This window comes from Ostrinia furnacalis, unplaced genomic scaffold, assembly GCF_004193835.3.
Source record: "Ostrinia furnacalis isolate ACB-3 unplaced genomic scaffold, ASM419383v2 OfSCF0051, whole genome shotgun sequence".
Lineage (NCBI taxonomy): Eukaryota > Metazoa > Arthropoda > Insecta > Lepidoptera > Crambidae > Ostrinia > Ostrinia furnacalis.
Genome location: NW_021130290.1, coordinates 17,818 through 147,667, shown reverse-complemented (window position 1 = coordinate 147,667; position 129,850 = coordinate 17,818). Strand labels below are relative to the sequence as shown.

Here is a 129,850-nt window from a genome sequence, read left to right as displayed (position 1 = left end):
AAAATATTTATTATGTAAGTAGATACAATAGGGTTTTATTGTTTTGACTATAGACAGGGATAAGGTTAAAAATAAAGTGGAAACTATATTCCCTCTGTCTTAAATAGTTCCTCAGTAGCCTCAATAGTTTTAAAACACAACTTCTTTAAAAATAATTTTCATTCTAGATGTCACAGGTTCTTCTATCCATTACAAACATTTTTATGATGCACCTGTTTGTCTAAGTTTTTATGTTATAATGGGTATAGGTAGGTTTTTTCTTCTTGAGGTGGTCACGTAGGTAGAAGATAGTAACGAAGTAGGTTACGTATTTCCAAAAATATATTTAAGTAAGTGCGTTTGGTTTTCATAGTTAAGTTTTTCTTTAGTAAAATAAGTTATTATTTTAACTAGAATTTACAGTACACTCACGTGCCAAATTAGTTCTTCAAAACGTTTACAAAATTACATTGAAAATCGAATAATTTAGAGCAAGCAACTTTTCTTGGTACGACTCAAAATTACTTCTGTAAATACACAAAAAAGCCTTTAAAAGGCTCAAATCTCAGAAATTCGGGTGTAAATCTCAGTAAACGACAAACCAATGGTTCTTGAAAACTCAGGCACATCAACTTAAGTACCAGCTCTTATACAGTGGCCATAAGGTGCGTTTTTGCAATGAAAATCTCTGATTGGTTGTGGACTGTGAAATCCATGTGCACTCGGAAAAAACACAAATGAACGAAGTCAAAAAAGTCACGGTTACTCCCAGAATTCTGTGCGCCAATAAAAGTCAGAGGGTAGTGCATATTTGGTCAGGGTTCCGTAGAAGTAAAAACTTTGCACTGGTTAAAAACTATAAAAAAATACCCTTAAAGCATTTTTATGACAGCGGTTTATTCGTAATAATGTGCTTTCCAAAGAATTTTGAAATAAATGTCGAAAAATCGCACATTTCATAATGTTATTAAAGATGTAACAATAATTTAGTGGCAGATGTATTTACTTAACATCTATCAAAACCAAACGGAAGCAATATCCCAAAAAGTAGATAATTTTATAGTTTTTTAGACATTGTTTAAAAGTCTAATGGATTCACTAATTACTTATAACTATATGAGACTTTATTTTTCCTAAAAAACTAGGCATTAGATAAAAATCAACTATTTTCCTACGGAACCCTAACTGGACGGCTGGTGGGCCATGAATTTTTGCACCGTATTTCATCGCCTCGCTCATTGGCACCGAATGCCTAAAAGAAACGGAAAAAATAACTTTTGGGTGTTCTGGTGGAGATTGGAACTTTATTTCCAAACTAGTGACCCGCCCCGGCTTTGCACGGATACTCTGTTTCATACTGTATAAACCTTCCTCTTAAATCACTCTATTTAATAAAAAAAAACCGTTGCGTAGTTTTAAAGATCGAAGCTTACATAGGGACAGACAAACTGTATTGAAGGTACTTAAACATGCATGATGTGTAGTCCCAAAGCCGCTTCTTAGGCATTTTGATTTTTTCAAGTTATTTATAATTTAGAACCTTATAAGGTTATGATGGCAAGAAGTACGCCAATGTAACAGACATTTAAATTACCTTTTACATTATTAGATATATTGTAGCTATCAGTGGGTCTAGACAAAGTGCCATTATAATCGCAAACCAGTCGAAAAGTGGTCGAAAAGCCCCTTTTTTGTATGGAATTTGACGGATTCGATTTTCGATTCGATCAAAAAGTGCGTTTTGTCTAGGGGGGCAGAAAGCTACGGTGGTTGAGCTGTCACCCGTGACAGCCAATAATGGACTATTTGGTCCAATAGCCCGCAATGTAATTACTGCCAATGATGGCCGATGATGGACTTTTAATGAGCTTATTATTTTTTAAATAACAATTGCTTCTGGGAAATTTTCATAGCAGTAAAAAATTGCGATTGGTTACGGACAGAGAAAGTAATTAAGGAAATAACAACATTGCAGCTACAATGTAGTTAAAAACCTAATCATCAACATCATTTCAGCAATAGGACGTCCACTGCTGAACATAGGCCTCCCCCAATGCTTTCCATGTTGATCGATTGGTAGCGGCCTGCGTCCAGCGCTTCCCTGCTGCCTTTACGATGTCGTCGGTCCACCTTGTAGGTGGACGTCTCACGCTGCGCTTTCCGGTACGCGGCCTCCATTCCAGAACCTTGCTGCCCCATCGGCCGTTAGTTCTGCGTACTATGTGCCCTGCCCATTGCCACTTCAGCTTGCTAATCCGTCGGGCTATGTCAACGACTTCAGTTCGTTTACGGATCTCCTCATTTCTGATTCAATCTCGCAAAGAAACACCAAGCATATCTAATTGGTAAGTAAATACAGCTCATAGGTTCTGTCTAACTACGAATAATTTTAAATTAATTAGGGTATTAAAACAATATATATCAAAATATAATCGCTAGATGTATTGCTAAGCGCTTAATTCGGAAAAGATTTATATAAAGGATTACATTTTCCCATCCAACTATTGACAGAACGAGTCAGCTAGTTAAAAAAATAAAGGATTACAATGTTTTACAGATTGCCTAAAAGTTTTAGATAGTTATTTAAGGCCCAGAACACACGGTGAAACGCAATTGCAACGAAACTGCAACTTCTAGTTACTTTTGAGTTGCATCTAAGTTTCTGCCATAGATTCCGTTGAGAGAATCCATAGAAACCGGTTTGAAATGGTCGCGTCATGTGTGGTCTCTCAACGGAATCTATGGCAGAAACTTAGATGCAACTCAAAAGTAACTAGAAGTTGCAGTTTCGTTGCAATTGCGTTTCACCGTGTGTTCTGGGCCTTAGACATGAAAATAAAAGTTGAAGTTCAACGGCAGATTCAATTTTTATTTTATTATTACAAACATTACTATGAGTAATGAGGTCTTACAGAGTGCGCGTAGACACCACAGGGTGACACATGAACCAATCACACAGAGCTCTATTCAACGCTGTGCGTTCGATTTTCTGCTTCACTTAAGCAAGTATCATTTGTGAATACGGGTGTAAGAACCTATATCTCACTCTATCACCACGAATAATAGAGGCATTATTAAAACACGCACTTCGATTTTCGCTACACTTTTCAGACACCCCAAATGAAACGCTTACAAAACGAAAACCATTAAGTGCGACCTAAATAAACCTCGTTCAATCATTTTTGATTACCTTTTGAACTATGGACATAACAAACAAGCAGTTTTCAACTAAAATACGAGGCTATCAGTTTTTTAGATGCCTGGAATGGTCCTAGAAGCGATTTCGCTAGTTTACGAGCTTGAGTTTGGTCGGTAAATCTACATTTATAGACGCATCCAACTTTTCTACTTTCTGCCGACTTACTCAGGTGGGATGTTAAGGATTTGCCATACTACATGCGGTCTGCGGTCAGGTCAAAGTGAACGCAAACTTTGTCATCAGGCCAATCGGTCAACGGTCCGGGCAAGACAATCTGTCAACGGTCATCATCATCATCATTTCAGTCACAGGACGTCCACTGCTGAACATAGGCCTCCCCCAATGACTCAAATAGCACGGTTGGTAGCGGCCTGCATACAGCGCCTTCCTTCTACCTTTATCAGGTCGTCGGTCCACCTTGTAGGTGGATGTCCCACTGTCAACAATCGTGCCAAGGTTGCGCATTGCGTTTGTTGCTCACGGTAAGACCGCATCAATACACAATGTATAGAGATTAGATCGACAATGCTGTTTATGATGCGGGCTAAATTTCCTTTGACCTGATCGCAGACCGCAGAGCACCCAAGGGTCTGATGTTATAGAGTCGTGGAATTCCTTGGGGGAGGCCTTTGTCCAGCAGTGAATATCATGTTGCTGAAGAACGAAACCATTACACACGATGCCATACTGTCATTGGACCCGCAACGAATGCTGCTTACCTTAATGTCTTCATCATTATCTCGGCCATAGGGCGTCCCACTGCTGAACATAGGCCTCCCCAAATGCTTTCCATGTTGCCCGGTTGGAAGCGGCCTGCGTCCAGCGCCTTCCTGCAACCTTACCTACCTACCTAGGTTACCTACCTTAACGTACTTAGTTGAAAAAAAAAAACCTGAAAACTTTTCTCCTAGTGACTTAAGAATACTGGTCCCCTGAATGGACACTATAGACGCCATTTTGCCGTAATCTCGATGGTTCCAGTAATGGCTGAAATGATTCATATTTGGCATAATATCCGCTTTAAAAGAATTTCAAGGAAAATAATGTTGGCTACGTGATCTCAGTTAATTCATGGTCTGGTTTAAACTGGTTCTGGACTAGTTTGAACTGGTTCTCAATTCAGTAGAGTTCCTATTTTGTGATAGAGTGTAAATAGGATACGTTAGAGAGGTGTACGTCCGATATCAATACGATTACGATCCAAATCCGTGACAATACGGTACGTAGAACTAAGAACGAGTAGGTACCTATTAAGTATTTGTATGGTTACGAGGAATTGAGAATTTATTTCTATGTACCTACTAAAGTAATTATAGTAGATCCGTTTGTAAAATGATAATGTTCAAAGATAGAGAGTGAGAAAGACTACCTGAAATGATTTTGATGGTTTGAGAATAAAGTTCAGCTCGAAGCCTTATTTTAACTCTAAATTATGATGAACCTAAAATCCTAAATATATCTACTCGTATATGCATTAAGGTCTATTATTAAAATATTCAACATTTGCACATAAACAAGCTGAGAGGAATATCAACTATTCCCATTTCAGACCCTAAAGCTTCACACTTTACTTACCTGTAACTATTCTTAGAGCTAAAAACCTTTCCCAAAACATCTGTGTGCATTACCTCTGAGTATACGTTAAAAGATTTTCACGTAACCAGAAGGTTTCACACATCTTCTCGGTATGGTTTACATTCATAAGCGGTGGAGGGAGCGGTTTCTTTACGAGATCTAATCAGAAATGAGGAGTTCCGTAAACGAAACTGAAGTGGCAATGGGCAGGGCACATAGTACAAAGAACTGACGGCCGATGGGGCAAGGTTCTGGAATGAAGACCGCGTGCCGGAAAACGCAACGTGGAACTTCCACCCACAAGATGGACCGACGACATCATAAAGGTAGCAGGGAAATGCTGGACGCAGGCCGCTACCATTCGATCAACATGGAAAGCATTGGAGGAGGCCTATGTTCAGCAGTGGACGTTCTATGGCTGAAATAATGATGATGGGGAAGGAGAGTCGAGTCGGAGACTTCCAGTCTTCCCGTGGATGTCGTAAAAGGCGAATAAGGGATCAATATGCGAATCTCAGACCTTTCTTCGTGGGGAGTGCAGGCGAGGTCCTCCTTTTGCCTCGGGTAAATTAGAGAGGCTATTTTTCAACGAAAAGGTTATAGTGTTGTAGAAAGTAGACTGCACAATAAGGTTGGTTCAAGCTTGAATGTCTTAAACAGACTGGGAATACCTAACTGAACGAAGAAGTTATCCATTATGTGTCCGATCTGAGAATTGAACCTCCTCTTAAGGCCTCTGAATCAAAATAGATAAATGTCTTATGATTATAATAGCCTCAAATTCAAAGTAGAAAATTAAGGAAAGAAGTCACCTTAAAACGAAAATACGCAATACAAAATGCATACATACAAGTAGGATTTGTCCTACACAAGCTCGCTAGTCGGCTTGGAGAAGCCTGATTTTCCCATATTACACTTACAGGGCAGATATGTACCACCCTAAACTGCATCTTAACATCAGGTGCGATTACGGTCAAATACCTGCCTTGTTTTGCATAAAAAAATCCCTTAGTCGTTTCACGATATCCACGGGAAGAGTGCATCCTCTACTATAAAAAATAGTACTACATTCCAATCCGCTTCAACTCACCACAGTAAACACACTGTTATACCTGACACGTCTCAAGAGACCGCAGAATCACGTACAGTACCGCATGTGTTTTATAGGTAACAAATTAAATTCAAATTACATTTGCTAACGGTGTCGTGGGTCTTCTTTGACGTGGGTATTAAAAATGTAACGTGAGAGTATTTTGGTTAGGAGTGATGTTATGACGTAATGTTTAGATGCAAAAGTCTTTAACAAAAGGTTTATTTACTGCTAGCTTTTGGAATTTCGTTCTGTCACTGAAATAATATACAGGGTGGAATTTTGTTATGCCACCTGGAGGGAAAGTACTCTTAAAACTTAAAAATTTTATTGAAAGAAAACATTCCTTTATATTTGAAGAGAAAGAGAACTTTCAAAGATTTTCGAATTTTTTTGGAAAATTCACTACCTACCATACCATACAATTTTCTGTAACATAATTAAAATAATCTCATGGTTTTCCTTTCATTTGATTTATCAAGTTTGTTAGAGAGATTTCATCCTTATACTTAACCCTAACGATCGATCTAATAAAAATACAGGGTGTAATTTTTAATAGATTTCAGTTGGTTAGATTTCCGGGTGTGGCAAGCAAATTTTTGGAAATTTTTAAATACAGTTCTATTTCATTTGAAAAATAAAGGAATGTTTTCTTTGAGAATTTTTTTCTATCTACAATATTAAGAGTACTTTCCCTCCAGGTGGCATTACAAAATTCCACCCTGTATATAGCCTATTATCACCCGTATTCACAAACATTACTATGAGGTCTCACAGTGCGCGTGGACGCACAGGGTGACACATGAACCAATCACAGAGCTCTATTCAACGCTGTGCGTTCGATTTGCTGCTTCACTTAAGCAAGCATCGTTTGTGAATACGGGCGTATGTCACTCAGGCAGGAATAATGGGGCTTATTCCCAACTGGACACGTTTCCAACTGGTAACGGTAGATAAATACCAACTAATAATTCGTAACTAGGTATATTTCCATGAATGCTTAGAGAAAAACAGAAAATACAGTCAGACGAATAACGATTTATAATTTCACGTGTAGAGAATAAAAGGAAATGAAAAGAAACACTATGTTTAACCGCCTCTGTGGTCTAGTGGTAAGACCACCTGCTTCAGACGCAGAGGTCCCGGGTTCGATTCCCAGTGGGAGCAGATTTTTCTGTTCGGTTTGGTTGGTGGTAGGGCTTGTTCTAAGTCCGCCTGGCTAGCTACCACCATCTTACCTAAGTCTGTCGCCATAACAACAATGTTAACAGCATTGTTGTGTTCCGTCAATTAGAGGTAAGATAGGCAGTTCCTCCGTGGTTGAGGATTCCGGGTGAAGCTCGCTTTCACCTTCGGCCTGATCATCACTTACCATCAGTGAGATACAGGATACAGGCCAAGAGCTTCCTTGTTGTGGATAAAAAAAATGTATTTGTATTTTTCTTTTTGACAGTAGGTACTTTTAACCTTTTCGTGCCCAGTTGGAAATAAGCCGAATAAAAATAAAAGAATACACACATGTTCATGGTAACCACTTAGATATCACTTGTTTATGTTGTTTCATTTCCAGCGCTTCTATTTCAAATAACACCTACTTCATTACAGTATGTTTCCCAAACTATTCCAACTGCAGTTAAAATACTAATTTGGGAGTCATAAACTTCAACAACAACGGAGGGAAAGTCGTAGTGATGTAGCATAGTCGATAATTAGACCAAAACAGTCGGTGAAAGCCGTTTTCAGGTTCGTTAGTGTGTAATAAATAAAATAGACGATGCTGTGGATATGGAAGCTAGAGTTTCATTTTGCAAGGGATATTCTGCTCTGTTAGTCTCAATATTTATTCAACTCTCAGTTTATGCTTCATATGTTTTGAGCTTGGCTCTGTTATACTCAAGAATGACTACTTATTGCCAAAAGTGATACGACCTTTCTTTGTTGAACAGAAACTTGAACAAAATAAAGAGCAGTCTTAGATATCGATAATTGAACCACTACAGTAAAGGTTTCAATTCAATAAATCAATCAAGTAAATTCGTCATAAATGTGAATTAGTAAAGACAATTTGGCACGACCTTTAAAAGGTTTTTAAGGGTTTTTTAAGTATGCAGCAGGCCGTTACCAACCGACCAATTTCAGAATAATTTGGGAAGTCCTATGTTCAGTAGTGGACGTCCAGTAGCTGAAATGATGATGATGAATTTGTCACGAGAGTGTGACGAATTGTTACACGCTTTTCTCGTGGCAAATCGACCAAAACCCACCACTATGTTAGGAAAAAAGTTAATTAAAAGATCAACTGGACCGAATAAAATGGTATTTGGGAAATCGATCAAATAACTTTGTCAGAACCATGATTGATTGTCAAAGCGTTTGATTTGGACAGTGTAAACTATACCAATAAAATCACACAATAGAAATAAAAACGGCCGACTAGGTATATAACGACAATGGTGGAATCATAGGATTAACGCTTAATTTATTCAGAGACTGAGGTATGGGAGAGGCACGGGAATGCTTTTGAGACGTCAATCGTCAATGAGACTTCTGTGTGCTTACCATGAGTTTACGTTAGGTGTGCTCGCTAGCGACTGCGTAAAAAAATGACATTGATTGTATGACATATTGTGCAGCGCCCCTAGCGGCTACTTTCAAGAAACAAAATCTTCATAGAGATTTTTGACGTATTCGCTAGCGAGCACACCTAACGTAAACTCATGGTAGGTACACTGATTTCTTTCAGATTTGTATGCTCTGTCACGTCATAATTTGTCAATGTCAATTGTCACCCCTCCCATGCCGCTCCCATACCTCTGACACTGAATGAGTTAAACGATAGAACTATAGTTTAAATTCCGCTGCGGAAAAATCTCACTCAACATCGGGTGACAAAGTTCCCTTTTCTTGCTGCATAAAAAATAGTCATGTATTTATTTCATTTAACCATTTTACAACAGAACTTTATTCGAATGGCCTAAGGTGGGATTCAAACCTACCTTTCGCTTGCTGGGCGACTAATTTTCAATCTTAGTCAACTCAATTGTTTGAAGTAATTTTAAAATTTAGATCGAGAGGCGACTCCTAGAAAAATCTAATAACTATGTTAACTGAAATAACTAGTCCCATATATTCCTTTAAGAATCGAAAGGAGGACTTCTGAGTTATGGAAAAGTTACTGCTTTAACTGTACCTACTATAGCAACAATCAAACTGTCAGATGGTTATTTAAATCACTACACCCGAAGTGAATAAAATCCGAAGTTTTTATGAAAACCATATAGATTTATGGTTGCGGAAATGACCGATATAAAACAATAAAAAGTATTTCACTGTGGGAGTTATCCATCAGTTGAATTATTGATATGATAGACCGATATCAATAAAACTTTTCAAACGATTTGGTAGAGCAAATTTATTTATTTTTATGTATTGTGGCATTTGGAGAGTTTAAGGACTTAGCATAACTTTTTGGTTATCTAGACAATAAGTTCAGTTCAGTGGGGGCAGATTTTTCTGTTCGGTTTGGTGGGTGGTAGGGCTTGTTCTAAGTCCGCCTGGCTAGCTACCACCATCTTACCTATTTCTGTCGCCATAACAACAAATATGTTAACAGCATTGTTGTGTTCCAGCAGTTAGAGGTAAGATAGCCAGTTCCTCTGTGGTTGAGGATTCCCGGTGAAGCTCGCTTCCACCTTCGGCCTGATCGTCACTTACCATCAGGTGAGATACAGGCCAAAAGCTTCCTCATAGTAGATAAAAAAAAATGTTACCTATCCGCGTATCGCGTTAAAACCTGTTTAAACTTACCAGAGGTAGAAGAGAATATTAGTAATTTGTATTCAAAAATAGTACTTACGGTTTCTCTCACAGTCTTCAGCCTCGTTCCTCCCTTCCACCAGGATATGTTGGGCTTGGGCCTGGCCCCCACAGCCTGGCAGACCAGCTCGGTGCTCTGGCCAGCCACCAGAGGGCGCTTGCCTCCTTGCAGACGGACCCAGAGGGGTCGCACTGGGTACAAAAGGAAAGTTATAATGCTTGCTTTTATAATAATGCTGATAGTTGTCATCATAATCGAGTCTTTAGTCTGTAATCTGCAAGAGTCAGAGGCTGAAAAAAAAGAGTCTTGGCCACTTGGCCCACGGGCCAAGTTACTGGATTAAATTTTTAAATATATTTTTATTCCAGTAACTGAGCGATTTGGCCCGCGGACCAAGCTAAAAGTGGGCCAAGTCACTGGAGGACTTGAACGAACAAAACACGTCATTGACACTACGAGAGATTTAAATCAGATTTAATTGATTGGAAGGATTTTTATATTGTACTGGCTGACCCAGCGACCGTACGTAAAGTATCGTACCGCTAATAAAAAATTGATATAATTTATCAATACAAATAGCAATTTTAATTTCTGACGTATTCTATTCATAACCTAAAAAAACACTAGACTGTCAATAGTAAAAAGTGAAGAAAAAAAGACAAAAGACAATCGAAAAGAACAAATTAATTTAAAAAAAAGTTTCTCGCCGGCCAGCCGCGCGGCCAAGGAGTTTGGCCATAGGCGGCCTTTAAAATAAAATATTTTAAGTGATAAAGACAATGACAAAAGTCAATACAGAATATCTGTACAGAGGCAAAAGGTAGGATTTGGTCTACACTCCTCCACACTGGTCAGACGGGTCAGAGAGCCAGGAGGAGCAAAACATGATGACGATGACTTAGGCCTGTATTCACAAATGATGCTTGCATAAGTGAAGCAGCAAATCGAACGCACAGCGTTGAATAGAGCTTTGTGATTGGCTCGTGTGTGATCCTGTGCGTCCATGCGCACTGTGAGACAGAAAGTTAGTGAATACAGGCGTTGAAAGGGTCGAAACATCAAACCCCATCCATAAACATCTTTACCAACAATGGTTAAAAAAGACCGATTTCCTTATTAAAAAGTTTGTACCTATATCGATTACTAGCGGCCGCCCGTAACTTCGTGTGGATCCCGTTTTACCCCCTTAGGGGTGAGTTTCGTAAAATCTATTCTTAGTGAGCACCTACGTTCTAAAAGGAACCCCCATGCAAAATTTAAGACTTAGCACTTGTAGTTTCTGAGATTTCGTGATGAGTGAGTCAGTCAGTCAATTTGTCATGCCTTTCGCTTTTATAGGTTGGAATTCTAGAGCTATGCTAAAGTAATTTTTTTAAGACATTCTACCCTGTGATCTATGCTTGTTATTTATTGGAATTATGAGCCAAGTTTTGTAATACGCGTCTCTATTTTTTTGTTAGTAAATAGATATCGAATTATCGCCTTAGTACCTTAAAAAATACTGTTAAAGTTTAATAAACTGGTAACCTCAAGGGATCAAATTAAGGCAGCCTTGCTTACTTAAAAGGGTAAGTGATGTGACAGTGTTCGATTTATTTATTTATCGATACGGAACAAAACAACAAGATAACAATTATTATTTTAAACATTCAACAAATCTTAAATTAACAATTTAGCTATTTTAATTTTTAGTAATAATTAAAGTAAATTTAATTTCTTTGTCTATATTTTTAATTTCAATAACCCCTATCACAATTTTCATTCATAGCTAATTATTACAAAATTCACATAAGTAAATAATTTATATTATGAAGAAGAAACCCCATAAAAACACCATCGACTCTTTTTTCCATCCTTCCCACCCGCACGTCCCAACAAAACAAAATTGAATTTTAATGATTTTGATCAGAAAAAGGCTTTATTAATTCCCATCGCCGGAACTCCATTAAGTAAATTAAAACTAATTTACATATGGATATCAGAAAACCATCCATCAGTGAGTAAAGGGGGAATGACTTAATATGGTGTTTTAAGGGATGTTTTCGTCAGAAAATATGACAGACTAGCTGTNAAAAAAAAAAAAAAAAAAAGTTAAAAAAGATCGATTTCCTTATTAAAAAGTTTGTACCGATTACTAGTATATCGATTACTAGCGGCCGCCCGCAACTTTGTACGCGTGGATCCCGTTTTACCCCCTTAGGGGTGGAGTTTCGTAAAATCCATTATTAGTGAGCACCTACGTTCTAAAAGGAACCCCCATGCAAAATTTGAGACTTAGCACTTGTAGTTTCTGAGATTTCGTGATGAGTGTGTGAGTCAGTCAGTGACCTTTCACTTTTATGGATATAGATTGGAATTCTAGAGCTATGCTAGAGTCTAATTTCATTTAAAAGACATTCTACCCAGTGATCTATGCTTGTTATTTATTGGAATTTTGAGCCAAGTTTTGTAATACGCGTCTCTATTTTTTTGTTAGTAAATAGATATCGAATTATCGATTAAATACCTAAAAAATACTGTTAGAGTTTAATAAACTGGTAACCTCAAGGGATCAAATTAAGGCAGCCTTGCTTACTTAAAAGGGTTAGTGATGTGACAGTGCTCGGTTTTATTATCGATACGGAACATTAATACGTTGAAACTTTCAATAACAATTATTAATTTAAACATTGAAGATCGAGTTGATGATATGGAATCATATCCAGGTATAATTTGGGATCTAAAGAAACAAAATATATGGATAACCTAAAAATCTTAAATTAACAATTAAGCTATTTGAATTTTTAGTAATAATTGTCGGTTAAATTAAAGTAATTTTAATTTCTTTCTCTATATTTTTAATTTCAATAACCAACCCTATCCAAATATCACAATTTTCATTCATAGCTAATTATTACAAAATTCACATAAGTAAATAATTTATATTATGAAGAAACCCCATAAAAACACTATCAAATCTTTTTACCATCCTTCCCACCCGCACGTCCCAACAAAACAAAATTGAATTTTAATGATTTTGATCAGAAAAAGGCTTTATTAATTCCCATCGCCGGAACTCCATTAAGTAAATTAAAACTGATTTACATATGGATATCAGAAAACCATCCATCAGTGAGTAAAGGGGGAATGACTTAATATGGTGTTTTAAGGGGCGTCTTCGTCAGGAAATATGACAGATTGAAGCGTCATACAAGCGTCATGTTCACACGCAAGAACACCGTTAAATATGATAGATTAAAGCGTCATGTTCACACGTTTACCTACACAAGAACACCGTTAAAATCAGAGAGATATGCCTTAGCCATTTCCCACTCCGTTCGTTTCACCCAAAAGCTGGGCTAAGGCTTCCTCCATGAATTTCCGCAACGACCAACCAGAGCGCTTAATTGACAGCTATCTTTTTTAACATTTATCTCGTATGCGCCAAAAGTTAGTAGATATCGAAGAAACATATTTCATTAATTTCTACTAACATTGTGTATCATAGTAATGTTAGTAATGTCAAGTGTCGATTCAGATTATCGAGCCAAAAAAGGAGTCTTAAAAAGTAAAGTATTACGGTGATATTATTTAATAATAATCGTACAGAGAGAAACCCAAGAAAAACGATGCCTTTAACTACAGTATAATTTCCACAGCACCCGAACGTTCGTCGCCTATTTCGTGATCGTGAAATACACTTGACGTAAACGTCCCTTAAAAGGCGAGAGATGTCCAGTTTTCATTTTGTTCGTTGAATTTTAATTTTATTTCTCTGTTGATTGACGTGGCTACTGAGCTTGACAGGGCTCAAATTAAATTACTTGCATATGTTTTAAAAGTGGTAATTAAAAATATTTAGAAGCGCGATAACTTGGTGGGAAAAATGACGCCTTTTATCTGAGGGTTAGGTGTTCGATTCCTAGCTATCTTTTAGTGATTTGGTAAATGCCATATGTACATAATTATCGTGTGTATGTAACACAGCTAGCAATAACAATAATTATAATTAAGTAGGCACCTACACAAAATATGATAAAACTAAACTAAAATCACACCAGGTTTATTTTTATGGACTACATACTTGTCATACTGGCTGGCTATCCGTACTAAGGATAAGGCCGTATACAGAAAGAGCTGGAAACTTATAAGCGGTTACCAGCGCTTGTCAGCGCTGGTCCGTTTGTTCACAAAGGAAGCTAGTTGAATGGCATTTTATATGGCAGCGTCCAGCGCTGACCAGCGCGGGTTGAAACTTGTCGGCGCCGTTCAGTGCTTATCGGCGCGCGTTAATATTTTCCTTCGCGGGTTACCAGCGCTTGTCTGCGCGGGCTACCAGCGCTTGTCTGCGCGGGTTACCAGCGCTTGTCTGCTCGGGTTACCAGCGCTTGTCTGCGCGGGTTACCAGCGCTTGTCTGCGCGGTTTACCAGCGCTTGTTTGCGCTGGTAAGCGCTTATAAGTTTCCAGCTTTCTTTCTGTATACGGCCTAACATGTTATAACCGAAAGCTATAATTTCAAATTTGACCCTCGCAAGATTCAAACGTGCCACCGCAGTCACAGAATAACGCAGCTGGCAGCCAAAGATTTGCAATTATTTAAAGTGCAAACAAAAATCTTGCCACCTTTGGCCCTTTGCCCTTAAAAACGCGTTCATTTTTCTTTCCAATTTACAACGCTATCGGGCGACCCAATCTTTTAAAACAAGGGCTCTTAAATACCCCCATTGTGTTTCTTTTATACCATCTACTGATCTTTAGAAAGGGTTAACCTCTACTATTTGGAGGGCTTTTTTGTACCACTTTAGACAATCACGCCGTTTTTTTGTACTCCGAATTTTGGGGTTAAGACCGACATTGGAAAGTGAACTTTATTTTTACTGTTTTATGGCTTCAACCTTGTTGATTTTTATGGTATTGTTAAGTTAGTTTTAAGGCATTTGAGGTGCGAATTTCGCTCTTATAATAAGCGGTGTTGTGGTTTTGATTGATTGATAAGGCAATTTAAACCGCGGTTAATTGGACGGTGGGAATTTATACTATTTGGCGAGAACTTGTTATTCCATTCTTGGAACTTTCCAAGCTAATTTTAACAGACGTTTAAGCCTAAGGCTTTAAGATTAAAACATAGTGTTAATGTAACGCTAAAAGCCGTTGTTGTTTCATTAAAACGATAAATAAATGGCCTAGAACGTTTTCAAATTGCTGTTATTTAATAAACTAGCTTTTTCGACTTCACCCGTGAGAGTTAGACTTATACCTGCTTTCACCATCAATCCCTAATTTTTAAGTGACCCCTATGGTAACACCTAAGAGGAATATTATTTTCATAGGAGTCACTTAAAAATTGGCAGTTAAATCAAGTGGCAGTGGGCGGGGCACATAGCTCGTAGAGACGATGGCTGTTGGGGCAGGAAAGTTCTCGAGTGGCGACCACGGGCTGGAAGACGTAGCGTGGGCAGGCCTCCTACTAGGTGGACCGACGATCTGGTAAAGGTCGCAGGAAGAGCCTGGATGCGGGCAGCGCAGGACCGTTTACTATGGAAAACCTTGGGGGAGGCCTTTGTCCAGCAGTGGACGTCATTTGGCTGAAACGAACGAACGAACATAAAAATTATGGATTGATTAGACTCCCCGCAGACTATAGAGTTTTAGTCGGCCGATAGTTGGGTCGGGCTGTTAATAAATGAACATGTATGAAAGTGCGCACATTACAGGACTATTCCCACCTCTCGTTCCCACCGCTGCAACTCCTGTGTAGCCAGGATCTACAGCTTGACCGCCAATAAAAACCCAACCAGTGAAGGTCAAGTTTGTACCGGGGGAGAGTTAAACTGTCATTGGCACAACGAAATTAATAAGAAGAACGTAGGAGGAGTTCAAAGTTAAGGTTTGACTTCCACAAAGTACAAAGTGGATGACAGGTTATCTATTTATGATGGTATCTATGATGGTATAGTCGTCAGTATCCCCCACCTGTCGTTTATTTATAGTCAACCGTAATAAACATAAGTATATAAACATACGTAACTCTATAGAACGACTGGTCGTCCAGGGAAAAGTCGAAGGAACCCGATCGCATGGCACGTCACCAATGCGCTGGACCGACCAAGTGAAAGCAGCAGTGGGAGACGGCTTATGTGACTGCACCAGACAGTCTGCCAATAGAGAGAGATGGAGGGAGATTGTGCGGAGAGTTGTATCCGCCTCTACAACCGATGTGAACAACGCCTCAACGTGACCACGACCGCTCTGCCAAGAGTATAACGAATAAGAAGAACAAGTAATAAGCATTAAAGTAAATAAGAAAATTATGTTACATTTAGATTAATAAATCACATTCAAAACCCACGAGAGTAAAGCCACATGCAGAATTTAGTCTCATATAACTGAAATATTTTAGTGAAATATCACTATCAAAAACTCGTTGAAAGTTTTAAAACCAGTATTCAGCCATTAGCGATATAAACCATGGATTCATATATAAATCGCTGAAAATAGATAAAACATAGCTGGCCCAAAGTTGTTAGCGTGTAATGAAATACAATCGCCCCGCCACAGTCAGAATAAAAGGGTAAATACACAAGATACATTCCCAATGTTGCACAAGCGTAAGATACAGTCGTGTCATTTTACCCAACCGCGCGACGCATGGAGTGTCTATTTCGTTTATGATGCATAGATATGCATATTGTATATTTAGATAAATATAATAAGTCAAAGGTGACTGACTGACTGACATAGTAATCTATCAACGCACAGCCCAAACCACTGGACGGATCGGGCTGAAATTTGGCATGCAGTTAGATATTATGAGGCATCTGCTAAGAAAAGATTTTACTAAACTCCACCCCTAAGGGGGTAAAACGGGATCCACGCGTACGAAGTAGAAGCGGCCGCTAGTTTTTATAATAGGCATCATACAAAATTATAGCACGAAAAAATCGCAAAATTCACAGCAATTACTTATTAATGATTGGAAATGAACAAGAAAATAAATTACAGTTAATAGGAATTTAGCATGCTGATGTGGCAATGGGCAGGGCACTAGTACACAGAACTGACGGCCGATGGGGCAGCAAGGTTATGGAAAACGCAGCGTCCTGTGGCTGAAGAAATGATGATGATGATGAATTAAGACTTCATGAGTCTTGATTCCTGACCAACATCTCCTGACTCGAAATTACAATCCCAGCTTCCAATTTCTCAGCAGAATCTTTATTCAAATGTACTGCCTGTTCTCGCCGCTCTATGTCTATGGCCGAGTTTATAGAGCGTATACCCCTTTCGTGAAACTTATTCCATATTTCATTTCCCTGTTGACTAACGACCCAACCCCCCACCCCCCTTCGGTTTTTCTTCGAATCTTTGGGTTTATGTTTAACCTATTTTCAAATGTTTGTGGAACTGTTGAAACAAATATTTGTAATTTACGAGCAATTAGGTTTCACAGTCATTTTGTAAGATTTGGTATTTTAAAGGAGTTTACATACAGTTCAAGGAAACAACAGTTCTTGAAACATGTGTTACGAGAAGTCAATTTATACTAGGGCTATTTTGCACAAAACAATTTTATAAATGCATAATTAACTAATTATTATTTATAATAACGATATCTTGTGTAGTTTTAATACATATTTATTGTAGTTTGAAAGTATCCGCTAGGAATCTATAGGGACAATCTGTCATACATTTCATGTATTTTTTATGCAGACGCACAGTCTTTTAAAATCACTTGGAAGCGGACATTTTTTGGTGAATAGATGACATGATTTAACAAGTAAATCTAAGTAATTCCTAAAAGAAACCCGTGTTCTATCTTCAACAGCTTTCGAGAAAATTTTTTTTTAATTTGGCATATTTTGTGTGTTTTAAAATACGTTTTTTTGTTTATCTGTTCTTTATTTGAAGTTGTAACACAATTGACTTATGTGAGTAATAAAGCACACAATTTTCCTTTTTTTGAGCTATACATCATATTCTAAAGCTTTGTAGATCCGGAGAAATTATAAAAAAACTGATTTTTGGTTTTTAATTTTTTAAATTTAAATTGTACGTTTTGAGCAATAACGAATTATTGCATGTTATGAAAGACCTTTTATTTTACTCACGAAAAAAAAATCATCGAATTTTGAGAACATACTTTTGAGAAATTTGCATTTGAAATTTCGTGTTAAGCAACGCCTTCTGAAAAACTCTTGGCAAAAACAAACTTTTGTCATTGCTAATACGCAATCTCATTTGTAGTGGAGAATCACAACTTTGATCTCCATTTGTCCATCCAGTGCGGGCTGAAGTACGTAATAGAACAAATTAGTAACCCTAAACACTGCCTGCTTTGCACTAAACTGACCAGTACAATATAGCCAGACAATACTTTAATAGCAATGACGAAAGTTTGTGTTTGCCAAGAGCTTTTCAGAAGGCGTTGCATAACTCGAAATTTCAAATGCAAATTTCTCAAAAGTATATTCTCAAAATTCGGTGACTTTTTTTTCCTGAGTAAAATAAAAGGTCTTTTATAACATGCAATAATTCGTTATTGCTCAAAATGTACAACTTAAACTTAAAAAATTAAAAACCAAAAATCAGTTTTTTTATAATTTCTCCGGATCTACAAAGTTTTAGAATGTGATGTATAGCTCAAAAAAAGGGAAATTGTGTGCTTTATTACTCACATAAGTCAATTGTATTGTTGTTATGGGGTTTAATTAATAAAGCGCCATGATTATTTATTTCAACTTGCTTGTTTATTGCAATCTTACACATGCAAAATATAAATTACAACGGAGCACATCAAAACAAAACTTTTCAGTCGGCCATTTTTCCACAGAGAGTGACCATAGACTTTGAGCTAGCTTTTTAAACTCTAAACCATAAATAAATGTTTAGTGTTGTCATTACTCAACACTCTTCCTCAACATAAACATTTATTTACATATTCATACAGTCCCAAACCTTCAATTAAACTATAGAATACATTTTTACTTAAAGGCTTAGTTAAGATATCAGCTAACTGATTTTTAGAATTAACATAAACAATATTTATCAAATTTTCTTCAACCTTTTGTTTAACAAAATTAAATTTTACATCAATATGCTTTAATCGCTTTATATCACAACCTTTCAACGATTTAATTGTACTCTGGTTGTCTTCAAAAATAGTTACAGTTGGAACATCTACATTTAGGTCATTTAGTAATTTAATCATGAAACAAGCTTCCATTACAGATTCACACAAACTAACATACTCAGCTTCAGTTGTACTAAGTGCAACACTACTTTGCTTTTTAGATTTCCATACAACAGTATTGTTATAAACTTTAAATAAATATCCAGATGTTGACTTTCGATCATTATCTCTAGCAAAATCAGCATCTGCATATCCAACAAGTGGTTCACTTAAGTCATTTTTAGTATAAAGTAATACAAAGTTAATTGTCTTTTTAACATATCTCAATAATCTCTTTAAAGCACGCCAAAGTTCGGCATTAGGTTTTGATTGAAATCTACTTAAATAATAGACAGATGTAGCTAAATCTGGTCTTGATCCTACAGTTGCATACATGAGAGAACCTATGAGAGATCTACATTGTTTTTCATAAGACCCACAGTTGTAACAATTGAAGGCACTCGAGCTCGTCTCTTTGTTGTTTTCATTAAACTTTTTCTTCTTTTCTTCCTCTGCGAGAAGTCTTTCCATGACTGTGCTCAGTTTCAGGTCTCCCATTGTCTCTAATGCGGTGACTACGCCCTCGTAGCTTTTTGGCATAGATAAAAGTATGTAGTTAATTTTTTCCTCGTCTGACAAAACTGATTCTGCCTCCTCCAACTGAGTGCAGATTTCTTGAATTTTGGTAAAATGTTCTTTCAGTGGTTTGCTCTCTAGATACTTTATTTCGTTCAGCTGTCTTCTCAAAAACAATTTTCCTCTTGTACTTTTTTCTTTGAAGTTTTCCTCTAAGTTTTTGTACATTTTAAATGCACTTTCTTGGCGTACATATTGAAGATGACTATCAGCCACTGCGCTAATTATTAGAGCCTGTGCCCTTGCTTCGAGGCTCTTATTTTCGGCTTTCTTGGAGAAATTTTCGTCAATCACAGCGCCCAGGCAATTTGCCTCATTTAGCATACTTTTCATTCTAAAAGCCCAATTCGAAAATCCTTCCCCATTGAATTGTGCAATGTTATATCTGTTGTCTTTCGAACACGACATGATGACGATGATATTCGTAGATGTAATTTTCGGTACCATAAACCTTTCCAACAATGTCCTCCACTCGTGGATGCGATTGAACTTAATTTCTTGTGACAAATTCTTCTGGGCCCATAACTATTGTTGTTATGGGGTTTAATTAATAAAGCGCCATGATTATTTATTTCAACTTGCTTGTTTATTGCAATCTTACACATGCAAAATATAAATTACAACGGAGCACATCAAAACAAAACTTTTCAGTCGGCCATTTTTCCACAGAGAGTGACCATAGACTTTGAGCTAGCTTTTTAAACTCTAAACCATAAATAAATGTTTAGTGTTGTCATTACTCAACAAATTGTGTTACAACTTCAAGAAAAGAACTGATAAACTAAAAATCGTATTTTAACACACACAAAAAAAGCCTAATTAAAAATTTTTTTTCTCGAAAGCTGTTGAAGATAGAACACGGGTTTCTTTTAGGAATTTACTTAGATTTACTTGTTAAATCATGTCATCTATTCACCAAAAAATGTCCGCTTCCAAGTGATTTTAAAAGACTGTGAGACGCTCTCTGTTATTAACTTAACTGTTAAGTTTATAGGTAACCGTTATCAGCTGGTACCTAAACATACAAGTTTTGTTAATTTGGAGAATAGATGGTGCAGTGTAAAACGACAAAACCAAGGGTATTAGGATAATTTAACTACATAAAATAATCCCAAATACGTCAAACAATACAGATATTAATAAATCTCTTGTCATTCCCAAAACGCTTCAGTAATTCGTTATTATGTACCTACATTTTTAATGAACTTTAACATGAAAAGGTAAAGTAATGATCATTTTTATACTGATTACATGTAATAACGTTTCGGGCTAGTGCCAAAACGTCGACACTTGGAGACGTCGGCCATACTTGAGAAAGCAATTATGTTCGGTACGTGTACAGTCGCGAAGAAATTGCTTTACTATTTTTTTACTTGATTTTTTTTTATAAAAAAAAGTGAAAAGTTGAATTACCTTCAACTTGACACTTCAGTACCTACATAATAAGTTTTATAAACTAGCGAGCTGACCCCGCGAATTTCGTACCGCGTAATAAATGTCATATTTTTTTAGGAGAGCTAGGATTTATAGTTTTATAACCGCGTTTGACGTTAGCTGTCAATTGCAGAAGACGGAGTACCAAAACTAATTTAGTTAATCAAAATGTTTTCTTCGTATTTTTCTGTTATTTCATAAAAAATCTGATCATTTGTAACCAGTCGTTCTTGACTTATTAAATGGTGTAATTATTTGCCTTATAAGCAGTTATTTAAATTAACTATTATAAATTCTAAGAAATTCGTCTGCCTAGTTTTTTCTAGGCGACAAAAGCTATTTTATCTTTATATTCTAAGAATCTCTCCTATCTCGTTTTTTCCACGCGGCATAAGCTAGCTATTTATGCAGGGTGGAAACGATAAGTGATTTCACTCGATTATTTTTAACTAAACTAAACTACCTATACAAAATATCGAAAAACTGGTTACTGATCCTAAAAGTGCTTCACGAGCTCTTTCAAACGGTAATTATAGGTTACAGAATAAACTGGATCTATCCGAAAATTCAATGTTTCCAGCTTCCATACATTTGGTATAGCCACATATTATTATTATTTTTTTTATGTGACAGGAGGCAAACGAGCAGACGGATCACCTGATGGTAAGTGATTACCGTCGCCCATAGACACCCGCAGACCCAGGGGCGTTACAGGTGCGTTGCCGGCCTTTAAGGTGAAGATACGCTCTCCTCTTGAAAGCTTGCAGGTCGTATCCGTCCGGAAACACCGCAGACGACAGTCCATTCCACAGTTTGGTTGTACGGGGCAGGAAGTTTCTAGAGAAACGTACTGTTGTGGACTGCCAACCATCTAAGTGATGGGGGTGGAAGTACTGTCGGGTAGATCGGTGGCGAAAAGTGGCGGCAGGAATAAGTCCGGATAATTCTTCGGAGCACTCCCCGTGATACATGCGATAGAAGATGCACAGTGAGGATACATCTCTACGCAGCGCCAAGGGGTCAAGCCGATCCGAAATGTTCCTTATTAAATTAAGAAACGATCTGGTTTCCCGATAAAAAATTAACCTCTCGTCTATTCCTGGGAAGAGCTATATCAAGGTGTCAATTAGAAGGTCGGATTAGGATCTCCGGTGACAGACCGATCGGGAGCGCGGTTTGGTCTCGAATGGGACAGACAAATTTGAATCATAGACACCGCGCTAAGTAGTCAAAAGCACATTAGAGTTGACATATTTTTGTTGCAAAATGGCACGAAATAATGTTTCATTTTAATGATATATCTACATTAACATAAAGGGGAAAGATTTTTCATTTTAATGATGTATCTACATTAATATAAAGGGGAAAGATTTATTTGTATAGAATAGGCTCCGAAACTACTGGACCGATTTAAAAAAATATTTCAGCATTAGAATCCTACATTATTTCTGATGAACATAAGTGGTGCGAAATTGGCTGGGGCAACTAGTATTTTATATTACTTAGGTAATAAGGAAATTCCTATAGATTATGGTGAGAAGAATGTTCGTAAGTACATTGGATTACCACCAGCATGTAGTAAGATTATTTTAAAGAGTTATCGTTTTTGACGTATAAGAAAACAATTTTGCCTACATTACGTCAAAACTTTCGTGTTGGCCAGTTCTACTGTTTAAAATATATACGCGGAGTGGAGTCTGTTGAGGTTAGTAGTCTATGACATTTTGGAAGACGTATTTATTTGATTTTCGTGAATTCATCCGATTGCTATCTTTAGAGTGTTATGCGGTATTTCGGTGTTAATAGGCCGGAATTGATGTGTGTTTGTTTAAAATAAGACAATATTAGGTTAAATCGTTTGAAATAAAACTTTTGGAATGATGTCAAGTATCCCATTGTGAACAGACGACTGTTTAGTCCTTGTCATTGGAACAAAAACTTTTAGGGACACTTAAACCTTTGAATTTAAAGTAGGTACTATTTAATTAATGGCTTTGAAATACATAATGCATTGAAAACATTATTGAAACTTTTTTTATTGAGGACGAAAAAATATTTTGGTAAGAAGAACTGGTGCATTGTGGAAAACCTTGGAGGAGGCCTTTGTCCAGCAGTGGACGTCATTTGGCTGAAACAACAAGAAGAACTAAAAAAACAAATCCCAATTTCTCAATAAAATATAGAATATTTTCTTTCACAAAAATCCGTAACGCTTCTGTGCATGCCAGTACCTTCAGATACAATATCATACATCTCATATCGACATAATAATCCTGACATCGTGCGAAAGAGACAGGTGACAACCCCGCTAAGTGCGAGTGGGAGGGGACGATAAAAATGGCGACTCATCCATAGCTATCCCGTTTTTGGTAATGATACGTCAATCAAAGATTATAGGAGATGAGCAGTGATAATATAAGGGCTGGATAACATTTTTAGGGGTCCGCTTGAAAATAAGGTAACAACGAAAAATGTTTGGTTCTTCTGTTAAGTTTAAAAATTGTCTAGGAATGATAAATTGATAGGGCCTTTTGTACGACCTCAAAATGATTATGTTTTAAAAAAAATATTTAAAGAGTGACCCATTGGGAATCAAACCTAGGACTTGCGAATTTCGACTCTAAAAGTAACCAACTTGACTTGTTGGACAGAATGAGAACATTAGTCTCTATTTTAATTATCATTTTAATTTTATAGCTCAGAACTGGACTTCAAGACTGGCGATTTTTGGCGTATTTAGGTAATAGGTACGAGTATTGTTTTTCAATAAAAACACTTCCATTCAAATCAAAACAGTGCTGATTCCTCAATAAAACTCTTTACCCCCTTATTAATAAAAAGTTACACCTAAGATGAACCTTGGATTAAAATGATATTTCCATACTAAATGACAATTTAAGCCAGAGTTCAACTAGGGTGTAACTTTTATTTTTATTTATTTATTGTTTATTTATTTATTATTACTAGACATCGGATTATATGCACTATCAAAATGCCAAAATATGCATGCAAATATGCACTAAAAAAGGGCGAAATATGCACAAAATATGCACAATCAAAAAACATTATTAGAATTAACTTTATTTTCACAATACATAATTAATTAATTATTAGGTACTTATTGGTTGTAATTCTTGTGACAATATACAATAACATATTTTTCAAGGTTTTCTGGCGCAAATTTGTGACGTTTGTCACTTAAAACTAATTTATATGCTGAAAATGACCTTTCAACGTCCACTGACGTTACCGGACAGAACTTAAAATTTGGCGCCATTTCTGCCGAGACCTCTTCAGGCAGAATTTGACTGGTGCCGTTGATAAATGCGTTAACTTTTTTTATTTCTTCGAGACACGGATTTTTATACAAAACAGCATTTAATTTGCATTTTAACATGAATTTGATTTATTGTTTGTAAAAAAAAATGAATTTTAGCGAATGTTTTTCGATAATAAAACGCAAATCCAGGAAATGTTTTTATACGACCGGTCACTTTTCGATCTTCATGGAATGGTCATTCATTTTTCGCTCCGCAACCTGTTTAGGAATTGTGTAATTTTCCTAGGAAATGTGTCTAATATGATTTACATCACACATTTCCGGGTGATTTTAGGACTTATACACAATTCCTAGGAATTGTATACAATGACGGATTTCATACATTTCCTGTAACATATATATAGATAACGATATCTTGTGTAGTTTTAATACATATTTATTGTAGTTTGAAAGTATCCGCTAGGAATCTATAGGGACAATCTGTCATACATTTCATGTATTTTTTATGCAGACGCTCTCTGTTATTAACTTAACTGTTAAGTTTATAGGTAACCGTTATCAGCTGGTACCTAAAAATACAAGTTTTGTTAATTTGGAGAATAGATGGTGCAGTGTAAAACGACAAAACCAAGGGTATTAGGTTAATTTCACTACATAAAATAATCCCAAATACGCCAAACAATACAGATATTAATAAATCTCTTGTCATTCCCAAAACGCTTCATATTCGTATTATGTACCTACATTTTTAATGAACTTTAACATGAAAAGGTAAAGTAATGATCATTTTTATACTGATTACATGTAATAACGTTTCGGGCTAGTGCCAAAACGTCGACACTTGGAGACGTCGGCCATACTTGAGAAAGCAATTATGTTCGGTACCTACGTGTATAGTCGCGAAGAAATTGCTTTACCTACTATTTTTTTACTTGATATTTTTTTACAAAGAAAAGTGAAAAAGGTGAATTACCTTAAACCTGAAACTCCAGTACATAATAAGTTTTATAAACCAGCTAGCTGACCCCGCGAATTTCGTACCGCATAATAAATGACATATTTTTTTAGGAGATTTATGATTATTATTAGAATTATCAGGATTTATGGTTTTATAAGCGTGTTTGACGTGAGCTGTCAATTGCAGAAGACGGAGTTACTCCGTTAGTACTAGCACTAGCACTAGTAAAATTTAGGTAGTAAAAATGTTCTCTTCGTATTTTTCCGTTTCGTTCGTTTCAGCCAAATGACGTCCACTGCTGGACAAAGGCCTCCCCCAAGGTTTTCCACAATGAACGGTCCTGCGCTGCCCGCAGAATTGCTAAAATCAAGTGGCAGTGGGCGGGACATAGCTCGTAGAGATTTTTCCGTTATTTTATAAAAAATCTGATCATTTTTATCCAGTCTTTCTTGAGTTATAAAATGATGTAATTATTTGCCTTATAAGCAGTTTAAATATTATAAATTCTAAGAAATTCGTCTGCCTAGTTTTTTCTACGCGACAAAACCTACTTTATATTCTTAGAATCTCTCCTGTCTCGTTTTTTCCACGCGGCATAAGCTAGCTATTTATACAGGGTGGAAACGATGTGACGTGCTTCACGAGCTCTTTCAAACGGTAATTATAGGTTACAGAATAAACTGGATCTATCCCAAAATTTTTTTTTTTTTTTTTTTATGCTAGACAAGGCAGGTATTTGACCGCAATCGCACCTGGTGTTAAGTGAGATGCAGTCTAGGATGGTACATATCTGCCCTGTAAGTGCAAATTCAATGTTTCCAGCTTCCATACATTTGGTACAGCCACATATTATTAAATTAAGAAACGACCTGGTTTCCAGATAAAAAATTAACCTCTTGTCTATTCTTGGGAAGAACTATATCAAGGTGTCAATTAGAGGGTCGGATTAGGATCTCCGGTGACAGACCGATCGGGAGCGCGGTTTGAGTCTCGAATGGGACAGACCAATTTGTGGCATAGACATCGCTAAGAAGTTGACAGCACATTAAACTACATTGTGTTACAAATAATAGCAAATGCTACCTCCCCTCTAAATAAGGTGTTATGTTTATCTAGATATGCCGGCTCAGAAATAATGAAATAATAAAAAAGAAAGGTTTTCTGAGAGTTCTCTTTTGAGAAAAAGTATTGTGATGAGAAATGCAAACTGCTGACTTCATAATAGTGAAAAGGTCATGACGAATTGACGACACTCCAATCACTCTATCACATCAAAATAATAAATAAGGGTTCCTTGTCAAGACTACGGAACCCTAAAAAGATAACGAAAATGAATTTCTCAGGGTTTATTTAAAATGTAGCTTCCTCTTTTTAGCCTAAACTCGTTTTCTGCTGTACAAAGGACTTCAATAACAACCTATGCGGAGTCTGTTAAGGTAAGTAGTCTATGCCATTTTGGAAGACGTGTGTATTTGATTTTCGTGAATTCTTCCGATTGCTATCTTTAGAGTGTTATGCGGTATTTCGGTGTTAATAGGCCGGAATTGATGTGTGTTTGTTTAAAATAAGACAATGTTAGTTTAAGTCGTTTGAAATAAAACTTTAGGAATTATGTCAAGTATCCCATTGTGAACAGACGACTGTTTAGTCCTAATCATTGGAACAAAAACTTTTAGGAACACTTAAACCTTTGAATTTGAAGTAGGTACTACTTAATTAATAGATTTGAAAAACATAATGCATTGAAAACAATATTGAAACTTTTTTTATTGAGGACGAAAAAATATTTTGGTAAGAAGAACTGGTGCATTGTGGAGGCCTTTGTCCAGCAGTGGACGTCATTTGGCTGAAACAACAAGAAGAACTTAAAAAAACAAATCCAAATTTCTCAATAAAATATTGAATATTTTCTTTCACAAAAATCCGTAACACTTCTGTGCATGCCAGTACCTTCAGATACAATATCATACATCTCATATCGACATAATAATCCTGACATCGTGCGAAAGGGACAGGTGACAACCCCGCTAAGTGCGAGTGGGAGGCGACGATATAAATGGCGACTCATCCATAGCTATCCCGTTTTTGGTAATGATACGTCAATCAAAGATTATAGGAGATGAGCAGTGATAATATAAGGGCTGGATAACATTTTTAGGGGTCCGCTTGAAAATAAGAAGTAATAACGAAAAATGTTTGGTTTTTTTTGTTTGGCTTAAAAATTGTCTAGGAATGACAAATTGATAGGGCCTTTTGTACGACCTCAAAATGATTATGTATTAAAATAATTATTTAAAGAGTGACCCATTGGGAATCAAACCAAGGACTTCCGAATTTGGACTCTAAAAGTAACCAACTTAACCACTGTTAGACAGAATGAGAACATTAGTCTCTATTTTAATTATCATTTTAATTATAATTTAAATTATCATTTTAATTATAATTTTAATTATCACTTTAATTATCATTTTAATTTTATAGCTAGCTCAGAACTGTTAAGACTGGCGATTTTTGGCGTGTTTAGGTAATAGGTACGAGTATTGTTTTTCAATAAAAACACCTCCATTTAAATCAAAACAGTGCTGATTCCTCAATAAAACTCTTTACCCCCTTATTAATAAAAAGTTACACCTAAGATGAACCTTGGATTAAAATGATATTTCCATACTAAATGACAATTTAAGCCAGAGTTCAACTAGGGTGTTCGTTCGTTCGTTCGTTCGTTTCAGCCAAATGACGTCCACTGCTGGACAAAGGCCTCCTCCAAGGTTTTCCACAATGCACGGTCCTGCGCTGCCCGCATCCAGGCTCTTCCCGCGACCTTTACGAGATCGTCGGTCCACCTAGTAGGAGGCCTGCCCACGCTACGTCTTCCAGCCCGTGGTCGCCACTCGAGAACTTTTCTGCCCCAACGGCCATCGTCTCTACGAGCTATGTGCCCCGCCCACTGCCACTTGGTTTTAGCAATTCTGCGAGCTATGTCGGTCACTTTGGTTCTCCTGCGGATCTCCTCATTTCTGATTCGATCACGCAGGGAAACTCCAAGCATGACTACACTAGGGTGTAAGTCGGTGTAACTTTTATTTTTATGTATTTATTTATTTATTATTACATTATTTAGCCGTTACATCTTTGATTTAAATAGTAATATTTTATTAATAAGGGGGTTAGTGCTGCCTATATGTATAACTAGACTAGACTAGTGACCAGACGACTAGTTTTAAATCCCTCAACCAATTTAAAGTTGCATCCTCACTCCGACAAACCCTCGGCCGTCTTGTATTTTTCAGTCCTATAGTCCGGAAGTCCGTGGCAAAGTTTCAGTAATTAATGTTTAATAAGAAACTCGAGTGTCCCGCCTCCAAAGAAGATAAGTTAAGGCAATCTCAAGTAGGAGTCGAGTTTTAACTTGTAGAGAGCTTACAGTTAGGAATTGGAGAGAAAAAGTAGGTTAGGAAAGTGTTTTGTTTGGAGGGAATCAAAAACAGCCTATCTACACTAATTATAAAGAGGAAAGTTTTAATTGTTGTTTACACTAGTGGTAGTGTAACAAACTACAATATGAGGGTAGTTGAAAATTTTCAAGCCCGCCCGAACGGACGACGCCGCGAGCCGCCAGTCTGCTTGTGACCACGGCTGCAGCATCGCAGCCGAAACGTCAAGCCGTGAGTACATAATTAACTTATTAATAAACGTCGCGTTAAGACCCGTGTCTTACTATTTTAAGTTTTAATAGTGTTTGTTTGTATTGAATAGGCTCCGAAACTTCAAAAATTCTTTCACTATTAAAATCCTACTTCGTTTCTGATGAACATAGGCAGTACAAGGATTTACGCGTAAAATTGTAATTAAAAGTAGGGTCATCATTATGAGAAACTCCTATGAGCCTAAGCTTACTGATGGTGCAACTTTTCAAAAGTCCGCTATACATTAAATACTGAAAATGTGGAAATTACTCTGTGTCATTCTCCCTTTCACTCTTAGTAGGTAGGCATACGTTCTACTTGGGATTAAATTGATGATTAAGGACTAAGGAAGCTATAATAGCCGTTGTACTCGGGAACCAAGGTCCTATAATGTTACTCGTCAATGCAGAAAACTCTAAAACCGCGATGCAGGTATAGTCATGTATGTGTCAGCGCCATCTGTTGGGTGAAGACTACACTAAGACTACAAATAAATATAAAAAGGTTGAGAACCATAGATAAGTACTTACGATTAATGTCGATGGATAGGTTTTCCGACACCGGCGATATTGAGGGATCTGTCACCGCCTGTGAACAAGTGGCACAAGATATTAATATGTGATGTATGAGATGATTAAATACACTTCCCTTTCAATAGGAGGATCTGTAATGTTTTATTCCTTTGTGTCAGTGTCGTGATATATGAATATTCCTTGTTTTGTACGGTTTCTGTGATAGATTTAAAAGATTTATGAAGAAAATAAAAAGTACTGTCTGTCTGTATCAAAATTTTTGATGTCAAAAATCTGTCTAACATAAAACACCGGTTATTGTCAGTTAGAGTCAAAGTTAGGTGGTGCATCTCAGCCTTAGTGTATTTTAATTAAATTTAATACAAATAAGGATGCCGAAAATAATCGATAAGTGATCTCACTCGAATATTTCTTATAGTAGGTATACAAGATGTCGAACAAATGGTTACTTACTGAAAAAGTGCTTCATGAGACCTAGCAAATTGCATCAATAATATGTTTAAGAACGAACTGAATCTATTCAAAAAACCTATATTTCCAGCTTTCATACATTTAATACAGTTACAAACAAACACGAAATCAATGGTTTCTGAGAATTCTGAGTGCCTTAATGCCGTCCCCTTTATCTGTTTATTTAGTATTTATTAATTAGTATCTCTTGATGATATTGTAGCAAGTTAAACCTAAAATCATGTTTTCCGTAAATAATTTAAATAAGAAAGAAAGAGAAAGAAAAAATGTTTATTCAGTATNGATTTTATGTTCCCATAATTTTCATTTGTCATCTATCCCCATTGATACAAGCAGATTGTAGGTACACTCTTTATTTAAGAATATACGAAACCTCAATAGGTAAAAATATAATTCATATTACCTACATATTGTGTAGGCACACTCTATTCAAATAACACACGAGACATCAAATTATGTACAAGTTAAGATAGATTCCATAATTCGTTCAGGGGCAAGCTTTTCAAAGTAACACAGATTTACTTTTTAATTACAGAATTTGTAATTAAAAATTTATAGACACATGTCTATAACGGTTGTATGTCGCTGCACTAGACGGGCAGTAGTGACTGAGTTTGCTGCGTCGTTTCCTCTCAGCAGGGCCGGATTAACCATCTCGGGGCCCCTAGGCACAGCTCGTTTCGGGCCCCCCCTTTTTCATACCACAACAACGCAATTTGGAAATTTTTACTGTCATTACGAAATATGTAGAATGAAGGTACCATCATCATCATCAACAACAGACTCCAGTCATCATCACATTACAAAATGTAGGTGTATTGAAAGCATGTTTTAATATTATAGGCCAGTAGAATTAGATTTTAAATCGGAAATAATTCATACAAAAGATTTTATTGCTTTAGTGGTTTCATCGGTTGCCCATTAAGACTCTCCTAGGTTTTCGACTTCGACCGAGTTGTGCTAGTGGTGGGGGCCCCCGAAAGGGACAAACCGTTCTCGTGTTTATCTTCGACAAAGTAGGAAATGTACGTATAATTAATAACCCTCTCTACGTCCAATAGCTCGTTACCCGCAGGCTCCCAAGCCTTGTAAAGGGCCGCCTTAACCAGCGTATCCCCACAGTATCCCTGTCATGGCTCGCGAGTTGGATTCGCCTATCCTTGTTCGTTTCAGCCGATCCTTAACTACGGTTGCTGCACCTCTTACTTGCACTCTCCTGAACGACTCTGTGTTACCTACTATGGCTGCCCCTCTTCGTTGTACCCTCTTGTACGACTGCATTGCTTAGCCGTATGTACCTGGTCCAAGGTTCGACGCCACAAAATTAATTTCGTACGCGTGAAAATTGTTTCAATACTATTTCCCGTGCTGGCAATATTTTTCTTTACTGCTTCGCCTCTATTAGTCGTAGAGTGATCGTATATATCCTATAGCCTTCCATAATTTATGAGCTATTCAACACAAAAATAATTATTTAAATCAAACTAGTAATTCCTGAGATTAGCACGTTCAAACAAACAAACAAAAAACACTTCAGCGTTTTAATATGAACTTGTTGTTGTTGATTTTTGGCGTCGAACCTTGGACCAGGCATACGGCTAGGCAAAGTAGTCGTGCAGGAGGATACAAGGAAGAGGGGCAGCCACAGTAGGTAATACAGAGTCGTTCAGGAGAGTGCAAGGAAGAGGTGCAGCAACCGCAGCTAAGGAACGGCTGGGACGAACAATGATAGGCGTATCCAGCTCGTAAGCCTTGATAGGGTTACACTGGTTGAGGCGGCCCTTTACAAGACTTGGAAGCCTGCGGGTAACGAGCCATTGGACGTGGAGACGGTCATTAATTAAACGTAAATTTTCTAGTTATCGAAGATAAGCACGAGAACGGTTTGTCCAAAACATGTGAATTTGGTCTTATATAATGCAGGATTAAGTACTCTTCAACCGTCATGAAGACCACTTTTCGATAGGATGAGTCCTTTACGCGGTATAACCGGAAAACCGAAAAAACGCCCCTTTCGGGGGCCCCCACCACTTAAGCACAACTATTTCGAAGTCAAAAACCTAGCTCCGTCGAAGTCGAAAACCTAGGAGAGTCTTAATTGGCAACCAATGAAGCCATTAATAAGTAGTAATAAAATCTTTTGTAGGAATTATTTCCGATTTGATTAATTTTTGTGTTTAATTCTACTGGCCTAACTAAAATCATCGTTCTCTTTGCCTCAAATCTACCAAGAAAGTAGAAATCTACTAAAAAAACGGGGACTCCCCCAATCCTGTCATTTAAACCAAAGCAGTAATGCCAACGTTACGAAAATGAATTATGTTCCACAATATCGCAATATGACGATTGAACATGTGTTTAAACCAAAATAAAGCGAAGTTTTGAGGTGGTTTGAGTTTTGTTGCATAAAAATAATCTTTAACATTGTTTTTTTTTTTTTTTTTTTTTCATTTTTTAATCGGGAGTGCTGGTGCCCTGGTCATAGTGGGCCCCTAGGCACTGGCCTAAAGTGCCTTATGGATAATACGGCACTGCCTCTCAGCACTTGCAAAAGATTGGTCTCGTAGCGCTGGTAGTGCAAAAAGATTGTGAGATTTATGTTCATAGAATATTATGTAAATGCTTCCTAAACTATTTTTTAATTTGACGATTGTAAGTACTATCACGGGTACTATTTTAATCTATACTTCTATTTTGTAGTGGCCCGCCCCAGCATCGCACGGGTAGATATATGTACAATTGACTTAGGAAAAAATTACGATTATAATGGTGAAATATTTTTTCAAATCCGTCGTAGTTTCGGAGTTGGCTCCGTAGTCGTACTCCGTAAAAATACAAGTCTTTTCTCTTTATAATAATAATATTAGTATAGGTAGAGGAAATATGTGTATTTTTATTTAGTAGGTATGCCAAAAAGTCAATATAGGCACTTTTATTTTTTATTGTTTGTTAGATTAGCCCGGTCGCCGAGCACGTAGAATTTCGTCCAATGACCCCAAGCTACCCATCCTTATCGCTCGCACGTAATTATATTGATGTCGCGCTCGCACACTCACTGAGGTCGCCCGTCGCACAGTCGCGACAGACAGCAATACGCGTGAGCGATAAGGATGGGTAGCTTGGGGTCATTGGACGAAATTCTACGTGCTCGGCACCGTCCGTATAGTCCGGTACTATAGTTAGATACCTATATCTACCCGTGCGAAGTCGGAACGGGCCGCTAGTAGTCTAACAAATAGGGTTGCTATCTTACTTTAACTTTGACAAACGTCAAGAAATCGCCTAGACTAAGAGTAGGCGCACACCGTTGATTTTTCGTCGGCCGATAGTTTAGTCGGGCAGTTGATCAGTATGGGCATGTATGGGAGTGCGCACACTACGCCGATTCGATTTGGCCGATTCTTCATACAATTTGAAATCGGGCACAACTATCGGCCAACTAAAAATCAACGGTGTGTGCCTACTCTTAGTTAGGTGGTGCAACTCAGCCGTAAAAATGTTTTTGACGTTGCCTTGTTGCAGAGGTGAGCAGTCGCAGCGCGTTGTCGGCGGCGGAGGCGGACGCGTGGGCGTGGCGCTGGGGCGCGGGCGGCGCGGCGGCCGNTTTCTCAATAAAATATTGAATATTTTCTTTCACAAAAATCCGTAACACTTCTGTGCATGCCAGTACCTTCAGATACAATATCATACATCTCATATCGACATAATAATCCTGACATCGTGCGAAAGGGACAGGTGACAACCCCGCTAAGTGCGAGTGGGAGGCGACGATATAAATGGCGACTCATCCATAGCTATCCCGTTTTTGGTAATGATACGTCAATCAAAGATTATAGGAGATGAGCAGTGATAATATAAGGGCTGGATAACATTTTTAGGGGTCCGCTTGAAAATAAGAAGTAATAACGAAAAATGTTTGGTTTTTTTTGTTTGGCTTAAAAATTGTCTAGGAATGACAAATTGATAGGGCCTTTTGTACGACCTCAAAATGATTATGTATTAAAATAATTATTTAAAGAGTGACCCATTGGGAATCAAACCAAGGACTTCCGAATTTGGACTCTAAAAGTAACCAACTTAACCACTGTTAGACAGAATGAGAACATTAGTCTCTATTTTAATTATCATTTTAATTATAATTTAAATTATCATTTTAATTATAATTTTAATTATCACTTTAATTATCATTTTAATTTTATAGCTAGCTCAGAACTGTTAAGACTGGCGATTTTTGGCGTGTTTAGGTAATAGGTACGAGTATTGTTTTTCAATAAAAACACCTCCATTTAAATCAAAACAGTGCTGATTCCTCAATAAAACTCTTTACCCCCTTATTAATAAAAAGTTACACCTAAGATGAACCTTGGATTAAAATGATATTTCCATACTAAATGACAATTTAAGCCAGAGTTCAACTAGGGTGTTCGTTCGTTCGTTCGTTCGTTTCAGCCAAATGACGTCCACTGCTGGACAAAGGCCTCCTCCAAGGTTTTCCACAATGCACGGTCCTGCGCTGCCCGCATCCAGGCTCTTCCCGCGACCTTTACGAGATCGTCGGTCCACCTAGTAGGAGGCCTGCCCACGCTACGTCTTCCAGCCCGTGGTCGCCACTCGAGAACTTTTCTGCCCCAACGGCCATCGTCTCTACGAGCTATGTGCCCCGCCCACTGCCACTTGGTTTTAGCAATTCTGCGAGCTATGTCGGTCACTTTGGTTCTCCTGCGGATCTCCTCATTTCTGATTCGATCACGCAGGGAAACTCCAAGCACAACTACACTAGGGTGTAAGTCGGTGTAACTTTTATTTTTATGTATTTATTTATTTATTATTACATTATTTAGCCGTTACATCTTTGATTTAAATAGTAATATTTTATTAATAAGGGGGTTAGTGCTGCCTATATGTATAACTAGACTAGACTAGTGACCAGACGACTAGTTTTAAATCCCTCAACCAATTTAAAGTTGCATCCTCACTCCGACAAACCCTCGGCCGTCTTGTATTTTTCAGTCCTATAGTCCGGAAGTCCGTGGCAAAGTTTCAGTAATTAATGTTTAATAAGAAACTCGAGTGTCCCGCCTCCAAAGAAGATAAGTTAAGGCAATCTCAAGTAGGAGTCGAGTTTTAACTTGTAGAGAGCTTACAGTTAGGAATTGGAGAGAAAAAGTAGGTTAGGAAAGTGTTTTGTTTGGAGGGAATCAAAAACAGCCTATCTACACTAATTATAAAGAGGAAAGTTTTAATTGTTGTTTACACTAGTGGTAGTGTAACAAACTACAATATGAGGGTAGTTGAAAATTTTCAAGCCCGCCCGAACGGACGACGCCGCGAGCCGCCAGTCTGCTTGTGACCACGGCTGCAGCATCGCAGCCGAAACGTCAAGCCGTGAGTACATAATTAACTTATTAATAAACGTCGCGTTAAGACCCGTGTCTTACTATTTTAAGTTTTAATAGTGTTTGTTTGTATTGAATAGGCTCCGAAACTTCAAAAATTCTTTCACTATTAAAATCCTACTTCGTTTCTGATGAACATAGGCAGTACAAGGATTTACGCGTAAAATTGTAATTAAAAGTAGGGTCATCATTATGAGAAACTCCTATGAGCCTAAGCTTACTGATGGTGCAACTTTTCAAAAGTCCGCTATACATTAAATACTGAAAATGTGGAAATTACTCTGTGTCATTCTCCCTTTCACTCTTAGTAGGTAGGCATACGTTCTACTTGGGATTAAATTGATGATTAAGGACTAAGGAAGCTATAATAGCCGTTGTACTCGGGAACCAAGGTCCTATAATGTTACTCGTCAATGCAGAAAACTCTAAAACCGCGATGCAGGTATAGTCATGTATGTGTCAGCGCCATCTGTTGGGTGAAGACTACACTAAGACTACAAATAAATATAAAAAGGTTGAGAACCATAGATAAGTACTTACGATTAATGTCGATGGATAGGTTTTCCGACACCGGCGATATTGAGGGATCTGTCACCGCCTGTGAACAAGTGGCACAAGATATTAATATGTGATGTATGAGATGATTAAATACACTTCCCTTTCAATAGGAGGATCTGTAATGTTTTATTCCTTTGTGTCAGTGTCGTGATATATGAATATTCCTTGTTTTGTACGGTTTCTGTGATAGATTTATTATATTCCTAGAAAAGTACTAGATGATTTATGAAACAAAAAAGACTACGCCCATATATGAATAAAAATAAAAACAGTGAAGCAGCAAATCGAACGCACAGCGTTGAATAGAGCTCTGTAATTGGTTCGTGTCTCTCCCTGTGCGTCCACGTGCTCTGTGAGATCTCATAGTAATGTTTGTGAATACATTCTAGGTCAGTTTACCTTCGGGCTTCGGTTTTTTATAAGTGCGAAAATATTATAAGCAGTCACTTAATTGATACAACGAAATAAGAAAGAATGAAAGCAAAAGAATTATGAAATTTTATCGAGTTTTCCCAAGTTCTTCGTATCTAGGGCAACGTCGTCAAAGTAACAAGACACGTTTGCGCACAACAAATTCACTATATCGAATGAGTTTCTGTATCGCACAACTTTTCTCTTCCACAAGTTTGTATGGGAGTTAGTTAAAGTACCGAACTCGTCTACATATTTACGGTTCCGTATGAAAGAATGGACCATTTATTACTATGTGATTTTTCTGAGTTATATCTTTTACCATGTTTATTACACAATCGTTGAACTATCCACTATTAAATTACACAGTATTAAATATTGTCAAAAAGGGCGCTATAGGTCGCGCAGCAAGAGTTGGGGCGACAACACAAGGAAATACAAATAAATGTTTGTGTTTATGTATCATACGCTCCCCGCTCTGACGTCACTTGCCTAGACTGATGCTTTCTATCTCGCTTGCACACATTTGTTATATTTAGCAAGAGCGAGGCAGCTAGTGTGTTCAGTATTTGAATTAAAATGTGTTTTTGTACATGCAATCTATGTTAGTGTTTTGTTCGCGACAACTTTCTTTGCGCCTATGATGTTTAAAACGAATGGTCCTGCGCTGCCCGCATCCAGGTGCTCTCCGCGACCTTCACCAGAGATCGTCGGTCCACCGAGTGGGAGGCCTGTATTAATGACCCGTATTAATTTCTGTATCTAAATGAACTTACTTGGCAAGTGATGTCAGTTCCATAATCAGACCTCTGCAGCCGAAAGGACACGGAGGCCCGCGCCTCCGAGTTGGCCAGGAGGGCATGGGACTTCCACCACGACACCCTGGCGGTTGGGCGACCTGAGAAGAAAAAGAGGTTAGGTAAATTAGAAATAGACAATTATCACACTGCACCGCGTGCGGAACGCGTGATTAAATATAAAAAATCCCGCGCGCAGACGCGTTGTCAGTGTGTTGTGCCGCGCGTGTTTTCTATACAAACTAAGGTACTTGCATACAATGATTAAATCTGTCGTCCCGCGTTCCGCGGCGGAGCGTGGTGCAGTGTGATAATCGCCATACAGAAAGGAAGAATATTTAAAAACTAAAAATATTTTAGGGTTCTTGCCCACGGCGACTTTTTGCAGTGATGCTGTCGGGCGTTTCGAAACGAGCGACAGCATCGTTACTAACGCGCGTTAGTCGCATTTGCAACGCGCTACAGAAGCGATAACAACGCGCTACTATTGCGCTACAGCAGCGCGACTGTATCAATGCAAACGCGCGACCGTGTCGGACGACATCGGGGAGAGAATGGAGGGAGGGTTACTGAATCGCGTTTGCATCGCGACCGAAGCGCGTTTATGTGGGCGAGGGCACACAGCTAGCGACCGCATTGCAACTTTATCGATGCGAACGCGCGACAGAATCGCTGCTGCATTGCTACAAAAAATCGCCGTGGGCCCTCGCCCCTCGGCTTAACTGGTGCCAGTACTAGCACCAAAATGGTATTTGCACAGTATACGGCAGAGAGCACGTCACGACCACTGGTACTCTTAGGCTGAGTTGCACCATCTTACTTGAAAACGTCAAAAATCTGTCAAACTCCATACAAAAAGCACCGGTTATCGTCATAGTTACCGTGAAAGTTAGGTGGTGAAACTCAGCCTTATTCTGCGGATGACAGTTGCAAAAAGGGCGCAGCCCGCCCAAGAACAATCAATCATTTATTTAAATATTTATGAAACAAGTAATCTAGGAATTTTATAATACAACTAAAATTAATAAAAGAACTGCAGAGCTACACCTTAGGGCTGCGCACATTATCGGGATGGCACGGTAAGATATTTTTAGGTGACGAATAATAATGTACTTTAGTACTAGTTTTAACGCCACGGACATCACACACGAAATCAAACTATTTTTCTCTTTCTTATAAAGTTTGAAACAACACCAACCCCTATGGAATAAGAGAAGAAAAGCAAAAACTCAGATTCATTTTCAGACCTAACTTCATTTAAACGTTTGAATCACATTTTCTCAGAAACATTTGTATAAACCAATTAGACCCAAGTTAATTTAATACTTTGAAATGCTATCAACACACAGTTGTCACAGGTTTCGGCTACACCGGGAGTCGGGATGTAATGGATATGTAGTTTCGGTTATGGATACGGTTACGGATATAGGAATAATATTATACCAGTTTCGGTTACGGTTACGGATATTTTTTTATTTCGGATATCCGAAAGTTTCGGTTACGGTTACGGATATCTGTGCTTTTGAATGCAATTTGCAATAGTTGTCCAACACGGTTCATTCATGGCCGCACACTTTACATCGAATAAAAAGTTAATAAAAAAATAAAATTGATACTAGATGGCATTATAAAGGTAAATCAGGCTGTTATGCCGTTACATATAATGCTATACAAAAAACAATTTAAACTGACATCTGACCTACATCCGAAACTATCCGAAACTTTTGAATCGGTTACGGTTACGGTTTCGGATATTTTTTTTATTTCGGATATCCGAAAGTTTCGGTTACGTTTATGGATATCCATAACATCCCTGACCGGGAGTCACCTAAATCAAATTAAAAACCCGAGTGTACCCCGGCATTGTCGTTAACAAACCACGAAAATTGTTGCGAAACCCCAAAAGTGGGGAATGGGGAATAACGGGGGAAAAAAGCGTGTAGAACAAAACCACGGTACCCTTGTCAAGGGGTGAAGGTTGCAAGTGTGGAGATGAAGCGGTGATTCTGGGTTTGTCTGGAGATTTAATATGGTGTATTTTTGTATTTAATTTTGACCCAGGTCTATATTACATAACGTAACATACAGGGTGGAAACGATAAGTGATCTCACTCGATTATTTTTAAACTATACAAGATATCGAATAGCTGGTTACTGATCCTGAACGCGCTACACGAGCTCTTTCAAACAGTACCAATAAAAGTTTACAGAATAAATTGGAACTATCTGAAAATTCAATTTTTCCGGCTTCCATACGTTTGGTACAGCCTCTTAGTATTAAAAACTACACAGTGAGATCACTTATCGTTTCAAATTTCAGCAATTTTCCATGGAATTTTTAAAAACAAATATAAATTTTGACTTGTACCATCCCCCAACATGCGTGAAACGGACATTTTTCGCTTCAAACACCCCCGGGAGCAGACTCGACTCCATGACAGTTGATCGGGGTTAGGTCATGCTCAGAACAACAGATTTAATGAAACAATACAGCAGGAATAAAGGGCGGCAAACAAAGAATTTCCCACCATTTTTGCGTATTTATAATTGCAAAAACAATAGGGGCGGGATTGATTGCCGAGCGATGAGTGGTAATATCGATGTTTTGTTGAATGAATTACACCAATTTCAATTTTTCATGCTTTCGATTGAGAGGGTAAAGGGGTTAGGAGTTGGGGTGAATGAATTCACTGCGCGGGAGAATTGAAGTGTTTTATTAGAATAATTTGGGCAATAGGAATTTGTGAAAACAAAAGGACTTGTAGGAAAATTAATTGTTTTTATGCTAGAAAAGGCCAGGTATTTGACCGCAATCCTATCTGATGCTTACGCCCGTATTCACAAACATTACAATTAGGTCTCACAGTGCACGTGGACGCACAGGGTGACACGAACCAATCACAGAGCTCTATTCAACGCTGTGCGTTCGATTTGCTGCTTCACTTAAGCAAGTATCGTTTGTGAATACGGGCGTTAGTGTACCTACTACATGCAGTCTAGGGTAAAATCCCCCGTTTTGGGCCTATATCTGTTTGTCCCGGTCATTATGGGAGACCCTGTATGTACTTATAGTAAATAATAAATAAATAAATATAATTGGAAATTCACACTGTGCTTCTAGTCCCAAACTAAGCAAAGCTTGTACTACGGGTACTAGACAACGGATATAAAAAAAAACATACTTAAATACCTACTTATAGTAATGTAGATTAAAATATTGGACTTAGCAGTTGTGGATCTATGTAAATCAAATAAAATCAAAAATCTACTAGAAACAGTATTATAAATTGTTTACAACTAGAAACTTTCTGCTTAATTGGTAGAAGAGAGAGTTGGAAAGAATTAGCGAATGTTTTTCAACTGGCAACTTGTTTGGTTGCTCCTTGGTTTTCTCCGAAACATAGTTAATCAATGTTACAGAGAACTAGTTACAGGGCTGTCAAAACAATATTATGTAGGTTTTAATGCTGAAATAGGTTCATCTATTTATCTACTTATTTGCGTCTAAAAGATTAAGTAGCAGTATCGCTTATTCTGAATTAAGTATTTTTGGTGCCGAGGTATAGTTATTTTTTTACTGTTTTCTATTTTGCATCAACAGTTTTTGTTCAATCTAGCAATCATATTTTGGTAGGGGCCATCGAAACCTAAACTCTAAGGTGGGCCAATAGGTGTGTCCAGAAGTGTATAACCACCAGCTAGGCGGTGATTTTTTTAATATTACATTTTAACTATCAGTTTAAAAATAGATGACAATGCAAACCACATCTGCACAAAGGTTATCACATAGATTAAACCATGACACTCGGGTCCCATGGGTGTTACACGGCAGAGGTCCCAAAGTTCCTGACGTGTGTCGTCCTTCCTCAAATTCCACGGAAAATCACCGAAACCCATGGAATCACCATGCATGCCGTGTGACGTTGCGGTATTCTCTCAGAATACCTGAGCGATTCAATTTGGATGTGTTTTTATCGTGTATTTTGTAACAAGTCACAGCCTTATTGTTTTAGAAATAGAGAAGGAAAAAAGTGTATTTAGTTCAAACAGGTTTATTTATTTATTTATTTATTTAAGGATAGTACACAGCACAATATCAATCTGTATCTAATAACAATGTTTTTTAGTAGATTTTGTAGGCCAATTATGACTATCCAACATTAAACATTTCTATATTACAACAAGTGTTACAGAATGTTTTATAAATAAACTATGTTTAAGGTCACCTTGTATTTTTTTACTTAGATTAGTTAACTAACTTTGATTTTTAACGGTTTTTTTTATGCAGGCTAAGGCAAGTATTTGACCGCAATCGTACCTGGTAGGTATTAAGTAAGTTGCAGTCTAGGATGGTACAATCTGCCCTGTAAGTGCCTATTCACTCTCGCCTTGAAATGGCCCGGATTATAGTATTCAGGAAAGACAGCAGTATGTATTTTGTACATTGTTTCTTTATAATGAAATCCATACTAATATTATAAATGCGAAAGTAACTCTGTCTGTCTGTCTCGCTTTCACGCCTAAACCACTGAACCGATTTTGATGAAATTTGGCATGGAGATAGTTTTGAGTTGAGGATAGTTTTTATCTTGGTTTTTGAAACAGGGACGCGCGCGATAAAATAATGTTTTCTGTGACAGACAAAATTCCACGCGGGCGAAGCCGCGGGCGGAAAGCTAGTCTCTTATATCCTGATATTAAAGGTGCTATCTGTGATAAGTACCAGTGTGACTGGATGGGATTTTTTTCCCAACGATTAACACTTAAATTCCTTTCCCTTAACTTTCTACAGACCATAATGATGATGATTACTTACCACCAACCGCCACACAGGTAAGGTTGACCTCTGTCCCCTCGTCGTAGGGTCCGATGACGCCGCTTCTGATCTCATTGCCATCTTGGTTCAGGATGATCAGCCTCTCAGGTGGAACTGTGAAGAAGAGAGTGGAATTAATGGTTTCACAAATATCCCTACATTGTCAAAATTCTACCAGCGCGCACTAAGCTCACCGATAACTCTTTGATACTATGTACACCTAGGCACTGGAATTCGAATTCGACTTTGACTTTAAACTGAGTCAGTGCATATGTCAAAGAATATTATTTACTCTGACGAGATACAAGACTGCAGCACATCTTAAGTCTCGCTGAAGTTTGGTGTCATAAGAACACCCTCCAGTGTCAGGCCGCGCCGGCCATATACAGAAAGAAAGCTGGAAACTTATAAGCGCTTACCAGCGCTTGTCAGCGCTCTGGTCCGTTCGTTCACAAAGGAAGCAAGTTGAATGGCATTTTATATGGCAGCGTCCAGCGCTGACCAGCGCGGGTTGAAACTTGTCGGCGCCGTTCAGTGCTTATCGGCGCGCGTTCATATATTTTCCTGCGCGGGTTACCAGCGCTGTCAAGCGCCGGTAAGCGCTTATAAGTTTCCAGCTTTCTTTCTGTATACGGCCATACTTCAGGCACTGATCCAGTTAAGAGCTAGAGTCTATAGCTAGACCTATAAAAATAATTTTCCTGAAGCAACCTTAGAAGGCTAACTTTTAAAAGATAAATAATCTTAAAAGATAATAAATCTTAAAAGAGGTGAAATAGAGGACAGAATGAAACAACATCATAAAAACCCTTTCTTATTTACTAACAAAATAATAATAATATCTTAGTTACAAAGAACATTTCAAGGTGAGCAGACAGTTTCAATCTAGAATCTCTAAAATAAATACATGGTTGTTTTCGACACAAACAATTGGAGATTTAATCTAGTTTCTAGACTTTACTGAAAGAATTCATAAGCTATTACGAAACACGATAAAGCCACAAGTATACGGCAATCACGAATTCTTTTCACAAAATAACTTTTACTTGATGAAGGGAATTGGGCTGTTACACTGGATATATTCTGTGGGGTTCCGTATATTTATAAATAAGGGCTATTTTAACTAATAGCTCCAGCTAATGATAAATTATAACGTTATGATTCAACTAAAAAATAGCACCTAGTTCACAAACCAGATAGAATAAGTTACTTAGAATAAAATCAAACAAAAAAGTTGTCTGACTGACACATAAAGCTGGGTTGCACCATCTTACTTTAACTTTGACAAACGTCAAAAATCTGTCAAACTCCATACAAAAAGCACCGGTTATCGTCATAGTTACCGTTAAAGTTAGGTACTCTAAGTCTTTCTTAACGATTCAGAAGTAACTAATACAGAAGCTCATACCTTAATTTCTCGTAAAGCGTCGATACAACGTGATGTACTCGTAGTATCTATTGCTGCTTTTACACTGCGCGGAAATTAGCCATCATAATTCATCCCCACTCCACTGTTTTTTTGACTTGACTTGGCTAATTTCCGCGCAGTGTAAACGCAGCATATAATATAGTCCTTTACACCCATCTACCCCCTTCGAGCTTGCCACCGGGGTGGTGGTTGGCACTAAAAGGTGACGTTTACCACCCCGGTGGTTAATGGCACCTATTTAGTTCTATCTCAATACTAGGAGATAGAACGCGATAAAAACGCTTTAAGACACTAACTAATCGCCAACAATCAAAGTGATTAGCATCTGCTTATCTCCGCTTCGCTGTCCGCTGTCATCAAACCCCAGCCTAAGTCTCTTTATTTTCCCACGTACCCCCAAACTAGGCGTCTAAAGAACTATTCTATGTCCTTGACTACCCTGATTTATGGTGACCATTTGATCGTATCCCACTGGGGTCTACGAGGAGGGGAGACTGAGGTAAGTTGTAACAGAGGAGAATTACGACATTGTCGATGTATTCGGAAAAAAAATACTCTCTTCTTAGTCGGGCACTCTTGTTTGAGTGGTCGTGGTTGCGCTGACGACGTACATGGTGGGGTGATGTCATTTCTGAGGGTAGCTCTCCTGGCGATGTGCTTCCATTTCTGACGGTTAGAGGCGTCGCGAGTACACTGGACCATGGTGGACTCAGTGGCCAAATTAACTACCAGGGTACGTAAAGGTGCAAGTTCGTAGCTGACGGCGACGTGTCGTTGCGACACTACTGGTACCTATGTCTCTCTATGAAATAGCATCAATTTTGCTAGCCACACGACTTCTGAAATTTCATAGAAATAGGTACGTAGAAAGTGACGTGTTGCGGCGACGTGTCGTCTGCTGCTACTGCGTGCATTCGGCTACGAAATTATACCTTAACAGTGTGCGTTTTTTAGTTCAAGTCTCGTGCTAGCAAATGCGCGCTGTTGCGAGGTCGTCATCATTATCGTTTCAGCCACAGGACGTCCACTGCTGAACAAAGGCCTCCCCCAATGATTTCCATAATGGCCGGTTGGTAGCGGTCTGCATCCAGCGCCTTCCTGCTACCTTTATTATTTATTTATTCATGAATAGAACGGTAGTACCAATTACACTATTCAAACAAGACGTAACAAAGCTCAGAATAACATTTAGGTAATTAAAAACAATTTAACTTAACTTTATGAGGTCGGTCGGCTGTTGCGAGCTCGCTGATAATTAAGGCGGGTTTTAGAATCGCGCTGACCGCTCGCTGATCTTCGGCGCTGACTGATCAATATGTATGTAATTGAAGGGAACGTTCGCGAGTGACACTGATCGCTTGGCGCCGACGCTTCATACATTTCGGCTGTCAGCGCTGACGGTCAGCGTGCGTCAGCGTGACTCTACAACCAGCCTGATAGGTTAAAAAATAGACAGTGANTGAAGGGAATTGGGCTGTTACACTGGGTGTATGTTTGGGTTCCGTATATTTATAATTATTGAGTTTATTGGACTCTTGAAACTAATAGCTCCAACTAATGTCAATAAATTAAATTAACATTAAGATCCAATCACAAGTTAGTAGTTCACAAACTACATAAATTATAAGCATAGCTTAGAATTGAATAAAATCTTGTAGACTTGCGACCTGCCCCGGCTTCGCACGGATGCTAGTGTACCTATACATAATGAACATTCCTCTTGATCTATTGCGATAACTTTAAGGTAAGGTCTGACTTAGCGATTGAACCAACTTATGCAAAACTTAGTACCTTCATTTCCGAAAGCAAACGCGACGGCACAACGTGATGTAGCATCTAAGATTCACGATTCAAAATTTCAAATACCCGTACAGTCAGTGTGAAATACTTCATGACACCCAAAGAGGCCATTACCTTTAAAAAAAAACCGACTTCAAATGCGTGAACACAAAAAAAAACTAAAAATTAAAAAATCGTTCAAATTGGTTCATAATCGGCGGAGATATTGCGTATAAAAAAGTTCATCCCCAATTTTCCACCCTTGGGGGTTGTTTTTTCTATTATTAAATTTAAATGGGACCACCCTTGAGGTATTACCTATACGCCGAAAAAAGATTTGTTTAAATCGGTTCATAATTGACGGAGTTATCGCGTAACAAACATAGAAAAAAAAACATACGGGTCGAATTGAGAACCTCCTCCTTTTTTGAAGTCGGTTGAAAATGTTGACAACACAACCTTATTCCAGTTGTAACAAAGACGTGTTGCGAACTTTTTGACCACTTTGGGTGTCGCGAACTCTTTGACGCTGACTTTACTAGAACTAGAAGATAGAACGCGATGTAAGAGATAAGAAAATCTAATTCACGAATCATCAAGAAACAAAGGAGTATCAGCATGTCTCTGTCTCGCTATCATCAAACGCCAGCCCTAAGGCCCTTTTCACAGGTCCCGGTTGCCGGCTAACCGGCGCCGGGTATCCGGTGGTGAAGTGTATGGGCATGGTACGTAGCTTTCACATGTTCCGGCGTAATTAATCCAGCATGCCCATACACTTCACGACCGGGTACCCGGCGCCGGTTAGCCGGCAACCGGGACGTGTGAAAAGGGCCAAGTCTCTCTATTTTCCCACGTACCCCCAAACTAGGCGTCTAAAGAACTGTTCTATGTCCTTGACTACCCTGATTTATGGTGACCATTTGATCGTATCCCACTGAGTCTACGAGGAGGGGAGACTGGGGCGAGTTGTAAAATTGACGATTTTTCGGGACTTATTAACTGCTAGCGAGCTCGTAAAGGTACAATTCCAAGACGGGCCGCAGACCGCAAACTGCAAAACGCGCATTTTCTAGTTCAAATTTCGAGGCAACAAATGCGCACCGTTTCGAGGTCATCATCATCATCATTTCCGCCATAGGACGTCCACTGCTGAACAAAGGCCTCCCCCAATGATTTCCATAATGGCCGGTTGGTAGCGGTCTGCATCCAGCGCCTTCCTGCTACCTTTATGAGGTCGTCGGCTGTTGCGGGCTCGCTGATAATTAAGGCGGGTTTTAGAATCGCGCTGACCGCTCGCTGATCTTCGGCGCTGACTGATCAATATGTATGTAATTGAGGGGAACGTTCGCGAGTGACACTGATCGCTTGGCGCCGACGCTTCATACATTTCGGCTGTCAGCGCTGACGGTCAGCGTGCGTCAGCGTGACTCTAAAACCAGCCTAATAGGTTAAAAAACAGACGATGTCACAACTCTCCTCGGTCTCCCCTAGCTAACTTTATAGGTGTTGTCTGAGATATTTAGCGAGATAGGGGAAACCATGTAATAAGGATTTATATTGGGAACTTCTTTATGTAGATGTTCTTTCGGAATATACTGATGGGAAAGTTTTTCCGTGGAAACTTTGCGGAAATGTCGGCTAGGGGTTGCTTGTTTCACCCTTTCGTACGAGGAAGTTTAATATGGGTTGTTATGATACTTTTGAATTTGACATAGTTTTTCGGAACTTGTAATTTTCTAAGAATATTAAAATTTATAATACCTACCTTTTTTTCAATGCTTTTTTCTTCCAAACTGTCGAAATAGCTATTTACCTTCAAATAGGGCAGTTAAAAAGTAATTTCCATGGAAAAAGTAATTAAACCAAACCTTCCGAATTTTCCAGATAAAGTTCGGGTATGCTAGTGGAAAGACTGTTAGCTACTTGAGGTCGTCCGTCCATCGAACAAGAGGATGTCTTACGTTTTCTAAGACATATTCTTCTTTCAAGAACCACCTTAATTTTACCTTTCATCATTCTCGACAGTTTGTCCGTCCCACTTAGTCCCACTTATACTTAAGTTTGCACAGTTTTGGGACACAATAAGTAATGAGTACTGACGACAGCCCATCATGCTAAACACTGTGGCATCTTATGACGTTATAATAAAAATGGTTTTGCAACAAGAATGTATAATCTGTTGTGCTGTCGACTGCATTTGTTGATTGTGAAAAATCGAAAACGTAAAAATAACGGTATCGTTATAGCCAATGAGCTGCTGTCATAGTGACATTGACGTAATGTCAATGGCACACTAGAAACGTTACAATAGGAAGGACGCGCGCGGACGACTCTACGCGCTTTTGGCGCTAAGTGATATATTATTTTAGGTAGGTATTTAAAATGAGATAATATAATGTGAAAGTTAAGTAGGTACCCAGTTTTTCATTTATGGCCAACAATATAAAAATACTTACTCAAGACAGTGAGGTTGAGCCTCGTATTCTTTGTCGGAGACTTCATGAAGTCCACTCTGCAGCGGTACTGCCCACTGTCCTCTGGCCTGTTAACAAAAAAAAATCAGTTAAAAAAAATCCTCCACATGTGTCCACCCACAAGGTGGACCGACGACATCATAAAGGTAGCAGGAAGGCGCTGGACGCAGGCCGCTACCAACCGGGCAACATGGAAAGAATTGGGGGAGGCCTATGTTCAGCAGTGGACGTCCTATGGCTGAGATGATGATGAAAAAAAAAATTCTTCATTCTACTTGCTTTGCGAAGTGAAGCAGCAAATCGAATCCACAGCGTTGAATAGAGCTCTGTGATTGGTTCGTGTGTCACGCTGTGCGTCCACGCGCACTGTGAGACCTCATCGTAATGTTTGTGATTACGGGCATAAAACTTAAAAGTAATATTTTTCTGAGCCAATTTTACTGTCTTTTTTTTCTTTTACTCAATTTATTTTAGCATTCAATTTATACACAGATTTCGTTTTGTGAATTGTTCAACAAAGTTTGGTTTACCAAAATTACAAAGCAAAATTGTGCCAAAAACAGTACTCCATTTCCCAATAACATATCGAATAAATTATTTACCAAATTACGAGTACAATACCAAATCAAGTGCCAACGAAAATGTAGGTCAATCGAATAAAGATTCTTTCTCAACCCATATTATATTACTTATACAATACAGATCTAATTTCTTAACCTCCCATAAACAAATCCCACACAGACCAGCGATTAATCTATGGTATGGCGTATAAAGGGTTAAGATCCCTTCAAAGGTATCAAAAGTATCTAGTTACATGCCCCAGTTACCGTCAAAGAGCCTAGGTTAGAACAAAAAGAGGGTCAAATGGTTATCGACGAAGGAAAGAGGGTTCCGTAGTAAAGAAAGACAGTTTTAAACTTTACAATTTCAATGCTTTTTTTTTTGGAAAAATAATTTTCGGATTGATCCAGTTTATTCTGTAACCTATTATTGATACCATTTATGGAGTTCGTCAAGCACTTTCAGGATCAGTAACCAGTTTTTCGATGAATAGTTTAGAAAATTATACAGGGTGTTTGGTAAATGGGTATATGAGCCGACACTAGCCCATGTTAACATATGCATATAAATGGTATGGTGAAGTCAGAAATTTGATATCATCATTTTAATTTTTTTAATTTTCATACAAAATAAATTTTATAAAATCCGATTTGTATGAAAATTAAAATAATTAAAATCAAGATATAGATTTTCTGACTTCACCATACCATTTATATGCCCATGTTAACATGGGCTAGTGTCGGCTCATATACCCATTTACCTAACACCCTGTATAATCGAGTGAGATCACTTATCGTTTCTACCCTGAGAGATGAGTTCAACAGAACATTCTATATTTCTTGACTTTATGTTAATATTATGCAAATACCTATTAAATCCTACTATCCTACTTCCTACTAATATTATAAATGCGAAAGTTTGGATGTCTGGCTCTGGATGTCTGGATGGATGTTTGTTACTCTTTCACGCAAAAACTACTGAACGGATTTTGATGAAACTTACCAGTATTATTCTTTATAACCCAGAACAACATATAGGCAATAATTTATGACGATCTGTGACAAACTAAATTTCACGCGGGTGAAGCCGCGGGCAAAAGCTAGTAAATAAATAAATAATTAAAAGTCTTCAGTCTGTCCCAAATGTGAACGATAAGGGTTTATCTGCTCAATAAAACTTTGATCTTTATTTCTTATCATACGGAACCCCAAAATGTAAAACCGATCGCCTTTGTCACGTGCACAAGTGTTGGATCGATTGATATTTAAAGTTGTTTGCTTTGCGGTGGTTTAAGACGGATCTCGTTAAAGCTATACAACTTTTGTAATGTCGAATTGAGAATAAAATAAATTAATGACTGTTTGATTTAAAGATCAATTGAAAAAAAAAACATGGAAAAATTGTGGATCTGAGCACAACTTTTTACAATATTTGAAACTTTGATCGCTAATCCTGTAGCATAAGGTTTTAAAATTTGTACAGAATTTTAAAAAAATGTTTATGCCTAGAATGTGTGATAATAGTGGTGTGAATTTGAAATTATGATGTACCACTGCCACTTGACTGCGAAGTAGCATCCCGGTTTATTTTTGGCCAGAGTGTACCTACATAACTTCTTAGTTTTGAAAAGCTTATAGCTTTTCTTTGTACCATATGACAAGCTGTACCGAAACCGTTTTGTTGGACTTGTAGATAAAGTGATAAGCAACTTCTACCACCATTGGAAAATTTGGAATCCATCAGAAGACTTTTTAGGGAAACACAGTTTCTTTTGCCCTTCAAAGGATAAAAAAATTTCAAACACACAGTTATTTTCATTGATCTTATTCGAGTTGAACACTTGAGAGTTCAAAAAGGTTGCTTTCTACGCAATTTAAATTAAATGAATCTTTCTTCAATACTTTACCTGCGGTTTTACCCACGCGAATTTTGGTTTGCTTTAATGTAACATTCTAATGGTGAAAGAATTTTGAAAGTGGTCCAGTAGTTTTTGAGTTTATTTGTTACAAAACAAAAGCTTCCTATAAAATGCCAAAATTCGGCAATTGTGATTCAGGGTAAGATTGGATTCAATCTGTTTAGGTAGGAATAATTGAACTTGGAGTGCTAGTGTGTTTTTGTTCCCAAGTCGACGAAGCACATGATGTCGTGCCCCGCGTGCCAAACAACTACACGCGGGAAGATTTAATGAAGGCTACTGACAACGCCACTCTTGTGGCGGAGTTTTGAGCTGACACTGTGTAGGTTTATTGTCGACACGACAAGAAGAAGAAGATTGGAAGGCATACTCTATGCAAGTAACCTCTTTCTACGTGTAACCTTTAACATCTTTTCGCTCACACCACACACATCATACAAAATTACCTCCGGTTAGGGAAATGCATTATTTATAACAAAATCAGCGATCCAAGCATTTCGCTACGTATCGATACATCAAGTGAACACGACCGAATTAATATTTCACGGGGGTGAAACCTTTTAATAATTGAGCACGGTCCGTGATATTTATCGTAGGGTGCGGCTTAAAATTAGATGGTACAGTCAGCGTCAAATAGTTCGTGACACCCAAAGTAGCCAAAAAGTTCGCAAGTCTTTCTTATAATTGGAATAAGGCCGTANTAAACTTTTATTTTATTTTTATTTATTTAGAAATAATCGAGTGAGATCACTTATCGTTTCCACCCTGAGAGATGAGTTCAACAGGACATGCTATATTTCTTAACTTTATGTTAATATGCAAATACCTATTAAATCCTACTATCCTACTTCCTACTAATATTATAAATGCGAAAGTTTGGATGTCTGGCTCTGGATGTCTGGATGGATGTTTGTTACTCTTTTACGCAAAAACTACTGAACGGATTTTGATGAAACTTTCCAGTATTATTCTTTATAACCCAGATTAACATATAGGCTATAATTTATGACGATCTGTGTCAAACTAAATTTCAGGCGGGTGAAGCTGCGGGCAAAAGCTAGTAAATAAATAAATGATAAAAAGTCTTCAGTCTGTCGCAAATGTGCACGAGAAGGGTTCATCAGCTCAATAAAACTTTAACCTTTGTTTCTTATCATACGGAACCGCAAAATGTAAAACCGATCGCCTTTGTTACGTGCACAAGTGTTGGATCGATTGATATTTAAAGTTGTTTGCTTTGCGGTGGTTTAAGACGGATCTAACTTTTGTAATGTCGAATTGAGAATAAAATAAAATGACTGTTTGATTTAAAGATCAATTGAAAAAAAAAACATGGAAAAATTGTGGATCTGTGCACAACTTTTTACAATATTTGAAACTTTGATCGCTAATCCTGTAGCATAAGGTTTTAAAATTTGTACAGAATTTAAAAAAAATGTTTATGCCTAGAATGTGTGATAATAGTGATGTGAATTTGAAATTATGATGTACCACTGCCATTTGACTGCGAAGTAGCATCCCGGTTTATTTTTGGCCACAGTGTACCTACCTCCATAACTTCTTAGTTTGAAAAGCTTACAGCTTTTCTGTGTACCATATGACAAGCTGTAGCGAAACCGTTTTGTATAAGGACTTGTAGATAAAATGATAGGCGACTTCTATTACCATTGGAATCCATCAGAAGACCTTTTAGGGAAACATAGTTTATTTTGCCCTTCAAAGGATAAAAATTCTCAAACACTCTTAGTTATTTTCATACATCCTTCAAAAAGAGTGCATTCTTCGCAATTGAAATGAAATTAATCTTTCTTTAATACAGTTTTTTTCCGCGGTTTCACCCACGCGCATTTAGGTTTGCTTTAATGTATCATTCTAATGGTGAAATAATTTTTGAATTCAGTCCAGTATTTTTTGAGTTTATTCGTTACAAAACTAAAGTTTCCTCTTAAATGCCAAAATTTGGCATTGTGATTCAGGGTAAGATTGGATTCAATCTGTTCAAGTGTTCTTGGATGGTTCAAACTTGGAGTGCTAGTGTGTTTTTGTTCCCAAGTCGACGAAGCACATGATGTCGTGCCCTGCGTGCCCAAACAACTGCACGCGGGAAGATTTAATGAAGGCTACTGACAACGCCACTCTTGTGGCGGAGTTTGGGCTGACACTGTGTAGGTTTGATGTCGACACGACAAGAAGAAGATTGGATTGCCTTTATTAAAGGCAGTGTACTCTATGCAAGTAAACTCTTTCTACGTGCAACCTTTAACCTCTCGTCGCTCACACCACACACATCATACAAAATTACCTCCGGTTAGGGAAATGCATTATTTATAACAAAATCAGCGATCCAAGCATTTCGCTACGTATCGATAAATCAAGTGAACACGACCGAATTAATATTTCACGGGGCTGAAACCTTTTAATAATTGAGCACGGTCCGTGATATTTATCGTAGGGTGCGGCTTAAAACTAGATGGTACAGTCAGAGTCAAATAGTTCGTGACACCCAAAGTAGCCAAAAAGTTCGCAAGTCTTTCTTATAATTGGAATAAGGTCGTGTTGTCAACTTATTGAACACTTTGAGTGTCACAAACTATATGACGCTGACGACTGTACAGCCTGTGGCATCTAGTAGTTGATTAATTTCGTTGCGGGTCCAATGACAGTTTAACTTTCTCCGCGACAAACTTGACCTTCACTGGTTGGGTTTTTATTGGCGGTCAAGCTGGAGATTCTGGCTATACAGGAGTTGCAGTATCGTAAGTAGTAATGCTTGATTTGGCGTTGACTGTACATTTATAGAACTGCTGGACGATAGGGATTTGGGTTAAAAGAGATTTAAGGACATAGTTTATATGATTGACTGCGGGGAATGTGGTTGAAGTTACACGGATCATGGTTGGATTTTTTTGGTGAAAAGAATTATTAATTTTGCCACGCATTACTGCTTACCTTTAATTTGATTCAATGACAATATTTTGCTAGCTTTGAATAGATTTGATTGTTATTATCACTATTTCAACAGTCCACTGCTGGCCGTAAACCTTGGGGGACCTAGGATAGCAAAAAGAACGATCACCCGCTTTTGTAATTCAACCGTTGCCAGCTCACTTCTTGAAGTCGTCGGTCTATCGAGCAGATGAGCGTCCTATTTTGTTCTCCGAGATAAATTTCACAACTAATTTGCTTTATTTTTCGTCGGTTCTTCGACAGAATATGGCCACAGCCACTAACAGCATTTTGGACCAAAACATTGGCCTTTTCAGTAGATTTGCTATGTGAGACCCTGGGAGCTTACACATAGCGACTTTTTGCAGCGATATAAACCTTTTACAATCACGCTAAGGCAGTGCTGCTTTTTTATCGCGTGTGTGTAAAAGTCTTGCGACTGTATCGATGCTGCATCGCGACTGCATCGCGTCTGTATCGCTGCAAAAGTCTCATTATAAAAGGCTCCATAATAAAGAAAAGAGGATTGCTTACCTTAGTTTGGTGAGGATGAGCACAGCAGGCAACGTGTCACTCCTGAACGTGGCTCTCACTCCCAGCGTGGAGGAGTCCGACCAGTGTGACGGCCTGCCCTCTCTAGTGTCCAATCTGCGAACAAAATAATAGTTAGCAAAGTCTGATCTACCTATTTCATAGCGGACATCATTAACAAAAACAATTAGGCTGAGTCGCACCATCTAATTTTAACCGTGACTATAACGATATCCACACTGGTTTTGTGTGGAGTTTGGCAGATTTTTGACGTTTATCAAAGTTAAAGTAAGTTGGTGTAACTCAGCCTTTCAGCGGGACAATCCATCCCAAAAAAAAAGTAACTCAGCCTTAAGGTTCTAAACAAAGGTTCATAAAGTTCATAAAGGTTTCACCAAGATTTGATGAACATTGGATTGGATTTGAAGACCTGACGTGAGGTACTTATTTGTCAAGTAAACTATGTAGGTATATGGTTTCACGAGTCTCAGATGAAGAGACTTTTAAGATAAGATCTAGCTTTTCAGCTCGTGGCTTCCACCTGCGTTAATTTTTTTCAGCTGCCAAAAATAATATAATTCATTTATACATTTCACAATTGAGTTCAGTCGGTTTCAAGCTAATATGAGAAGCCCTGCCTGTCCTATTTCACATACAAGATTGTCTTGGCATAAGTGAAAAAGTTGGATTTGAAAAAAAAAACACTTTTGTTACATTTCGTGACGTCCATGAGTGCTCTGACTCTGCACTCTGAAAAATATTGTAAATGTACCGTTAACTTGCTTCTTCACTAGATTTTAGGTAAAGTATGCTATTACTGCTGAAAATGACTTTAATACGCATTTAATCCGGTCCCTATTTATCACAAATTAACCAGCAGTTTAAACGTGAGAACGTAACAAACTACTTTCACATTAGTATAGATTAATTAACGGGTTCGAATCCCACTCGAGTAATTCCAAACTATTCGTGCTCTATCATAATTCGTAACCATTTTAAACTTCCGAACGTTCGTGCGAATTCCCAATAAATAAACGAACTATCGAATCCGGGACTTCCCGGGCAACTTAGTTATAAACGAGTAACATTAAAGTCGCATAAATATCAGTTAGCTTGTACAGTCGGCCGCGAAGATATTGAAATAATAGTAAATTGTTAGTTCGTTCGTTTCAGCCGAAAGATGTCCACCTCCCGCAACCTTCACCAGATCGTCGGTGCACCTAGTGGGAGGCCTGCCTACGCTGCGTCTTCCGGCTCGGGGCGCCACTCGAGAACTTTCTTGCCCTAGAGGCCATCAGCTCTACGAGCTATGTGCCCCGCCCACTGCTTCTTGATTTTGGAGATTCTGCGGGCTATCTCCTCGGAAACATCTTGGGCACAATTTCAAAAAAGCATTTTACAAAATTTAAGGTGCTGACGGGTTATCACGCTGTAAAAAAGAAGTCAATTATGATAGAAGGTATGTTTTTGAATAGGACGTTAATTAATATTTTCATTAATGACCGCCCTTGAATTAATTAATTCCAATATTTTAAAGTATTTTTTTCTTTTTTAATTTACTTATGTGCAAATCTTGGCATCGCGGGGCGCATTTTAGCTCGCTTTTTGGGTCTACTTTTTATTGTTTTCTTGTGCCAGTGCTTTAATGAAAGTATAATTTTTATACTTAAAATATCTTTCATTAAGTTATTCTAATTAATAAATTCAATATTAGTTTTCATCAGTCCAACTGTACTTAACTAGTAACTTGTTAAACGCCGAAGCTAATCGCAACGGTGTTACATTACAAACAGACCGACGAAAATATTTTATGGATATGGATTATGGACAACGCACACTGAGGTTTGAAACTTAAACCGGAACTCTTAAGTGAAAGATTAAGAACGAAAACTTAATACAAAAGTTATCTTCTAATATTATATTATTAATCTGAAAATTTGTGAGGATGGAGAAAATTCTGGATGGATGGATGGAGGGATACAAATATTGTTGTTAGATTTTCCGACATTTAATTTCCCATTTATTACGAATTGCTCTATAAAAAAATGATCATAGACTTTCAGCATGTAGACTTTTTTTAGCATAGAGCTATGTCTATATCGATTATCTCTAGAAGGATAAGTCTTGGATATTAATTCAGGCTGTTATTTGGTAATTAGCCAACAATTCTTCACAAAACTATAATGTGTGAAATGACAACTCAAGACAAGAGTTAGGAGAGCCCTATGGGTTGAGAGAGTTCAACACCATTACCAAAAAAAACTTTAGGCATCTTTAATACCATCATTTCAGTCTATGGTAGTCTATAGCTGGACGAAAGCTTCTACTAGGAACACCACAAAGCACGATTTTCTCGTTTTTTTATTCAGCCATTCCCGAGGTCGTCGGTCCATTGATCAAGTGTACTACGTTACTTCTAACGAAACATTCGTATGAACTCACAGTAATAGAGCATAAATGTATGAAAAAATTATAGTATGAACTTGTAAGACGTAATTATACTCGACAAGGAGACGACATCTCATGTTATTATGGCAATTTACGCCATTATGCCATAAAAATATTGCGAAACCGAGAAGGGTTTCAGATTACCATAAAATTAAAACTATTTTATAATAAAACCGTGATAAAGAGGTATTTTTATGGGTTTGCTTTATTTTTCTTACTTTAATTCAATTACAGACAAAAAAACTATGGATTGATAGATATTAGATTGACTAAAGGCATATTATACTATGTATTATAACCGTATCAACTCGAGGCGGTCAGTATTCTTTGTATGAACCTCCATACTGCAACGCAAACTATCCGAACCGTAACGTAAACGCCTCGCCTCGCGGTTGACAGCGCGCGAAAGGCGATGACAGCTCGCGGGCGATACGGTGTTGATCCCTTTCCGAGTTGATAAGTCTGCTATGATGTTTATTCTACTGAAAATCATCATAACGTTAAGAATATTTTAATTTTTATTGGCGCTACGTCTTGAACCAACACTACCGCGTCATTGTACGTTGCGTCTTACCTGACAATCAGTATAACTGATGTCTCTTTTAAAAATATCTTATTTATTCGTTCGTTTCAGCCAAATGACGTCCACTGCTGGACAAAGGCCTCCCCCAAGGTTTTCCACAATGAACGGTCCTGCGCTTATTTATTACTTATTTATTACTTACTTATTAATACCTAATTTTTATCTGTGTTGCGCCTTCTAAACCAACACTAGCGCGTCACTGTACGTCGCGCCTTACCTGACAATCAGTTTAACTGACGTCTCTTTCAAATCCCCCAGTCATGATCGACAGTAAGCCCATCGTTTGATCTCACGCGGCTCATTGTTGAGATGTAATGGTAAGCATGGGTTTTGATGGCTTAGCTATGGGGGATATACGTGGTTTGAGAGGTGAGAGCAATTGACATGTTTGGAAATGACGAAATAGTGCACTGAAATAGGTACTACACGTGAAAATAGATTGAATATTTTTCCCGTTTTCGCAACAATTTTTATTGATGATCTGTTCTTATTGGTCGTAGCGCGATGACCCAAATGGGTTCATCGTCATTTTTTTTCATTTATTTATCGGACCAATCGGGGAATCGCCCCGGGTGCCAAGCCAACCGCCGCCACTGTTGACAGGTCATAAAAAGTATGTGAAATGTCTTTTTGTGTCAAATACCGTATTCCTAAAAAGGTCACGTGCTCACTCGAAGAGCTGCAGTTAGTTCTTGAGAATAGCGCGTTCAACCGAATAAACACAAACTTTTAACTGAATATTATAAAGTACTCAGGTGTCACGGTGACAAAAAGTCACCCGTGCGCGCATAGCCAAGGTATTCTTTGTTCAACTCTGTTCAAAGGCGTATTCTTCGTTCAACCTCAAACTAACTAATTTTAGTTATTAGTTCATCATTTACACGCGAAAGTTTCTAACAAAAGAACTCATAATAATTACTTCGCTACAAAAGGTAGCGTTTAATTGTCAACGATAGTACAGTTCGCAGCGCAAAAGTTATACGTTTTGTTTTAACTGAAGTGGTTTAACACTCCTCCAGCCTTGGGAGATAAGGGTGGCAAATAATGGCAGTTAATGCAGTAACCTTTTTTCTTTTTCAACAGTAATAATCATAATCTTGTAAATTTATTGAAAAACTACACAACTCTGAGGTTTTTGTACTGTTTCTTCTCACAACTAACACATAATTGTACCTACCCAAAATGCCCGTAAATGATTTTAAAAAATATTAGCGCCTAGCTAAGAAAATTTAGAGAATAACAATATCAGAACATTTTATTGTACAAGGTGGACCGACGACATCGTAAAGGTAGCAGGGAAGCGCTGGATGCAGGCCGCTACCAATCGATCAACGTGGAAAGCATTAGGGGAGGCAGTTGGCATTGAGGCAGAGGCGTTCAGCAGTGGACGTCCTATGGCTGAAATGATGATGATTAAGACCACACACAGAATAAGAACAAAAAAAGAAATATGATGACACTTGTAAAATAAACTTTAAAAGCAAACTTACTGAAAATAATTAATTAAACTTAATATTAATGTTTTTCAAAAAGAATAAATCATGGCGAACTTGTTGTTTTTGCCCTTGAAGTAAATATACCTATTTAAAAGAGTTCTCAACCTGCAAAGTGTTCAACCGTCCATTTTTATCAGTTTTTTAAAATAATTTTAAAGATGGAACCTACTGTACACCTTTATTGCTCAAAAACTACTTTTATTTGTAGTTAACTGTACAATGTACAGCCAACACAAAAGGTATTGTTGTCTCACGAGTTTCCTCGGTCATTGTGTGAGCTAATTAGATTTCAGCTATAATCTATGGTATTACTTTAGTCGCTGAAAGAAATGGCGGTCATTTCCTGGGAGAGTCCTTAATGTGATTGCCTTTAAGCCGATAATGGCTGGAAGATCGCATGTTCGTAGCTAGTAAGACAGGGATAAAAACGTTGCGTTAACTTCTTCTTAGAGTAGGCGCACACCGTTGATTTTTAGTTGGCCGATAGTTGTGCCCGATTTTAAATTGTATGAAGAATCGGCCAAATCGAATCGGCGTAGTGTGCGCACTCCCATACATGCCCATACTGATCAACTGCCCGACTAAACTATCGGCCGACGAAAAATCAACGGTGTGCGCCTACTCTTATTGTCGTGTCGACAACAAACCTACACAGCGTCGGCACAACACTCCGCCACAAGAATGGCGTTGTCAATAGCCTTAATTAAATGTGTTAATATACTTAGATACCTGTCATCCTGCCTGGCTGTGTAATCTTTTTATTTTTTTTTAACTTTTTCTTTTTTACAAAAAATAAAAAATCAAAACCGCCCAATTTTGGCGTTTTTCAAGACAGGCCATGGGGAAGACATGGGGATTTATGTATCAAACCTTTGCAATGCTTAATAAGCTATGTGCCCCGCCCCGATGATGTTGAGATTTAGGTATTTTGATAGGTTTTCTATAAATTAGACGTCCACCACTGAACATTTATTTACACACATACAGTTACTATTTTTACGGTTAAAGACTATTATTTTCTCAAAAGAATTTACAAATCAACTTACAGAGAAAACACAAATACAATTTTTACAGGCAATAGGCCATAATGTAAAACATAGCCCTCCCCCAATGATTTTCAGATTGGCTGGCTAGTAGAGCTTTTAGCACTTTCTTCACCTTTATAAGGTCATCTGTCTACCTTGTGGGCGTATCTAAGTCTATTTTAATTTATTTTCATCCGATTTCAAGCAAAATTAGACCTTTACATCTTTAAATTAAATGTTTATTTTGCGTATCTAAAACATAAACTCGCGGTAAGACTTTCAAGAAATTCCTTTATATTCGCAAATACCAACTCTAACTAGAAGATCCCGATACTTATGGAAGTGGGGTGAATTTGGACTTCTTAGGCCGTGTATTGTGAAACTTCGCCAAGACACAGAGCGAATAGAACAGCCAGCCCATTTATGAGAATTGCGTGCTAGTTCTTTTTATAGGACAGGAGGCGACGAGTAGACGTGGACCAGGTATATTTTAAAGTAAAAATGCAAAATAATTTCAACAGACGTGTGTACAGATCGATTCCAACAAAACAGAGAGTAAACCAAAATAATTTCGTTGAAGGTTCGTCCTTCGACCGAAACGTCTTCTTCTGGCATCAAAGGAACAATCTTGCTGAAGCTACGCCGTGCGACGCCGTTCGCAGTCCGTATGTCAGCAACTCGACAGATCCCATCACTTGGCCGTATCGTCAGTCTTTCCTGGTGCCAACCAGACTGACGATACGGCCAAGTTTCNCAAGTTTTCATTTTAAAGGTGGAAGTCCATCTTCTTTCGGCAGAACAAGCGTGTCGACTTCTAGGGAGTACTTGCATAAATGCCATTTGCCTCTTTGCTGAAGTTCTGCAATGTACTTTTTGCTCCATCTCGTCCAAAAGTGCTGGCGTAATTTCTTCAATCTGGGTCAAGAACAGAAGTCAAACATCAACGCGACTTCAAGTGCTTCTTTGTATGCTTTGTTTGCTTTCATAATTTAGTATGTCAATGTCACCCTTCCCGTGCTGTTCCCGTACCTCAGGCACTGACAGATATAACATGCAGCTGCTGCTTTCAAAAACCTATTTATTTATCTAGCTATGAAGTGGNCCCGTACCTCAGGCACTGACAGATATAACATGCAGCTGCTGCTTTCAAAAACCTATTTTTTTATCTAGCTATGAAGTGGCTGTTCTTTCCTTACTACCAAAAGTCAAGTATTCCAAGCTATCACAACAGAGGCACAAGATATTGCTCCTAATGGACTGAATCACATTGTTGTGGGCACAATAGAAACTTATTTAGTATTTACCTTATCATTTTCAGAACACTTGAATAATACAAGTTTTCTAGAATTATCGTAGTTGCAAGAAGGTAGGTATAGCTCGTTGAATTGATAGCTATTGGGGCAGAAAAGTTCTCGAATGACCACCACAAACTGGAAAATGCAATGAGGGTAGACCTCCCAATAGGTGGGCCGATGAACTGATAAAGGTCGCGGGAAGCATCTAGATAAGGGGAGCGCAGGACGGGTCGTTATGGAAATCTTTGGGAGAGGCCTTTCTCCAGCAGTTGATGACCTTTGGCTGAAACGAATCATCGTCATCATTTCAGCCATAGGACGTCCACTGCTGAACATAGGTCTCCCCCAATGATTTCCATAATGACCGGTTGGTAACAGCCTGAATCCAGCGCCTTCCTGCTACCTTTATGGGATCGTCGGTCTACCTTGTAGGTAGAGAGAGAGAGAGAGAGAGAGAGATCTACCAGAATATTCTACGGTTCAGAAGAAGCTTTTCAAAAGTACTCATCCCAAGTAGATAAGTACTTGCCCCTTTCAGGATTCGAACTAGCAAACACAAACTTCGTGTACATCTGAATTTGGAGATTAGTATAATGCATAGATATGCAATATCTAAGCCGCATCTATCTAAGTTAGTCCCAAGTTTGGGCTGGATTTGCGCCTAGATCAATACGGAGTACGTCTGTCAGTGCTTAAACTGAAGACAAACTGGGAAGTTAGTGCTAGTGATGTACACAATAGTTTAAAAAGTTGATACCTATATCGATAATATTGTAACAACTTTAGGACCATATAGTATAACTAGCGGCCGCCTGCGACTTCGTACGCGTGGATCCCGTTTTATCATCATCATCTCATCATCATCAGGATCATCTATCTTACGCGGTTTAGATTTTTTCATACAAATGTTATTTCGCGCTAACTCCCGTTCCCGTGGGAATTTTGCAATATCCTGTTGTAACTAAACTTTAAGTTTACTAAGGTACCTGCATGCCAAATATCAAGCGTCTATCTTAAGCGGTTTAGATAATGAGTATTGCATAAAAGGACGATAAACTAGAGTCATTATGTCCAATTCATTTAGTTTTCTATTTTTCTATCTCAGTCGATCTCTCGTTAACTTATAAAATAATTTTGCGCAAGACACTCGTAAGTTTGTGCCAAGCCAAAAATCGATAGTTTTTAATTATTTCTGTCGCTAGTGTAAAATTTTTCAATTAGTAAGTTTAAGAACAATTTTCATCGATATCGATATTGCTCTACAACACTATTACATACGAAATATTTGCATTATGTATAATGCGATATCTCATGACATGTTGTGTGGAATACGGCGTAGTATTAATGATGAGAATTCGAAACTCGTCTTTGAGGGGCTTGGAGCCTGTTTAATACCCAATTTTGTCATCAGAAAAACAATATTTTTAGTATTTATTTCCTCTGTAATACATAAGATAGACGACTTGCAATGCCCCTTAATTTCAATTAAACAACAACCTTAAAGGAATATCTAGCTACAAGAAAATAACACATTTATTTAAAACTTATTAAATTCAAAATCTATGGGAGTTTAGAGTTAACCTAGAAAATGCCTTCAGCCTGTCTGATTTTTCTACAAAAAAATAAAGTATCACAAAATGTATTTCAAATATTTAGTTACACTGGGGATTTTTAATTATGTACTAATTAATACTTACTAATTCCCAAGAAAATACTCCTAGCAAATATTTTTTGTATCTTATTTTTCTGAAAGTATTGAACAACGCTACGGCAGGCCTCCTACTAGGTGGACCGACGATCTGGTAAAGGTCGCGGGAAGAGCCTGGATGCGGGCAGCGCAGGACCGTTCATTGTGGAAAACCTTGGGGGAGGCCTTTGTCCAGCAGTGGACGTCATTTGGCTGAAACGAACGAACGAACGAACGAACAACATCTCATAAATAATTAAATAATATTATCTAGCTATCAAATCGTCTCTAAGACTCGTATTCACAAACATTTACTATGAGGTTTCACAGTGCGCGTGGACGCACAGGGTCACACACGAACCAATCACAAAGCTCTATTCGACGCTGTGCGTTCGATTTGCTGCTCCGCTTAAGCAAGCATCGTTTGTGAATACGGGCGTAAATTAATCTAGAATGTCACAAGCACGACTTTGGAATTGAGCTGTCATATTAACATCTTGTCGGTTGTCGGCAAGATCAAAGCGTTTGACAGACGCCATCTTGTGAACGTGACCCGCAAAATGGGCGCCTAATGTACCTAAGCCATTATTATCTTGTTACGCATTCGATCGTGTATTTTGACGTGGTTTCGTGCGTGAAATTAAATTAGCTGTCGTTCTGTAACCTTTGACCTTAACATCTATAAAAATGTGAACGATTTATTTTTAAATGCGCGTTAGTTCTTTGACTGAACTACGTCGTCAAAAACGAAATATTACTCATTTTATTTTTGCAAGTAGGCTTTTAAAAACACTTTTAATCATCCCAGTATTAACCCTACCACTGCTCTGGGACAATTAATGGGCCAGTGCTGAGAAGAAGCAGCGCAAGAAACTCAGTCACTATTGTCAGTCGGTTTTTCAAGGGCTCTTCAAGAAGACTGTCAATTGGGCGAAATTTTGTTCTTTTTTTTTACCCCTAACTGGTCACTAACCTCAGGATATAGGTACCATTTTGGACCCTAGTTCCTTCTCCTTTTAAAACGTCAAACATCAACCTAGTACTTACGTACCTAGGTTTTAAGTAAAAAAGTAGTATTTTCTTAATTCGTCTATATTTCTTTTTATTTCACCGACAAGTCAATACCCGATTAAACTAACTGGGATCCCGGTGGCTCACATTATCTCCCATCAGATAAAGGATGCGTTAACACAAACATTCCTGCGTTAATGCATTTAATCCTGGATGTACAAATCCCGGATTGACCCAGTTCGAGTCAAAAAGACCGCTGGATGGGATATAATCTTGATTGTGTACAGGGTGGTAGTTTTGGTTGACGTAATTGTACTCTGGGATCAGATAGAGCTATTATTATGCAGGTACAGAACACCAAATCAAACCCCATTTTCTACATCATGCATCTCGTTATTTTAAGTCCACAGTAGATCAGATCTTCATCTGTTTTGTGTACGTTAAACCATTCTGACTCATAAAACTCATTTATTTTTGCAAGTAGGCTTTAAAAAAGCACTTTTACACGTCCCAGTATTAACCCTACCACTGCTTCGGGACAATAAATGGGCCAGTGCTGAGAAGAAGCAGCGCAAGAAACTCAGTCACTACTGTCAGCTTCTTCTTTAAAGGTTTACATTACATGCTTTAAAATATACATACTTATAAATATTTATGTATCAAAAATGAATCACATTTTTTGGAAAGGATCAAATCGAAGCATCGGAGGGTTGTAAGTGGAATTTGGCACATGACAGCGAAACCTGACCATACAATAATTTAAAAAATCAATTATTTAATATGCGGTTCTACAAAAGTTACAAAAAATAATATTTCTAGTTGGTTAAAATGTACTTTCTAGTATTCCTAGTTATTTATTTATTTAGATTAAATGAGAGAGAATAAGAGCTATGTCACAGATAGTGACATCTTAAATAGTTTCAAAACTTCGAACACCCTGTATGTAAATCCTTTCAATTAAATATGCTAAGTGATTCGAAGACGGGAAGAGTCTTTTTGGTGCTAGGGTACTTATATTAATTGATATGTCACGTTACATACTTTCGACGAGCGAAGAACACATTATTTTCNTGAAGTGGCCGTTCTTTCCGAGCTACCAAAAGTCAAGTATTCCAAGCTATCACAACAGAGGCACAAGATATTGCTCCTAATGGACTGAATCACATTGTTGTGGGCACAATAGAAACTTATTTAGTATTTACCTTATCATTTTCAGAACACTTGAATAATACAAGTTTTCTAGAATTATAGTAGTTTTAAGAAGGTAGGTATAGCTCGTTGAATTGATAGCTATTGGGGCAGAAAAGTTCTCGAATGACCACTACATACTGGAAAATGGGTAATGGGTAGACCTCCCACTAGGTGGCCCGATGATCTGATAAAGGTCCCGGGAAGTACCTGGATGCGGGCAGCGCAGGACCGGTCCCTGTTGAAATCTTTTGGAGAGGCCTTTCTTGAGCAGTGGATGACCTTTGGCTGAAACGAATCATCGTCATCATTTCAGCCATAGGACGTCCACTGCTGAACATAGGTCTCCCCCAATGATTTCCATAATGACCGGTTGGTAACAGCCTGAATCCAGCGCCTTCCTGCTACCTTTATGGGATCGTCGGTCTACCTTGTAGGTAGAGAGAGAGAGAGAGAGAGAGAGATCTACCAGAATATTCTACGGTTCAGAAGAAGCTTTTCAAAAGTACTCATCCCAAGTAGATAAGTACTTGCCCCTTTCAGGATTCGAACTAGCAAACACAAACTTCGTGTGCATCTGAATTTGGAGATTAGTATAATGCATAGATATGTAATATCTGAGCCGCATCTATCTAAGTTAGTCCCAAGTTTGGGCTAGATTTGCGCCTAGATCAATACTAAGTACGTCTGTCAGTGCTTAAACTGAAGACAAACTGGGAAGTTAGTGCTAGTGATGTACACAATAGTTTAAAGTTTGATACCTATATCGATAATATTGTAACAACTTTAGGACCATATAGTATAACTAGCGGCCGCCTGCAACTTCGTACGCGTGGATCCCGATTTACCCCCTTCATCTATCTTACGCGGTTTAGATTTTTTCATACAAATGTTATTTCGCGCTAACTCCCGTTCCCGTGGGAATTTTGCAATATCCTGTTGTAACTAAACTTTAAGTTTACTAAGGTACCTGCATGCCAAATATCAAGCGTATATCTTAAACGGTTTAGATAATGGGTATTGCATAAAAGGACGATAAACTTGAGTCATAATGTCTAATTCATTTTCTATCACAGTCGATCTCTCGTTAACTTATAAAACAATTTGTGAAAGATACTCGTAAGTTTGTGCCAAGCCAAAAATCGATAGTTTTTAATTATTTCAGTAGCTAGTGTCCAAAGTTTCAATTAGTAAGTTTAAGAACAATTTTCATCGATATCGATATTGCTCTACAACACTATTACATACGGAATATTTGCATTATGTATAATGCGATATCTCATGACATGTTGTGTGGAATACGGTATAGTATTAATGCTGAGAATTCGAAACTTGTCTTTAAGGGGCTTGGAGCCTGTTTAATACCCAATTTAGTCATCAGAAAAACAATATTTTTAGTATTTATTTCTTCTGTAATACTAAAGATAGACGACATGAAATGCCCTCTAATTTCAATAAAATAACAACCTTATGGGAATATCTAGCTACAAGAAATAACACATTTCTTTAAAACGAATTAAATTCAAAATCTATTGGAGTTTAGATATTTGTGCTAGGCTGAAGCCTGTCAAATTTTTCTACTTTTAATTAAAGTATCACAATAAGCAAAATGTATTTCAAATATACAGGGTGACTGGAACTGAACCCGCCATAGCTAATAGGCGTATAGAGGAGGTCATTTGCTAATTATTGAACCTTACTTTCTATGGACAAAGTTTTATAGTTTAGGAGATATGTCAATTTTTATACTTTTTTCAGATTTTTCCGAAATTTGACCTAAAAACTGCTTCAATTTTTTTCTCGCGTGATTTCAACAGTTATTTTTTATTTGATATTAATATCAAATATGTCTTTATTCAAATAAAATAAATTTCTGATCCAGATAATGATTGAATAGCTAGTTACGAGCCGCCAAAGTTCAACAAAAGTACAAACCACGATAAAAAAATCTACTTCAAATTCGATTGAAACAAAAATTAATGGTGATAATGGATTGCCAATAATCTTAAAAATGTCTCCAGCTTCTCTTCTTTCCAATGATATATCACACGTTGTAATTGGATATTGAAATTTATCAAAAATTCCAAGTTTATGAAAGAAAATGGAGTAATATACAAAAATTATCCATACAAAGTTGATTTTGAATTTTTAAAATTTTTTTTTCTTTATAATGTGATTATTATTTTTAAATTCATTAAAAAAACAAACACGAAAAGTTATGAAAAGGAGTATAGCAGAAAATATGAGTTGTTTGAAGAAACTTTGTATGGATAATTTTCGTAATTTACTCCATTTTCTTCCATAAACTTTGAATTTTTAATAAATTTCAATATCTAATTACTACGTGTGATATGTCATTGGAAAGAAGAGAAGGTAGAGATATTATAAAGATCATTGGCAATCCATTATCACCATTAGTTTTTTCTTAAATCGAAATCGAATTTGAATTTTTTATCGTGGTTTGTACTTTTGTTGAACTTTGGCGGCTCGTAACTAGTTATTGAATCATTATCTAGATCTGAAATTTATTTTATTTGACTAAAGTTTTATTCGATATTAAAAAAAATCGGTTAAAATCATGCGAGAAAAAAAATTTAAGCAGTTTTTAGGTCAAATTTCGGGAAAATCTGAAACAAGTATAAAAATTGTCATATCTCCTAAACTATAAAACTTTAGCCATAGAAAGTAAGGTTCAATAATTAGCAAATGACCTCCTCTATACGCGTATTAGCTATGGCGGGTTCAGTTCCAGTCACCCTGTATAGCTACACTGGGGATTAATTATGTACTAATTAATACTTACTTTATTCCCAAGAAAATACTCCTAGAAAATATTTTTTGTATCTTAGTTTTTCTGAATTTATTGAACAACATCTCATAAATAATTAATTATTATTATCTAGCTATCAAATCGTCTCTAAGACTCGTATTCACAAACATTTACTATGAGGTCTCACAGTGCGCGTGGACGCACAGGGTCACACACGAACCAATCACAAAGCTCTATTCGACGCTGTGCGTTCGATTTGCTGCTCCGCTTAAGCAAGCATCGTTTGTGAATACGGGCATAAATTAATCTAGAATGTCACAAGCACGACTTTGGAATTGAGCTGTCATATTAACATCTTGTCGGTTGTCGGCAAGATCAAAGCGTTTGACAGACGCCATCTTGTGAACGTGACTGCCAAAATGGCCGCCTAATTTACATAAGCCATGATTATCTTGTTACGCATTTGATCGTTTATTTTGACGTGGTTTCGTGCGTGAAATTAAATTAGCTATCGTTCTATATAATTTACCTTTGACCTTATCATCTATCAAAATGTGAACCATTTATTTGTAAATGCGCATTAGTTCTTTGACAGAACTACGACGTCAATGACGAAATACTACTCATATTATTTTTGCAAGTAGGCTTTGAAAAGGCACTTTTACACGTCCCAGTATTAACCCTACCACTGCTTCGGGACAATAAAAGGGCCAGTGCTTAGAAGCTGCAGCGCAAGAAGACTCTCGATGGGCCGAAATTTAGTTTTTTTTTTTAATTATGTAATTAATTTCGACCCCTACTTAGGTATACAGAACTTTGGGCACTAGACTAATTTCTTCTTTTATACGCGTCAACCATCAACCAACTTTAACCGACTTATGNTTTTTTTTAAAAGTTAATTATCTATAAAAAGTTTCTCATTCATCACCAAGATAATTTTTAGCCGTTTTAAAATTATGACGAGTTCTTTAAGTTTTAGTTCGTTTCAGCCAAATGACGTCCACTGCTGGACAAAGGCCTCCCCCAAGGATTTCCACAATGATCGGTCCTGCGCTGCCCGCATCCAGGCTCTTCCCGCGACCTTCACCAGATCATCGGTGACCTGGTGGGGGCTTGGCCACACTACGTCTTCCAGCCCTTCTATAGCTTTTATGTGCCTTTAAAAACAAATAGCAAATCGGCAACTGTATAAAATTATTTGGGAAAGGATTAATGGAAATTGTAACTTTAAAGAGGTATTATGAGACCATACGTGCAAAGTGGACATCGTCTAGGGTGGGTGTACCAGTAACAAACCGAATAAGCGACATTTTAAAAGTAACTTTGATATTGTGACTCAATTATTACAACAATCATTGCAAAAAAGAATTAACTACTCCTTGTCTATCATAGAATCAAGTAGCTCATTCCAATTTTCTTAATAGCTGTAAGGTTTATTTTTATTTAACAATCAATGTGGAAAGTCGCAATGTGCCTAAGATTGACCAGATCGTACCAAGTCGTGTTTGTCGCTTTTATTTATGACTAATGATTGGTAGAAGTACGGCAGTGCTACCAAACGTAACAAAAGTGGCGGGAAATTCGACAGATTGTTAATATTTTGATGTGAAATTAGAAATGGTGTACTACTGGTTCCTGGTGTGGGACTGGTGCACCTACCCTACTTATTAGATCGTTTCATCCACGAAGACGCGCCTCACCATTCCTCCGCTAATATTTGAGTGTTATCGGTACACGCTAATTATCCATGAGTGCACACGCACACTACAATAATGACGCTCGGATTGCTCGGATCAACTCCCCGCACCCCGCGCTTCCCTCGACCAAAAATTGGTGGGGCGCGTCTTTGTGGATGAAACGATCTATACATGCTTTTTTAGACCTTCTATCTCCAATAATTGACTTGCCTCCATGCTTTTTCCCCATAATTCCTGGCAACCATAGTTTAAAACATCAAAGTTGTAAACCAAGACCGGATCAGGTTAACATTATACGAGGCCATAAAAGTGCGAGAATCCAATACAATTTTCGAACTTCGGTAGTAATAATAAAAAGTTTGTGCGTTAAAGTCGTATGGTTTGGAGAATGTAACGTATTTGCATGTGGACTGAGATTGAAATTGTTTGATGTTATCGAGTAACAGTTAGGTTGGCAGGTAAATATTAGTTTGCAGTGTTGTTTACAACTACGCTCGTCTAAATTATAACTCAAAGGTGACTGACTGACATAGTGATCTATCAACGCACAGCCCAAACCACTGGACGGATCGGGCTGAAATTTGGCATGCAGGTCGATGTTATAACGTAGGCATCCGCTAAGAAAGGATTTTACGAAACTCCACCCTAAGGGGGTAAAGCGGTATCCACGCGTACGAAGTCGCCTTTATTTTTGAAAAGAAAGAGTTCTATTTCTTTTCAAAAACAAAGGAATGTTTCCTTTGAGAAAAAAATTATATCTACAATATTAAGAGTACTTTCCCTCCAGGTGGCATTACAAAATTCCACTCTGTAGATTTAGATAACTTGTATAAAAATACTCACGAGTATATGGGCGTGTCGTGCCCCGGCTTGTACCATATCACCAGCCCGACTTTGTCGCCAGGCAGACAATAGGGGAAAATCTTGGCCCAGCATTGGTATAAAATGCCTGAGTAAAAGAGTACCAAACATTGGTCTTAGGGTACTTACAGATTAGATATAATACGGCTAGGCTATATTAATATTACAGCTAGGCTGTTCAAAAATACTCACGAATATATGGGCGTGTCGTGCCCCTGATCGTAACCATATCATCAGTAAATTACAATGAGATGATGATTTTAGATCACAAATAAGTTAATAGTTATGATCAGGCTTTTAACGATATTCACATCGCCATCTTATTTGGCGGGGGAACCCTGTAAAACGTGCAGAAAATTTTCAATAAATATAAATAAAAATACTCACGAGTATATGGGCGTGTCGTGCCCCTGCTTGTACCATATCACCAGCCCGACTGTGTCGTCGGGCAGCGCTGGGGTGATGTCGCATGGCAACTCCACGCCGCCGCCGGTAGGCGCGTGTAATGACTCGATGGCAGCTGGAACAAAACAAAAGAGTTTGAATTAAGAACGTTAATAAAAAAAGGTTGAACTCCTTGGCGGGAAAAAGAAACAAAAGAGTTATGACAATTTGAATTTTGAATTAAGAATTGGCTCATTCTTCAAATTTTATAAAACTGTGGTCGCTGTAAAAAATCAAAAGAGTTACGACTATTTAAAACTAGCTGACCCGGCGAACTTTGTTCCGCCTTAATGTCAATAAATAAGCAGACTTTTTTTATTTCGAACGGGATAAAAAGTATCCTATGTCCTTCTCCTGGCTCTAAACTACCTCCCTGACAATTTTCAGCTAAATCGGTTCAGCCGTTCTTGAGTTATAAACGAAGTAACTAACACGACTTTCTTTTATATATATAGANATTTAAAATGAGAATACCTATAGAACGTTTTTCAAATCGAAATAACAAGGACTTCTTGGTGGACAGTAAGAGTAGGCGCACACCGTTGATTTTTAGTTAGCCGATAGTTGTGCCCGATTTTAATTTGTATGAAGAATCGGCCAAATCGAATCGGCGTAGTGTGCGCACTCCCATACATGCCCATACTGATCAACTGCCCGGCTAAACTATCGGCCGACGAAAAATCAACGGTGTGCGCCTACTCTAAGCGTTATGCCATGTAAGTTTATAATGGCACTGCAATAAGAAAAAAAAACAAACAATAAAGAATGGAATAAATTATCCTATTACCGGGCAAAATTCAAACTCTACCGTCCACCGTGGTTCTTTAAACACATGACAATGGCGAATCAAGTGATCAAGTATACGCCATTAAAATAATAATAAGAAAAAAAAAAGAATTACACCAATTTGAAATGAGAATATACACAGGACATTCGTTGCCAATCATTCGTCAAATTGATAAAATGAGGGCCTTTTGGAATCGAAAACAAGCTAAAGTAGTAATATAAAACCAAAACAAAACTGGACTTCTCGTACGTCGATAAAGTCCCGCAATGTGTTTAATCACCAGGAAAATGAATATGTATTAATTCAATTATTAACAAAAAAGTCGAGTCTTATTTTAATAATCGAACAGATTCCCACCACAGATAATATAACCTTGAACTAAACCTATCCTTATCCCACAGACAAATAAAACGCTCGTTAAAAACACGTTCCATTCGATTTTCAAATCAAAAAAGAACAAAAGCGTTTTAAACAAGCCTCCCTTATTACATTGACAGTTCGACAGCCTATCATCGTATACAGGGTTATAACAGATACTGGCATTAAAATAATAAATCCTTTTAGTGTGTAATTTTGAACGGATATTTATTGGGAGAGATAACGTTTATGCTACCAAGTTTGTGAGTTGGGAGTGTGATTTTTATCGCCTTGTTGGCTTGTGTTGGCGTTAAGTATTTGGTGAAATGCATTTTAACCGACTTCAAAAAGGAGGTTCTCAATTCGGTTGGTTTTTTAAAAATTTGTATTTGATAAACAGTTTTTTTTCATTAATTAACAAGTATAAAAAGACAATTACAATAAATACAAGTTGCATCTTACTTTATTTTTAACAAACGTCAAAATTCTGTCATACTCGATACAAAAACATTAGTTATTATTACGGTTAAAATTAAGGTGGTGCAACTGAGGCATGTGAAAAAGTTTAATAAATATTGTCATGATTCAAAAAGCAATAAAGAGCGTAAAGAAAAAAATACGCACCCACTTATGTAGCCAATTTGAACCATATTAAAGGCTTGAATTCCGCTATAAGTATCCTTTAACACGTGCAATAAAAAGCAAAGACCCCAAAATTAACTCTCTCCGTTACTAAAACCTTGTAATCTTCAAAAGAAAATTGCAAAGTGTTGTTTCGCCACTTTGACACCAGACCCGCCGGATAAAGCCCGTATTTACCGGCCGTACGTCTAACTTTGACCGCCCCCGGCAAAACTTGATGATAGCTTGGATACCGTGATGCTGATCGCGTTTTAAAATCACCCTGTATTTTTTCTTTTTGGAATGAATGTAATAATGTTGAAAAGGGGTTAAAAAGTGGTGTATTTACAAGCTTTTATTTACTTTCACATGTCTGGTACTCTGGTGTAGGTAGGCAAATCTTGCAACTTAAAATTTTTTACTTGTTATTTTCATGCTAAGTTTAGGTCTCTATCTCATTATGACACCATCACGGCACCATGACACCATAGTGGCGCCACACCGGGTGCGACACTGTGGTGTCATAAGCTACTATACCAAATAGCTACATTTTGTTGCCCCAGCAACATTACGGTTACGCAACCAAGCGAAAACCAAGTACCCTCCAAGTATTTACCTGTACAAGTTGAAAGAGGCAGACAGAACTAATGGCACCACTATGGTGTCATAATGACAAAGAGCCTTATGCCCGTTTTCACCATCAATCCCTAATTTTTAAGTGACCCCTATAAATATTTCTGATATGTGTTATCATAGGGGTACCATAAAAATTAGGGATTGATGGTGAAAACGGACATTAGGTACCCAATTTTAGGACGACGAAACGAAATAATATCTTATGTAGTTGTAGGTAATTGATGCCATTTTGAAACGAAAATCTTTAATATGACGTGACGACTACTGTTCAATAAAAAGGGATATTTCTTATATCAAAAATGTAAATTCCATGCATATCATAAAATTATAAATACATAGATGCTTATCTCATCTAAAATTACAAGTTTCAAGCTTCATAATACACCTTCGATGGATTTTAATACACCTTTAAGTAGCTTTTTCTCCATAATTAAAGAGAAAAAGATTGATTTAGTATGCTTTGATATTATGGAAGGTAATTGAAAAAGAGCATGGTTGAACTGATTATGTAAAATGTAGCAAGGGCGACCATATTTGTCGGAGAACTGATAAAAACTAGAATAAACGCAGTGTCCTATCCTACTAATATTATAAATGCGAAAGTTTGGATGTCTGGATGTTTGTTACTCTTTCACGCAATAACTACTGAACGGATTTTGATGAAACTTTACAGTATTATTGTTTATAACCCAGAATAACATATAGGCTATAATTTATGACGATCTGTGACAAACGAAATTTCACGCGGGTGAAGCCGCGGGCAAAAGCTAGTAATAAATAAAATGCTTTTCTTCTTTTTTATTTAGTAGTACCTCTAAGAACCAGTTTTTTGATCCGTGGTTAAAATATCCAATAGTTAAATTTGACAGAATGTCAAATGACAAGTGGTTATATCAGAAAAAATGTTTTTCCAACAATGGTTAGCTTGACTTTTAGTACATTTTTTAACTATTACTTTACATTTTGTTAATATTTAACTATTTTTAGCAAAATTTAACAGTTACTTTAACTACGGATAAAAAAAACTGGGCCTAAGAGGTTAAACCCCCGTTTATTTGTGCCAGTGTCAATTGGAAAATGATTGACTGACCGATTTTTTTAAATGGCGCCTGTCAATTAGTCATTATTTTACGTCACACTTCAATTAATACCTTCAACTATTAATTACTTCAAATAACTTGTAACAGCGCCATTTGGATCCAAACCATGAAAACTATAAGCCATAAACTTAAGGGTTCGAAGTAATAGTTAAGACAGTTTAACTAGCACGCTATTAAAGGTATCTCTTGGGAGATTACTTTAGCATAAGTAGAGAAAACTTTAGTTTTAATAGTTTTATTATAGAAGCAAACTTGAAATGGTTTTATGCTAGCAAACGATCTCTTACAGACAACTCTTTCATTAAATGTAAGTACTCATTACCGTACCGGAAAGCGCTGCGCGGCAGCGTAGGGGTATCAAGGTGGACCGATGACCTCATAAAGGTAGCAGGAAGGCGCTGGATGCAGGCCGCCACCAACGGACCATTGTTGAAATCATTGGTCATTGTGGAAAAGATTGGAGGTGGCCTAAGTATGTTTAGCAGTGGACGTCCTATGGCTGCATGATGATGATGATAAATAAATAAATATCTTTGGACAATCTCACACAGCGCCATCTAGCTCCAAAGTAAGCAATTAATATGCTTGTGTTATGGGTGCTAGCTTAACGGATATACTACTTATATACTTTTTTTAAATACATACATATTATACATAGTAACACCCAGACCCGTCACAGAAATTAAAATTCATCATTTCAATTTCTGCCCGGCCGGGAATCGAACCCGGGACCTCTCGGCATAGTAGTCCGTTCTGAACCACTACACCAAACGGCCGACAAAATGATGATACACTACTACAGGTCTAGCGTATAACTCAGTGCCTGAGGTATGGGAGTTATAGATGAACTACACTGAAATGTCCCACCGACGACATTGACAGACGGGCGCCACCATCTTCGTTCAACTACATGGTTTCCACCGTGGCAAAAGTCGGAACTAGCGATCTGCTATTGACGGTGGCCCCCTGTCAGTGTCAAATAAAGGACAGTTCAGTGTAGTTCTACTCTATACAGGGGTGACATAATATGACGTGACAGAGCATACAAGTCGGCACGGGGGGCTGTTATTGTGACGTCAAACGTCAGCAAGATTTCAGATGTGCTTCAGACTTGTATGCCCTGACACGTCATAATTATGTCACCCCTCCCGTGCCGCTTCCATACCTCGGGCACTGACTCAGCTATGCGCTCCTCTATTATACATTAATAGCATTGCATCTAAATATATTATGGTAACTGACTGACTGACTGACATAGTGATCTATCAACGCACAGCCCAAACCACTGGACGGATCGGGCTGAAATTTGGCATGCAGGTAGATGTTATGACGTAGGCATCCGCTAAGAAAGGATTTTACGAAACTCCACCCTAAGGGAGTAAAACGGGATCCACGCGTACGAAGTCGCGGGCGGCCGCTAGTTATACACTAAGAGCATTGCATGAATTAATAACAGTAAACCTGCTCTGTTCTCATTTATTTATACAGAAACGAGACCCGATCAAATAATTTCATATTAAGTGATAAATTTCATACATTTATTGCACACAATATATTACTTATTGGCTTTACAAACTGCGGTTTAATTTACACAAATGATATAATTAAAGGAAGCGATATAAAATCACTTGTAGGTTAATACCGGTATTATAGGTAATAAACTACCGGTCTTTATTTTACCGTTTTAATGGATAATTTAAACGCTTTACTTTAGGAAGTGATATGGTTATAATCTATGCTGATGAACTTAAGCGGTACGAAGTTCGCTGAACCAGATAAACACATGTTATTGTTATATTAAACATAGCGGCCGCCCGCGACTTCGTACGCGTGGATCCCGTTTTACCCCCTTCATCTATCTTACGCGGTTTAGATTTTTTCATACAAATGTTTTTTCCCGCTAACTCCCGTTCCCGTGGGAATTTTGCAATATCCTGTTGTAACTAAGCTTTAAGTTTACTAAGATACCTGTATGACAAATTTCAAGCGTCTATCTTATGCGGTTTAGATATTTTTATACAAATGCTTTTTCCCGCTAACTCCCGTTCCCGTGGAAATTTTGCAATATCCTGTTGTAACTAAGCTTTAAGTTTACTAAGGTACCTGCATGCCAAATTTCAAGCGTCTATCTTACGCGGTTTAGATTTTTTCATACAAATGTTTTTTCCCGCTAACTCCCGTTCCCGTGGAAATTTTGCAATATCCTGTTGTAACTAAGCTTTAAGTTTACTAAGGTACCTGAATGTCAAATTTCAAGCGTCTAACTTAAGCGGTTTAGATTTTTCATACAAAAGGATTTTCCTGCTAATTCATGTTCCCGTGAGAATTTCGGGAACAGTGGCGGCGTAGCATAGGTTGGCACCCGGGGCGGCACCCCCCCCCACCCCCCACCCCCCCGTCATAATATAAATTATAAACTAAGGCACCCCAGAANGTAATAATTAAGCTTTAAGTTTACTAAGGTACCTACATGAAAAATTTGAAGCGTCTAACTTAAGCGGTTTAGATTTTTCATACAACGATTTTCTCACTAAATCCCGTTCCCGTGGGAATTCCTAAGTATCCTTTAACCTGCCCAGGAGTATGAAGAATAATTGTACCAAGTTTCGTTAAAATCCGTCGAGTAGTTTTTGTTTCTATAAGGAACATACAGACAGACAGACAGACAAAAATTTTACTGATTGCATTTTCGGCATCAGTATCGATAACTAATCACCCCCTGATAGTTATTTTGAAAATATATTTCATGTACAGAATTGACCTCTCTACAGATTTATTATAAGTAAGTATAGATAAAATATATTATTGTATTTATTTATTTATGTAGTATTTTTTGCATAAGCCTTCTCATGGAAGATGATCGATGTAATAGACCAAACTAAGATTTAAAATAGGTTAGTTAATTTTGGCAGTTCTTAAAACAAAAAAATTAAAAAATGTTTTCTGTTGAATCCGTCGACGTCGCCCATCAAAAATTATAAAAATGATAATTGATTAATTTTTTCAACACAAATTGCAATCTGAAGGCTCGCGTTTCATTTTAAAAATCCCTCTGAGGAAGTTAGTAGCGCACTCAACTACGAGTACACACAGTTAGAATGTGATAAGTAAAATCTGTACCAAGAACTAGCCTAATAAAAACATCTTTTATAGCTAAATATCAAAATCGATAGTGCTAGAACGTAACTTAGGATGTGAGCCATTTACGAATAAATAAATAAATACTTATCCGTTTATGTTTGTCCAAATATGGAAAGATTAAGAAAATGTAAAATGAACTAGTAAAATCTTCCTAGACTATTTACGGATGCAGTTTAGTGATATTTTATAGAAATCTAGACTATTTACATTATATCACAGTACCAAGAAGTCATGAAATAGGATATAAAATAGACATGTTGACACCACCAATCAATTGACGTACTTTTTAAAACTGTCAAAACGAAACTCTTCCATAGATTTTGTATGGCACTACAAGCAAGTGACGTCACTATTTTATCAATTCAATTAAACTATTTTTTTCAATTACAATGCGAACAAAAATCGTAATTTACAGGTAATTTAAAATTAATTAAGTTTTTAAGACCAGAATGAAGGATCTTTTTAAAAATGTTGTGGTTTCGAATTATTGGGGTATGGTGTCAAACTGTCTATTGTCTTGTCACATTGTGGTGTGACAAAACTCCGAAAAGGCTTGACGATCCTTATGAAATTTTGTAGGTATGTATAATATTCAGTAGGTCTGAGAATAGGACGCAAAATTTTCATACTCCTAGCCTTAGGCCCATTTATTGTCCCGAAGCAGTAGTAGATTTAATACTGAGAGGTAAAAGTGCTTTTTAAAGCTTACAAAACGAAATGAGTTTTAGGTGATCTGATAACTGATAAGGAATTTTCACGCGTACGAAGTCGCTGGAAAAGTTAGTTTCTTATTCGAATACTTATTTTAACCTCTACAATATTGGTGTTCTATAATGGTATGTAATGATGTAAATGAAGCCAAAGAGAAGAAACGACCGTATTCACAAACGATACTTGCTTAAGTGAAGCAGCAAATCGAACGCACAGCGTTGAATAGAGCTCTGTGATTGGTTCGTGTGTCACCCTGTGCGTCCACGCCAGCGTTGCCAGACGTCCCGATTTTGGCGGGAAGTCCCGATTTTTAAATCAAATTTAAATGTCCCGCGCGGGACAGGCTCGGTCCCGCTTTTCGGAGAGAGACACTCACTTCACCAGACTATAGCGGAGAATAATTTGGTGGCAGGCCTTTGTTCAAACGATCATTGCAAACGTTGTGATAGGGATAGAGACATGCGATTTTTGGTTTTACAAAGGTAATACGATAAAGAATAACACAAAGTAATAAAAACCACCTGTTATAGGGGCATTATTTGGAGAAATTTATCAAAAAAACACGAATTTAAATGCAGATTTTTTTCAAAAAGTTTAATTTTTTATTATTTTTTGGCATTTTCTGAGCATTTTATGTATTTTTTTTTAGTATTGCCTATTATTTAAATAAAATAAATNTTCAATTATAAACAAAAAAGTCGGGTCTTATTTTAAAAATCGAACAGATTCCCACCACAGATAATAACCTTGAACTAAACCTATCCTTATCCCACAGACAAATAAAACGCTCGTTAAAAACACGTTCCATTCGATTTTCAAATCAAAAAAGAACAAAAGCGTTTTAAACAAGCCTCCCTTATTACATTGACAGTTCGACAGCCTATCATCGTATACAGGGTTATAACAGATACTGGCATTAAAATAATAAATCCTTTTAGTGTGTAATTTTGAACGGATATTTATTGGGAGAGATAACGTTTATGCTACCAAGTTTGTGAGTTGGGAGTGTGATTTTTATCGCCTTATTGGCTTGTGTTGGCGTTAAGTATTTGGTGAAATGCATTATAACAGACTTCAAAAAGGAGGTTCTCAATTCGGTTGGTTTTTTTTTTATTTTCATTTGATTAACAGTTTTTTTTTTCATTAATTAACAAGTATAAAAGACAATTACATTAAATACAAGTTGCATCTCACTTTATTTTTAACAAACGTCAAAATTCTGTCATAATCGATACAAAAACATCAGTTAATTACGCTTAAAATAACTGAGGCATGACGTGTAAAAGTTTAATAAATATTGTCATGATTCAAAAAGCAATAAAGACCGTAAAGAAAAAAATACGCGCCCCACTTATGTAGCCAATTTGAACCATATTAAAGGCTTAAATTCCGTTATAAGTACACTTTAACACGTGCAATACAAACCAAAGACCCCAAAATTACCTCTCTCCGTTACTAAAACCTTGTAATCTTCAAAAGAAAATTGCAAAGTGTTGTTTCGCCACTTTGACACCAGACCCGCCGGATAAAGCCCGTATTTACCGGCCGTACGTCTAACTTTGACCGCCCCCGGCAAAACTTGATGATAGCTTGGGTACCGTGATGCTGATCGCGTTTTTAAATCATCCTGTATTTTTTCGTTTTGGAATGAATGTAATAATGTTGAAAAGGGGTTAAAAAGTGGTGTAATTTACAAGCTTTTATATAAGTATATAATTTTTTTTAATTTACAAGCTTTTATATAAGTATATAAAAGCTTGTAAATTACACCACTTTTTAACCCCTGGTCTTATCACACCCTTTTTATCACATGTCTGGTGTAGGCAAATCTTGCAACTTAAATTTTTTTACTTGTTATTTTCATGCTAAGTTTAGGTCACTATCTCTTTAGGACACCAGCACGGTACCATGACACCATAGTGGCGCCACACCGGGCGCGACACTGTGGTGTCATAAGCTACTATACCAAATAGCTACATTTTGTTGCCCCAGCAACATTATGGTTGCGCAACCAGTACAAGTTGAAAGAGGCAGAACTAATGGCACCACCATGGTGTCATAATGACAAAGAGCCTTATGCCCGTTTTCACCATCAATCCCTAATTTTTAAGTGACTCCTATGAAAACAAAATTTATGTTATATGTTATCATAGAGGTCACTTAAAAATTAGGGATTGGTGGTGAAAACGGACATTAGGTACCCAATTTTAGGACGAAGAGACGGAAGAATATCTTATGTAGTTGTAATTGATGTCATTTTGAAACGAAAATCTTTAATATGACGTGGCGACTACTGTTCATTTAAAAGGGATATTTCTTATATCAAAAATGTAAATTCCATGCATATCATAAAATTATAAATAGATGCTAATCTTATCTAAAATTACAAGCTTTAAGCTTCATAATACACCTTCGATGGATTTTAATGTAGGTACCTTTAAGTAGCTTTTTCTCCATAATTAAGGAGAAAAAGATTGATTTAGTATGCTTTGATATTATGGAAGGTAATTGAAAAGAAGCATGGTTGATCTGATTAGATTATGTAAAATGTAGAAAGGACGACATATTTGTCAGTAAAACCGATAAAAACTGGAGTAAACGCAGTGTAAATAAAAAATGAAACAAAATGCTTTTCTTATTTTTTATTTAGTGGCAAACAAACCTCTTAACCCCTAAAGAATGGGGCACACTGAAAACCAGCGACGTGGCCTTCCCCACCGTGGGCCACGGCATATGCTGAGTGGAGTCCCATTGCGATGGGCATCGCTGTTGCGACAGGATAGCACTACTCAGTTCACTTTTTATTTCCTTGTAATATTTGTCTGCCTGTCTTTTTTCTGTATATCTTCTCTGTCCTTAACTAAGTGATTTTCATCGTAATAAATCTTTCTTTTTTAAAGAGGTTAAACCCCCGTTTATTTGTGCCAGTGTCCGCGCCTGTCAATTAGTCATTATTTTACGTCACACTTTAATTAATACCTTCAACTATTACTCGTAATTACTTCAAATAACTTGTAACAGCGCCATTTAGATCCAAACCATGGAAACTATAAGCCATAAACTTAAGGGTTTCAAGTAATAGTTAAGACAGTTTAACTAGCACGCTATTAAAGGTGTCACGCTTGGGAGATTACTTTAGCATAAGTAGAGAAAACTTTAGTTTTAATAGTTTTATTACTATTTCAAACTTGAAATGGCGGTCTTATTGCTAGCAAACGATCTCTTCCAGACATCTCTTTTATTAAATGTAGTATTACACTAAAAGTCTAAATATATGTATAACTCAAAGGTGACTGACTGACATAGTGATCTATCAACGTACAGCCCAAACCACTGGACGGATCGCGCTGAAATTTGGCATGCAGGTAGATGTTATGACGTAGGCATCCGCTAAGAAAAGATTTTACGAAACTCCACCCCTAAGAGGGTAAAACGGGATCCACGCGTATGAAGTCGCGGGCGGCCGCTAGTTATACACTAAGAGCATTGAATGAATTAATAACAGTAAACCTGCTCTGTTCTCATTTATTTATACAGAAACGAGACCCGATCAAATAATTTCATATTAAGTGATAAATTTCATACATTTATTGCACACAATATATTACTTATTGGCTTTACAAACTGCGGTTTAATTTACACAAATGATATAATTAAAGGAAGCGATATAAAATCACTTGTAGGTTAATACCGGTATTATAGGTAATAAACTACCGGTCTTTATTTTACCGTTTTAATTGATAATTTAAAAGCTTTACTTTAGGAAGTGATATGGTTATAATCTATGCTAATGAACATAAGCGGTACGAAGTTCGCTGAACCAGATAAACACATGTTATTATTATATTAAACATATACAGGATGTTAGGTAAATGGGTATATGAGCCGACACTAGCCTACATTAACATGGGCATATAAATGGTATGGTGAAGTCAGAAAATTGATTTCTTAATTTTAATTATTTTAATTGTCATATAAATCGGATTTTATAAAATTAATTTTGTATGAAAATTAAAAAAAATAAAATGATGATATCAAATTTCTGACTTCACCATACCATTTATGTGCCCATGTTAACATGGGCTTGTGTCGGCTCATATACCCATTTACCAAACACCGTTTTTTTAACATGGGCTAGTGTCGGCTCATATACCCATTTACCAAACACCCTGTATTATTGTATTTATTTATTTATGTAGTCTTTTTTGCATAAGCCTTCTCCCAATGGAAGATGATCGATGTAATAAACCAAACTAAGATTTAAATTAGGTTAGTTAATTTTGGCAGTTCTTAAAGCAAAAAATTTAAAAAATATTTTCTGTTGACGGATGTTCATCAAAAATTAAAATAATGGTAGGTAATTGATTAATTTTATCAACACGAACTGCAATCTGAAGGCTCGCGTTTCATTAAAAATCCCTCCGAGGAACTCAACTACACACAGTTAGTATGTGTTAGGTAAAATCTGTAATGTACCAAGAACTAGCATAATAAAAATATCTTTTATAGCTAAATATCAAAATCGATACTGCTAGAACATAACTTAGTATGTAAGCTATTTGTATACCTTTTACAAATAAATAAATAAATACTTCTCCGTTTATGTTTGTCCAAATACGGCAGGATTGTGCTAAATGGATATGTAAAATGAACTAGTAAAATCTTCCTAGACTATTTACGGATGCAATTTATTGATATTTTAGAGAAATCTAGGCTATTTACATTATATCACAGTACTAAGAATTCATGAAATACGGTAATTTTATTATACATATAAAATTTTCGTAACAAAACTCCGTAACGGCTTTGACTGATCCTTATGAAATTTTGTATGCATAATAAATGTATAGATCCAAATTACTTGCCTATTCTTAGATCTAATGAATACAGTAGGTCTAAGAATAAGAAGTAAAATATTTTTCATACCCCTGGGTGATAAGGTTTCTACACGCGCACGAAGTCGCGAACTCAGCTAGTTTTTTACCATACCATACCATTTACCAATCTATAACATTATAGATATCCGTAACCGTAACCGACACTATCGGATATCCGAAATAAAAAAATATCCGTAACCTAAACCGATTCAAAAGTTTCGGATAAAGGCAGAGTCTAAATCTTAATATTTTTAATATTTGTTACTTGTTTGGCATCCCCTGGCACCATTCTGATATCGGTTATATCATAGGTACCGACCGTCATAATAGTACACAAAGTGGCTATGTGGGTCGCGCAGAATCCTGCTATTGAAATTTTACCTTTTTAAAATTCTCATATCCGTGACCGAAATTATCCGAAACTTTTGGATAGTCCGAAATGATTTACTATCCGTAACCATAACCGAAACCGGTACAATATTATTCTAATATCCGTAACCGTATCCATAACCGAAACTTCATATCCATAACATCCCTGGTATTTACCCCTCTGCACCAGAAGGCGTGCGTGTATGTATTTATAGTTCCTTTTTCACATGTTTGAACCTCTACAAGTATTTTACACAACATTATATTGGTCTTTATTATTCTCCTTTACATCATTTATTATTTTGTCTTCAGTAATCTTCGTAACGATTCATCGATAAAATCGATAAAAAGGGCGTATTTGATGCTACCGCAGACCGATGCGATGCGTTTCACATGATTCACGGTAATTCGCGGTCTGTAAGATGCGCAGGCGCCGCAGGGACCGCGGCCTGTGGTTTAGCGGTGATAAATAACTTATCTTTTGCGAATGATTCAAGGACTAGCTATCTTTTGAAATTACAGTATCATCTGCCAAGACTTTTAAGCCCTTATCTTTTGATATCACATATTAATATAATTTGGCAAAATGAGTTTGGACTGTTTCTTGCGTAACATTAATTTGCCATGATGCCTTTAACATATTGTTTTGATTTAAAGTGAAAAATAGGTTAAGGTGCGGCGGGGGTGGCCCTTGGGCCACCCCTAAGCCGCCTATTTAGTTTTATACACACATAAATGATCTCATATTAATCACATTTACCAAATCATGAGGTAATTATTCATAATAACCGGCGATTATTCATAATTTTCACATTTATCACATTTACCGTAACATATACATACTATACTAGCTGTTCAAAGTCCTTCGAACTCCTCCGACGTTATTCTGATTAATTTCGTTGCGGGTCCAATGACAGTTTAACTTTTCCCCGGGACAAACTTGACCTTCACTGGTTGGGTTTTTATTGGCGGTAAAGCTGAGATCCTGGCTACACAGGAGTTGCAGCGATGGGAACGAGGTGTGGAAATAGTCCCGTAGCTGTTCAAATGAAAAAAATAGCGTAAAATGGTTTCCTAAAAGGACTATAATGGCGTAATTATGCGCCCGTAATAAATCACCAACAAAATTGGTAAATGCTCGCAGACTTAATTTAGATTTGTACAGGAATCGAACCTGTGAACTATGGTCAACCACTGCGCCAAACTACAGCATAAAATCAAAGGCCAAGGTCTCAATAAATCAAAATAATCAAAGGCCTCGACCTAATAAAGTAATAAAATTCCCCTAAAATCAATGAAATGCAACCAAACACCAGGCATACCGATCTAATAACTGGCCCCATCCCGTTCAACTAGGGCTGCCAGGTGTCCGGCTTAAGCCGGACATGTTTGGCTTTTTACGGTCTTGTCCGGCCAAATATTGGCCCGTCCGGCTTTTGTGTGTGTGTCGCTGTGCCGTGTGTGTGTATGTGGCTGCTGCGCCAGATGAAAGTCGAGTTACAGAATAATATCAAGCTCACGCATCAGGATGTAGCCATTTAGGCAACCGATGATGATAGTACTCACTCGTGATATTAGTCGGTGCCATGTCCGGCCAAATGAAGCATAGAGTCCGGCTTTTGTGTTTTAGGACCTGGCAACCCTACGTTCCACATAATACTGACAATAAAACGCGTGAATTAATGTATTTCGAATGGCGCGTAAAACGGAGCGACGGCGGCCATTTGTAATCTAATGACGTCATCAAAGTCAGATGTCAGTTATTGGCTCTGGATTTTAGTTCGACTCTTTGCAGAGTGCTTACTGAGATAAGAATGGAAATGATATGGTTGTTTCATGTAGGAATTGGAGTTCTGTTCACAGATAAGTTGAAAATGTACTGGCAGCCATCTTGAGTGTACTGGAGGGTTAATGGGTTAATCACGTAGTGATGTGCGCCATTTCTATGTGATTAAACCTTAAAATATAACTTTAAGCTCTATTAAACGCTGTGCGTTCGATTTGCTGCTTCACTTAAGCATCGTTTGTAATACGGGAGTTAGTGGTTAAAAAAATGATGAACACTGAAAAGAAATGGCAAAAGAAACGCAGTCAAATTTGTCAGCTTTTAACAAATTGTACAGTACAACAGCAGTAATATTGTGATCCATTCCAATACATTTTATCTTTTACCCATATCCTTCCAGTAAAAAATAAAACGTTTTAATTGCAAACTCTCATTTGAATAGAATGAATATCAATAAAGGAAGAACGATCAGAACGTATGTTGATCCGGGCAGGATAACACAGGAATTATTATACCTGATCGAACGTGGCTCAAAGAGAAAGGCCAGCTCAACAATTTATTAAAACGTTTTTTTATTCAAAACGAGGAAGCTCTTGGCCTGTATCTCACCTGATGGAAAGTGATGATCAGGCCGAAGGTGGAAGCGAGCTTCACCCGGAATCCTCAACCACGAAGGAACTGGCTATCTCACTTCTAACTGCCGGAACACAACAATGCTGTTACTATTATTGTTATGGCGACAGACTTAGGTAAGATGGTGGTAGCTAGCCAGGCGGACTTAGAACAAGCCCTACCACCAACCAAACCGAACAGAAAAATCTGCCCCCACTGGGAATCGAACCCGGGACCTCTGTTATTGTATTGTATGTTATTACACAATACCAATATCTTACTCACTTAACAACAGTTGCGATTGCGGTTAAATTACCTGCCTTGTTCTGCATTAAAAATAATATAATAATACCAAATGATTGCTGCGCTGTGGGCCTCTGGTATATTTAAACTTTTTAGGTACGATAACTGTAATTAGATATTATCTTCACTAAGTTTGGATTCCTATCTATTTTTCCACAGAACATACCTCTTTCTGTGTTCTGTGTATTTTTCCCTGTATATTGAAAAATGACTTAATTTAAAAAAGTACCTATGAACTTTTCATAGACAGATAAATAGGTAGGTAGTTATGGACTCGAGTTTTTTAAATAATTCAAATACATACCTAAAAATATTTTGCAAAATTAAAGATACAGCACTTACAACTAAAACAAAAAATATCACCCCAAAGTGTGTTGGCCGCATTATTTGGGCTACGACAAAGGCAAAAAGTAAAAGGGTTTGATTCATGCGCGTACGCACAATAGTCTTACGGCGACTGTTAGTTATTTTAACTTCCTGAGACAGTTTAATTCGAACTTGTTTATTTATGTTAAGATTTATTGTTAAAAAGTAAACGTGGTTTCCATTCATTATAATGGAATTGGTTAAGACAAAAAGTTTATTAAAATTTAAAACCACGTGAATGTGACGTATTTTAAAGGGGTTATTTTGTGGGTTTTTGCCTCTAAAAGACACATAGCATAATAAACTGATGAACTGTATTTTACTGACTGCTAGTTTCATAGATTACTAAGGCTGGGTTGCACAATCTTACTTTAATTTTGACAAACGTCAAAAATCTGTCAAACTCCATACAAAAACACCGGGTTACGGTCAAAATTAGGTGGTGTAACTCAGCCTAAGGCTCAGTCGCACCACTCAACTTTAATGGTAACTATGACGATAACCGGTGCATTTTGTATGGAGTTTGACAGATTTTTGACGTTTGTCAAAGTTAAAGAAAGATGGTGCAACCCAGACTAAGGCTTTACCGTAACTATAACGACAGCCGTTGTTTTTTGTATGGAATTTTACAGACATTTGACGTTTGTTAATAAAGTAAGATAGTGCAACCCAGCAGTATTCGTTATTTTTTTAGCCAATATAGAAATATGAATGCACAACAGACAAAAATGAATAACTAGACGATCTTTAAAAATCTGAAATATCATGATCATTATTTAATATAACGTAATCTAGTTTATTTAAGAAATAAAGCATGTTCATTTAAGCAATGATCTGTGCTGTCTTAACTAATAAATTAATAAATCACCATCAATCTGAAAATTCATTGATTTCTGTTTGTTTCTAAATAAATTAACCCGGAAAAGCAACTTCCAAATTTAACTTCAACTAAACCTTTTATTGGAAAATTAACTTAACAAAGGTTCAAATGATTCCCAATTAGAGGGTTGGATGTTCTTTGACCTTTAATTAGTTAATTAATTGGCGACAGTTCGATTCAGCTTTGATTCAATTAATTTATAGTTTCGAACGGGCTTTGACGTTGGCCAAATTGAGGGTACAGGAAATTATCCAAAAATATGTTTTATTAAGTGGGATAAGTGAGAATGATAAGACAATAAGTATAGACTTTAAGTAAGAAAAAAACCTACGGTAAAATTATGCACACAAAATAAATTCTGTGTCAGAAATAACAATACCAAATATTTTACACCCTATATGAAAATAACAGAGTTCATAGTCGACTTTTTTCTTCTAAAACTCAAATCTGAATGAATTTCTCGCATTAAATATAGAATGACCGAAGAATTTATACATAAATACCACTTATTGTGTTGTATTGTGTGTACGTTCAAAGAATGTACAATTTACCGTGTAAAGGTTTTCGAGGATTGCAAAATTCTAAGCGTACAGTCACGATCAAAACAGATATACAGGGTGATTGGTTAAAAATTACCCAGGCGAGGATTGATCACGTAGCGTGGAACGTCCATTCACAAGGTGGACCGAAGAACTCATAAAGGTAGCACGAAGCCGCTCGATGCAGGCCGCTACCAACCGGTCGAAGTGGAAGCCATTGGGGGAGGCCTATGTTCAGCAGCAGTTCAGCTGAAACGATGATGATGATCCGATACATTAGTATGTAAAGTTCTATTGGTTTTGTTATAGTTGTGGCAGACGTACACTTAATATCTAAAAGCCTTGAAAAAGAGGCTGCCAATAGTGACTGACTTTCTTGCGTTGCTTCTTCTCAGCACTGGTCCATTTATTATCCCAAAGCAGTGGTAGGGTTACAGTAATACTGGGACGTGTAAAAGTGCTTTTTGAACGTTACAAAAAACAAATTAATTTCAAAAGATTGTCAGGTAAAAAGCGAATCATGAGTACCGTATCTTGTCTCTATTTTTCCTTCTTTGTTTTTCAATAATAAAACACCCTGTATTTCAAAAGCTTATTCATTTGAATTCGTAAATTCTTTACAGTAGACATTTAAGGTTTAAAATCGCATTTTACACCGTGACTGTACAGTCCTGGACACAGACCTCAAAATAAAATTCCACTCTATTCCTTTGGCGTTATGGTTCAATTTTCAATAAAGATTCGTTCGACTGTACAACAATGAAATTCAAGTTATGTGTAATTTTCAACGCTTGCGCATAATAAGGGATTTAATATTGGCAAAACCCAGTTCTTTTATGACCACCAGAGAAGCCATTTTTTCTTAAATCTAAGAGTTAGAACGAATGGAAGTGGTTAGCGTAGTTTGGATGAATTCATTTTGAGCGTAGTATTGAAAATATTATAAACCAAATGCAAAATTGTTGTAGCTTATGTATGTATTTGCATGTTTTTTTTAAAGATTTCTCAGAATACTTTGTAAAGTCATCTTGTTTTGAGTACAAAATGTGGTGACGGTTTTCGGTGAAAAATTTACGTCCGACACAAAGTACAGATTTTTTTTATAAAAGCTTATAAGTAGCAAAAAAAGCTCTATCGAGTGAACATGGTCACGCTAGCTGTAATATTGTAAAAAAAATGTTAATTAATCATATTCTGGACTGTTTTAATTTTTAGGCAACACTATTGAAATAATTTATTGACATATTTAATTGAATATAAAATACTTTTCATCCATTAACCAGCTCGGTAAAGGTCCTATACCATAATGCTAAATTCAGTCAGAAACTGGGCCTGTCACTTCTATTTTACGATAATTCCTTGTTTTAAATATTGACCTGCGCATGGGCATCGCTATACACGAATTAAGCGACGCCGGAGGAATGCTTTTGTAGCACAGTTTTACGATCGGCTGTCTATGAGTAGGGATGTGGTGGGTGCATTTGTCGACATCGATATTTTAAAATTTTAACGAATATTTCATTCACGTGGTGCTTCAAAGTAATTGCGATTATTGTACACTTTTGTGTCCTTATATTTTGTGTACAAAATAATGTGTACCTACTTAAGGTCGATCAAGACAAGATCAACATAATAAATGGAACATATTATGAAATATTTATGAGAAACTTGACAGAAATATCTATGTAAATCTAAATATCTTACTACAAAAAAAAATAATTAAATATTAAGTAGGTATTCAATGGAGGTCTAGGTAGAAATAAAATGAAAAGCAAAAGAATTAAGGAGTTTGTCAAAAACAAAATGTTATTATTGCCCTTCATTCTTTGTACATCTAATAAACTGTTTACGAAAACAAATCAACACAAATCGAACCACATAGCGTCTCAATTATCTATCTATATCAACGCATTTATCACGGTAACCACATAACTAACGACACCCGAACTCGACATCGATATATTTAATCGGCCCCATAACTCAGCTGTCACATCACTAATTAGAATAAAGCGCTCGCCAGGTGTTCCCGATCCTTAATAGTGTTGTGTTATCCTAGAATCGAGATAATCGTTCCAAAAATCGGTCGAATCATTATTTTTCTGGAATAATAATGAGCAGGGTAAAGGTGCGGGTTCCGTACTTTAAAGTGTTAATTTGGGTTTAATTAATATGCAAATGGATGTTTATGTGGCTTTGTCAGCTGTGTACGATTAAGTTTGCTTTTAATTTAAATATCTTTGTGTGTAGGTATCCTTTTAGCTAATATATGAGTGGGTTTTGTAGTATAAGAAAGTGTGGTATTTATTTTGTTATGAGCTTTCTCAACTTAATTAACTAATACACTTATAAATTTAAAAATACTTTGATGCTAGTTATTTTAGTTAATTCTTTACTCATAATTGTTAGAAGTTTAAATAAATAACGTGTAACTATGATTTTTTCTGTGTGTGTCTGTGTTAACTTTAAGTTACAGACTTTAATTATAATGTTACCTATTATTTACACATTAAATATTTATCCAAATAAAAATCGGAATCTAATTGCATATATTTATCGGAATTAAAATCTTTTTTGAAATGGGAATTGAGAAAAATACCCATTACGTTTACTGTTGACGTAAAAGTTACGATATAATTCTTTAACAATAAATTCAAGATGGTTTTAAAACTGTCACTGCGGAACCATAAAAAATGGCGGCCTGTCAAACGCTGCCCATTCAGATAGTTACGGCTCTTCAGATATTTGGGATATATCAAAAGATATGTTCAGATATTTTTGTTAGATATCACAATGTGTTTATTAACAATCTGGAGCGTGTAGAAGAATGTCATTTGACGGTTTTTAATGTTGAAATAGTGTCAGAAATGTCAGAATGACGCTAATGAGCGTTCTTGGATTCTGGAGGTTTCATAAGGTTCTTGGTAAGGCTATAAATAGGTTAAACTATAATTTTTTAATCGATTCAGGTTAAAAATTTACTTTGAAAATATGTAGTTGAGATTTTTTTGTGTACGAATTTTTGGAATGATAAAAAAATATTCCCAAGTTTGCATCACAGTTAGATCTACATTAATATTGTAGAGAGGAAAGATTAGTAAAAGTACTTCATGAAAGCCTACGTGCAAAAATAAAATGCGTTTTTACCCGACTGCGCCAGAAGGAAATTTATTTATAAGTTTTTATTTGATTGTTTGTAATTTTGTATTGAATAGGCTCCGAAACTACTGGACCAATTTGAAAAATTCTTTCACCGTTATATTACATTATTTCTGATGAACATAGGCGGTACGAAGTTCGCCGGGTCAGCTAGCTAATGTATTAAATTTTATATTAACTTTTTTTTCATATGCTTTTCGGCATAGAAAAAAATAACTTTGGTATGAAATAATATTAAAAGATATTACTTTTCTTATAGAGACGTCCGTCTATCCGTGAAACACTCTGCGATTACATTGCTAGTTTCGGTAGTAAGTTCGTATCTGGCTAGGGACATCTTTCAAACTACGTTAATATAAAAATTACTCGATTTAAAAGGCATTATTAACACCGAACAGCTTCCTATATTAATCTTTCATAGCGAATAAACTCCTTTAGGGGCTTTTTACGAAGTATTTAGTAGCATTATAATAGAAAATCGGTCTTTTTATTGTTTTTACGGCTTTGATAAGATTTAATGTCGGGGATTACCCTTAAGTTATGTTATGGGGGTCGTTAAGAGTTTGGACATAAAAAACGTATGGTTTCATGGTAAAATATGTCTTTGGAAAGGGGATTATTTTTTTAGATTAGATGAAGATGTTAGATGAAGTTAAAATTATATGTTCAAATGTTCAGTTTAGTGATATAATCAATACTCATAGAAGTACTTATTTAAGCGTCGAAATCTTCTTTCATCCGTATTCACAAACGATACTTGCTTTAGTGAAGCAGCACATCAAGCACAGCGTTGAATAGAGCTCTGTGATTGGTTCGTGTGTCACCCTGTGCGTCCACGCGCATTGTGAGAGCTCATAGTAATGTTTGTGAATACGGGCGTTCGTTTCAGACTTTAAGTTGTATTTATTTATTATTTGAGCTTGACCTTTCCATCTATATCATGGTTATCACTTGTCGAATACCTTTTTAGCAGCTCAAAAAAAGTACCTAATTAGTACAAAAAAAAACCCTTTAAAACATCAAATTTACTTACTAACTTTTCAGGTACAAAATCGTTACAGCTTACGAAAATAGTACCTAATTAGTAATGTATATTACACCTGCCAAAAGACCAAAAATCCTAACCGAAACTTATTTATTTCGCCAAACTCAAAATACACATTTCAACGATAAAAGTTTGGGGAAAATTACGACTTAGCTTTATTTACGACCCACCCCGGGGGTCTATAAAGCTATTCCTGGTCCAATAAGGGTTTTTTATTTCACCCCCGCGCCGATGGGGCTATAAAGTTAACCAGCATGGTTTTTGGATTTGATGGTTCACTTGATAATTATGGTGTTTAGAATCTTAATAAGATTGAGCTCTTAACAAGGATATTATCATAATTAACGTAATCTATGTAATAATTCTTGATTTATTACGAATTTAATTTATAACTAATTTGCTATTCGTTCGTTCGTTCGTTTTAGCCAAATGACGTCCACTGCTGGACAAAGGCCTCCCCCAAGGCTTTCCACAATGAACGGTCCTGTGCTGCCCGCATCCAGGCTCTTCCCGCGACCTTTACCAGATTGTCGGTCCACCTAGTAAGAGGCCTGCCCACGCTACGTCTTCCAGCCCGTGGTCGCCACTCGAGAACCTTTCTGCCCCAACGGCCATCGTCTCTACGAGCTATGTGCCCCGCCCACTGCCACTTGATTTTAGCAATTCTGCGAGCTATATCGGTTACTATGGTTCTCCTGCGGATCTCCTCATTTCTGATTCGATCACGAACCAAACGTCGTACATTTACCTGTATTGTACTATCCATACGAACGTTACAATACATAGAAATGCTCAATAAAATGTTCTAGTTCATAGACAAAACTAGTTCGATAAAAGGTACAGACGTACTTAATAATAATACGTATAATTAACTAATTCCATTCTCATTAACCCCTTCACTGCCTTTTTAACTTGATATTCGAGTACGTGTATTCCTTAAGAATTTAATTAAAGAGAACTTAGCATGGAAATTCATAATAACTTCCACGAGTATGCAAATACGCCGCTCATGGCGTAATGGGAACATAGGATGTTTGTAAGGATGATGATTAGGAAAGGATGGTTTTGTTTTTAGGTAATTGTAGGTTATTATATAAATTAACAACTGTAGGTATTCTACAAAATAATTAAAGATTTAAAGAATGCTACCGACAACCGACGCCATTTTTGTAGCGGAGTTTTCGATAGGTTTGTTGTCGACACGACTAGAAGAATAAAACAATAAAATTATTTGTCTTTAAGGAAGTCAACGATTTCAATTTCATCCTGTAAATTAAACAACAATTAGTGAAAAGCACCCCAAATGAATATAACAATTTCATCAGTTTTAAAACACAACTGAAACTGTGTGCAAAAACTTAAACAAGGGAATTAATTTGGCTAATAAAGTTTTTTTCATCAGTAAAATTTCATACCCACCAACCGCGAGGGCAGATAACGGGTTAATTACTATTATAATTATTTTTTTAGTAAATACCTACCTCCCTATGTTTGTCATATCTAATGAACGCTAACACTTGAAATATTAAAACAAAAACAAAACCCCATTTCGCCAAAGGGCGAGGATGTAAACAATATTATTAGAATCACATTTTCGGCAGCTTTATGGGAAAATCTCCCAATTCCAACATCATCATCCCGTCAAAGGGGAATGGAATTTCTGGAATATTTACCCATCCCTCTGGAATCAGGGACGAGAGAATAATCCTTATATATCACCCACATGTTTTCTTTAATAAAGATTCCGTGAAGAAAATTGAAGATTACCCCCTTATTATGTACCTAGTGAAATTGCGTTTTTACTGCGTCTCAAGTTATAAGAGAGTGTTCAATTAATCAGTATAAGTTCTTATAATAATAAGTTCGTTCGTTTCAGCCAAATGACGTCATTTGTCTAAACTTTGGGGGAGGCCTTCCCCAAAGATTTCCACAAATAACATTCCACAAAAAATTAAATGCATTTAAGTAGGTATACGAGTACTTGAGTGCCAGCATTGCTTCATCAGTCCATGTCTCCTATTTTATAGCACGATGTCTCTTTAGCTCAGTGGTTGGAGCGATCGTCCTGCAAACAGAAAGTTTTGGGTTCAAATTCCAACAGTGGCAGTCGATTTTTTATTAACAAAAATGAACGGTAGAACATTATATGGACATACCAGGCTCTTTCCTATGGACATCCCTTTTTTTAGTAATATACGTGTTTTAAATTTAAAATTCAAGACTCGTGCCTAAGGTAGTCCAGTTCTGCGGGATACAGTAATGCAGGATCAAAAAACTAAAGCCTTACAGACTGTAACTTAGACCACACAATCCGAACCCCGTTGATTTGATTCCTCCAATACTGTCCCTACTCAATAAAAAATATGCGCATTCCCCTTTAGCCCTGCCCTTAAACAATTTAGAGCACTCCGATAGTGAAAGGGTTTAATATTTCAGGCCGTCAACGTCGAAAGGGTTCGCAATCAGTAATAATAGTATTGCCGTGATCTATCCTAATATACAAAAGAGAATGTCTGTCTGTTACATTTTCGTAAACTGCTAAACTACATCCATTTAGCCTAGGCGCAGACCGCCGACTTTTAGTTGGCCGATAGTTGGGTCGGACTGTTACTCAGTATGGAGATGTATGAAAGTGCGCACATTACACCGATTTGATATCGGCCGATTCCTCATATAAATTAGAATTGGGTTTAACTATCGGCCAACTAAAAGTCGGTGGTCTGCGCCTAATGTAATAAAATAATGTATTGGGTTTTATAAATTACCAGAACTAACGGCTGATGGGGCAGCAAAGTTCTAGAGTGGAAGCCAGTACCGCAAAGCGCAACGTGTGACGTCCACAAGGTAGACAGACGACGTCATAAAGGCAACAGGAAGGCGCTGGATTTATTTATTTATTTATTGAGGTATACCAACAACATTTCATACAAAGTAATTACATGAAAATCTTACATATAGAATGGATGCCGCTCTCCAAACAAACGGGCATGTGAAAATCATTGGGGGAGGCCTGTAGACGTCCTGTGGCTGAAATGATGACGATGACAGCGGACCAGATCATCTGTAATAATGATTTATTAATATTAGGTACTTACAGTCTTTTCCCCATATAGATGTAGGTTTGACACATTATAACCATTAGTGCCTGGCCTACTTAAAGTTTTTCATTTATAAAATGTAGGTTTTATAACGAAGTTAAGGAGTTCCCAATTTCAGAAGTCTAGTTACATTGAGACCCAATTTCAGTCTAGAAAACATTTTTTGATGAAAAATGGCGTTTGATATTGAATTCCCAACAATCTTTTACGTCTACATTCCAAATCATGGATGTCAATCAAGAATATTATAATAGTAGGTCACTTGCATTACTTAGTACGTAATGGACAGAGTATATAAAAGGGTCTTAATATATTGGAAACTACATATTTACATGTGATAGATATCCTATCTTAGTATCATAATCATAATATTAAGAATGTGTAATATACATAGAAGTGTGTGTAGTGTCTCGTTGACCTCCTGTCCTATAAAAAAAACTTTAGTAAGAACAATTTATGGCTGTAATTTATAACAATATTAAGTTAATTGGTCTTATTACAACGATAAGTCTCTCTTTCTGCAACAAAATAATTTTCAAGCGAACGAGGTCGCGGGCATAAGCTAGTATTTTAAAAATAAGGTATTTTCTCCACTAAGAACTGCACTGTTCATAGATTTTTCATGGGAAACACAACCTTACTACAATTTTATTTGATATCCCAACAAAAGCAGGCTTCGAGGCGAATTCTCTCAAAACATTCCATTTTGCCTTTTCTTCCAAAACTGCTATTACTTAGCATAAATATTTGAGTAGCCCCTATTCTGAATAGCAGGTATCTAGTGTCAAAATGAAGGTTCGGCTTCGTCCACGTTCGGCCAAAATTACCTTAATTTTTTTTAAGCAATTACCTTTTGTTATAAACGTTTAATTATTTCTTTCATAGTAGAAAAAAGTAGCCAAATCAGTCCACTAATATATTTAAACATTATAAGGAAATAAAAAAACATCATGTTTTTTTTTCATATCATTCGACGTGCGTCGGTCCATTGAGCAGCACTGAGCTGGTCGTCCAACACTAAGTTTGTGATATTTTGACCGTTATGTTTAATAAATTATTGATTTAATGTCTTAAACATTAAAATTAAAAGCCATTTCCCTTGACATTTTAATTTTTATTAATTTTGTGAGATGTCTGCACCTATAAAATATCTTTTAGCAAAGTTGACGTAATAGTGTATTTAAAAAAATATATCAGCTAGAGGCAATATTGATTTAGATCATCTAAGTTAACAGCAAAAGCAAATTATCGGCTTAAAATTCGGCTTCGGCCAAAAACGGCCGTCTCTAGCGTCTATCACAGCTCGGGTGACCTCTAATTAGGACAAAACCGAGACAGATTTCATTCAAGTTCATTGCTTCGTTTTCTTGACTTGTAAATACAATAGAATTAACTAAATGAATACAATTTTCTTATTACAAATTCGAAACTAATTTATTTATTCGGCTGTTGCGAAAATGTTTCATGTTTATGAAAATACTACAAGTGATTGGAGTGGTGAAAGTATTTTACAAAACTCCACCGCTAGTTTGATGATAAAATTGTGTTATTTGCAGCGTCTGACACAGCTTAATAGGACAGACGATTATCTTGCCTATTTGCATTCTTTATAGCCATCAGGTCTCCAGTCTCGACTGCAGGAGCACGTCTATCTAAAATAATTTACCAGAGGCAAGTGGTGGATTTGACCCACACTCCCCAAGCTGGCCAGATGGGTTGCAGAGCCCTGATGTTCGCAGTTCCCTTTTAGTTGCCACTTACGACTTGAGTGACCACCAAGAATGGGGTACGGGATTATTCCCACCTCTCGTTCCCACCGCTGCAACTCCTGTGTAGCCAGGATCTATAGCTTGACCGCCAATAAAAACCCAACCAGTAAAGGTCGAGTTTGTCCCGGGGAAAAGTTAAACTGTCATTGGACCCGCAACGAAATTAATCAGAAGAACATAGGAGTTCGAAGTTAAGGTTCGACTTCCCTCCGTTGCAAAGCGGATGACAGGTGACAAACAAAGGTTTAGTAAGTAATCTTTATGAAAAGATATGCAAGAATGGGGTAGTCTTTTTCTACTTGCCCGAACCACAAAGTTTTTTTCCACAGTATAACATAGCTCATGGTCACCTTATGTGTACCCCACTTAATATTTTAGTACGTACCAGTTTTTGTCACTTTTGTACGATTGTTTGCGTTGTATGACGATTGCTTTAACTTAAAAGTTTTTACTCTATTATAATACCTTCTAATTTATATTACAGTGGGAGGGAATTTTGAGAAAAAAATCAATTTAGTACAATATGACAAAATATTTTTTTGGGTTGAATAGTTCACACCACCATTGGTGCTTTTTCCTTTCCTTATGTTCGTTTTGGGAGGCCTTTTCCTTATTTTGGATTTGTGAGAGCCATCTTCTAATATGTCTAGCGCATAGCGAGGTGAGGAAAGGCGAGGAAAGGTGAGGAAGCGAAATGAGGAGATCCGCAGGAGAACCAAAGTGACCGACATAGCTCGCAGAATTGCTAAAATCAAGTGGCAGTGGCCGGGGCACATAGCTCGTAGAGACGATGGCCGTTGGGGCAGAAAAGTTCTCGAGTGGCGACCACGGGCTGGAAGACGTAGCGTGGGCAGGCCTCCTACTAGGTGGACCGACGATCTGGTAAAGGTCGCGGGAAGAGCCTGGATGCGGGCAGCGCAGGACCGTGCATTGTGGAAAACCTTGGAGGAGGCCTTTGTCCAGCAGTGGACGTCATTTGGCTGAAACGAACGAACGAACGATAGCGAGGTGACAATATACCTAATATGATGTCTCTGTCATACAAGTTTGAAACACATCTTAAGTCTCTTAGACGTTTGACGTCACAAAAACCCTCCTGTGCCGCTCCCAGATCTCAGGCACTGACTCAGTCAAGCGCTAGCTAGACCCTTATTTCAAACATCATTGTAGAGTCCTAAATGAAAGCTGTAATCAGCCTAATCATCATCATCATCATTTCAGCCATAGGACGTCCACTGCTGAACATAGGCCTCCCCCATGCTTTCCATGCTGCCCGGTTGGTAGCGGCCTGCGTCCAGCGCCTTCCTGCCACCTTTATGATGTCGTCGGTCCACCAATCAGCCTGCATTCTTAGATATTTGTTAACGATATTCCAATAAGGCCAGCTCTAAATCACGGTAATACTATCTATACAGTATTCCAACTCGGTCATATTTTTGAAATAAATGTCAACAGCCGCGCGGTACGTCACCGTTTGACAACATGCTATAGGGCTGCCCACCTGCGCACCCTGTTTTCATTACATCTGCCTTCTTGAATTTCTATCTAGTTTTGTAAATGTATTTTGTGATTGTAATTTTTTTTTCTTATTATTTCGCTTATCCGCATTGAATTATTAAAACAACAATATACATTTTAATTTCCAATTAACATCTGTTTCACAGTAAAAATGCTTACAATGGTGAAGTCTGAAAATTGTTATCATGATATTTATTTTGAATGATAATAATTATCCTGCTTTCGCCTCCGAGATTTATTTTACCATGTAGTACCCCTGTACGACAACCCAATCCGCACACAATATTCAGCGTAGTAGTAGTAAAAAACAAAAGAGCGGGCAACCCCACCCCTACCACGCTGTGGGCTCGGTGTCCGAGCGGTCTCATTCCTTTGTGCGCACGCGCAACGACCGCACGCAGTATAAGAAAAATGCTTAAGTGACGTCACCAGGACGTTTTTACCGACAAAAAACGTAATTATTTTAAGTTGTGCAGTGTAGTGACGAGAATTAGACCCAACAATTAGCCAGTGTGCTGGATAGACAGGATGCTCTGTCAACTGTCTTGGCAACTTTTTACAATCAGTAGTCGTACTTAACAGTTAATAGAAGTACAAATAAATGTATATAATAATACTCTATAATGAACAAAATCTTGTTGAGACCGTGATACTTGTTATTGTTATGAATAAGTGATGCAATACGATTATAATACAAAAATATTGCTTTATTATGTATTTAGTACATTGACATTTACTCTCTTAACCATTTAACATGGACATTGATCCATGCTCTAAACATCTACATGGTAAAATAAATCTCGGAGGCGAAAGCAGGATAATTGAATGATCAAACGAACTTACCAAGTGAAGTTCGATCTAAATTATCCTGTTTTCGCCGAAGAGATTTAAGGTCCCTCCCAACCCGAAGATTTCTATATCTTCTTCCCTGGAGGTAAACGTCAATGTCATCTCTTCTCTAAATATAATGAGACCGCTCGGACACCGAGCCCACAGCGTGGTAGGGGTGGGGTTGCCCGCTCTTTTGTTTTTTACTACTACTACGCTGAATATTGTGTGCGGATTGGGTTGTCGTACAGGGGTACTACATGGTAAAATAAATCTCTTCGGCGAAAACAGGATAATTTAGATCGAACTTCACTTGGTAAGTTCGTTTGATCATTCAAAAATAAAATGATATTCACTGACTTCACCATACTATTTTCATGCATAAATATTAACATGGGCTAGTGTTGACTTATAAATCCATTTACCTAACACCCTGTATAAATAGGTACTTGTAATTATTTTTATAAAAAAAACACTATGTTTAAAAAACACATCGTCCGTTTATTACTGTGGCACATTCGCGACACCCCCGACTTTTGCATGTCGAGCGCATACCGAGATTTGAATTTCGAAGGAAAGCTCGAGTTTCGTCCGTTTGTATGAAGTTACAATACTGTATGATAGTATTACCGTGTCTAAATTATACTAACTGTAATCGATAATAATTATAATTCCACGCAAGTTTCATTAACATCACACTAATCCAACCGATAATAGGATTAAAATTAATTAGGACAATTATTTCTCGATCGAACCCTACATTGTTAGTGATGTACCTAGTTGTATTCAATATTATCGATATCGATATGATCTGTAAAATAGTTTGAAGTCAGCCACCGATTTCAAACTAGAAAAGCCAGTAGTAGTAAAATAGCATAATATTCGTGACATAGGCCTAGGAAACGCGCCACGATTAGCTTTCATCGCGCCATTTTATCGATTTTACACGATCAGCCCATACATTTTGACATCTAAAATCATCGATAAGGTTGTATCAATGCGCGTATCCTATCCTAGCTCAGGAGGTTAAGTCATCATAAGATACCTATCTAACGCATCTTTCAAAAATCAGACTCCATGGTCTATTTATGATATTAGCTGCCAGAAAAATAATAGGCTAGAATAAGGCAAAAGTCCAATAGCGGTACTTAACGGATTTTGTAAAAATGTTTATTTTCTTTATTGCACCTCTTTTATAATCAACTCAATTACACACAGTACAAAAAGTGACCATAGATTCTTTCGTTTCAGCCAAAAGACGTCCACTGCTGGACAAAGGCCTCATCCAAGGATTTCCAAAAGACCGGTCCTGCGCCGCTCGCATCCAGGCACCTCCCGCGACCTTCACCAGATCGTCGGTCCACCTAGTGGGAGGGTTGCCCACGCTACGTCTTCCGGCTCGTACCATAGATTAGCGTATCATTTTTAAATACTATGTAAGAGTAAAAGATTACATCAAAATTCCCCAGTATCGATACATTAGTATCGACTATCGCACATCCTATCAAGCCCTTCAATATTCGCGCTTCGAGTCGAGTATTAATATCAAGTATCATGTTTAGATTAGTATGTTTGTCACGTGATATTTCGGTTCTGCTCCAAATATTCGGATATTCTGTGGCAACTTGTTGGTGGACGGATTTAGACACCTGACGGGATTATGAACAGGTTTCTGGATCAATTTGCGTTTACAACAACATGCAACATCTAAAAAATGCTTGGGATTAAGCCTAGGCGCACACCACTAACTTTTAGTCGGCCGATAGTTGGCCCGATTTTAATTTGTATGAAAATCTGTATGTGCGCACTTCCATACATCAAGTCCATACAAATAAACCGCCCGTCTAAACTATCGGCCGACGAAAAATCGCTGGTCTGTGCCTAGGCTAAAGGTCATTATAGCAGACTTATCAACTCGGAAAGGGATCAACAACACCGTCCTGCAAGTCCTGTGTAGTCAGGATCTACTTGCTTGAGCGCCAATAAAATCCAACCGGTGAAGTGAAGGTCAAGTTTCTCCCGGGGTAAAACGGGGTAAGTTCCTTATACCCTATAAGTAAGGGCGTGTAATAAGGTAAGGGTGTAGAAATCCGCTAAGAACGGATTTTACGAAACTCCACCCCTAAGGGGGTAAAACGGGGGTTGGAAGTAAAGGCAGTTTTTACGCGTACAAAGTTGCTGGCGGCCGCTAGTATTAGTATAGATTAAAAACTAATTGGACTTTCAGGGCTATATTATCTGTGCTGCATTCAAAACATCGCGACAAGATGGCGGCTATTTTTCGAACTAACTGTAATTTTGGTATTACAGATGCTTCAACCGAACCCAATTAAACCAGTCAAAGGAGGCGCTTGTTTACGCTACGGGAATTATTTCCAATTAACTTGTTTACTTATTTAACAGTAATTAACTTGGAGCTGGTACGGTTCGCAGAAAAATGTTAGTTGTGAAAAAATACATGTGACACCACTTCCAGAAATTTTTCAAACTAATTTTGAACTCGAAAGAAACGATAGTCTAAAGGTCTTAGCAGACTTATCAAATCGGAAAGGTATCAACAATTCAACACCGTATCGCCTTTCGTGAACTGTTATCGCATCTCGCGCGCTATCGAGCGAGACATTTACGTTAAGTACGGTGCGGATAAGACTGTGTGCTTTGCAGTATGGAGTTTCGTACAAAGAATACTGACCGCCTCAAGTTGATATGGTTACGATACGATCCCTTTCGGGGTTGATAAGTGTGCTGCGTCCTTTAACCCTTTACCTACGGGGCCCTTGGAAACCAAAGTCGCCTCTCAATACGGGGTATTTTAACCTATAAAATTGTTTGCTCCACTTTACATCAAGATATTTTAAAAAGTTTGAGGCTTGCGGTATTGAAATTTGGAATATTATATTTTGCAACTAATGTAGTTTCATAATTACAAGCGCATTTTAGACTTAATTTGCAATTTTATTGTTTTAGTGTCGTAAACCGTGATTTAGTATTGGCTTTGCTAAAATAACAATAGATGCCACCCGTATTGAGAAGTGACTTTTGACTTGGCAACTATAGGTGCCTCCCGTAGGTAAGAGGTTAAGTGGACATGAGCTCCCCTGGCTTACCTGGAAGTCTTTAAATAGACTTCGAACGCAGGTTGGCCGTAGTAAGGACAATCTGGTCAGGTGGGGATTCTTGGATGGCTTAAACATGGAGTGCAGGTGCGGTTTTGTTTCCCAGTCGATGAAGCACCTGATGTCATGCCCTGAGTGCCCAAGCAACTGCACTCAGGAGGATTTGATGAGTGCTAAACTGACAACGCCACTCTTGTGGCGGAGTTTTGGGTTGACACTATGTAGGTTTGTTGTCGACACGAAAAGAAGAAGAAGAGTGGAAATTGAAGCCATGGATTGCCCAATGTCTCTGTGGCTCAGTGGTAGGAGCAGTCGTTCGGTAAGCAAAAGGTTGTGGCTTCTATTCTCTCCTGAGGCAATGAAAATTTCACAAGTTTTAAAAATAGTTTCATACCTATATGTATCTAGGGCGTATGTTATTATAGATGCTATATAAATATTTTTCATATCTGGAAAGAAAGAATGGTCTAGTGGTTATGTTGATGTTCAAATCAATTCGTCTTTTCTCTCTGAATTTCTTTTTTAAAGAATCCTCTCCTAGCGAAATGCTTTTCCTCGCTTCGGGTAATTTCTTACCCCCTTACTAATAAAAAGTTACACACTGTTGTTGAACACTGTTTTAAAATGTCATTTCCATACTAAACGTCACTTTAAAACACTGTTCAACGAGCATGTAAGTTTTATTAGTAAGGGGGTTATTATTTTAAATGAAACTACCTACTCACTTTAAAAATGCATCTAGTTTAGTTGCTGACCCTACAAGCATTGCCACCATGCATGCAGGTTGAAAATTAACTTGAGTCTACTAATCGTGCCAAGTTATTGGGATATTTTGGAAAACTTATAAAGGGAGAAATTAATTACGTCGCTATCAATATACTTATGCATTTTAATATTTACTTGTAGGTGAGTACAGTCAATTACAAGTTCGTTCGTTCGTTTCAGCCAAATGACGTCCACTGCTGGACAAAGGCCTCACCCAAGGTTTTCCACAATGAACGGTCCTGCGCTGCCCGCATCCAGGCTCTTCCCGCGACCTTTACCAGATCGTCGGTCCACCTAGTAGGAGGCCTGCCCACGCTACGTTTTCCAGCCCGTGGTCGCCACTCGAGAACTTTCCTGACAATTACAAGTACATGCAAGTTTTAGACGAATTAATAAGTTCTTTTTGTTAAAGAAAACAAGCAACTGAACAAAATAAATAAGTATTGCTTTCTTATGACAGGTACGAGTTATTGTGCTCACGATAGGACCGCGGTCCTAATCGCCGGATCCGTAAAAATTGAAAAATTTTCTTCCAGCGACTGGGACCACACATAAATTTGTGTGGTGGTGTAATATATTTTTAAGTTATTTATGAAAAATATTTAATTATTATGCATCTAGCGACTGGGACCGCGGTCCCAGTTAATTGCCCAGTAGCCGGAAACCTCGACGCATTTAGCTTATTTTACAAGTTGTCACTCTGCTATACATACTCTACACATAAAGGCACTACGCGTTTTATTATTTAATCTTATATTCATATAAGCCTTATGTTTCTACAGTTCATTATACTATGTAATATTACATAGAATGCTGCTCGCCAGTTCTGTTACTTGAACTTGGCTTGAAACGCTAAGCACGTGTGTAGATATTATTAGTTAACTAAAATTGAAACAATATAATGTAAGAATGAGTATCTTGCTGGATCATGAGTGCAATTTTTCCCACTTAACTATCAAGTCTTTTTAAACACTAAATTGATACAAATTAGTTATGGCGCCACTTTATAGTACTGTCAATGTCAACAGCACTTCAAGCTAAATATTGTGGCATCTTATACAGCTGTAATAAAAGCTATTCTTCAACAAAAATATTTACTCTGAAGTGCTGTCATGATGAATCATAATTTATCACTACACCCTGTATATTGTAATTTATGACCGCAATCGGCCGATATCAATTGGTGGTGATTTACAACTTGGAAGCTGTTTGCATGCTAATGTGAGCTTAATTGCCGTTAAGTTAAAGTTTAATATCCGTTAATAATTGTAGGAATCTCTATTAAGTGCAGTTGGTATACTAATAGTAAACAGTTGCAGTGCAAAAGTAGGTCTTATCCTGTGAAAGATAAGAGCGATATCAGCGTGTGTCAAATGTTATGTTTGATTTGGTGTAGTGAGGGCTCATTCCCACGGCAGTCCAGTTTTGCGGTATCCAGTAATGCAGGGTCCAGCAAAACTGGACTGTCGTGTGAACACACAATGTGTGTTTGAAATTCGAATCGCTTTTTTGAGGAACACTGCAAACGGGATGTTCGTGTGAATGTTAATATTAAAACACTTTATACTATTAAACAGGATCCTGCAAAAAACGGGAGGCCTCAGTGGAAACAAGCCCTTACAAGGTCATCTGTCCACTTTGTGAGCATACTATACTACTTAGGCCCAGTTTTTTGATTCGTAGTTAAAATAACTAATTGTTAAATTTTGCTACTAATGGTTAAATATTAACAAGATGTAAACTAACAGTTAAAAATGTACTAAAAGTCAAACTAACCATTGTTTGAAAAACATTTTTTTCTGATATTTAACCACTTGTCATTTGACATCTGTCAAATTTGACTTGGTTATTTTAACTACGAATCAAAAAACTGGGCCTTTAGAGTTACGCCCGTATTCACAAACGATGCTTGCTTAAGTGAAGCAGCAAATCAAACGCACAGCGTTGAATAGAGCTCTGTGATTGGTTCGTGTGTCACCCTGTACGTCCACGCGCACTGTGAGACCTCATAGTAATGTTTGTGAATTCGGGCGTTAGTGTTGCCATCTCTAGTATTTTATTCTCTAGCTCTACGTCACGAATCTAATTTAGTTATGCTCACTCCGTCAAAGGGTACGTTGCCAAAAATGGCTGACAAGTTGTCAGACGTTACATAATCATGAAGTTCATACATATTTATAGTTAATTTCGCAGTTAGGTCAGCTCAGATTCATAACTCTATGGTAATGTTCGGATCCATACATTTTGGGCTAGCCTTGTGGACTCTTTATTTTTGGTGGCTTGAAGTTTTGAAGCAGAATTAGTTTTAGGACATGATATCTTTTTTTGGTAATAAGTAGGTGATATAAAATGTTACTTGAACTTGGCTTGACACGCTACCGTGTGTATATTTAAGTATAATCGTTTATTAGTTGTGTTGTATTTTACTAATTGTATTTAAATCTCAAATCGTTTTTTAAATCTAGAAGGTATAGGTACTATTACAGTTTTCGACTTTGATATAATGGGACTATTCCCACCTCTCGTTCCCACCACTGCAACTCCTTTGTAGCCAGGATCTACAGCTTGTCCTGTTATCAGGGTGGAGCCGCCCCCGTGGTGTCATTGTTGCTGGGGACTTAAATGCCAAGTCCACCGCATGGGGATCTCGCCTTGACCGCCAATAAAAACCCAACCAGTGAAGGTCAAGTTGGTCCCTGAAAGTTAAACTGTCATTGGACCCGCAATGAAATTAATCAGTAGAACATACGAGTTCGAAGTTAAGGTTCGACTTTCCTCCAGTGCAAAGTGGATGAAAGGTGACAAAACAAAGGTTTATTAACCATGGTAAGTATACATATAAAATAATGAATTAAATGTAATCAATGAATATGACAATTTATCGCAATACTCCAGCTTTAATACAAATATCGGATGACTGGTCACTCGATATCGCAGTCACTGGACCAAGCAGCGACCGCAATACAAATAACTGAGTTATTGGGTTCCTGTCATTGCCACTCAGTGTAAAACAGTATCCAAGTGAAGCCAGTTCCTTGTGCACTCAAAGGAATAGCTTGCGCCAATAAAAACGGACATTTTACAAATAAATAAATCTAAACCTCATAGGGTGTAAGTGACCTGTATAGGGTTGCCAGGTGTCCGGCTTCAACCGGACATGTTTGTCTTGTCCGGATTTTGTTAGGATTTTTATGTGGCCGCGCCAGGCGAAAGTCGAGTTACAGAATAATATCAAGCTCACGTATGATGTTCGGCGCACGCATCAAGAAAAAACTACTGAATGAATTTTAAAGAAACAACAATAAAACGTCACCACCACCAGTCGAATTCAGCGCAATGTCTGTGTGACAGTGTGTGACATTAAATGCCGTTAAATATTTAAATAAACAACGCCGGGACCATGTCTTGACTTGATTACAGTAATTGCAAGAAATTTACATAAAATACAGGCTTTAAACCTTTTTTGTGGTCAAGACTTTAAAGTATGCAAATTTTAGCATGTCCAAGCAAAATTATGTCAAGTTAATTCAGTAAAAGAAGAAATTTTATGTAATTTATTAAATGCAGTTTGAAAATGAAAAAACAATGTTGCGTTTAATGCTTTGTTTTACGTTTCATTTATATTATTTTATATTCATTTAATATATTAACTGATATTAAGTGATAGTTAGTGGAGATNTAACAATGTATATTTTGGCACTGGGACTTTTTGACGTTCATACTTTCTGCCACACTAACAACCGGTCCGTATGGACATTTTGACACCTGCACATTCCAACCGTTGAGCGTTTTTTCGCATTGACTACCCAGTCCCTGAATGAAAAAATCAAATGAATTTCAAAAGATTGTCAAATAAAACCGAATCTTGATTACCGTATCTTGTTTATATTTTTACTTCTTTGTTATTCAACAATAAAACATCCTGTATTTCAAAAGCTCATTCATTTGAATTCGTAAATTCTTTACAGTAGACATTTAAGGTTTAAAATCGCATTTTACACCGTGACTGTACAGTCCTGGACGCAGACCTAAAAATGAAATTCCACTCTATTCCTTTGGTGCTAAGGTTCAATTTTCAATAAATTTTCGCTTGACCGTACAACAATGAAATTCAAGTTATGTGTAATTTTCAACGCTTGCGCATAATGAGGGATTTAATATTGGCAAAACCCAGTTCTTTTATGACCACCAGAGAAGCCATTTTTTCTTAAATCAAAGAGTTAGAACGAATGGAAGAGGTTAGCGTGATTTGAATCAAGTTTTGAGTGTAGTATATTGCCGTTATTAATTTTTAATTCTTTTTGATGGTGTTACTTTTTTGAGATTTTATTACTATGGAACCCTACACGACGCGTGACACGTGGCAAAATTTTTTGTTGTATTGCATAATGTAATGTAAGTATAATGTTTTATCTTTTGTTTTTTAAATACAAAACTACGGTGGCATAATATTAAGTCCGAAACGAGAGGTAGATACGAAGTTAAAAAACTCATGCCAAACCGTTTTTTAAGCCCAAAATTATAGCGAATCTGAAGAACACATCATTTGAGGCAATGCCATGCCATAATGAGTGCTCTGCATTGACTTACTTTTATTTAGTACCTAAGTCAATGTAGAGCAGTCAATATTATTAGTGAATCTTATCTACGTTTTCAAGTACCTACTTTTAAGCTAATTCTAAAAAAAAACTAATTAATAAAATAAAAATTATTATCTTTTCGCCTGTCACTTCTATTTTATGATAATTCCTTGTGCTATATTGACCTGCGCATGGGCATCGCTATACACGAATTAAGCGACGCCGGAGGAATGCTTTTGTAGCACAGTTTTACGATCGGTGTCTATGAGTAGGGATGTGATGGGTGTATTAATTTGTCGATATCGATATTTTTATTTAAATTTAAAGATTTTTTTGTCATTCGCGTGTTGCTTCTAAGTTATTGCCATTTTTTTTAACCACATGCTGTGATGTTAGTTTTTTCTGTAAAAAATNTTGGTGGGATTTCACTTCTTTTTGTAGAAAGTGGCATAATTATTTTTACGTCGTCTTCTTTTCTTTTAATATTATCGACATTTTTTTTACGATATTAAACACAAATAAACTCAACGACCTTTAAAATGAACAACGAATCAGAAATTGTTTTAATAACTTAACCTTAGCGAACCTCACGCTCACGATATAATAAACGAAATCAACGAAATGCAAATAATTACACAACATTCAACTTAATCGGAGGGGGTGCTAGCGCCATCTAGCGGTGAGCGGTTCAGGCGAACACCACGGTGCCGGTGTGGCACTAGTAGTATTGATTATGAATGTGGTGTTACTCCAGATCTTCTATTTTCCTAGTTTTTATAGTTTTCCCTTTATGTGGCCATTAAACCCTAACTCTGTACCAAATTTCAGCTCTCTGAGTTAATGGGAAGTACTAGTTCTATTTTGATGATCATCAGTGAGTGAGTGAGTGTCATAAATGCGAAACTTTGCTTTCGCTTAACTTCGGAACTAAATGACCTACAGACTTGAAAATTTGGATTTTAAGTATGTGATTATAGCTTACTAGATGACGAAAATTTCAGCGTTCTGGTCTTATCCAGAGGTTCTCAAATAGAGACCTGATAATGCGGTGAAATGGTTCCAGTAAAGGATGGTACGGCAGTGTTTGCTTCGCGCTCGACTTGGCGGGGGCACTGCCGTGCCCCCAGATATCGACGAGGACAAATCAAGCTTGATATTATGTATGTTATGTAGTTGTTATAAATGAGATTTTGCAAGAAAAATGTGTATCTGTTGTACTGCTCACTTACTGCAACAAATAAATTAAATCGTATTTAAAAAAATTGCATTTCAGAAATGAGTGTGTAAAACCTTTTACACCTTTTGAACTGTTTACGAAAACAAATCAACACAAATCGAACCACACAGCGTCTCAATTATCTATATCAACGCATTTATCACGGTAACCACATAACTAACGACACCCGAACTCGACATCGATATATTTAATCGGCCCCATAACTCAGCTGTCACATCACTAATTAGAATAAAGCGCTCGCCAGGTGTTCCCGATCCTTAATAGTGTTGTGTTATCCTAGAATCGAGATAATCGTTCCAAAAATCGGTCGAATCATTATTTTTCTGGAATAATAATGAGCAGGGTAAAGGTGCGGGTTCCGTACTTTAAAGTGTTAATTTGGGTTTAATTAATATGCAAATGGGTGTTTATGTGGCTTTGTCAGCTGTGTACGATTAAGTTTGCTTTTAATTTAAATATCTGTGTATCCTTTTAGCTAAATATGAGTGGGGTTCGTGGTAATAAGAAAGTGTGGTATTTATTTAGATAAGAGCTTTCTCGACAACATTATTTACGCACAAAGTAACTAATACACTAAAAAATACTTTAATGCTAGTTAATTTTTACTCATAATTAATGTAAGAAGTTGAAATAAATAACGTGTACGTATAATTTACACATTAAATATTTATCCGAATAAAAATCGGAATCTTATTGCATTTATTTACCGGAATAAAAATCTTGTTTGAAATGGGATTTGAGAAAAATATACCCATTGCTTTTATTGTTAACATAAAAATTACGATATAATTCTTTAACAATAAATTCAAGATGGTTTTAAAACTGTCACTGCGGAACCATAAAAAATGGCGGCCTGTCAAACGCTGCCCATTCAGATAGTTACGGCTCTTCAGATATTTAGGATGTATCAGGAGATATGTTGAGATATTTTTGTTAGATATCACAATATGTTTATTAACAATCTGGAGCGTGTAGAAGAATGTCATTTGACGGTTTTTAATGTTGAAATAGTGTCAGAATGACGCTAATGAGCGTTCTTGGATTCTGGAGGTTTCACAAGATTCTTGGTAAGGCTATAACAGGTTAAAGTATAAATTTTTAATCAATTCAGATTAATTTACTTGGAAAATAGTTGAGATTTTTTTGTGTACGAAATACGAATTTATGGAAAGATAAAAAAAAATATTTCCAATTTTGCACCACAGTTCTACCTTAATATTGTAGAGAACAAAGATTAGTAAAAGTACTTTATTAAAGCCCACTTGCAAAAATAAAACTAGTTTTTTGACAGTTTTTATTAAATTAATTGTGCGTTTTGAATTGAACAGGCTCCGAAATGAATTGGACCGATTTTAAAAACACTTTCTCTTTTAGAATCCTGAATATAGGAGGTACGAAGTTCGCCGGGTATAGCTAACTAGTGTTTTATATTGGACGTCAAATTCCTTCTTTCTAATGTTTTCCTTTCAGCATAGAACCTATAAGCTTTGTTGGACAAAATATAATTTTATTCTTTTTCTAAAGATATTTCACATTTCCATCGGCGAAACACGTGGGGTTACAATGATAGATTTGGTCGTAGGTTCGAATCTTACAATGGACATCTTTGAAACTACTTTAAATAAAAATTACTCAATTTAAAAGGCATTATTAACACCGAACAGCTTCTTATATTAATCTTTCATAGCGAATAAACTCCTTTAGGGGCTTTTTACGAAGTATTTAGTAGCATTATAATAGAAAATCGGTCTTTTTATTGTTTTTACGGCTTTGATAAGATTTAATGTCGGGGATTACCCTTAAGTTATGTTATGGGGGTCGTAAAGAGTTTGGACATAAAAAACGTATGGTTTCATGGTAAAATATGTTTTTAGAAAGAGGATTATCTTTTTTAGATTTAAGGGAGTAGATGAAGTTAAAATTATATGTTCAAATGTTCAATTAGTGACATAATTAACACTAATAGAGGTACTTATTTAAGCGTCTAAATCTTCTTTGTTTCAGACTTTTAGTCATATTTATTATTTGAGCTTGACCTTTCCAGTTATATCATGGTTATCAATTGTCGAATACCTTTTCAACGCCTCAAAAAATAGTACCTATTTAGAACCCAAAATAACCCTTTAAAACCTCAAATTTACTACTACCTTTTCAGGTACTAATTCGTTATAGCTTACAAAAATAGTACCTAATTAGTACTGTATATTACACCGACCAAAAGACCAAAAATCCTAACCGAAACTTATTTATTTCGCCAAACTCAAAATACACATTTCAACGATAAAAGTTTGGGGAAAATTACGACTTAGCTTTATTTACGACCCACCCCGGGGGTCTATAAAGCTATTCCTGGTCCAATAAGGGTTTTTTATTTCACCCCCGCGCCGATGGGGCTATAAAGTTAACCAGCATGGTTTTGGATTTGATGGTTCACTTGATAATGATGGTGTTTAGAATCTTAATAAGATTGAGCTCTTGACAAGGATAGTTATCATATTAACGTAATCTATGTAATAATTCTTGATTTATTACTAATTTAATTTATAACTACTTTACTATTCGTTCGTTTCAGCCAAATGACGTCCACTGCTGGACAAAGGCCTCCCCCAAGGCTTTCCACAATGAACGGTCCTGTGCTGCCCGCATCCAGGCTCTTCCCGCGACCTTTACCAGATTGTCGGTCCACCTAGTAAGAGGCCTGCCCACGCTACGTCTTCCAGCCCGTGGTCGCCACTCGAGAACCTTTCTGCCCCAACGGCCATCGTCTCTACGAGCTATGTGCCCCGCCCACTGCCACTTGATTTTAGCAATTCTGCGAGCTATATCGGTACTTTGGTTCTCCTGCGGATCTCCTCATTTCTGATTCGATCACGTAGGGTTTCGAGCACTAACCAAACGTCGTACATTTACCTGTATTGTACTATCCGTAAGTACGTTACATTACATAGAAATGCTCAAGAAAATTTTCTAGTTCATAGACAAAACCAGTTCGATAAAAGGTACAGTACGGCTAGCACGAAAAACTTTCGAGTTCAAATCGTTTGCGTACTCGAATCGCCATCAAAAGATTTAGTAAGAAAACTACAACAGCGCCCTTGTGAACGTGTCGTAAAGTGAACTTAGTATGAGATGTGGTTGCACGAAACTTATTTTGAGAATCAAAATTGTCACGTTATCGTTTAATTCGAATCGAATTTTATCGAATACGCAAACGATTCGAAGTCGAAAGTTGTTCATGCTAGAGGTACAGACGTACTTAATAATAATACGTATAATTAACTAGTAATTCCATTCTCATTAACCCCTTCACTGCCTTTTTAACTTGATATTCGAGTACGTGTATTCCTTAAGAATTTCATTAAAGAGAACTTAGCATGGAAATTCATAATGACTTCCACGAGTATGCAAATACGCCGCTCATGACGTAATGGGAACATAGGATGTTTGTGAGGATGATGATTAGGAAAGGATGGTTTTGTTTTTAGGTAATTGTAGGTTATTATATCAACGAAGAACTAGGTACTCAACAAAATAATAAAATAACAATTGCACGCAGGATACTGACAACGCCATTCTTGTAGCGAAGTTTTGGACTGACACTGTACATATAAGTTTGTTGACAAGAAGAAGAACAAAAATAATAAAATTATCTGCCTCTTGTTTATGTGAGTAGGTATTCTTATTTATAATTATGCCAAAATTATCACCCTCAACATTTAGTGAACGGCAACTTTAATAAAAATAATAATTTGATCAGATTGAAAAAAAAAAAAAGTGTACAATAATGTTTCATTAGAAAAACATACCCACCAACCGCGAAGGCAGACAACGGGTTAACTACTACTTTAAATATTTTTTAGTAAATAGGTCTACCTCCCAATGTTTGTCATATCTAATGAGCGCTAACACTTCACATATTAAAACCAAAACAAAACCCCATTTTGCCAAAGGGCGATGAAGTAAACAATATTATTAGAATCACATTTTCGGCAGCTTTATGGGAAAATCTCCCAATTCCAACATCATCATCCCGTCAAAGGGGAATGGAATTTCTGGAATATTTACCCATCCCTCTGGAATCAGGGACGAGAGAATAATCCTTATATATCAGCCACATGTTTTCTTTAATAAAGATTCCGTGAAGAAAATTGAAGATTACCCCCTTATTATGTACCTAGTGAAATTGCGTTTTTACTGCGTCTCAAGTTATAAGAGAGTGTTCAATTAATCAATATTAGTTATTATAATAATAAGTTTGTTCGTTTCAACCAAATGACGTCATTTGTTTTGTTTGAATCTTTGGGGGAGGCCTTCCCCAAAGATTTCCACAAATAACATTCCACAAAAAATTAAATGCATTTAAGTAGGTACGAGTACTTGAGTGCCAGCATTGCTTCATCAATCCACATCTCTTTATAGCACGATGTCTCTATAGCTCAGTGGTTAGAGCGGTCCTCCTGCAAGCGGAAGGATTTGGGTTCGAGTTCCAACAGGAGCAGTCGATTTTTTATTAATAAAAATGAACGGTGCAACATTATAAAATCTGGTTCGGGCTCTTTGCCATGGAAATCCCGTTTTTTGCAGGAATTGTTTTTTGCAGGACCCCTTTTAGATACGTGTTTTAAATATTAACATTCAAGACTTGTGCCTAAGGTAGTCCAGTTCTGCGGGATACAGTAATGCAGGATCAAAAAACTAAAGCCTTACAGACTGTAACTTAGACCACACAATCCGAACCCCGTTGATTTGATTCCTCCAATACTGTCCTACTCAATAAAAAATATGCGCATTCCCCTTTTGCCCTACCCTTAAACAATTTAGAGCACTCCAATAGTGAAAGGGTTTAATATTTCAGGCCGTCAACGTCAAAAGGGTTCGCGATCAGTAACAATAGTATTGCCCTGATCTATCCTAATATACAAAAGAGAATGTCTGTCTGTTACATTTTCGTAAACTGCTAAACTACATCCATTAAGCCTAGGCGCAGACCACCGACTTTTAGTTGGCCGATAGTTGGGTCGGGCTGTTAATCAGTATGGAGATGTTTGAAAGTGCGCATATGACACCGATTTGATATCGGCCGATTCCTCATATAAATTAGAATCGGGCTCAACTATCGGCCAACCAAAAGTCGGTGGTCTGCGCCTAGGCTTCATGTAGGGTTTAATGAACTTTCCTCATAATAAAATAGAATCGGGCCCAACTATCCGCCAACCAAAAGTCGATGGTGGTTTAATAAATTACCAGAACTAACGGCCGATGGGGCAGCAAAGTTCTAGAGTGGAAGCCCGTACCGCAAAGCGCAACGTGTGACGTCCACAAGGTAGACAGACGACGTCATAAAGGCAGCAGGAAGGCGCTGGATTTATTTATTTATTTATTGAGGTATACCAACAACATTACATACAAAGTAATTACATAAAAATCTTACATATAGAATGGATGCCGCTCTCCAAACAAACGGGCATGTGAAAATCATTGGGGGAGGTCTATGTTCAGCAGTGGACGTCCTGTGGCTGATATGATGATGATGACAACGGACCAGACCCTAACTGTAATCATTATTTATTAATATTAGGTACTTACAATCATTCCCCTTAATGGAAGTAGCCTTGACACATCATAACCGTCATAGTGCCTGGCCTACTTAAAGTTTTTCATCTATAAAATGTATTAGGTTTTATAACGTACCTAGTTAAGGAGTTCCCAATTTCAGAAGTCTAGTTACATTGAGACCCAATTTTAGTCTAGAAAATATTTTTTGATGAAAAATGGCGTTTGATATTGAATTCCCAACAATTTTCGACGTCTACATTCCAAATTATGGATGTCAATCAAGAATATTATAATAGTAGGTCACTAGTATTACTTAGTACGTAATGGACAGAGTATATAAAAGGGTCTTAATATATTGGAAACTACATACCTATTTACATGTGATAGATATCCTATCTTAGTATCATAATCATAATATTAAGAATGTGTAATATACATAGAAGTGTGTGTAGTGTCTCGTTGACCTCCTGTCCTATAAAAAAAACTTTAGTAAGAACAATAATTTATGGCTGTAATTTATAACAATATTAAGTTAATTGGTCTAATTACAACGATAAGTGTCAAGTAAGTCTCTCTTTCTGCAACAAAATAATTTTCACGCGAACGAAGACGCGGGCATAAGCTAGTATTTTAAAACTAAGGAATTTTCTCCACTAAGAACTGCACTACTCATAGATTTTTCATGGGAAACACAACCTTACGACAATTTTATTTGATATCCCAAAAAAAGCAGGCTTCGAGGTGAATTCTCTCAAAACATTCCATTTTGCCTTTTCTTCCAAAACTGCTATTACTTAGCATAAATATTTGAGTAGCCCCTATTCTGAATAGCAGGCATCTAGTGTCAAAATAAAGGTTCGGCTTCGTCCACGTTCGGCCAAAATTACCTTAAATTTTTTTTTTAATTATCCTTTTGTTATAAACGTTTCATTCTTTCTTACATATCAGCCAAATCAGTCCACTACTCTATTTAAACATTATAAGGAAATGAAAAAAAAAAACAGCATGATATTTTTTTCATAGTGCCACTGCTAGCTATTTTTCGTCGACGTCGTTCGAGGACGTCGTCGGTCAGCTGCTGAGCAGCTGGTCGTCCAACACTAAGTTTGTGATGGTTTAGTGTGTCATATTTTGACCGTAATGTTAAATAAATTATAGAATATTTAATGTCTTACTTTAAATTAAAGGCTCTTTCGCTTGACATGTTATCATGATTGATATTTTAAATGCAAAAGATTATTTTTGTTCCTTTTTTGAGTTGTCTGTAACTATAATATCTTAGCAAAGTTGACGTAATAGTGTATTTAAAAAAATATATCAGCTAGAGGCAATATAGATTTAGATCATCTAAGTTAACAGCAAAAGCAATTTATCGGCTTAAAATTCGGCTTCGGCCAAAAACGCGCGTCTCTAGCGTCTAACAAAGCTCGGGTGACCTTTAATTAGGACAAAACCGAGACAGATTTCATTCAAGTTCAATGCTTCGTTTTCTTGACTTGTAAATACAATAGAATTAACTAAATGAATACAATTTTCTTATTACAAATTCGCAAGTAATTTATTTACTCAGTTATTGTAGCAATATTACAAAATGTTTAATGTTTATGAAAATACTACAAGTGTATTATAACATCATGCAAGGCCGTGGTCTTGACATGAAGGGCCAGGGTCTTGACATGCAGGGACATGGTCTTCACATTCAGAGGATTTTTGAGCATCCCCGTGACGATCCCTTTATGTATTTCATCATCATCATAATTATTTCAGCCATAGGACGTCCACTGCTGAACATAAGCCTCCCCCAATGATTTCCACAACGGTTAGTTGGTAAATAGGCCTGCATCCAGCGCCATCCTGCTACCTTTATGAGGTCGTCGGTCCACCTTGTGGGTGGACGTCCTACGCTGCGCTTCTTTATTTATTTATAATTATTTATTTAAAGGGGTATCCAGACGTCATCATCATAATTCGATGATAACTTTGCGTTCTTTGCAGCGTCTGACACGGCTCAATAGGACAGACGGTTATCTTGCCGGTTTGCATTTTGCTTATAGTTTTTTATCATCATACGGTATTCACTCTAGGAGCACGACTATCTAATTTACCAGAGGCAAGTGGAGGATTTGACCTACACTCCCCAAGCTGGCCAGATGGGTTGCAGAGCCCTGATGTTCGCAGTTCCCTTTTAGTTGCCACTTACGACTTGAGTGACCACCAAGAATGAGGTACGGGACTATTCCCACCTCTCGTTCCCACCGCTGCAACTCCTGTAGCCAGGATATACAGCTTGACCGCCATAAAAACTCTACCAGGGAAGGTCAAGTTTGTCCCGGGGGAAGGTTAACTGTCATTGGACCCGCAACGAAATTAATCAGAAGAACATAGGAGGACTTCGAAGTTAAGATTCGACTCCTTCCGTTGCAAAGCGGATGACAGGTGACAAACAAAGGTTTAGTAACCCTTATGAAAAGATAATTATTTATTTATTTCAATTAGACAGATTTATACCTTATTACGTAATTAAGTAGTTAAGTAACAACAAACATAATAACGATAATATGAAAGAATGGGGTAGTCTTTTTCTACTTTTCTGAGACTACATGCCGGGACCACACTGCTATTTACCCGACCGAACCATAAGGATTTTTTCCACAGTATAACATAGACTTATGGTCACCTTATTTGTACCCAACTTAATATTTTAGTACGTACCAGTTTTTGTCACTTTTGTACGATTGTTTGTGTTGTATGACGATTGCTTTAACTTAAAAAAGAGTATTTATTCTATTATAATATCTTTTAATTTATTATAACAATGGGAGAGAATTTTGAGAAAAAAATCATTTTAATACAATATGACAAAATATTTTTTTTGGATTGAATAGTTCACATCACCATTGGTGATTTTTCCTTTCCTTATGTTCGTTTTGGGAGGCCTTTTCCTTATTTTGGGTTTGTGAGAGCAATGTTTAGCCATCTTCTAATATGTCTAGCGCATAGCGAGGTGAGGAAAGGCGAGGAAAGGTGAGGAAGCGAAATGAGGAGATCCGCAGGAGAACCAAAGTGACCGACATAGCTCGCAGAATTGCTAAAATCAAGTGGCAGTGGGCGGGGCACATAGCTCGTAGAGACAATGGCCGTTGGGGCAGAAAAGTTCTCGAGTGGCGACCACGGGCTGGAAGACGTAGCGTGGGCAGGCCTCCTACTAGGTGGACCGACGATCTGGTAAAGGTCGCGGGAAGAGCCTGGATGCGGGCAGCGCAGGACCGTGCATTGTGGAAAACCTTGGAGGAGGCCTTTGTCCAGCAGTGGATGTCATTTGGCTGAAACGAACGAACGAACGATAGCGAGGTGACAATATACCTAATATGATTTCTCTGTCATACAAGTTTGAAACACATCTTAAGTCTCTTAGACGTTTGACGTCACAATTTCAGGCACTGACTCAGTCAAGCGCTAGCTAGACCCTTATTTCAAACATCATTGTAGAGTCCTAAATGAAAGCTGTAATCAGCCTAATCATCATCATCATCATCTCAGCCATAGGACGTCCACTGCTGAACATAGGCCTCCCCCAATGCTTTCCATGTTGCTCGATTGGTAGCTGCCTGCGTCCAGCGCCTTCCTGCCACCTTTATGATGTCGTCGGTCCACCAATCAGCCTGAATTCTTAGATATTTGTTTACGACATTCGAATAAGGCCAGCTCTAAATTATACTAACTGTAATCGATAATAATTATAATTCCACACAACTTTCATTAACATCACACTAATCCAACCGATAATAGGATTAAAATTAATTAGGACAATTATTTCTCGATCGAACCCTACATTGTTAGTGATGTACCTAGTTGTTTACTCAATCATATCGATATCGATGTGATCTGCAAAATAGTTGTTTGAAATCAGCCTCCAATTTCAAAGCAAAGAAGCTAGTAGTAAAAATAGCATTATTCGTGACGTAGACCTAGGAAACGCGCCGCGATTGGCTTTTAACGCGCCATTTTATCGATTTTACACGATAAGCCCATACGTTTTGACGTCTAAAATCATCGATAAGATTGTATCAAGGCGCGTATCCGTAGGAGGTTAAGCCATCATAAGATATCTAACGTATCTTTTAAAAATCAGACTCCACGGTCTATTTATGATATTAGCTGCCTGAAAAATAATAAGGCAAAAGTTCAATAGCGGTATTTAACGGTTTTGTAAAAAAAAAACTTGATTATAAAGTTGTATAACTTTTGTAATCAACTTAATTAGGTAAGTTTAATCTTTGATATTAGCGTGAAATTTTTTAACACTAGCCATTGCATCGAAGTTTCCCAGTATCGATACATTTAATATCGACTATCGCACATCATATCAAGCCCTTCAATATTCGCGCTACGAGTCGAGTATTAATATCAAGTATCATGTTTAGATTAGTATATTTGTCACGTGATATTTCGGTTCTGCTCCAAATATTCGGATATTCTGTGGCAACTTGTTGGTGGACGGATTTAGACACCTGACGGGATTATGAACAGGTTTCTGGATCTATTTGCGTTTACAACTACATGCAACATCTAAAAAATGCTTGGGATTACAGATCATAGCAGACTTAAGCCGCGTTTTCACTAGGAGACATTTGTCCCGCGACTCTGTCACCCGACACGAAATTCACGTGTCCCGCGCGATGTCGCCCGACGCACCGACGTCTCTTGCGACATCTACGGGTCGCGAGCTCGCGAGACTTGTCGCTTGTCGATGCTCTGCGAGCGTCGACATGCGCGATCTTCGTGTCCCTCGACAGTCGCCCGACAGTCATGTCGAGGGACAAAGTTGCAGAGACAAACTACGTGAATGTCGGACGACTTATCTCTGGCTTTATCAACTCGGAAAGGGATCAACACCGTATCGTCACAGTTATCTACTGTTGTGGTATCGTCTTTCGCGAATTGTCATTGCCTTTCGCGCGCTGTCAAAAGCTAGGCGAGGCGTTTACTTTGTTAGTCTCGAGTTGATACGGTTACGATCCCTTTCCGGATTGATAAGTGTGCTACGTCCTTTAAGGTACAGTACATCAGACAGACTACACATTTTTGTAGCAAATAGCACTAATTACAACTACAAAGAGACCTCAGTATTTAGCTTGACATGCTTTCGTCTCTACTTAGACCGTCATTGGCAGTCCACAGCTGGACTGTCTGAAGGAACGCTAGAAGCACGTTCTACTTTTTCCACCTAGTGACACATTTTGTGGTGACACCATCAACGGGACTATTCCCGCCTCTCGTTCTCACCGCTGCAACTCCTGTGTAACCGGGATCTACAGCTTGATCGCCAAAAAACCCCTACCAGTGAAGGTCAAGTTTGTCCCGGGGGAAAACGGGGCAGGTTCCTTATAGGGTTTAAACATCCGCTAAGAACGGATTTTACGAATCTCCACCCCTAAGGGGGTAAAACGGGGGTTGGGAGTTTGTTTGAAAGTCTATGTTTTTACGCGTACGAAGGCGCTGGCGGCCGCTAGTATTAGTATAGATTAAAAACTAATTGGACTTTCAGGGCTATATTATCTGTGGCTGCATTCAAAACATCGCGACAAGATGGCGGCTATTTTTCGAACTAACTGTAATTTTGGTATTACAGATGCTTCAACCGAACCCAATTAAACCAGTCAAAGGAGGCGCTTGTTTACGCTACAGGAATTATTTCCAATTAACTTGTTTACTTATTTAACAGTAATTAACTTGGAGCTGGTACGGTTCGCAGAAAAATGTTAGTTGTAAAAAAATACATGTGACACCACTTCTAGAAATTTTTCAAACTAATTGTGAACTCGAAAGATACGATAGTCTAAAGGTCATAGCAGACTTATCAAATCGGAAAGGTATCAACAATTCAACACCGTATCGCCTTTCGTGAACTGTTATCGCCTCTCGCGCGCTATCGAGCGAGACATTTACGTTAAGTACGGTGCCGATAAGACTGTGTGCTTTGCAGTATGGAGTTTTGTACAAATAATACTGACCGCCTCAAGTTGATATGGTTACGATACGATCCCTTTCGGGGTTGATAAGTGTGCTGCGTCCTTTAAGTGGAAATTGAAGCCATGGATTGCCCAATGTCTCTGTGGCTCAGTGGTAGGAGCAGTCGTTCGGTAAGCAAACGGTTGTGGCTTCTATTCTCTCCTGAGACAATGAAAATTTTTCAAGTTTTAAAAATAGTTTCATACCTATATGTATCTAGGGCGTATGTTATTATAGATGCTATATAAATATTTTTCATATCTGGAAAGAAAGAATGGTCTAGTGGTTATGTTGATGTTCAAATCAATTCGTCTCTTCTCTCTGAATTTCTTTTTTAAAGAATCCTTTCCTAGCGAAATGCTTTTCCTCGCTTCAGCTAATTTCTTGTAGTTTTAAATTAAACTAATCAATTTAAAAAATCATCTAGTTTACTTGCTGACCCTACAAGCATTGCCACCATGCATGCAGGTTGAAAATTAACTTGAGTCTACTAATCGTGCCGAGTTATTGGGATATTTTGGAAAAAATATACAGGGAGAAATTAATTACATCGCTATTACCTGTCAATAAATTATATTCATATTATTTTTAATTGTAGGGACAGAAGTAAGTACATATATATTATTATTCTGTGGAACAGTTAAGAATAGGAAAGCCAATTACAAGCTAAAAAGTACCTCCAAGTTTCAGACAGATTATTAAGTTTTTTTTTTAATTTAGGAAAACAAACAAACTGTACAATACAATTGTTAAAGAGTTTCTACAAAAATGTTAGGTAATTGGAACAGTCAAATAATAAAAATATCGTGATTATAAACATCTAGGCCTCTTTCAAGACACCATTTTTCCCTGTCTTCGCTCGTCGCATGTAGTAACTAAGCAAGTTGTCACTTTGCGATCCCTTAGGCACAGATAGTTAACAGTTTTTGAAAGAAGATCATAAAAAACTATGCACAAGCGTTTTATTATTTAATCTTGTATTGAAACTTGTATTCATGTATAAGTCTTATGATCCTGCAGTTTAATGCTTTATTACTTAAGACAGATGAAACAATACAATGTAAGAATCAGTATCTTACTACCACCATCTTACTGGATCATAACTGCTGTTTTAAACACTAGATTGATACAAATTAGCTATGGCGCCACTTTATTGTACTGTCAACAGCACTTCAAGGTAAGTAAATATTGTGACATCTTATGCAGCTGTAATAAAAGCTATTCTTCAACAAAAATATTTACTTTGAAGTGCTGTCAAGATGAATCATAATTTATCACTACACCCTGTATATTGTAATTTATGACCGCAATCGGCCGATATCAATTGGTGGTGATTTACAACTTGGAAGCTGTTTGCATGCTAATGTGAGCTTAATTGCCGTTAAGTTAAAGTTTAATATCCGTTAATAATTGCAGGAATCTCTATTAAGTGCAGTTGGTATACTAATAGTAAACAGTTGCAGTGCAAAAGTAGGTCTTATCCTGTGAAAGATAAGAGCGATATCAGCGTGTGTCAAATGTTATGTTTGATTTGGTGTAGTGAGGTCTCATTCCCACGGCAGTCCAGTTTTGCGGTATCCAGTAATGCAGGGTCCTGAACACACAATGTGTGTTTGAAATTCGAATCGCTTTTTTGAGGAACACTGCAAACGGGATGTTCGTGTGAATGTTAATATTAAAACACTTTATACTATTAAACAGGATCCTGCAAAAAACGGGAGGCCTCAGTGGAAACAAGCCCTTACAAGGTCATCTGTCCACTTTGTGAGCATACTATACTACTTAGGCCCAGTTTTTTGATTCGTATTCACAAACGATGCTTGCTTAAGTGAAGCAGCAAATCAAACGCACAGCGTTGAATAGAGCTCTGTGATTGGTTCGTGTGTCACCCTGTACGTCCACGCGCACTGTGAGACCTCATAGTAATGTTTGTGAATTCGGGCGTTAGTGTTGCCATCTCTAGTATTTTATTCTCTAGCTCTACGTCACGAACCTAATTTAGTTATGCTCACTCCGTCAAAGGGTACGTTGCCAAAAATGGCTGACAAGTTGTCAGACGTTACATAATCATGAAGTTCATACATATTTATAGTTAATTTCGCAGTTAGGTCAGCTCAGATTCATAACTCTATGGTAATGTTCGGATCCATACATTTTGGGCTAGCCTTGTGGACTCTTTATTTTTGGTAGCTTGAAGTTTTGAAGCCGAATTAGTTAGGACATGTACCTATACCTATCTTTTTTTGGTAATAAGTAAGTGATATAAAATGTTACTTGAACTTGGCTTGACACCCTACCGCGTGTCTAGATAAGTATGATCTTTTATTAGCTGTGTTATATTTTATTAATTGTATTTAAAGCTCAAATCATTTTTTAAATCTAGTATAGGTACTAAATATTACAGTTTTCGACTTTGATATATGGGACTATTCCCACCTCTCGTTCCCACCGCTGCAACTCCTGTGTAGCCAGGATCTACAGCTTGACCGCCAATAACAACCCAACCAGTGAAGGTCAAGTTTGTCCCTGAAAGTTAAACTTTCATTGGACCCGCAATGAAATTAATCAGAAGAAAATAGGAGTTCAAAGTTAAGGTTCGACTTTTCTCCAGTGTAAAGCGGATGACAGGTGACAAAACTAAGGTATACATATAAAATAATGAATTTAAATGTAATCAATGAATATGACAATTTATCGCAATACTCCAGCTTTAATACAAATATCGGATGACCGGTCACTCGATATCGCAGTCACTGGACCAAGAAGCGACCGCAATACAAATAACTGAGTTATTGGGTTCCTGTCATTGCCACTTAGTGTAAAACAGTATCCAAGTGAAGCCAGTTCCTTGAGCACTCAAAGGAATAGCTTGCGCCAATAAAAACGGACATTTTACAAATAAATAAATCTAAACCTAAAAAATGTGTGAGGGTGTAAATGATCTGTATAGGGTTGCCAGGTGTCCGGCTTTTGCCGGACATGTTTGTCATGTCCGGCCTGTCCGGATTTTATTAGGCTTTATGTGGTGGCCGTGCCAGGCAAAAGTCGAGCTACAGAATAATATCAAGCGCACGCATCAGGATGTTCGGCAACCGATCACTCGTGAGCTATGTATGACATTAATTGACCCTTTAAAGCTTTCGGATTTCCGCGATAAGCCCATACGACCAAAGGAATCGATGGTTTCATTTAACTTGTACAGAAACATGCATGTTTATTACTTTTTCACGAAAAACATACTGAACGGATTTTAATTTATGTCACCACCAGTCGAACTCAGCGCAATGTCTGTGGGACAGTGTGTGACATTAAATGCCGTTAAATATTTAAATAAACAACGCTGGGACCATGTCTTGACTTGATTACAGTAATTGCAAAGAAATTAACATAAAATCAGGCTTTAAACCTTTTTTGTGGTGAAGACTATAAAGTATGCAAATTTTAGCATGTCCAAGCAAAATTATGTCAAGTTAATTCAGTAAAAGAAGTAATTTTATGTAATTTATTAATTGAAGTTTGAAAATGAAAAAAAAGTTGCGTTTAATGCTTTGTTTTAAGTTTCATTTATATTCATTTAGTTTATTAACTGACATTAAGTGATAGGTACCTACTTACATAGTGCGTATGAAGTACCTACTTAACTATAGTTGTCAGTTTTAGGTACAACAATAATTGGCTCCATGAGTCCAAGAATGCAAATATTATAAAGCTGAAGAGTTTGTTTCTTTGTTTGCTTGAACGCGTTAAACTCAGGAACTACAGATCCAATTTGAAAAATTATTATTATTAGGAAGGCTTTAGGCTATATAACATCACCCTACATCCAATAGGGGCGGAGTAGTAAAGACAAATGTTGCAAAAAACGGAAAATATTAATCAGAGTCCCGGGCACAGCTGGTAATAATTACGTAAAATATTTCATCAAACCAGAGTGTATTGATGAAAGTTCATCCATTTTAGTACTTTCTTCACAAATCGTCCGCAAATAAATCGTTCCAGTTTAGACTATTAAGGGTAGAAGCCTTTCCTCTTAAACACCCCGATCACGGTTTATTTTATTGATCCCCAAAGTGTATTGTATAGTGAAGATAGAACGGCCAGGCCATTTGAATTGACTGGCAGAAAATTTGCAAATCTCTGAGGGCTTAGTGTGAGTTTACATCAAACGTCGTCACTAGTGAGCACAGCGCCCCTAGCGGAAACTTTCAAGAACTAAAATTTTCATATACTTTTTTAACGCGCTCACTAGTGAGGACGTTTGATATAAACTCACACTCAGCCCTCAGACAACGTGTACTGGTAGCATAGCACAAAAAGTTTGGAGAGACTAGGAAACACTAGAGCTTTTTAATCTGACTTTTTTTTACCATAGATAACTAATATTTTATTGGATTTTGAACAAGTTTTTTTTGAGAGTAAGAAAGTTTCTCGCAATAATTTTTCTATGTTAGTTTGTGCAGTGTTATTAAAAACAGAAATTATAGTCACATAAATCATAGATCAAAATCTTTTGTGGTCATGGCAAACCGCAGAGGGGACACGTAGACCTATTTCCAATCAAAACTGATTTATAATAAACATACTAAGTTTTATAATCTGAAAAATTAGTTTTTTTTTTAATAAAACAAAATATTTGTATTTAGCGTTACCAATGCAAAAATCATTGCTATTATTATTTGATTTGTCATCAAAATATAGTCTTGTCTTAAGCTATATAAAAAGTCAACAGACCTGCGCTGTCAGTACTTCTTGAGCTAGGGTATATTTCACCACGAATGTCTCCGACAATACATCAATGTCCGATGAAATTAAAGCAGGTAATCCCGGGATTGACAGCGCCGTATAATAGGGGTTCAATAGTGGGAGATAGTGGGCCTCGTGTAATGGACTGATGGGGGAAAAGTGGGGACAATCAATTTGCGAATCAAGAAAATACAGTGATGAGAAAATACAAAAAAACTTTGTGAGAAAGAAAGAAAGATTTAGGTATAATAATGACGTCACACAAAGACAAAAAGGTATTTAAACATAACAGTAGAACATAAAACATTAACGCCCGTATTCACAAACGATGCTTGCTTAAGTGAAGCAGCAAATCGAACGCACAGGGTTTGAATAGAGCTCTGTGTTCGTTTCGTGAGTGTTTACCTTGTGAGACCTCATAGTAATGTTTGTGAATACGGGCGTTAGAAATACCAAATAATCGGTATTCTTACTGCGCGTTACTTCATCAATAACATCGACGTTTATGACCGCAACCAGCCTAATAAATGGTTGTATTGACAAATAGTTTCGTGGGATAACGGTATTGCTGATAATATACAGGATGTGAAAAAATACATGCGCCAGATTTCTTTTTCAGAAATGTTGGAAAATAATATAATGGGACGTCCACCCACAAGGTAGACCGACGACCTGGTAAAGGTAGCAGGAAGGCGCTGGATACATGTCGCTACCAATCGTGCGACGTGGAAGTTATTGCGAGAGGCCTATGTTCAGCAGTGGACGTCCCGTGACTGAAATGATTATGATGATGAAAGATATTGTTTTTTTGAGATTCTTGCTAGCATTAGGTTTATCTTACTTAAAATCCTAAATTATCACACTTCGACCTGTCTAGCCAATGGCTAGAACAGTTGATCACTTTCGATTCTCAGAGGTTTCAAATTCGAATCCCAGATGAGACGCAATATATTAAAAACACAATTTCATTGTATTTCTTTTCTAGTTTGATCAGGAAAATGCAAGATTTAATCTTTCTCAACCAGATCGATTACTTTGAAAAGAAAGATTTAGATGATGATGATGCTTAGGGGTAAATGTACAGACGTCGGCCTAATTGATGTCAGACACTATGGCGCATAGCGTCAAAGTCTGACAAAAGAATTAATAATATATCTCACATTACAACAAGATCCCACGAAAATGGTTATAGCTCCTTGCAAATTATTAAACCTATATTGATATCAGACGCTTCTACCAGCTCTTTCTAGCAGTACTTATTATTATTCTGTTCGTCTATGAGCTCTTTAAGTCTGCCACCAGGGTTATTATAACTCACAATAAAACAATATCCCATGAAAATTATACATCGACATTAAATCTTCCCGAATCTCCATTCCCGAGGGCAATAGAATAGATAGGTACTCAATAACTCGACCTCCCATTATCATTGGCACAAATTCTAATCATATTCAAGACCCTTCTATTTACTTTCATCGCACATCTAATATTGAATCTCGCCCTTAATACTGGGCTGGCCACACGAGCTTTGACCTTACCGCAGAAGTCGTAGGGCTGCCACAAATCAGTTTTTATATTGACATGTTTGTGTCCAGATATTGACAATTGCTCTTTCCCTGTCTCCGGTCTAACCTGCCTTGTCATGCATAAAAAAAAAAGAACTGCACGCAGGAAGATTTAATGAAGGCTGCTGAAAACGCCACTCTTGTAGCAGTTTTGGGCTGACACTATGTAGGTAGGACACGACAAGAAGTGAAGATGACAATTTAACCGTAGGTCCAAATAGGTATTTAGCTACTACTAGGGACCGAATTTGGAGTTCAAAGTTTAATACAGTTTTTTTAATAAATCTGTTATTTAAACACATTATACAACATTTTGTGAATGCCAATCTTTTAATCACCTTTTTGAAATTAAACATACCTACTAAAACCCTAATTGACAGATGACCTTAGACCTTGTCCTACATGGCGCTTCTCATGTTTGCACAAATTCAACGTTATTGGAGTGAAACCACAAAGGGCCTGATCGCATTGTAATTTAATACATAATCGACCTTGTTAGCGTTTACACCGAATTCACCGACCCAGATCCGGACACCGCAATTTGTCCGGATTCCAACCAACCGATTACGCGTACCCGGAGATCCGGACACGTGGCAGCCCTACGCAATCCGTTTTAAAACCCTCACACGTACGAAATACGTCGCAAAATGTACCCAAATATCACTATAATGTTCCTTTTCTGGGACCGATTTTCATTTGGAGATGTTGTGACAAATATGCGTTGGATTTCTATATTAATGCCATTCGATATTACATCTAATTCACATGAGGATAAGGCTCTTGTCGAGGGTTGTGTTTGTGGAAATATCATTGCTTTTTGCCCCCGAAGGAGTCCTTTGATAAAATTATTACGGAGCGTCAACGTGTACGAAATGATGATATGTTGTGGAACCGATATGTAATTTGCTATCGCGGATATGATATGTGACATGTACAGGCACGGATTCTATTATTTTGACATCATTAAGCGGCCATGTTTGTCGGAGAACCGACGAAAGGTTCTCGGTGAACATAGCATAGGACTATTAGGTAAACTTGTTCGATGGACCGACGGACTTAAGAATATGGGTGGCTGGATATCGAGCTTTGGGTGAGGCAGCAGTGGATTTCTGAAAGATGATGAGTACCTACTTAACTCGCAAGACTAAAAATGCTACCCACTGTGCTAAAAAGAGACACCAACAAGTGGACGAAAATCTCTGTCCAGCAAATGAGCCTATACGGTGCTAAAAGTGGGATTTTACTTGCGATTGGTTTTTAGTTTTAACTAGCGGTCGCCCATGACTTTGTATGCGTGGATCCGGTTTTACTCTCTTAATGGTTGAATTGCAAAATCCCGTTTTAATGCGCAGCTACGTTCTAAAAGGAACCCCCATGTAAAATTGGAGACATTAAGCACTTGTAGTTTCTGAGATTTGGTGATGAGGGAGTCAGGCAGTGACCTTTCGCTTTTATACATATAATAATAATAGATTTCTTCATAAATACTTCTACAGATTACTTAAAACCCCGATTTACAAACAAAAGTGTACCTAAGTTTGGAAGTTCGGGTCATAAATTTTAATATCAAAACAGAGTCAAAAAACTTTCGGGTTATAAATTTGGAAAGCAATTACACTGTGGACACTGTGCTGTTTTGTATTTATTATATTAATTAACGAAATATTATGCTATAGAAGCAGGGGTGGCGAACCTTTGTATAAACGCGCCACTTTTCTACTATAAAAAAATGATGAAGTCAATAGTGCCATCAAATAACACCTATTGCTGTTCAGGTGGCGATTCTTGGATGGCTCAAGCTGGCTGGAGTGCAGGTACGGTTTTGTTCCCCAGTCGATGAAGCACATGATGTCGTGCCGTGCGTGCCCAAACAACTGCACGCAGGAAGATTTAATGAAGGCTACTGACAACGCCACTCTTGTAGCGGAGTTTTGGGCTGACACTGTGTAGTCGTCGACACGACAAGAAGAAGACACCTAATGCTATCAATGAGGGGTATCGTACAGATGGCGCTATTGACGAATTACAGGACCTTACATAAGCGCCTCTCTAATGATTATAATTTTAATGGTTTTTCTACCCTTTCTGCGGTTACCAGTTGACGCCATTGTCTTAGCCATTAGCCACTTTTTTGCTAGCCACGTTTGGGAACCCTTGCTCTACAGTGACTGAAGTGAACTGATGATCGCGAATATGATAGCCCTTATTCAAAACAGATTCGTATTTTTATTTCATAGTGAATTTTTTGATTGGCGGCGTGCCCTAAATATCTTTTTTTTTGTCGAAGTGCCACAGGTTTGCCCTTACTATTGGAGCTAATGGGTTACACTGAGGGAATTGTTTTTCTTTCCGGGCTATTTAGTGATCATTTTATTGATTAAATTCTTATTATTGTGGCTCTTGCCATAGGTTCGCCAACCCTGCTATGGAGGATTTAACGCTTTTCAGTTGTGGTGAGAAATACAGTTTGTTTTGGTTGAAATTACGATTTAAAAGGTTAATTATTCAATGTTTTGGTAAATTGGTTTATTGATGTACGGGAAACGTAATTTGGCAGTTATTTATACCAGGCAATATAAATATCTGCTTCTGTGTAATTTATGTGTCTATGCCAGAGTATATTTTTAAAACTTCCAATATTGTGTGGCTGTACTAAATGTATGAAAGCCGAGAGCACTGTCTCGCCCGTTTGCTCGGTACGTATGATCAAGGCATAACTATTGTTAATACCGTTTGATAGACAGTTTAGAAATAATTGAGTGAGTTCACTTCCACCTTCCACCATGAGTAAGTTTAAGCAATTTAACCAACATTTTATAGTTTGTTTTTTGTTGGAATTTATATTTGCTTTTTCTGGGTTTATTTAGTCTTGAAATTAATCTTCAAAAACAGTTTCTCTCTCTTCTGTACATTTTGGAGCTAAATTAGGATTTTTTTTACAAATGTCAAAGTTCTTTTTCTCATAGCTTAAAGTCATGTAATTTTCCCGCTTTATGCCGTTCTGGAACTAATGACATGGAGCCTTTTTTTACGAAATTCTAACATAAAAAAACCGGCCAAGTGCGTGTCGGACTCACGCACAAAGGGTTCCGTACCATTGATTTATGAAATTAAAATTATTATTTTTTATTTAAGTTATTAGTATGCAAGATTACGCGGTTATAAGCGGTTTACGATTTACGAGGTATTACCAATTTTTTTCCACTTTGGAAGCGTCTGTCACGCAAACTATTCGGTTTAGAAAAAAAGGATTTTAGAAACCTCGATATCATATTTGAAGACCTATCCATAGATACCCCACACGTATGTGTTTGATGAAAAAAAAATTTTTGAGTTTCAGTTCTAAGTATGGGGAGCCCCCAATATTTATTTTTTTTTTTTTATTTTTGCATCAAAATCTTAATGCGGTTCACAGAATACATCTACTTACCAAGTTTCAACAGTATAGCTCTTATAGTTTCGGAAAAAAATGGCTGTGACATACGGACGGACAGACGGACGGACGGACGGACGGACGGACAGACAGACATGACGAATCTATAAGGGTTCCGTTTTTTGCCATTTGGCTACGGAACCCTAAAAAGTGAGTTATAAAATCTAACTAAAGTAATATACCTACCTACTTGATACGCGCCACGAGATTCATCAAAAATGGCGGCTTCATACTTTTTAATAACGCACCAGATCGTACATTATGTTTTATTGCAAGGTCAGAGTTCACATACTTTGACTTTTACAGTAGCGACCTCTAGGAGGACATGAACTTTGCATAAAGCGGTAAATATGTGTGAAAGTACAAAGTGATGAGGTATGGGAAGGAGGGATGTCGTCATTAAGTTAATTATACCT

The 129,850-nt window shown here is 37.3% G+C and overlaps 1 protein-coding gene across 1 annotated transcript; it reads right to left on the bottom strand.

Moving 5' to 3' along the window:
• Positions 1 to 9,699: 9,699 nt before the first annotated feature.
• On the bottom strand, positions 9,700 to 70,004 carry LOC114355636 (synaptogenesis protein syg-2-like; the record flags this gene model as incomplete). The annotated part of the gene is made up of 9 exons (XM_028308615.1): positions 9,700 to 9,851; positions 29,334 to 29,391; positions 33,328 to 33,461; positions 35,744 to 35,801; positions 36,949 to 37,070; positions 41,786 to 41,899; positions 47,450 to 47,535; positions 53,427 to 53,540; positions 69,872 to 70,004. Coding segments are annotated over 9 exons (971 nt in total), but the record flags the coding sequence as incomplete, so codon positions are not given.
• Positions 70,005 to 129,850: the final 59,846 nt, after the last annotated feature.